At 41.2% G+C, this 119,877-nt stretch overlaps 3 protein-coding genes across 7 annotated transcripts; 2 read left to right on the top strand and 1 right to left on the bottom strand.

Annotated features, from left to right (window-relative positions):
• Window positions 1–8,688: 8,688 nt before the first annotated feature.
• On the top strand, window positions 8,689–10,605 carry LOC131226812 (pentatricopeptide repeat-containing protein At1g08070, chloroplastic-like). The gene has a single exon (XM_058222537.1). It carries the CDS (start codon window positions 8,689–8,691, stop codon window positions 10,603–10,605), a length of 1,917 nt encoding a protein of 638 aa, XP_058078520.1.
• A 2,571-nt stretch (window positions 10,606–13,176) lies between these two features.
• Window positions 13,177–70,167, bottom strand: LOC131227925 (protein ABA AND ROS SENSITIVE 1). Of its 4 annotated transcripts, none has more exons than XM_058223756.1 (8): window positions 69,884–70,167; window positions 62,204–62,364; window positions 59,992–60,091; window positions 56,504–56,657; window positions 54,817–55,147; window positions 42,734–42,809; window positions 40,782–40,828; window positions 13,177–13,582 (listed from the first exon to the last, which is right to left on the bottom strand). In XM_058223756.1, exons 2-8 carry the CDS (start codon window positions 62,296–62,298, stop codon window positions 13,402–13,404), a joined length of 984 nt encoding a protein of 327 aa, XP_058079739.1. In that variant the 5' UTR covers window positions 62,299–62,364; window positions 69,884–70,167; the 3' UTR covers window positions 13,177–13,401. The 4 variants fall into 4 exon arrangements, with proteins under 4 accessions (XP_058079739.1, XP_058079738.1, XP_058079737.1 ...); XM_058223755.1 differs by lacking the exon at window positions 13,177–13,582 and adding an exon at window positions 40,315–40,677 and having other exon boundaries at window positions 62,204–62,312; window positions 69,884–70,164; XM_058223754.1 differs by lacking the exon at window positions 13,177–13,582 and adding an exon at window positions 40,315–40,677 and having other exon boundaries at window positions 62,204–62,306; window positions 69,884–70,164.
• Window positions 70,168–100,546: 30,379 nt separating this feature from the next.
• On the top strand, window positions 100,547–114,559 carry LOC131226658 (transcription factor GAMYB-like). Of its 2 annotated transcripts, none has more exons than XM_058222270.1 (4): window positions 100,547–101,374; window positions 105,012–105,432; window positions 112,365–113,319; window positions 113,905–114,559. In XM_058222270.1, exons 2-4 carry the CDS (start codon window positions 105,079–105,081, stop codon window positions 114,225–114,227), a joined length of 1,632 nt encoding a protein of 543 aa, XP_058078253.1. In that variant the 5' UTR covers window positions 100,547–101,374; window positions 105,012–105,078; the 3' UTR covers window positions 114,228–114,559. The 2 variants fall into 2 exon arrangements, with proteins under 2 accessions (XP_058078253.1, XP_058078252.1); XM_058222269.1 differs by having other exon boundaries at window positions 112,365–113,334.
• Window positions 114,560–119,877: the final 5,318 nt, after the last annotated feature.

Raw genomic sequence — 119,877 nt, 5'->3', positions numbered from 1 at the left:
GGTTGAAGTGGTTGTCATGTGTTTAAGGTCTTGGTTAACAATATTAAGGGTCTAGGTTGTCATGTGTTAATGATTTAGATCTATATTGTCATGTGTTAAGAGTCTAGGTTATCATGTGTTAAGGGTTTGAGTCGTGGTTGTCATGTATTAAGGGTCTAAGTTATCATATGTTAAGGGTTTGGGTCATGGTTGTCATGTGTCAAAGGTATACGCTATCATGTATTATAGGTTGAGGTTGTCATGTATGAAGGGTTGAGGTTGACACACAAGAACTTAGACCCTTAACACATGACAACCTCAACCCTTTAAAAGCAATGACGATGGACTAAAACATTCTTTCACACGAATCTAGTCCATAGCCTTTGCTCCATTTTGATAATGAATGCATGACAACCTCAACTCTGAAAAAGCAATGAATATGGTAACAATGGTTATGGACTAAAACATTCTTTCACTATGGATCTAATCTATAGAATTTGCTCAATTTTGGTAGTGAATGGATGACAACCTCGACCCTAAAGAAGCAATGGCTACGGTATTAATGGCCACGGACTAAAACATTATTTTCGCTACGGATCTAGTCCGTAGTCTTTACTCCATTTTGATAGTGAATGCATGACAACTAGAGCTAGGCAGAATCCGACTCGATCCGATCCGAACCAATGTCAGGATTGGGTCGGATCGAGTAGGCCCACTTAGATCTGACCATACATCGAGTCGAGTTTGGATCAGTAGCCAATCCGGACCGATCCGATCTGATCCGATCAATGTTCATTCAACACTGTTTCCTGTAATGTTGTCAACTTAAGATTGGGATATACCTCATTTTTTGTTTAATACCATAAAATGATCTAGAAAAATAGATATACGATATGGATGGAATAAATACATCACGGTGGGGTCCACAGAGCACCTACCATCAGCCATTGGCTAGTGGCAGGGGGAGTAGCCAATCCATTCTCTCAACTCTTGAGTCTCAACTCATGGCTCAAGGTGCATCGAGCACCGAGCTCTGAGCCTTTAACACAAGAAAAGGGAAGCAAATTGCGTGGGGAGTAACTCACTACGCTTAGTGTGCTGAGTAAACTTTGTGGGGTCCACCATAATTTATGTATTTTATCCGCTCCATCCATTCATTTTAACAGATAATTTTAAGTCTTGTGCCCAAAAATGAAGCATATAAATGAAGCATATACAATGTTCAAATGGACCACACTATATGAAACAGTTTTAATGAACGTCTACCGTTGAAAAATTCTTGGGGGCCATAGAAGTTTTGGATTAAGATTATATTTGTATTTTCCCTTCATCCATGTCCATATGATCTTATGAATAGGTTGGATGACAAATAAACATCACTGTGGGGCTTAGAAAGGTTTCAACAGTGGAAATCATTATCCCCACTATTTCCCGTGGTATAACCCACTTGATCTTTGGTTATGCTTCAATTTTGGGCTCAACCCCTTAAATTAGATGGAAAAGAGGATGGACAGTGTGGATATACCACATGCATTCAAGGTGGGCCCAACTTAGTTTACTCAGTATGATAAAAGCGTACTGACTACTAGAGCTGGGCATCGGACCGAGTCGGATCGGATTGGGTCCAACTCGACTTGGCCCAGATTCTACATGGCTCAACCCGAACTTAGATCAATCCGAGACCGAGTCCGGGTCATCTGACTCCGACCGACCCGAACCCCTGCTGGCCTGAATCGATCTGAGTTCGACTCGGTCAGGAAAACCGAGTCGAATTGAATTGGGCAAGGCCCGACTCAGTTGACACGTTGCGCGTGTATAGTGTGCATGACTGCGTGTGCCGTTCGCAAAATCAACACCCGCTGATGTCCTCTGAGCCCACTCATGTCTGGAGCCTGCCCATCCACACGCAAGCACACGTGCTAATGTAATAAATACGGGCGAGATCCGATCTTTTCATTTGGTGGTCTGCATTGTTTAGATCATAAAAACCAGTAACCAGGCCGCGTCACTCCTCATGTGGGCAATAGTACAGAAAACAAGTAAACGGCTAGTAGAAAACTTTTAGCCATCCATTTCTTCTGCGCAATGTGCGTGTAGAGTAAAAAATCCTAATCTCAGTTTGAAATATCTAAACAGTGGGGCCCACTTGATGGAAGGTTCGTATCTCACATACATGTGTTGTATTCATACATGCGTGAGGATGGATGGCTACGCCTTCAAACACGCGAGGGACTAGGCAATTCTCCTCGTTTTGGCGCTCAAAAGTCTTCACTCTCTCTTCCCCAAAACCAAAATCCCTTCCTCACAACATTTTCAACTTTCGACCGAAAATGAAAATCTCTTTCTTCCCCAAATTCATTACCAGAACATAAATCACAAAAACAGAATAGGAAGATACGAAGCAGAAGAAATCCAAGAAAGAGAGATGGATCGATGGACTCACCTTCAGAAATCCAATCTTGCGGTTCAAGACCTGCAGCTCTGCCTGCTTCCGGTGCTTCCCGTACAGATCCGGGTACCTTAGCGGCGACCTGGGGGTAGGTGCTGCAGCCCATTCTACGTATCTCGATCCAAAAAGAGGAGAGAGAGTTGATTCGACGTCGAAGAAGAAGATCGGGCACGGGCAGGCAGGGCAATGCTAGTTCCTTCGGGCGAGAGAGGGTAGGGTAAGAAAAGAGGGGTAAAAAGTAAAAATGATTTAGGTGGGTTAGGGTTTAAGGGAAAATAGTATTTATACCTACCCAACTACCCGCTCCGGGTCGAGTTAGGTCGGATCGGTCTGGATCCTTTCGGTTTGGGTTTTGGGATCGGATCTGTCCAGATAGACCACTATTCGAACCCGACTAAAAAAACAATCGGATCTAGATGGACAAACTCTATTAGGCCCGATCTAAGCCGTTGGTTCGGTTCGGAACGGGTTAGATCGGGTTGAATCCACCAGATTTGGTCAGACATGCCTAACTCTACTAATTACTAGGTAACTCAGTAGAGTCGGTACGCAATCCGATTTCGAAGAAAAGAAAGAAGATAAGGATTGACAGGTGTACCACGAACCAGGCAGCTGGTCTATTGACGTCAGCAAGTTCTGTGGGTCCCATCATGAGGTATGTGTTATATCCAAACCGTTCATCCATTTGGCTGGCTCGTCTTAAGGCTTGACCCAAAAACTAAGACAAATCTAAAGATCAAGTGGACCACACTGCAAAAAGCAGCGGGGGTTGAATTTCTACCATTGAGACTCTTTTAGGGGTCATAGAAGTTTCAGATCAACATGAAATTTGTTTTTCCTCTTCATCCATGTAGTTGTGACCTTATTAATAAATTGGATGGAAAATAAACGTTATGGTGGGCCCTATGAATTTTTTAACGATGAAAATCATATATTTTTTTATTAATTTTTTTTAAAAAATAAATAAAAATAAAACAGAGATCCGAACCGTACCCAACTCGATCCGACTCGGTTTCCCTGATTGAGTCGGACTCAGTTCCGATTAGGCCTACAGTGCAGCGGATCAGATCGAATCTGAGGACCCGGACTCGGTCCCGGATAAGATCGAGTTCGGATCAGTGCTTTGAAGATTTCAGACTAAGTCGAGTTGGACTCAATTAGGTTCGACTCGACTCGATGCCCACCTTAAATGACAATCTCGACCCTGAAAAAGCAATGGCTACAGTACCAATGGCAACGGACTAGAACTGTAGTTATTTTCTTTTTGCCACGAATCTGGTCCACAGCCTTTGGTTCATATTTTTGTAGTGAATGTATGACAACCTCAATCTCAACCCTTAATACATGACAACCTCGACTATTGACACATGACAACCTCAACCCCAATAACCTCGACGCTTAACTCATGAAAACCTTGACTCTGACCCTTAACACTATACGGCCGTATGTGGGGCCCACTATTGAGTATGTGTAAAGGGTTGTTGGCCCACCATAGTTAGAAGCATGATCAACATCCACCAACCGTGTTGAACATATTACAAGAAAATAGTTCATATAAAATGAACACCATTATAAGTTATCAAGTTTTGTGAGTCATATAGAGATCATGTCAAAAAAAGTTACCTTGTTCCCATATAAATAAAAGACTACGAAGAAAATAAACGAATTGAATATAGGTTCAAACAGGCCTAATAACTAATGCAGTTCAGAATTAGATACTATTTAACTTCTTTTTTACTTAAAATCCTTATACTTACTAGTACAAGAACAAGAACCGAGACATGCTTTCAAAACCTGAGAGATGAGTGCTCTAATAATATTTGGTACACCCATCATTTTTTGGATTCTTTTATATAATGTGTAAATCACGCAAGCCTAGGGACCCATTGTGTTGTACTTGTGAAATCTATTCCACCCACCAAGTGCGTTCGTTGATGTTAGGCCCTCCTGCCAAAAAATAAGCTAGACCGATTGGACCGGTTTGGAATGTCATCAATCAGCCAGCTAGGATCACACATTGAGTGTCATGTTTGAGTTGCAATCCATCAATGGTGAGGCCCAACATTTGGACGGTTTTATTTAAAGCGCCCATATTTCTACGTACACGGTTCTGTGTGCAGGAATATGGAGCATCACGCTCCTCCAGAGTACTGAATTTCACTCTTTTGACTTTTTGATCCCTGACTAGGACAGTTAATGGGCCGTGCAACTCTTGGGCCAAAACCAGATCACCTCGGCTTTGGTTTCATTTTTAGGCTGTCGGTCGTGCTTGGACTTTATTCCTTTCTCAATTAAAAGTAGGCCGGCCAAGCTTGAATTTTATAACATTTTCTGCCCTGATCTGAGCCAGATCTGGGCCCTTTAAGATCTGCAACGGTTAACCATTGGCATGATCGGCCCAGCCATGACAAACCATAAATTTCAGACCCACAATTTCAAGGGGCTAGATCCAAAATTGAAATGGCCCAAGTTGTTCTGGTCTCGGTTGGGCCCCAGCCCGACAACTTTCCAACATGGCACAGACCCTCAGTCCTTTTCACTAGAGGTGACATCAAAGGTTGTCAATGTCCCTGGTTGCATGTCAGGTTTCTGGGAGTGGCCCACCTAATCCAAGCTTGGGTTGGGATCAAGGTATCTGGGGCCACACCAACCGGCACAATGGTTGGCTGTATGACCATTAGGATACAGGTGGAAACAGCTTTTATGGCTCCCATTATAGCTGTTGTAACTCCTGTAGCGGCCGTCATGATACTGTAGCATTAAAAAAGTTCAAGAAAAAACGTTAATTCAGGTGGGCCCTATTAAGTGCCTTTATATGTTTTAGGCCTGTATTCACCTGGTTTTAGATGGTATGGCCCATTCAAGCTCCGTATACATCTGATTTTTGGGATATCCCATAACCCAAAGGGGACCCATCAAATGCATGGTGTTGATGTTGGACACACATCACAGTGGGCCCACACAGTGTGTGTATGTGGGAAATGGTACCATGAGGTCGACCTCATGGGAACTTCCTATGGGGTCGAGCTGTGTGGGCCCCACCGTGATGTGTGTCGAATATCTACCCCATCAGTCAGATGCACCATTTCATGGTAGGCTATGGGCTTAAAAATCAAGTCAATCCATAATTTGGGTGGGCCACACCACTTACAACAGTTGAAAGGCATCACCCTCCCGTTAAAACATTCATAATCATTTATTAAGCCGACTGAGAAGTGGTTCACAAATCCAGATCATCCACTGTGTGTGTCTCACTTGGATGAGGTGTAAGATCAAGTTTTAGGCATATCTTCACATGATTTTGGATGGTATGGCCCACTTGAGTTCCATATACAGCTAATTTTTGGGATATCCCATAACCTAAGGGGACCCACCAAATGCATGGTGTTGACATTTGACTCACATCACGATGGGGCCCACACAGCTTAACCTCATGAAAAGTTCCTGTGAGGTTGACCTTATAGTTCCCCATATATATATATATATATATATATATATATATATATATATATATATATATGTAAAAGTCGGGTCAGATTGGTCCATCTAGCTCAGCCCATTGATGTTTGGAGGTTAGGTTTTGTAGGGTTCCATACAACCCTAGCCCATTTACCTCCTAGGCCTAAGGTTTACTTCGATCCAAAACTTTGATGGGCCATGAAAAATGAAAACGGTATCCTCCATTGATTGGTGAAAATTTATCCGTTGGGGTTTTATGGGATTCCACATCACATGAACCGTTCGGATTAGATGCCCATGACACGTGTGCAAAGGTGTGCACATGAGCATAACTATATATATATATATAATTAAAAATATTGAAAAACTTAAAAAAGTTTTAAAAAAAGATAATAATTGAGGTACTAAGTATGACTTTCTTCTTTAGTTTTGAATATGTATTTGGAGCAACGGAACATTCATAAAAAAAATGTTGTCTTGGATTGCCTGATACCACTAACTTGAGATTAACTTTAAAATAGTAAAACTTTCTTATTTAGGCTTCTTAAGATTACAAGTCTATATTCGAGTAACAATGCATTGATAACACAATTATATGCTTTCATATAATCACTATATTTAGATTTTGAACGCAAGTTGAATATGGTTTAGTGGATTAAGGAGTATTACATAAAAGTACAAGAAGATTTTCGAAAGTGCTTTCTTCCTTGCTTTTAGTCGGAAGGCAGGGAAGGCTAGTCCTACTAAAGCTGCTTTTGCCGGAAAATGAAAAATAATAATAATAATTTATCCCTTTTAATTTTTGACAACATGGTCCATCCCACTTTGGTTCATTGAATCCCATTTAATTTTGTTTCATTTCTTTAAATAGTCTTATATCTAGTTTTAAACTTTGTCTGTAAGCTTCCATTGTAATTGAATTGAAACAGATGAAAAAAATAAAAGTATGATAGAAAAAATGAAAATAAAAATTTTCATAATGTGACCTTTATGGCTGTATCAGCTTGTAATCATGTATTGATTAAGCTGATACATGGAGATTAGGTCGATACCGCCCTGGCCGTTTTCATAACAGATTGATTCGCCCTTGTATCATGGCTGTAACATAACCATTTTTTAACACTATGGCTGGAACATAAAATTTAATTATTTTTAATTAATTGGCCTCAATTAGGTGTGTGCAAGAACCCGTCAGCCCAGCTTGGCCCATTTGGGTTTTGAGGGCATTTATGTTATAAATCATGCCCAATGGTCTAAATGAAAATCAAATGTTCCGTGGGTCAAAAATGCCTAATCTTGTCTCAATCATAAATTTTTAGGACTTTTTGGAGTAGGTTGGATTTTCTTTTATAAAGACAAAGAAACTTAATAAATTTTTAATATTTTCACTCAGCGACAAAGAATTAAGCTATCACTATATTTATTCAAGGTCTGTATACGAGTTGAACTGGGTCAAGCTTCGGCCAGCTCAGCTCAGCTCAGCTAGCTGGCTACCCTAGCTTGAACTTGGCTCGACTTGGTCCTTGAGCTTGACTGGACAGCTCGGGTCAACTCGGTCAGCAACTCGGGCTAGGTCAAGCTGAGTTCGAGTGGAGCTTGAGCTCGATCTTTCGAGCCGAGTTTGAGTTTGAGCCTATGAGTTGAGTTCAAGTTTAGATTTTATAATTTTTAATATAATATAAATAATATATAATATATAATTTATATACAAATTATTTATATTAAGTGAACCCAATGTGAGTCAAATCGATTCGAAATGAGTCATGTTTGAGTTAAGTTCCGAGTCGAGTTGAGTTCGGTCTAGATCAGACTCGGCTGGAAATTTTTTTGAGCTCAAAAAATCAGCTTGACTTGGCTCGAATCCAGTTTTGAGCTGAGCTTTTCCGGGTCGAATCAAGTGAGTTAACTGAACTAACTCGGTTCATGTACAGCTCTAGAGTAATGAGCATCCCAGATCTTGTATAAAAGTGATGGATGGGCTTGGGCCTATTTGGAGCAGGGGCCTAGGATTTACTATGTGTGTTGGAATTGGATAGACCTAGACTCAGCCAATTCGGTCTGTAGATAGTCCTAGTGGCAATGGGTTGAGTTGGGGCTGGTTCAAGTCAGCCCAAAGGAGCCCAACCTATTGTCCAAAGGCCCAAACTGACCCACTTGACCAGACCCTTTGCTAACTTGTCTAGCTGGGCTGGACAGGGGTGACTAGTGCCTGAACCACTTAGCCCATTTAGCATGGACTCACCGAGTTGGGAAATGGGGTCAGGTCATTTGACCCATGGGCTGACCGGACCCATTGCTACCCCCATCAGGCCATTAATAGGCTGGGCCTAGGGTCAGTTGTGGTTGATACTCAATCACAAAAAGATTGTGTATGTAGAATCAAAGTGACTTAAAATATAACCGTCCATGTCATGGGTCCCAGTTTAGACGGCTCCTAAGATGAAAATTATCTAGATTTAATTCCCTAATAGGACGATTATTAGGACTTCACTAAGATGGTTGAGATGAGAAGTATTCAACGGTTTTAAACAAATAAACAAATGCCTATAAATCAGAGGTTGGAATTGTTAAATCAATCTGAATCTTGGATGATAATCTATCTACAGTGGGCCACAAAATATGGACGGCTTATTTTAGTTAAAATACGCCACGTGTACAACTTCCGAGTGCCTGCGCATCAAGTAGTTCATGTACTTTCAAAGTGACTAAAATACTCTCAACGGCCATAACAGGAAACTACTTTTTGAAAGTCTCAAAACCCTCGTTTTCCCACCAGAAAAGCATCCTCCAACTGAAATGAAATGCTATCTTCTCATCACCTTCGCCATCAGACATTCAAAACTAAACGCCTCTCTCATTTCCTTCTCCTGAATCCCAATCGGTACCTCAAACCGTCAAAATCGTTCTCGTCAAATCAAAGCTTGAAACCCAGAATCCCCAAATCTCTTCTCCATCAGATTGATTCCTGTGAAACCCTCGAACAGTTGAAACAAATCCACGCCAGATCCATCGCTTCCGGCCTCGCGTATGACCATCTCATACTGACCAAGATTGCTGAATCCTTCTTAAACAGTAGGAATCTCGATTACGCGACAAGGGTGTTTGTTCGGATCCGAGAGCCTGGGATTTTTGTCCGGAATGCCCTTATCCGGGCGTATTCCTCATCTGAAACTCCGTCGTTTGCGATATCTATCTATAATGAGATGTGGACTGGTGACGATGTGGGGCCTGATAATTACACATTCCCTTTTGTTTTCCGGGCTTGCGCAAATTATTCTGCTAGCGAGAAAGGGAGAGAGGTTCATGGGGTGATTATAAGAATTGGGTATGACTCGGATCGGTTTATAAGGAGTTCTTTGCTTGGTTTTTATGCTGCCTGTCTAGGAATTGGTGATGCAAAGCAAGTGTTTGATGAATCTACGGAGAGGGATGTTGTCTTTTGGAATGCCATGATCATGGGTTATGCACGAGCAGGGGGTGCTTTGGAAGCTTTTCAGCTTTTTAAAGAGATGGAATTTGGGACGATGAGGCCCAATGAGGGAACAATGTTGGGTTTAATTGTGGCATGTGCAATGACAAAAGACATGGGATTAGGGAGAGAGATTCATGGTTATGTGAAGAAGAATGTCGGATCTATGATTGGGGTGAGAGTGGGGGCTTCCTTGATTGATTTATATGTGAAATGTGGGAACTTAAATTATGCACAAAAACTGTTTGATGAGATGCCTGAAAGAAACACCATTGTGTGGAATTCTTTGATTTGTGGTTATTCGAGGAGTGGATCCCCAACCCGGGCAATTGAACTTTTCATGGAAATGCATGCTTCTAATGTTAGACCAGACAACTTCACAATCTCAAGCATTCTTTCTGCTTGTGCCCAAACAGGTGCTTTAAATCTAGGTGATTGGGTACGAAGGTACGTTGAGAAGAACGGGATTTCTGATGTCTTTGTGGCGACTGCTTTGGTAGACATGTATTGCAAATGTGGGTCAATCGCATTAGCAAGAGAAATTTTTGATCAAATGCCCAGTAGAAACATAGCTACATGGAATGCCATCCTTTGGGGCCATGCATTGCATGGGCATGCACAATGCACATTAGATCTCTTCCATGAGATGACGAAGTGGGGCGTTAAACCAGATTCAATCACATTCCTCGCCATCTTAAGTGCTTGTGCTCACGCAGGCTTGGTTGAAGATGGGTGTCAATATTTGGATTCGATGAAAGATTATTACAAGATCCCGCCCACTGTTGAGCACTATGGATGCATGGTAGATCTTCTCGGATGTGCCGGGCTTCTTAGGGAAGCCAAGGAGTTGATAGAAAAAATGGAGATTGAGCCGAACATTGTTGTATGGGGTTCATTGCTTAGTGCTTGTAGCATTCATGGCAATGTCGAGATAGGTGAGCAGGCAGCTGCCCACGTCTTTGAGTTGGATCAAATGGATGGTGGATCTTATGTGCTTTTATCAAATATGTATGCTGTGGCTCGAAGGTTTGATGGTGTTAAGGCAGTACGAGAGATGATGGCTGAGAGGGGGGTCCGAAAGCCTCCTGGATGTAGCATGATTGAGGTTGGCAATGTTGTTCATGAGTTTGTGGTGGCAGACAAAGCACACCCTAGATCTGAAGAGATTTACTTGGTGTTGGATGAGTTAAGCAGGAAACTGAAGGTGGCAGGCTATGTGCCGATGCTGGCGATAGATCAAGATAAGTAGAAGATATTCTTCAACATGTCGAAGAAGACCATATAGTTCACCTTCTGCTTCAGATGATCTTCATATCTGGGAAATTAAATGCTTTCAGTCTGTTGGAAATCAATGAGCCAACTTATGCCCATTTAGAGATGCCATTTGAAGCACTTTGGTGGAGTGTTATGAGTGCACAGCAGCCTGTCAAAGTAAACTGAATCGAACCTGGTCCCAGGCATGCGCCTATGGTCCTTTAATTGTATGTGTGTGTGCAGGGCTGCAACTTGGGTTTGGGTGAACCTGAACCCGATTGACCCAACCCGAGTTTGGGTTGCGTTGGGTCGAGTTGTCAATGTTGACAGATTGGAAAATGCCAACCTGATTTGAATTCAGGTTGGGTTGAGTTGGGAATAATCACATGTATTTGGGTCAGTTTGGATCAGGTTGGGTCTAGTATCGAGGACTTCGGGTTGGACACCTCACGTTGGGTTGTGCTCGGCTCAACCCTCAACGAAACCCATCCTGCCCGAGTTGCACTCCTATATGCACGTGTGTCTGTGATAAGGCATTCTCCTATGCTTGTGCATGTGGTGACTGCATATATATATATATATATATATATATACATGCATGCATACTTGTGGCGTGCAATATATGCTAATAAAAAGGCTGAGACTGAAGAAAATTTCAATCTTTTTTTTTGCAGGTGTTGGGAGCATGTGAAGCACTATTGTCAAATCTTCAACAATCAGTGGACTGCAAAAACCAATCGAAGCAAATTGACGAACGTTTTAGTATGATTCATGCGAATTCCCTGACACCTCAGTGGGCATGTCATGTATGCTGATGTGCGACTTGCAAGCACACAATCGAATCAGCTAGCAGTATTTCGGCTAGCTATGCCTTGGTTGTGCTGTGCGGCCTAGATGTTACGCATAGATGATTAATTGTCCACATAAAGAACCTCTTTGGTAAAAAGCATCATGAAATGTAGGGCTATCAGCTTTTGAAAGTCGAGCATGTTGCACAAGTTTTGCATTGTTAATCTCGAGTTGCAAAAATTGTGTTGGAGAAGAGTAGTGGATTTGTTCCTTTTCCTAGCAAGGGAGGGAATTCATCATCTAACAGATTCAAGCAATGGTATTACAAGGGCGTCAATCAATCATTCCAGCCAAACAATTGAAGCAACTAACTTGAATGTCCTCAAAGAGTTTTTATGTTGGAAATCCAAGGATCCCAATCACTCAATCTTTATTATGCAGATGATACTCTTCTAATTTTTTGAGGCATCTCAAGACTCGGGAGCAAGTAGAAGTTATTGTATCAATAACAAAGTTCTTCAATGTGGTTTTCAGTCTTCCATTCAATTTTAGCAAAGTGGGAATCTAGTGGGACAGTATGGACGCATTTGCAGTTTACATGAGGTGCAGAGCAAAGCTCATTGAGAAACAACCATTTTTACCCATGCCTTTGAGATCATCTCAACTGCAAAATCATAATAGACAGTCTTTTATTTGACTGTGGGCTACTCTTTTGATTCCATTGTTTCGGCTTTAATTGGTATCTCATGGCATGAATTAAACCCGTCTGAGCAAGCAGAAGAATACTTGTCAGGTCTGTAGAGAAAGCATATGATAGGGTCCTTGTAGAGTTAATCAGTTGGGTATTGTTAATGAATGGAGTTTCAAAATGATATATGGATGTGATTAAGGGTCACTAGTGGAGAGATGAGGAGTTTCAAAAGGATATATGGATGTGATCAAGGGTCAGAAGTGGAGAGATAAGTGGGTTTCCAATTACTGTAACCTTGCACTAGGAGTTAGGGTTGAGCCTGTACCTTTCTACATTGGTTATGGACAAGTTAACGAGGCATTTGCAATAAGAGATCTCATAATATTTTTATTTGTAGATGACTTAGTTTTGATTGACAAGATCGGGAGGGCATAAACACAAAGCTAGATTTATCGAGAGATACTTTAAAATCTAAATGATTTAAAATTAGTCAGACTAAAACAGAGTGTCCACAGCGCATGATTTCTTTCTTTTCTTCTATGTTAGGAGAGCTTTCTTTTTGTAAAGAAATGCATGCGCACATAGAATTCTCTGTTAGAAACGGGAGAAAATATTGTTTAAAATCTACATCTTGATCGTTTGTAGGCGGTAGAAGATGAGGCAAATCAGTCATCCAATCAGTATGGAACAAAGACTAAAATGCCTAGGGAGTGCATTTGGTTGACCCAAATGTCACAAAGTTTCATGATACTTTGCACCAAATAAGGCAGCTTTCATGAAATTTCATGATTTTTGGTAAAATCGAATGCGACCTTAATTGGCAAGGAGAATTTCCTAGAGCAACAAAAAGCTTTGTGGGCCACCGTTATGTTTCTGCCATTCAAACCGGCCGTCGATTTGAGATTGTTGATCGATAATTGCTTATGCAAACATAAACATGTTCAACACTCACCCAAAAATCTAAGTCAGAAAACTAGTCAGGTGGGCCATTGTTTAATAAGCAAATTTACAGCTTAAAAAAATACACTTCTGTTTCTGCAATCCACTTGTTTCTAACATCATGCTCCACTTGATGAGCGCACCAGCCTGATTTTCTACTGCGAAATGTCATCTTTAAAAAAGGGCCTAGATTCAAGCCGTTCATTAGGTAGGGCGCATTGCTAACATGCCAGGGACCAAAATAATGTTGGCCCACTTATTTAGAAGGCAAAACTTGTATGTGAAAAATGGGAAATGAGAAGAACTGTCAACAGTCCAGATTCAACCTACATGTGATTCGAACCAAAGGAATGGGTGGTGTGTCAGGAATATTTACAATTGCTTTGCTCTCCAATCAACGGCAAAATTTCCATCGTCGTCACTGTCACTTGAGGACTCTAGGCTCAACTCCTGACCCCTGAATACCAGCCCTTTTTTCTTCTCAAGCTCCAATCTTGCAGTCTTCAACTCCATGTGCTTTATCTTCAGCATTTCCACTCTCTCCCTATAAGCCCTGAGAAGAAACCAGAACTATCAGTCATCCAAAGACAGCAGAACCTATGGTGAAATAGATAAAGAACCATCAGATTGTTTTTGGCAGGGTTTCCAGAAACTCACTTATTCTCCAAAGATTCCTCCTCTCTTGTCTCAGGAGCGTTAATCTGCCATTCACAGCAAAACTGCTTTGAAGAGGCCATTCACTTACTTGTCTGAAATTTCACCTGGAGTGGAGGCTTACTAATGAAATAATAACTGGGCGTCAGGTCACAGCAGAGATGAATAGCCTGCTGAGGTGCAGATCATGCTTAAAGGAATAAAATCCTCACCTCGGTGGCGATGTCGTCTCTTACTTAAGTTAGATGTTCAGGTTCTACTTATACTCGCCTGTTTTAAATTAATTAAATTAAACGTCAGATTAGAATAGGGGAAAGACATGATTTAAACTATTCCTTAAATGGGTTTACAGGTTGCCTAAGTTGGTGGATCCTTTCTCTTGCTCGGGTGGTAGACTCTCAGGAGTTTCAGCACCCGGTCAAGGGTTCGAGCATCCATAGATGGTGAAATCCCACTACAGCCTGAGTGTTTGTGTGTGCGTGTGTAAAAAAAAAGAAAAAAAAAAGAAAGTTGCCTAGGCATTTGAACTTATGTGTTTTAGGCCCTTTAAATCATCGACTCAACTTGGCTTTTAGTATAAATGGATTCCCATTGTTGAAGGATAGACTAATTCTCGGAAAGGGAAGGGAAAGATAGAAAGTAAGGGAAATTAGGAATCGAACCTGACTTTAGTGGTTGCGAGGTGTACGGGTAGCCTTTACGCTTTCTTTCTCTCGGCCGAGAGCTCTCTCTCTCTCACGATTTCTCTTCCTCTCTTTTCTTGTTTTCTTTCTTGCGGAACGGCAGGGCTCTTTATAGCCGGTCCGAACCTGAAGGCCCCTTTCGTGAATCCGTTTACGCAGCAAGGAAACCGGAGGTCCAGTTTCCTTACGCAACATCTGTTTGCGTAAACGCGGAATAGAGATGCGGTTCTGTTTGCATGCGCACACGTGTGCATCTACGTGTGGGGCCAACATACCTTTGGTCGGTTTTGGATGCCAACGAGGTGAATGGCTTGGATCTTCCAGTCGACCAATCATGGTGGGCCACATCATCTCCAAACAGACATTGTCTGTTTAGGTTACAAAGGCATCCAGTTCCGACTCTTTGCTGGGCTCGGTGGGGCCCACTTATGGCGATCTTTCAATGGATCAGGGTCGTTCATTTTCTGTGTAGGGTCTAGTTAGACCATCTCTCAAGATCTAAATTAGATCCGCGCTTTGGGTGAACCACACCAAAGGAAGCTGCAGTGATAATGACATCCACCGTTGAAACCTTTTTAAGTGTCACCGAGATTTTTTGATCAATCAAAGATATCGGCTTGATCCGAAACTTCTCCAGCTCCTAAGAAGTTTTTAATGGTGAACGTTCAATCCCCACTTTGTGGTCCACATAAGGCCTGTACCTGCGTCATTTTTTCGTCTCATATCGTAAAATGATCTTAGAAACACTATTAACGGCATGGATAAAATACTCAGGGCCCACAGGGTAGGACGCAATCCACCTCCTTTCCATGTGATTTGTCGGGTCAAATCATGTTTGACCCGATATCTTGTTCAGTGTACGGCTATGCACGTGAGTGTATACACTTACGATCATATGTGGGGCCACGGTGATGTTTTGGAGAAATCCACTCCGTCCATTCATTTTTCCAGCACATATTAGGGTCTAAATGGGCCTCTGGTCAAAGATCAGGTAGGTCTGAAGCTTAGGTGGGCCATAACAGGTGAGCGTTTGGTTTAACCATAGATTTTGTTGATCTAAGGGTTAAAATTTGACGTGTATGGTTAATTTCTGATATATAGGTATGGTATAAAATTTCAAGTTAAATGGATAGTGAAAATTATGTGATCTAGAATTCAGGGGTCTAAGTTAGTGGCATTTTCATAATTATTACTGATCTAAGAGTTTTGTTAAATCTAATTATTCTACCTAGTTTTATGCACCTTTCTAAACAATTCTTACAAACGAACTTTCATCTAAATCATTACGGACAATTAATTATTTACTAATTCACTTATGGGAATGTACAAATGTCAAGTCACATGATGGATGGTTCTGTCTTTAAAAATCAACTGTCAAATGACTTGATTTATGAATGGAGATTATTTCCCATGGTCAGATTAGTGTTGGAGAATATGTGTAAGGTTAGGATAGTCAAATTGGTATCGTATATATGTATATATTAAGTTAATTTCTTAATAACACTCGAAAACTTTCAATATTCGGGTATTGAAAAGTTTGGGGTATTACATGTTCACTATCATAAACTTCTCTAGTGTATGGGCACCGCCGACAACTTCTAAAACCCTACAAAAGGGTTATGTTTGCTCTGACGACCACATTTCTTAGAGATAAAAGTCACCGATACATGGAAGATATTTTAAATGATTATTTTATTTTATTTTTTATATAATAACATTTTCTTAGAGATGGAAGCCACTTTTGATTGTGAATAGAGATGGATGTCCGTAGTTATTGTTGTCATGAGGAGAAATGATCATCGGAAGGAATTTAAGGTAGATAAAGATGGTTGTGATTGCCATGTGAAAGACAAAGGAGGAGATAAAATTTGGATTTTATAATGTATTAGTGAACGCTAGGAATCGTCACCCACGCTGATTGGCGTGTTTGAAGGGTTTGATTTGTGGGGGTGATTACGTTGATTTCTGGATGTTGGAGTCACCACTAGCCAATTAATCTTAGAATCCCGCAGTCAGCTAGAACTCGCGGAATATGTAAGGTTGGAGAAATCCGAAGACTCTCCTACCTTAGTTTAACTCCTGATCTGGGATCCGGGATTCCGGGTAAGGGACCTTGGTTACAAAGAGGGAAGGTGTCAGGCACCCTCCCTGCCTGTACAAAGGTACGGTCTCTACTTGGTCTGGTAGAACAATCTCAAGGGATGATAGATATTGTGGTCGAGATAGGACTAGGCACACACGTGGATTTCTGATGTAGCAAGATCTGAGAATTCGGAAAGCCATAAAGCATACGTCCAACGGCATGTATAGAAGGCGGTTGAAATGATGCTTATGCAAATGAGGTAAGAAAAGTTGACTAGACTACTAAGAATTTCTGATGTGACAGGATCCGATGTACGACAAGTCAGAGAACATACGTTCACTAGAAATCTAGAGGAGCAGGGATGTTGAGAAGGGAATAAATGTCATGATGAATGCTTGTGATGTAAATGAGATGATCTTTGGCTTGCTCTTGAGATGACTAGAATATGGGGCACACCATGGTTAATCCGGGCTAGACCTAAGGGTTGAGATGGTGGAGGTGAGGCTAAGGGGTGGCTGGAAAAATCTGAAATTTAATGCTTGGGAGCTCCCCCTCACCCTCTCTCTCTCTCTCTCACTTGGATTTTGGAAATGAGAAGTAGTTGTCTCAAATGTGAAGATGAGAGAGCTATTTATAGCATTTTCTGATGGCAATGTGGTAATTGTTGGACTTATGAAGGGTAAAAGCTAACATGGCAGTTTGGGATTGGTTGAGGAGAGAGGAATGCCACATGACGTGCTCTCATTAGCTCTTGGAGGTTGGTAAAATGGTAAATAAGGTAGGTTGGGGGGGTAAATCCATATGAAAGTTGACTTTGGGACGAGGGACAGCTGTTGCTCGGAGGACACACATGTCTCGCGCGTGGAGGTAATCGGACTACCGCCCGAGTTGGGTTTGGTCCGAAGCTCGTCCAGCTAGAGCCGTGTAAATTTTTTAGAGCATGCGGTAGTCGGATTACCGCTCGGGTACATTTTCTCTCGAATTTTGGCCGGTGGGCCCTTTTTTAGGTCTTGAGAATGGAACAAAGTCTGTTTTGGATATTTGGCTTGAAATGACTCAAAATTGGCTCAATCATGACCTGAAGTGGCTCGAAAAATGGATTAATTGTTGGTGAATGTTTGGGTATGCTTTGGCTTGAATGATGGCTCATGAAGGCTCAGGTTAAGATTAGGGTTTAAGCTGGAGTTAGGCTGAGTTTAGGGTTTAGGTTGAGGTTTGGGTTAGGGTTAGGCTGGTTTTTTGGTTTATGGTTCGGATTAGGTTTTAAGCTGGGATTAGGGTTTGATTTAGGATATGATCATGGTTCCCGCATTATCTTAGCTTTCTCAAGATATTAACCTAGGTGGGGTGTCTACAGATGCCCCTCTTTAGCCGAGGTAGCGAGCAACCGAACGCCAAAGTAAGTGGACACCCCACCCTTCTGGTTATAAAAGGTAGTGGTTCGAATCTGTTGCATGCAGTTGTATAATTGTCAGTCGACTGTATGGAAAAGAGATTACTTGCACATGTCATGAGGGTTTGAGAAAAACGTTGTGATTGTCCCTGCTCGTTCGTGCGGCATTACGGGTCACCAATCACAACCCTTTCACGTCAGATTGTTAATAGCATTGGAGGGTAAGTCTGAAAGTAGGGCCTCTGCGTGTTCGTTGCGGATTTATGAGGATTCGCGTACTGTTTGATCTGTCGTTTTCCTTGCTACGTAATCACCCTAAGAGTATTTGTTCTGTTTGATCGTCAAAGTGGTTAGTTGCCCTGTGCGTTTGTGCAGCCTTACGGGGAACTCACTACGCCGACTTGGACTCGATCAAATTTTTCGAACATCCCGAACTAGGTATGTGCAGGTAATCTTTTACCATGTAATCTGCTGATTCTGATACTTTAGTTAGAATGGATTGTTGTCACTTCAAGTTTGATTATTCTTTGTAGAGATAGATCCACTCATTTCCACTAGCATTCGTACGACTGTCCAGATATAGAGATCGGGTCAATCGTACATGTATCATATACGGATTTGATCATCCTCCGGGAAACTGGAAGGGATCGAATCTTATTTAGCTGTTTGCACTGACCACAACTAGAGAATATGGAAGATTCCTCAGTGTACTGCGCGCCGCGTGTGATTTTTGAAAATTTTTATTTGAAAACTAATCTCTTTGGAACTAGACTCCTTGGAGATTTTATTTGAAAATATTTTTGAATTTTTTTGGAAAATATCCGTTCGATCTCGCGGGTGGGCGTCGTCGTCCGGTTTTTATTTGCGAAAATTAATAGTTGCATTGCCTCCATTGATGAACTGATGGGGCTGATGGTTTTGAAATATTTTTGGTTTTTTTTTTAAAGATATGTCTGACCTCGCGGGAGGGTGTCATCGTTCAGTTTTTATTTGCACAAGTAAACAGTCGCATTGCCTCCACTGATGAGCTGGTGGGGATAACGGTTTTTATTTGAAGATATTTTGAGATTTTTTTTGAAACATCTGTCCGATCTCACGGGAGGGCGTCATCGTCCGGCTTTGATTGTACTGTTTGGATCGAATGGCCAGATGGCCTCCACTAATGAATTAATGGGGCAATTGGGGAACATGGGCCTGATTTGGACATGTGGGCCTAGGACCATGGGCCTTGAAATCGGGCTCGTGAAGTGGGCCTTGCTTTAGATATATGGGCCTAAGAAATGGGCTTGAAAACATGGGCCTTAAACCATAGGCCTTTGGACAATGGGCTTGGTGGGCTTTTGACATGTGGGCCTTGTGGGCTTTGAAATGTGGGTCTCTTGCGCTTTGAAATGTGGGCCTCTGGGGCTTTGGACTATGGGCCTCTAGGGCTTTGAACTGTGGGCTTTTGGACTTTGTGCCTTGCGGTGAGAAGAGTTCCTACTTGTAAACCTTCTCCTTGTGCGGCATGCCTCGATGTGGCCGCTTGGAGAGAGACGAGGTCTTCTACCTGTGCATAGAGGTAGAGAGACTCAAGCAAAGGTTGTCGATATGTGATGGATAGGATAAAGGCTTACCTTGTGATCCTTGACTTCATTGGCTGCTTGTCTTGTATATGTTTTTATTTTGTTTTTGTAAAGGAAAACGATGTACTTGTAAAAAGGATGTTTTAAAGGAATGAAAATTTTTGTTTGTGCCAAACTTGTCAGTGTTTACTTGTGTTTGGATTTGTGCTTTGGATGATGGGATCAGAATATTGAACTCAGCCCATGTCGAATTCGGTATTCTGAATTGTTTACTAAGGATCTCTTTTCCCTAAGAGTAACGCATATTAGGATCATGCCCCTTTGACTTAGGTAGAGTCTGACAGAATTCTGATCCAGGACTTATGTCTTCCTTGTGCTTCTTCACTTTGCTCGTTGCCTTGACTTCTTCTGTACCTGCACTTTTTTTTATTAAATAAAAAGTTATTTTGGCCCGTAGAACCTTTTCAGGTTTCACCACGACTGGCTTTCCCGTCATTTTTGCCCGTGGTGCCATTTCGAATTTTCACCATGTCCCGGGTTTTTACTCTTACCTACCCCTTGGCAGTTGTGCTCTTTTTACCCTTGGTGTCTTTTTAGGTTTTCACCAAGTCCGGTACATGCCTGCTGTTTTTACTCGAGGCGCCCTTTCGGGTTTTCACCTCTCCCCTTTTGCTTAGGCACGTTATTTTTCTTTTGATTTTTCTTTTTAAGTAACAAAAGTGGGGGCTAGATTTCATTCATTGCCGGTCGACTCGTGAGCTGCCTGACTTTGTCTTCAATCACGATCATGAAGCTGCTGACATTGGGTTAAACAATCCTGAGGGGAAAACGAGCTGGTGAATTGTGTTCTCATTCATTGGGTTTAACTTTTTTTTTCTTTTTTTTAGACTGCGCACTTTATTCATCTATTCTTTTTTTACTTTTTTTATGGATTGCGCGCTTTATTCGTCTATTCTTTTTTTTTTAGGACCTTTTATTTTTTTAGAACACTTATTGGAGGGAAGGAATGATGATGGAACGTACCTCAGGATACTAACCACTTGTTGTTTGGCTTCAGCTTTACGATTGTAGTTGTTGACATAGTCAGGTAGGATTACCCATGATAGATATTCATGTTGTCAGCGTTGGTGGGCTCTAGAAGATCTTTGCCCCGAATGATGGTGGACGAAAGATACCTCCCGAAAAAACTTTCCGAATGATCAACGGATCATCCTATGATGGCTTGGACTTGCCCCCTGGATCTAGTAAGCGCAATGGTAGGATGTGCATTATTACTATGTTGCTAACCTTTCTTTCAGACTTGCTTGTCGTTGGTCCTAGCGATCGTCGTACGCTTTATGTCTGCAAGATGTAGTTGGTTGTATCGAGGTTACCACCAATCATTTTCCTTGACTTGTCTTTTTCATTCGTACCGATAATGTAGGATGTTGTTGGCGCCCACTTTTGTCTGCTACGAGAATGTACTCATGACCATTGGATGCCTTTGGGGTCATTCTTTTGATAATGTTCACACCCCGTAATGAAGAGGGGTTAGGGTGTTGTTAGGTTATAAAGACTCGAAGCATGCACATGGATCCGTTACGCAAGCTTCGAATACTTGAAGCACTTCCTGACATGCTGCTGTTGAGACTCATATATTGCATAATTTCCCTCATTTATATCTTGGTTTTATGAACATGAATCAATTTAATATTCTATTTTACTTATGTATATGTTGTAAGATGAATTTAAGTGCTTGAATTGAAAGGGGTGTTAAAAGCATGGATTTAATGTTCAAGAATCACCAAGGCAATGGATGAATCTTAGGAGACCAAGATTAAAGAATTCATGTGCCAATGATCCAAGAAACCCAAGTGAGGAATGAAGAGAATCGAAGATTTGAAGTAAATAATCTTGAAATCGTCCTGAAAAAGTGTATTCTAAATCTCTAAAGTCTATTTTAGAAAACTGCACAGCGTAAAATCTATTTTAAACAAACTGTGCAGCGAGAAGTCTATTTTGAAAAACTGCATATATTTGAGGTGGTTTCTAGAGTTTTTCAACTTTGTACGAAAATTGGAGTTCCCTACTTATAAATAGGGCTTCCTAAGGCATTCCTAAATATCATTAAAAGCATTCAAGAGCAATATTTAGAGTTTTTAAAAGGGTTTTCAATTTTATAAGTTGTTTTTCCTTTTAGATCTTTTCTATTTGTATTTATTTCTTTCTTGTTGCTTTTTTTTTTCTATTCTAGTTATGTTTTTCTAAGTTCCCTCTAACCTAAGCTAGAAGGGAAGCACATGGGTTTAATAATTCTTTAAGTTATGATGATTGATTGTTTTAATGATGAGAAGAATGGTGTATGCATGTTATCTATTGTTTAGGTTTAGTTTTTTATCCTCTTATGAGATCTATATGTTTTTATCATATGAGATACTCATTGATGAATAGGTTTACCCTAGATCGATCAGATTTCCTAGATAGGAGAGGTTCTCAACCTGTTATATTTCTTTGATTTTCATTATCTCATTGATATTGAATTCTTAAAATCACTAGAGCTTGAGAATATATATCAATGGTGCAAATCCATGATTTCCTAGTCTTTTATATCATTTATTTAAAATATTTAAACTTTTTATTTTTTGATTAGGATGACCATAGTGCTAAGATCATAATTGTGTTATCTAAGTTATCATGATTTTGGAATATTAACCTATGTGTGGAACTTTGAAACTTGGGTGTTGTTTTAATTCAGTTGAATTACATCCATTTAAAAATCTCAAAATCAAATCATCAGATTAGTTTTTATTACTTAGTTTGTTTTGCATGTGATTTTCTCCTTCTCACAATTCATGTCCCTGTGGGATCGACCTTGTATTCACAAGATATTACTTACGAACCTCTGCACTTGGAGGCAAGCAATTAGCTGCAATAGTTTGTCTCCATCGTTCGTCAGTAGGACTCCATCGTGGACTTCAAACATGATCTTAATAGATTTGCTTAATGGGCTTGACTTCAGGCTTCATAGCGGATGGTGTATGACTAGCTCTTCATTCGATCTGGGTAAGGCTTTATATGAGAACACGAGGTTGGATAGCCCATGCCTTAAGAATTATGTCATCCTCTGCTTGTACTCAAGAAGCGAGGATTTCTTGATGCGTACTGTTCTAGGGAGCTTAAGGGATCCCAAGTTCACAATTTCAAAATCGTGCATAACAACATTAGCCTTTGTTTTGAACTTTCTGAGGGAATCCTCTAGCTTGAGAGTTGGATCATCATTTTCCCTATCCTGAGCTTCATTCAAACCCATGAGTTTAAAGTCTAACTCCAGATCGAAATCATATGAGTCGAATTCAAACTCAAGTGTTTTGACAAACATGCCTGACACATTATTGCTTCTTATTTTTTAAAGATTTTATATTGTTTTTGTGTTCTGAGAAATTTCTGTTGTTTTTGGATTTTGGTAAATATATGATTTTTTAGCACTTTAACAAGTATCATGGCATTTCAAAAATATCTAATGTTTTTGGCTTTTGAGAATTTTCTAATTTTAATTTTTTTGACATGTATCTTAATTTTTTGGCATTTTAAAAATATCTAATGTTTTTGGCTTTTGGGAATTTTCTGATTTTTTTTTTGGGATTTTTTTGAGAAAGACGGCGATGTGAGCCAGGGATTGCCAGATTCTATTCGAGGAGCCAGACATTTTTTTTTTATGCCGTCTTGGGGATTACGAACCAGCTATTGCCCTGCACTCCCTCCCCTTAGGAGGCAAGGCCAGACGGATCAATAGGTAGGCCCTCATTATCACGCCCAAATGTTGCGATGAGTTTGGGATTGAGCTCTGAGTTGGTGTTGGAGGTCACTTTCCTCAGCTCATCCCTGATGCATTGTGAGTCTTTGGATTCTTCTTGCTTAGGTGGGATCCAGACTGTGATCCAGTCAATCAGGGGAAATTCTTGCCCCTTGCCTAAGTCATTTTTAAGTAGCTTAGTTAGTCTCATTTCACTAATTTGATCCCCCACGGTGAATCTCGGCCTGCCAACCGGATAGATGATCCATTATCTGATGGATTTGATTAATGTGCAGTTGAAGGGATCATCCTCCTCTTGCCGACTTTGCCCTCATTCGGTCCATTTGTGCTTTAGTACCTCACCCTTAGGAGGCTGATATCCCAGTCCTGTCATGCCTTCATTTTCTTGATATTCGAGCTGATAATAAAAATGTTGGTGCCTGACTGAATGGAAAACATAGTTTGATCCGATGGGACATTCAAGAGGCATGCAATTTACAGTCTCGAACTCAAGACTATGGTATGGGATATCCTCATCGGAGCATTGTATGTATGTGATCAGGATATCTAACTCTTGACAGTTGACTACTTCTATCGGAAAGATTTGTTCAGGATCATCCAGAATGGTCGGCGCCTTGTCTCTGAACATGTACTTGGCCTTTCGGTGAAGAGTCGAAGAGAGAGCCTTGACTCTATGGGTCCAAGACCGATCAGGGAGGAGATGAAATGAAGCTGTGATGTCAAAGACTTGAAAAGTGATGGTTGATTCTTTGCGGTTAATGAAGATCTCGACGTTAATCTCTTCCTCGACCTTTCTCCTAGAGGCGAGGACCACTCGTCCTATACTCTTCTCTTGAAGAATTGAAGACTGAATAGAGCTAGGTAAATCCCTTTAAGTAGCAGAATGTCCTCCCTGGAAAGTCACCGTATGATTGAAGCTGGGCCATGATTTTGTTAGGGCATGCGGTATGTTGATCGAGGAATGAGCTTTTTCTTGGATCATAAGGGTTGGAGTGGGGGCCAAATAGGTAGGTGGTGCCCCTTGTGAGACAAAGGATGTATAGACTAGATTGATCGGTGGTGGCTCCTATAGACTTGGGGGTATGGAGATTGGACTGGATGGAGTTGCCCCTTACATATTTAAGAACGAAGAGGTTAGACTGGCAGGGTGTGCCCCTTGTAGAATTGGAGGTATGAAGATTGGACCGGCTGGAGATGCCCCTTGCATATTTAAAAGCGAAGAGATTGGACTGACAGGGTGTGCCCATTATAAACTTAGGGGTATTGTTGTTGAGCTGGTAGTGAATGAATGGATGCATTGGACCGGATTGACCGGGGGTGGCTCTCCTTGACTGATATTGTTAGTAGGGGTTCCTGATGAGCTGGGGCATACTTGATACGGTGGTAAAGAATTTTGGAGGATGTTGGCCTGAGCCGTAGTGTTAGCCTACGGGGTGATCGCAATCTTCTGGCTTTCAATCAAATCTTGGATCGCATGTTTCAAGGCGAAACAACGGTCGGTTAGATGGCCAGGAGACTGATGATATGTGCAATACTCATTTTCATTGTAACTTGTGGGCAGGGGATTTAGCGGTAGTTGAGGTTGGAGTGGTGTTAGAAGTTGCTTTTGCACCAACATTGTCATGATCTGACTGTATGTTTGTACCAAAGGAGTGAACTTCCTGCCTAGCATTGCCTGTTTGTATGGGTTTTGGGCATTTTCCCTAGGATGTTGTTGTTATTGTTGAGGCAGTTGTGCCTGATATTCCTGTTGGGCTTGCTGTGGTTGGTATTCTTTATTTGGTTGTCGCTAGTACTGCCTGTCTTGTTGTGGCTCCGGTTGCGGAGCGTACTGGTTACCTTGAGTGTTGGCAACGATACTGTTGACCTCTGCAGTGCGTTGCGAGGGAGCAATGCCGTTTCCATTCCCATATTCGACGGCTTTCCCCTCGAGGTTACTTCTTTTGATTGAGGGGGCCTGGTGCGGCCATGGGGAAATGGTTCCGGCTCTGATCCCGGCTTCCACTTGTTCTCCGGCTCGGATGAGTTGGGAGAAGTTCACATATGGGTACGAGATTAGATATCCTGAAATACTTGGACTTGCTAAATGAACAATCATGGATATCTGTTCTTCATCATCGATGGGGTTTCTCATTCAGGTTGTCATGGCCCGCCATCGTCCCACGTATGCTGACAATAATTTATCGCTTTTTTGTCTCAAGGCAGCCAGATTTGCCATTCTCAGAGCCATGTTCAGATTGTATGAAAATCTGTCGATAAATGCCTAGGAGAGTCTCTCCAAGTCCTAATCTGATGACTATCCAATGATGTGTACCAATTTAAAGCATCGCCCTTAAGAGATTTCTGAAAGAGCCGTATCAAAGCTCCATCGTTCCCTGCCATCGCATTGAGTTCCTCACAAAATACTTTCAGATGTGTTGTAGGGCACCCACTACCGTCATATCTTTTAAATTTGGGTACCTCAAAGTTTGGAGGCAGCCGAGCATCTGGAAAGGGATACGGATCCTTGAATTTGGTGGATGGGTGATCCACTCCTTACAGCCTTTGCAGCTGATTTTGCACCATTTGCAGCTGTTCTCGTAGCTCCTCGATTTATGACTTGCTGTATTGCGGATATCTTACCCATTGATGTAGGGCTTGTGCTGCTTCCTCCTCATAAGGATCGACTTCCTCGACCCTTTGGTTTCTGAGAATGGGGGGTTGCTGGAAAGAAGATGGACTCCCGGTGGCAGGAGGTAACTGGAATTGAACTCCGCTCCCTTTTGGGAGAGGGCATGATGTTGGGAAATGGCTCCCGCCTGGGGTATCTACCAATTCTGGAATGTTGCTCATGTTAGGGGGAGTGAGTTGGACTCAAAACTGACCCTCTTCATGGGCAACCGTCAGTTCTTGTCTGTGGTTCCCGTTAGGGGAAACCTGATTGTTGTGATGTGTTGAGTAATGATGTATAGGAGGGTTGCTCCTGTTTGTTAGTTGTTGTTGATCTTGTGCTGACTCTTCTGGGAGAGGGAGAATAGGATTTGCTGGAAGAATAAGGGAAAAGGCAAAAGGAGTTTGAGGGATTGAGCTATTTTGCATACTAGGCTGTGTCGCCTCCGTGTTTGGTATGACACCTGGCACTAGGAGAAGTTGTAGCTCCTGCAATGCTCAGAAACTTTGGGCCATCTCATTCATGATTACATTAACTAGTAGATCTGTTGGAGCTACCAGAAGTGTCGGCACTGGTGCCGGTGCTGGTTCTGATGTTGAAGTTTCAGGAGCTGGTTGAGCTACTGACTCTTCTTCATGGGTAGCCTGAGAGGTAATGGCTTCCCGGGATCGAGTGGTCATGGTTTGGATTGATGCCTAAGCAAGTGTAAAACAAAGACTGATTTTTTTGTATGAATGTAGTGATGATGTCTCTTGAGATTAAAGTACCGCACACTTTCGAGTTGGGCCTCAGCTAGTGCAAAAGCTAGCAAGTTCCCAATGGAGTCGTCATTCTAAGAATGCTGGGAATTGGCGCCCACGCTGATTAACATGTTTGTGGGGTTTGATTTGTAGGGGTGATTAGGTTGATTTGTGGATATTGGAGTCGCTACAAGCCAATTAATATCAGAATCTCGCAGTCAGCTAGAACCCGCGGAATATGTAAGGTTGGAGAAATCCAAAGACTCTCCTACCTTAGATTGACTCCTAGTCTGCGATCTAGGATTCCAGGTAAGGGACCTTGGTTACAAAGAGGGAAGGTGTTAGGCACCCTCTCTACCCGTACAAAGGTACGATCTCTACTTAGTATGGTAGAACAATCTCAAGGGATGATGGATGCTGTGGTCGAGATAGGACTAGGCACACATGTGGATTTCTGATGTAGCAAGATCTGAAATTTAAGCAAGCCACAAAGCATACGTCCAACGGCGTGTCTAGAAGGCGGTTGAAATGATGCTTATGCAAACGAGGTAAGAAAAGTGGACTATACTACTAGAAATTTCTGATGTGAAAGGATCTGATGTACGGCAAGTCACAGAGCATACGTTTACTAGAAATCTAGAGGAGCAGGGGGGTTGAGAAGGAAATAAATGTCATGATGAATGCTTGTGATGTAAATGAGATGATCTTTGACTTGCTCTTAAGATGGCTAGAACATGAGGTACGGATACACCATGGTTAATCCGAGCTAGATCTAGGGGTTGAGATGGTTGAAGTGAGGCTAAAAGGTGGCTGAAAAAATCTAGAATTTAAGGCTTGGGAGCTCCCCCTCACCCTCTCTCTCTCTCTCTCTCTCTCTCTCTCTCTCTCTCTCTCTCCCTCACTTGGATTTTGAAAATGAGAAGTGGTTGTCTCAAATGCGAAGAGGAGAGGGCTATTTATAGCCTTTTCTGATGGCAATGTGGTAATTGTTGGACTTATGAAGGGTAAAAGCTGACATGGCAACTTAGGATTGGTTGAGGAGAGAGGAATGCCATATGGCGTTCTCTCATTGGCTGTTAGAGGTTGGTAAAATGATAAATAAGGTGGGTTTAAGGGGTAAATCCATATGAAAGTTGACTTTGGGACGAGGGACAGCTGTTGCTCGGAGGACACACATGTCTCGCGCACGAAGGTAATCGGACTACCTCCCGGGCTGGGATTGTTCTGAAGCTTGTCTAGCTAGAGCCGCGTAAATGTTTGAAAGCAGGCGGTAGTCAGATTACCGCTCGAGTACAGTTTCTCCTGAATTTTGGCCGGTGGGCTCTTTTTTGGGTCTTGAGAGCGGAACAAAGTCCGTTTTGGATATTTGGCTTGAAATTGCTCAAAATTGGCTCGATCATGACCTGAAGTGGCTTGAAAAATAGATTGATTGTGGATGAAGGTTTGGGTATACTTTGGTTTAAATGATGGCTCGTGATGGCTCAAGTTATGATTAGGGTTTAAGCTGGAGTTAGGTTGGGTTTAGGGTTTAGTCTGAGGTTTGGGTTAGGATTAGGCTGGTTTTTTGGTTTATGGTTCAGATTAGGGTTTAAACTGGGATTAGGGTTTGGTTTAGGACATAATCATGGTTTCCGGATTGTCTTAGCTTTCTCAAGATATTAGCCTGGGTGGGGTGTCTATAGTATTACCTTGGTTGAAGTAGTTGTCATGTGCTAAGGGTCTGGGTTAATAATATTATGGGTTTAGGTTGTCATATATTAATGATTTGAATCTATGTTGTCGTATGTTAAGAGCCTAGGTAATCATGTGTTAATGGTTTGGGTCATAGTTGTCATGTATTAAGGGTTTAGGTTATCATATGTTAAGGGTTTGGGTCATGGTTGTCATGTATCAAAGGTATACGTTATTATGTATTACAGGTCGAGGTTGTCATGTATGAAGGGTCGAGGTTGACACACAATAACCTAGACCCTAAACAAATGACAACCTCAACCCTTCAAAAGCAATGGCTATGGACTAAAATATTCTTTCACTATGAATTTAGTTCGTAGCCTTTGCTCTATTTTGATAGTGAATACATGACAACCTCAACTCTAAAAAAGCAATGGCTATGGTATCGATAGTTGTGGCTTAAACATTATTTCATTGCGTATCTAATCCGTAGCATTTGCTCCATTTTGGTAGTGAATGCATGACAACCTCAACCCTAAAAAAGCAATGGTTGCAATATTAATGGCTATGGATCAAAACATTATTTCACTACAGATCTAGTCCATAGCCTTTGCTTCATTTTGATAGTGAATGCATCACATCCTCGACCCTTACCATATGACAACCTCAACCTTGAAAATGCAATGGCTACAGACTAAAACCGTAGTTATTTTTTTCGCTACGAATCTGGTTCATAGCATTTGGTCCATTTCTTTGTAGTAAATGCATGACAACCTTAACCTCGACCCTTAATACATGACTACCTAGACTATTAACACATGACAACCTCAACGCTTAACTCATAAAAACCTTGACCCTGACTCTGGACACTATAAGGCCGTATGTGGGGCCCACTATCGAGCATGTGTTAAGGGTCGAGATTGTCATGTGTTAAGGGTTGTGGGCCCACCATAGTTGGAAGGATATTGATCAACATCCACCAACCACATTAAACACATTACAAGAAAATAGTTCATATAAAATGGACACTGTTATAAGTTATAAAGTTTTGTAAGTCACATAGAGATCATGTCAGAAAGAAGTTAACATCTTCTCATATAAATAGAGAACTACACAGAAAATGAACGAATTGAATATAAGTTCAAGTAGACCTAACATTACTTTATCGGAATTGAATACTACGTAACTTCCTATTCACTCAACATCCATACGGTTGACTACTGATACAAGACCAAGAACTGAAAGATGCCTTTAAAACCTACTAAATGAGTGCTCTAATAAAATTTGAAACATCCATCATTTTTGGGCCCCTGATCTTTTATATAATGTGTAAATCACGCAAGCCTAAGGATCCACTGTGTTGTACATGTGAAATCTATTCCACCCATCAAGTGCGTTCATTGATGTTAGGCCCTACTGCCAAAAAATAAGCCAGATCTACAACTCCCAACAGGGTACAATAGGGATGGAATGCCAACCATAGATTTTTGTGAGGGTGTGTAAGCTTAGATGGCGATGTGATCTATAGGATCACACTTTGAGTGTCATGTTTGAGTTACAATCCATCAATGGTGAGGCCCAACATTTGGACGGTTTAATTTAAAGCGCCCATGTTTCCACATACACGGTTCTGTGTGCAGGAACATGAAGCATCATGCTCCTTAGTACTGAATTTCACTCTTTTAACTTTTTGATCTATGACTAGGACAGTTGATGGGCTATGAAACTCTTGGGCTAAGCCTGGATCACCTGGGCTTTGGTTTCATTTTTAGGTTGTCGGTTGTGTTTGTGTACACGAGTCGATCTGAGTCGAGCTTGGCAAAGCTCGACTCAGCTCGGTCAGTAGCTGACCCCAGCTCAAACTTAGCTCAGACCTCGAGCTTAACTGGCCATCTCGGCTTGGTTCGGTCGGCGGCTCGATCCAGTTCAAGCTGAGTTTGAACCAAGATTGAGCCGAGTTCGCCTGTACAGCATTTCCACAAACACATGGATTGCACATTCAAAATCTCACTGTATGTAAAACTGCTGCAGTTTTATAGGTATTTCATCAAACAACTTGCATGCAACATCAAAATCAAGAAAAAAGATATTTGTTTCATATACATACCTTCCTTGCCACCAGCCGACACTTCGTTGAGTCATTTAGTCAAACACTTGGTGAGCAAAAGAAATTATTTATTTTCTTTTGCATAATTATGGAAATGTTTTCGGGTCTTATTGCAAAATGTAATGAAAATGGCCTAATCCAAACCCCCTTTGCTAAAAATGGTGTTTTCATCTCTCACCTTCTATTTGCTGATGACTTAATGATCTTTGCGAAAGCTGATCCCATAACTACTATGAATCTTAGATGTTTCTTTGATCATTTCTCCTATAACTCGGGGTTAGAAACCAATTTTTTTTAAAGCACAATTATTTTCTCTGCTTCTTCTCATGAGAAGGATCACATATACCATATTCTTGGAATTAATGAAGGTAATTTGCCTCTAAAACATTTGGGATTACCTCTCTATTCTAAAAGACTCCACCTTCGGGACTGTGAATCTTTGATTGATAAGGTCAATAAGAGACTTGGGGGTTGGTGCATGAACCTCCTTTCCTTTGCAGGCAGATTAGAATTGATTATTTCTACTTTATCTAACCTTCACTTCTTTTGGGCAAATGCAGTCCTCCTCCTTAAGGGATGTTTAGCCCTTTTGAAAAGCGAATGAGAAATTTCCTTTGGGAAAATTCTGAGATCCATTCATTAGTTGGGACCAGATCTACAAACCAAAATCTAAGGGCAGTTTGGGAATCACTCCTTTATTCATTTCTAACCAAGCTTGTCTGGTCAAAAGTTTATGGAAAATTGCTACAGATGATAAAAGTCTTTGGAGCTCTTGGGTCCGTGCGAAATACTTTCGTGGTAAATCATTCTGGACCCAAAATATTCCCTCTGATGCATCTTGGGCTTGGCGAAGGTGTTAGACCCATTGCTAAGCCCCACATTAAATACCTCATTGGCAATGGTCAAAATACCAACTTTTGGTTCGACCCATGGCTTAGGCATGATAACCTTATAAATCGGTTTGGGCACAGGGCTATCTATGACCTTGGTCGTGGGCGAGACATTAAGGTTAGTGAGTTTATTCTCAATGGTTCTTGGTCTCTCCCCTCTCCAACCTCGGCTAACCTTAAGGAAATATTTAATGGCATTCAGAGCATCCCTATCTTTAATATGGAAGATGAAATAGTTTGGACCAATGACCCCTTTGGGAAACCTACTCTTTCTTCCATTATTGGTGCTTGTAAGCCCTATTCTCAGGATGTTCCTTGACATGATCTTGTATGGTTTAAGGGCCATATCCACAAACACTCTATTATTGCATGGATGGTCTTCCTTGGTAAGCTCAAAACTAAGGATTGAATTTCTTCATGTGGCATTCATGTGGATGATGGTTGTGCTTTATGTACTTCACCTGTTGAAACTATTGACCACCTTTTCTTTAAATGTTCCATTGTCCATTGGATCTGGAGCTAATTGTATTCTAGGCTGGGGCTCCAAGCACCTCCCATAATGTGCCCTCTTATAGAATCTATTAAACATCTTGTTGGGAGTCTTTCTCTAAATTTAGGGTGTAACTTACTAACCAACCTCTTGTTCCCTGCCCTTGTCTGGCACATTCGAAAAGAGAGGAATTCAAGGATTTTTTTAGACAAGTCGTCCTCTAAGGAGTTCATCCTCCGTTCTATCCTGGGGGATGTTAGAGCTAGAGTTATATTGATTATGGGTTCTTCTATTGTATCATATATACCTAACTCTATTTCGGCCCTTTGGGATTTCCCTACTACCTTCTCTAGGGGTCCCAGGCTTTTTGCTCCTCCTACCTCATTCCAGCCTCTTTGGGTTGGGAAGTGTCGGCTTGTCGGTTCCCATACCACAGGCAGTGTCATGGGGATCATTTGTTTTTCCCCCTCTTCCATTTCGTCTGTTGGGGTTTTACGCTTTAGGATTTGGACCCTGACCCCCCTGATAAATGTCTAAAGATTCTATGTATTGGCCTTACTAAATTGACATTTGCGGATATTTCAAGTATTTCTCTCGAAGTGCATAACGCTCAAGTTGTTAAAGCCATTAAAGACCCTTCTACCTTTTCTTGGAGAGTGAGGCAGTATGTGAAATCTATCATTTACTAGGCCGATTGAGATGTGGTTCACAAATCCAAACCATTGATTGTGTGTGTCCCACTTGGATGAGGTGTCAGACCAAGTTTCAGCCGCATTCAAAAGTTAGGTGGGTCCCACTAAGTACTTTTATTTGTTTTAGGCATGTTTTCATGTGGTTTTAGATGGTATGCCCCACTTGAGTTCCGTATATAGCTGATTTTTGTGATATCCAATAACCTAAAGGGGACCCATCAAATGCGCAATGTTGATGTTCGACACACATCAACCTTATAGTACCATTTTCATATATATATAGCCGAATGCCCAGCCGTGCGCCAATTCGCACTGAACTCGTGCGAACTTTTTGAGAACTCATTATACTAGATGTGACTTTAAAATCTGAACGGTCCACGTGAAGCAACACCTCATGAAACCCCCCAGGCCTAATGTTTACTTCGATCCAAAATTTTTGTGGTCAATGAAAATTGAAAGCACCTTCCTCCGTTGATTTGCATTTCTCTTTGCTATGGCCCACAAGAATTTTATATCATGGTGAAATTTTGTCACTTGGGGTTTCATGGGATTCCACATCACATGGACTATTAGATTAGACGCCAGTGACACATGTGCAAAGGTGCGCACATGCGTAGGTGAGCACATGAGCATATCTCATATATATACATATAATTAAAAATATTGAAAAACTCAAAAAAGTATAAAATAATAATAATAATTGAGATTCCCAGTATGACTTCCTTCTTTAGTTTTGAATATGTATTTGGAGTAACGGAACATTTATCATAAAAAAATGTTGTCTTCGATTGCCTGATGCCACTAACTCGAGATTAACTCCAAAACAGTAAAACTTTCTTATTTAGGCTTCTTAAGATTGTAAGTCTATATTCCAGTAACAATGCATTGCTAAGACAATTATATGCTTTCATATAATCATTATATTTAGACTTTCAACACAAGTTGAATATCGTTTAGTGGATTAAGGAGAATTACATAAAAGTACAAGAAGATGAAAAAAATGAAAAAATAATAATAATTTGGCCCTTTTAATTTTTTACAACATGGTCCATCCCACTTTGGTTCATTGAATCCCATTTAATTTTGTTTCATTTCTTTAAATGGTCTTATATCTAGTATTAAACTTTGTTTGTAAGCTTCCGTTGTAATTGAATTGAAACGGATAAAAAAAATAAAAGTATGATAGAAAAAGTGAAAATAAAAGTTCTCATAATGTGACGTCCTTTATGGTGGTATCAGCTTGTAATCATGTATTGATTCGGTAATGAAGCTGATACAGGGAGATTAGGCCAATACCGTCGATACCGACCATTTTCATAACAGATTGATTCAACCTTGTATCATGTAATGAGGGTGGCCATTTCTTTATGGAATGGACTATATAGTCATAACATAACCATTTTTTTACACTATGGTTGGAATATTAAGCCGATGGTTGGGCTCAAACATAAAATTTAAGCATTTTTTATTAATTGGCCTCAACTAGGTTGTGTGCAAGAACCCGCCAGCCCAGCTTGGCCCATTTGGGTTCCGAGGGAATTTATGTCACAAATCATGCCCAATGATCCAAATGGAAATCAAGTGTTATGTGGGTCAAAAATGCCAAATCCTGTCTCAATCATCATTTGTTAGGACTTTTTAGAGAAGGTTGGTTTTTCTTTTGTAAAGATGAAGAAACTTAATAAAATTTTAATATTTTTACTCACAGTGATGAAGAATTAAGCTATCACTATATTTATTCAAGGTCTACATATGAGTTGAGCTTGGGCTAACTCGGCTCAGCTCGGCCAGCAGGCTACCCTAGCTAGAGCTGTACATGAATCGAGTTAGCTCGGTTAACTCGCTCGACTCGACTCGAAAAAGCTCGATTCAACTCGTTTCAAAACTGAGTTCGAGCCGAGTTGAGCCGATTTTTGGAACTCGAAAAAATTTCGAGCCGAGTTCGAATAGACTCAGATTGAACCTCGACTCGAATTGAACTCGAATCGAATCAGTTCAGTGTCTCAGTTATTTTGATATTGATATTGCTTACTAAGTGTTTGATGAAATGACTTAATGAAGTAGTGTTTCGGGTGCATACATTCTTTGTCGGATCGGCTAGTGGCGAGGAAGGTATGATACGAAAAAAATCACTTCGAAAAAATTTTTACACGATAAAATTATCTTTGTATTTTGATTTTGATGTTGCCTATCGAGGGTTGAAATGCCTGCAAACTGCTGTTGTTGTTTTGCATACTATGAGATATTGAAGGTGCATTACATGTGTTTGAGAAAATGTCACAGAGGCTTGAACTGGACCGAGCTACTGACCGAACTGAGTCGAGTTGTCCAGTGAGACTCAAGGACCGAGCCGAGCCAAGTTCGAGCTGGGGTCAGCTACTGGCCAAGCTGAGTCGAGCTGTGCCATGCTCGACTCAGTTTGACTCATGTACAACTCTAACCCTAGCTTGAACTTGTCTCGGCTCGATCCTTGAGCCTCTGATTGGACAAATCAGCTCAGCTCAGTCAATGGCTCGGGCTAGCTAGAGCTAAGTTTGAGCTCGATCTTTTGAACTAAGTTTGAGTTCAAGTTTAGGTTTTATATATATATATATATATATATATATACATATAGTTAGATAGTAAGTGAACTTGATCCGAGTAATGAGCATCCCAAATCTTGTATAAAAGTGGTGGATGAGCTTGGGCATACGTGGAGCAGGGGCCTAAGATTTACTATGTGGGTTGGAATTGGACAGACCTAGACTCAGCCCAGTTTGGGCTGTAGATAGTCCTAGTGGCAACGGGTTGGGTTGAGTTGGGGCTGGTTCAAGTCAGCCCAAATGAGCCCAACCTATTGTCCAAAGGCCCAAACTGACCCACTTGACCAGACCCTTTGCTAACTTGTCTAGCTGGGCTGGACAGGGGTGACTCGTGCCTGAACCACTTAGCCCATTTAGCTTGGACTCACCAAGTTGGAAAGTGGGGTCAGGTCATTTCACCCATGGGCTGACCGGACCCATTGCTTCCCCCATCAGGCCATTAATAGGCTGGGCCTAGGGTCAGTTGTGGTTGATACTCAATCACAAAAAGATTGTGCATGTAGAATCAAAGCGACTTAAAATATAACCGTCCATGTCGTGGGTCCCAGTTTAGAAGACTCCTAAGATGAAAATTAGCTAGATTTGATTCCCTAACAGGATGATTATTAGGACTTTGCTGAGATGGTTGAAATGAGAAGTATTCAACGGTTTTAAACAAATAAACAAATGTCTATCAATCAGCGGTTGGAATTGTTCAATCAATCTGGATCTTCAATCTGGATCTCGGATGATAATCTATCTACAGTGGGCCACAAAATATGGACGGTCTATTTTAGTTAATATAGTACAACTTCCGAGTGCCTGCGCATCAAGTAGTTCACGGACTTTCAAAGTGACTAAAATACTCTCAACGGTCATAACAGGAAACTACTTTTTTGAAAGTCTCAAAACCCTGCATTTCCCTCCAGAAAAGCATCCTCCAACTGAAATGAAATGCTATCTTCCCATCACCTTCGCCATCAGACCTTCAAAACTAAACGCCTATCTCATTTCCTTCTCCTCAAACCGTCAAAATCGTTCTCGTCAAATCAAAGCTTGAAACCCAGAATCCCCAAATCTCTTCTCCATCAGATTGATTCCTGTGAAACCCTCGAACAGTTGAAACAAATCCACGCCAGATCCATCGCTTCCGGCCTCGCGTATGACCATCTCATACTGACCAAGATTGCTGAATCCTTCTTAAACAGTAGGAATCTCGATTACGCGACAAGGGTGTTTGTTCGGATCCGAGAGCCTGGGATTTTTGTCCGGAATGCCCTTATCCGGGCGTATTCCTCATCTGAAACTCCGTCGTTTGCGATATCTATCTATAATGAGATGTGGACTGGTGACGATGTGGGGCCTGATAATTACACATTCCCTTTTGTTTTCCGGGCTTGCGCAAATTATTCTGCTAGCGAGAAAGGGAGAGAGGTTCATGGGGTGATTATAAGAATTGGGTATGACTCGGATCGGTTTATAAGGAGTTCTTTGCTTGGTTTTTATGCTGCCTGTCTAGGAATTGGTGATGCAAAGCAAGTGTTTGATGAATCTACGGAGAGGGATGTTGTCTTTTGGAATGCCATGATCATGGGTTATGCACGAGCAGGGGGTGCTTTGGAAGCTTTTCAGCTTTTTAAAGAGATGGAATTTGGGACGATGAGGCCCAATGAGGGAACAATGTTGGGTTTAATTGTGGCATGTGCAATGACAAAAGACATGGGATTAGGGAGAGAGATTCATGGTTATGTGAAGAAGAATGTCGGATCTATGATTGAGGTGAGAGTGGGGGCTTCCTTGATTGATTTATATGTGAAATGTGGGAACTTAAATTATGCACAGAAACTGTTTGATGAGATGCCTGAAAGAAACACCATTGTGTGGAATTCTTTGATTTGTGGTTATTCGAGGAGTGGATCCCCAACCCGGGCAATTGAACTTTTCATGGAAATGCATGCTTCTAATGTTAGACCAGACAAATTCACAATCTCAAGCATTCTTTCTGCTTGTGCCCAAACAGGTTCTTTAAATCTAGGTGATTGGGTACGAAGGTACGTAGAGAAGAATAGGATTTCTGATGTCTTTGTGGCGACTGCTTTGGTAGACATGTATTGCAAATGTGGGTCAATCGCATTAGCAAGAGAAATTTTTGATCAAATGCCCAGTAAAAACATAGCTACATGGAATGCCATCCTTTGGGGCCATGCATTGCATGGGCATGCACAATGCACATTAGATCTTTTCCATGAGATGGTGAAGTTGGGCATTAAACCAGATTCAATCACATTCCTCGCCATTTTAAGCGCTTGTGCTCACGCAGGCTTGGTTGAAGATGGGTGTCAATATTTGGATTCGATGAAAGATTATTACAAGATCCCGCCCACAGTTGAGCACTATGGATGCATGGTAGATCTTCTTGGACGTGCCGGGCTTCTTAGGGAAGCCAAGGAGTTGATAGAAAAAATGGAGATTGAGCCGAACATTGTTGTATGGGGTTCATTGCTTAGTGCTTGTAGCATTCATGGCAATGTCGAGATAGGTGAGCAGGCAGCTGCCCATGTCTTTGAGTTGGATCGAATGGATGGTGGATCTTATGTGCTTTTATCAAATATGTATGCTGTGGCTCGAAGGTTTGATGGTGTTAAGGCAGTAAGAGAGATGATGGCTGAGAGGGGGGTCCGAAAGCCTCCCGGATGTAGCATGATTGAAGTTGGCAATGTTGTTCATGAGTTTGTGGTGGCAGACAAAGCACACCCTAGATCAGAAGAGATTTACTTGGTGTTGGATGAGTTAAGCAGGAAACTGAAGATGGCAGGCTATGTGCCGATGCTGGCAATAGATCAAGATAAGTAGAAGATATTCTTCAACACGTCGAAGAAGACCATATAGTTCACCTTCTCCTTCAGATGATCTTCATATCTGGGAAACATATCCGGGAAATTAAATGCTTTCAGTCTGTTGGAAATCAATGAGCCAACTTATGCCCATTTAGAGATGCCATTTGAAGCACTTCGGTGGAGTATTATGAGTGCACAGCAGCCTGTCAAAGTAAACTGAATCAAACCTGGTCCCAGGCATGCACCTATGGTCCTTTAAATGTATGTGTGTGTGTGTGCAGGGCTGCAACTTGGGTTTGGGTGAACCTGAACCCGATTGACCCAACCCGAGTTTGGGATGGGTTGGGTCAAGTTGTCAATGTCCTCAGATTGGAAAATGCCAACCCGATTTGAATTCAGGTTGGGTTGAGTTGGGAACAATCACATGTATTTGGGTCAGTTTTGATCAGGTTGGGTCTAGTATCGAGGACTTCGGGTTGGACACCTCGCGTTGGGTTGCAGGTTGGGTGCTCTTGAGGTTGGGTTGTGCTCGGCTCAACCCACAACCAAACCCAACCTGCCCAAGTTGAATCCCTATATGCACGTGTGGCTCATACATGCATGCATACTTGTGGTGTGCAACATATCCTAATAAAAAAGGTTGGGACTGAAGAAATTTCAATCTTTTGGAAGCATGTGAAGTGCTATTGTCAAATCTTCAACAAACTGTGGACTGCGAAAACCAATACAAGCAAATTGACGAACCTTTTAGTATGATTCATGCAAATTCCCTGACGCCTCAGTGGGCATGTCACGTATGCTGATGCGCGACTTGCAAGCACACCATCAAATCACATACAGTAATTCAGCGAGTTATGCATTGGTTGTGCTGTGCGGCCTAGATGTTATGCATAGATGTTATGTCCACAGAAAGCACCTCTTTGGTAAAAAGCATCATGAAATGTATGGCTATCAGCTTTTGAAAGTCGAGCATGTTGCGCTAGTTTTGCATTGTTAATCTCGAGTTGCGGAAATTTGTGTTGGAGAAGAGTTGTAGATTTGTTCCTTTTCCTAGCAAGGGAGGGAATTCATCATCTAACAGATTCAAGCAATGCTATTACAAGGGCGTCAATTAATCATTCCAGCCAAACAATTGAAACAACTAACTTGAATGTCCTCAGACTTTTTATGTTGGAAATCCAAGGATCCCAATCACTCAATCTTTAGTATGCAGATGATACTTTTTTAATTTTTTGAGGCATCTCAAGACTCGGGAGCAAGTAGAAGTTATTGTGTCAATAACAAAGTTCTTCAATGTGGTTTTCAGTCTTCGATTCAATTTTAGCAAAGTGGGAATCTAGTGGAACAGTATGGACGTATTTGCAGTTTACATGAGGTGCAGAGCAAAGCTCATTGAGAAACAACCATTTTTTACCCATGCCTTCGAGATCATCTCAACTGCAAAATCATAGTAGACAGTCTTTTATTTGACTGTGGCTACTCTTTTGATTCCATTGTTTCGGCTTTAATTGGTATCTCATGGCATGAATTAAACCCGTCTGAGCAAGCAGAAGAATACTTGTCGGGTCTGTAGAGAAAGCATACGATAGGGTCCTTATAGAGTTAATCAGTTGGGTATTGTTAACGAATGGAGTTTCAAAATGATATGTGGATGTGATCAAGGGTCACTAGTAGAGAGATTAGGAGTTTCAAAAGGATATATGTATGTGATCAAGGGTCAGAAGTGGAGAGATAATTGGGTTTCCAATTACTGTAACCTTGCACTAGGAGTTAAGAGTTGAGCCTGTACCTTTCTGCATTGGTTATGGACAAGTTAACGAGGCGTTTGCAATAAGAGATCTCATAATATTTTTATTTGTAGATGACTTGGTTTTGATTGACAAGATCGGGAGGGCATAAACACAAAGCTAGATTTATCAAGAGATACTTTAAAATCTAAATGATTTAAAATTAGTCAGACTAAAACAGAGCGTCCACAGCGCATGATTTCTTTCTTTTCTTCTATGCTAGGAGAGCTTTCTTTTTGTAAAGAAATGCATGCGCACTTAGAATTCTCCGTTAGAAATGGGAGAAAATAGTGTTTAAAATCTACATCTTGATCGTTTGTAGGCGGTAGAAGATGAGGCAAATCAGTCATCCAATCAGTATGGAACAAAGACTAAAATGCCTTGGGAGTGCATTTGGTTGACCCAAATGTCACAAAGTTTCATGATACTTTGCACCAAATAAGGCAGCTTTCATGAAATTTCATGATTTTTGGTATAATCAAATGTGACCTTGATTGACAAAGAGAATTTCCTAGAGCAACAAAAAGCTTTGTGGGCCACCGTTATGTTTCTGCCATTCAAACTGGCCGTCAATTTAACATTGTTTCTGGTAAGTGCAGAGTTGATTTGTTGATCGATAATTGCTCATGCAAACATAGACGTGTTCAACACTCACCCAAAAAACCACATCTAAACATCTCCCAAGTTGCTGACAGGAAAGGCACTCTTTTCATAAAGGTTGTTTAATAGGCAATTAATATGGCCCCTTAAATCATCATCCATATCATCCATCAAAATGCCAATCGCTGTCGTCACAATCATCAGTACTGCCCATCAAAAAAAAAAAAAAAATTGAATCGAACCAAAGTGATGGGTGGTGTGTCAGGAATATTTACAAATGCTTTGCTCTCCAATCAACAGAAAAATTTCCATCATCGTCACTGTCACTTGAGGACTCTTCGCTCAACTCCTGACCCCTGAATACCAGCCCTTTTTTCTTCTCAAGCTCCAATCTTGCAGCCTTCAACTCCATCTGCTTTTTCTTCAGCATTTCCACTCTCTCCCTATGAGCCCTGAGAAGAAACCAGAACTATCAGTCATCCAAAGGCAGCAGAACCTATGGTGAAATAGATAAAGAACCATCAGATTGTTTTTGGCAGGGTTTCCAGAAACTCACTTATTCTCGAAATATTCCGCCTCCTCTCTCATCTCAGCAGCGTCAATCTGCCATTCACAGCAAAGCTTGTGTTATTCCAACAAGCTCTAGATAGGAATTCTCTGATTCTTTTGCTATTTCCTTCGCGACTGAAAATCCTGTTTTAAGAGTACTTTTCACCTTCGATATTCATCAGCAGTGACAAATCTCATTCTTGGCCCAGAAATTTTCTCAGAAGATTTTCAAAATTTGAGGTTTTTTTGTGGGATATTATTAGGAAAAATCTTACAAAAAAATAAAAACTCCTAAAAAAAATATTTGTTGTGAATTAATAAATAAATTTAAAAGTTAAAAATATATTTACAGAAAGGGTTTTGCTAACAACCCCACCTTCATAGGAAGGGTAGCAATGACCCCAAACCTTTTAAATGGCAAATGGGATGATCTATTGTCAATCCAAACCGTTCATTCATTCATACAACCAGCAGCCAGCCATGGTGCAAATATCATGCCATTTGGGTGATCCTAAGCTTCCGATAAATAGCATGAAAATGGACAGTCAAGAACTGACCAGAGAAACAAAAATAGTCCAATCATCATCTTGAACCATCTAGTAGACAGATTCCACAGTATATTTCTTATGATTCTAAAGTAACACTTTGATTTGATGATTGTAACCATGCTATTTATGGCCATAAACAATGGTCAGTTGTAACAAATTGGCCCCATTCAAAGCGTTAAGATATCCAATCAGCCTGACTCTTACACCATGGCTTGCTCCGAGTTGTATGAATGAATGAATGCTTCATATTGATGACAGGTCACCCCATGGTCCATGCAAATGGTTTGGGGATGTTGAGCAAAACCCTTAATCTGTTGCTCCGAAACTCTGATGGGAACTGTATCTCACCATACACAAATGGGCTGTTGAAAAGGAGGGCAAGGCGGGCATCTGAACACGAGCCAGAAGACAGGACGGTTTCCCTAATTCCACTGACACGATGTTCCTTTGTCGACCACTCATTTTCATTTGGGCCCAAAAGTGTGACACTGATTGAATCGGATTCAGTCAGCAAAAGTCCCTCCAACTCAATCAATATCAACAACATGATGTGATGCTGGCATCGGTTACAACAGCATAGAGTTGGTGGCGGAGGAAGACTGGCATTCACGTGAGCTGGCCCAGTTCCTTGAGTTTGTTTCCATTTTCTAGTTAATATGGCGATCAAAATGCGATATTTTTAAATCTCTTCCAATATGTTGAAATCTCACGATAATACTGTTTAGTGATCTTCTTTTTTTTTGGAAAGATAACGATTGATATATTAAAGGGAAAACAGGAACAAAAGAGGAGAGAGAGTCTGCTGAGAAAGCAGACTCAGCTATACTCCTAAAAAGTGAAGGTTGAAGTCCTTCGAAAAAGATACATTAACAGCCCATTCTATAATGAGACCCTTAGCCTTAGAAAAAGATACATTAACAGCCCATTCAAACTGTCTAGTGTATCTTTTGTGATATTAATGCAAGATTTTCAAAATCGCAGCAATATTTGTCGCACTATCCATTAGGGCACATATACATGGCACACGTACAGGACAATAGGACCAGACAATATGGTGGGTTCAACCCCAGATGAGCTGTAAAAGCCAGCAGTCAGGCAAATCCTAACCATCTGATCATATGATTTCTGAATATTACAGATTGGCATTTTTTTAGTAGTCCACATCCAAAGGGGTTAAAAAACTCTGATTGGATGGCAAGGGGAGCAACCAGTGTGACATTCTGGTTGTGAGCAACCAATGGGATCTGTAGGTTACAGCCCATCAGTGATAGGGCCCACTAGATGAACAGTCTGGATTTCATACATGTGTGGCATGCCCCATGTCCAGGGATCCTGCATGGAATATCTAAGATGAAAAGTGACCAACACTGGATCCTTCTTACTGGTAACCATTGCTACAAATGACTCTTACCTCTTCTTCCTCCAGCCGTTCATCCACTTCATGCAAGTCCTCTTTGATCGCCTTTTCGTATTCTTTGACCTCATCCCTAATCAGAATTTGCAAAATATTAGTGAATTGAAACAGTTTGCATGTAATGCACTACAGAGAAAAGAAAGAAAGAAAAATGGATTTTTGCATTATCCCAGCAGGAGCACAAAGCAATGCATGATCTGCTGCATATAATCCCACTTCCAAGAAATGCATTGGAGAATATAGGAAGTAGAGAACTGCTTTGAAGAGGCCATTCACTTGTCTGAAATTTCACCTGGAGTGGAGGCTTACTAATGAAATAATAACTGGGCATCAGGTCACAGCAGAGATGAATAGCTTGCTGAGGTGAAGAATTCCATGAATGTAGAATGGTTCAGTGTTCCAGATTGTTGATATGAAGGACCCCACCACAAATGGGGTTCGCCTCAAAATTCGCTGATTGGAAAATCCTAACCCTTTGATCTTTGACCTATTTTCCACTAAACGTCGACTGTAGCAGTATTTTTTCACTGACCTTCTATTTGTATGCCACTGATTGGAGATTTAGGATCCTCCAATCTGGGATATCTCTGTCACAAACTCCATCCAAGGTGGGGAATATCAGATCAACGATCTGGATCACTATACCATGTAACCCACATACAGAATCTTGGAAACTATACATTTGCTGATGCATTCCTTCTTAACAAGATTAAAGTATGTGACCTAGATGGCCTCACTCACCAAAAGCAATACCATATGCATACTTTCCTACTATATGATAGGGACATCACGCGCACTCACGCCGCCCCTCCCCCCCCCGGCACGTACGCCAGAAGGAGGAGGGCCCCACCGTCGATCTGGATCAATGACGACGTCCAAGGAGGATCTCCTAGTTAGAAGACGGAGTTTTGGTTCAAGAGAGTGGGCCCGATAGCCAAGAAAAACCCATCATGGGATCTCATGATCGTGGCCCACTAGTCGGATTGATATCATATTTTATATCTTGCTTATTTGTATTATTTAGAACATCATAAACGCTTTAGATTTCTTTATTTGAGTTTTATTTTAGTTTATTTCATCGTCAAGTAATAGATTGCGCACGTGACGCGAGTTTTGGGGTAAAGGGTTTTCCTAGAAATAGGCACCCCTTTGTAGCTCTTTTAATTCATTGAAGATTAATAAAAATTCTGCGTTTTCCTACTCTCTGAGTTGTGAAACCTTATTGGGTGCGAAGCCCTTCCTTCATCGAAGGGTTAACTAGTGTGGTGCAACACCACATCTATCCCAATTCGCCCCCATCCATCGCCATCTCTACCACCAATCTTCTACCATCCCTTCTTCTCATCTCACCCCATCATCTACACTTCGAATCAATCATCTATTGCAGCAATTCTCCTCCTCACAGCAGAATTTCAGAATCTAGCCCTACAGGAAGGCTGAAACTTCAGCGGAGCACCACGCACAAACCGTATATCAGATCGAACTGAGATTTGGGGGTTTTGGAGTCCATCTCTGGCCAACCAGGGCCAAGGTGACCTTTTTCTGAATAGTGGGCCCCACACACGTACGGCCGGGATCACACGTACGTGCGACTGGGCCATTGTTGTTGTCCACGCCTGCGGTACTTCTCTGGTTCGTCTCTCTCCTCTCTTTCACTCCGATTTCACCCAAAATCCCTAAACATAACCCTAAATTACTCAAATCTCCAATTTTATGCCCCTTTTCTTACCCTAGGGTTTCCCGAATTGGAATTTCTGAATCCCTTGGATTAGGGACTGATTATTATGCATGTGTGGATGATTATTTCTTATCTTTGAGTATCGTTTGGTTCATAATTTTTATTGATCCAGCCCTATCATGTGTAGGCCTGGAACCGCATAGATTCCCCTTAATTGAATGTTTGGACTTTCATGTGGGATATGGAATTTGTGTAATTGTTTCTAAACTAACATGATCTTAAGCCTGAAATCTCGCATATCATATTTAATTTTCATGTCCTCCATCACTATACTTTCTTTTTCTCGATGATGACAACCATCTCCAGTAATACATTTGCAATGCTAGTTTACTAAATTTTATATCAATTTAAAATAGTATATAGCAAAAGCAGCTTATGGCTGAGAACATGGCAAACCAGTCACATCCACCTAAGCTACAGCAGCAGAAAGAACAGGGGTTTTTTCTATATTTCCCCCTTTGTCTTGTGACAATCTTAAACACCTTCCTCTGACAATCTCAAATACCTCCCCATGCTAAAGGCCGTGGCTTCTGTGTCCAAAGTTGTTGGATTTAGTATGGGAAATGACTGCAATACCCTTATAATGAAAAGGCTTAATTGCCCTCCCCACATCCATATGTGGAAATAAGAAATGCGATTGCTACTTGCTAAAATCTCTCCCACCAACGTGCCATTTTGTATACCATGAAATTGTTGGGCCTACCAAAATGATTACCCACACAAAATCAGGACGGATAGCTCATGTGGACCACACCATTGGAATCAATGGACAGCCAATGTGTGATTCAACATACAGTTGTGGCCAATGTAATGAGCAAATCAGCCTGTTTTAGAGGGTCGTAATCATCATGGTGGAGCTCATCGTTTTCGTGGCACTGATTTCCTAAACAAGTGTCCTGTTGCTGGGGAAGATGGTAAAGATGGTACAGTTTTAAGTTCTAAGTTCTGGCGAGTGGGGCTTATTGTCTGGAATCTAGACTGCTGGTCGTGAATGGATCAAGGCCTAAAAATCTCCCAAACTTGAAGATCCAAGCAACCAAATTTTGGTACATATTTCAGTTGGATGGGTACCATTATTGTACTCTTCTTAACTATTTCTGTGGATGACAGATTGAAAGATAAGGTTCTCCTATCAAGGAGTTAGGTGTGTAAATCTATGCTGGCATACAACAAACCAACAGTACAGATTGTCAGCTGGAACACTCTTGATGACTGACTTCACCCACTGGATTTGAACCGCTAACAGTTCTATTTTTGTCTTCCCATTTTGCAGCCAATATTTGAATGCTTAGAATCACTTTGTCAGTTTGATTATTTGGATATGTTTCATCCACATTGGGCCTTGTGATTGGTCAGTCTGGATGGTGAGAATGCATGCCACGTGAATGGTGAATGAGTTACCGACCTCATTTTAAATGGTGATGAACTGTCACCAACTGTCCTACATGTTTGAGTACAAGTTTGGCCATGCTGATGTGGACTCCACCCTCACACCTTTTCTTACTTGGCTCATCAGGATTGTTCGGATGAGAAGCCAATGGCTGTCCTGCATGTGTGAGGGCCATCGTCGTGCCCTCATGTTTCGTCGGGCAACTTTGAGCTTCTGATCGGCTAGATTAGGAGATTCTGGTTGACTCTTCAGCCATGAACGTGATTCAGAACACCGTCTTGCCAATAAGCAATCTTTTAGGCTCAAATGTAACTTCATCATCATTTGGAATTTATACCATTGCGAATTTTAAGACATCTCCTCTCACTGAAAAATCCCATTTTGAAGAAACAAAAACTTAAAACCGTTTCCCGGAAAGTATTTGGAACATGGCAGTGCCCCCTAGAATTGCAGCCTCATGAGGATTGCGATGAAAGTAAAAACAAAAACAAAAGGCATTTTATGCGGGCAGAATGAAGAGTCAATGTCACATTTGTTTCCGAGGTGTCCCTTCAAGAAGGATATCTGGTACAGAGTTCTGGACCCCATTGGTATGGGATAGATGAGCAACAATAGGCTCCTCGATGAGATGATCAGATGGACAGGTTGGCAATTTCAAGGCAGAGGTAAATTCCTTTGGTACATGACGCCCTTCTTGGTCAGCTGGGAAATTTGGACAGAGAGATTCACATATCTTTGAAGGGCCAGATTCCTCATCTGACAAAATGTCCAGAAAATCAATGGCAACCTGAGCACTTTGGCCACGTGTCATGTGCTGTTTGCAGATATCAAGCTCTCTGACATTCGGAACAACTGGAAAAAATGGCTAGCTAGTGAGAATCGACGCAGCACCTTCTCTCCTGAGAAAGGAATAATGATTGGCAAAGGTACAAGATTCCTAGTGGGGGTGTTTCAGACTTCTGGTATAGGGTATGCTTGTAGATGAGAATGGATCAGAGTCTTGGCCTTTCCGGGCCCTGTCAAGGCGGACTCAAAGAAGAAAACCATATCCCTAGCAATCAGGAAGTCATTTTGAACTGGGCATAATCATTTCAGTAAGATGTCCATTGTACTAGAGGCCTCCCACAAGAAAGTGTGTTCCTGGATGTAAGGGATTTAAAAATGATCCTTGGGTTTAAACATTTCGTTTATCCATCTATCAGGTTGCCTAACCCTCTCATTATGACCTCACATGTTCGGGGGCCCAGAGCTTCTATAAAAATAAAAATAAAACAAGATTGACCATTAACTATCAGATCAGGCTATCAGGGTAGCTTGGTCCAAATTTCTCTGTGGAATGACTAAGAAAATCCTCAAAACAATGAGCCGATCATAGCCACATCATGTGGAACTCTTTCCACCAACTTGCCAGCCCGACAATTGGATGATTAGTATCTTGGAACTGTCAAAAAAATGTTCACATATTGGATGGTGCCAATCTTAGAAGCTACAATATCTCAGGGTGTCCGCTATGCACCATCCATGAGGGGCCCATCTGTTGAAGGCTTTGATCACAGAACTACTGCCCCGCCTGTACCATCCATCCGCATCAGAACAATATCCACTTTATAGTGCTCTTCATTGCATCAGGACACTTGTACACTTGTACAGTCCAAACCATTGATCCCAACTGTTCATTATGACTAGACCACATTTGATGGCCAACAATGCAAAAAAGGATAATTGTGACCATCAGATCAAAGACACAGATCCATCCATTTATCCGTATTATTTCCGGATATAGATCCAAAACTGAGGCAGATCAAAGACACGGGTGGACCACACAACGGGGATTAAACTCTTACCATTGAAAACTTTTTAGGGGCCGCAGAAGTTTTGGATCGAGCTGATATTTGTGTTTTCCCTTCATCCTAGTCTATGTGACTTTATGAATAGGTTGGATGGTAAATAAACTTCACCGTGGGCCCTAGGAAAGTTTCAACGGTAAGCATCATCACCACCACTGCTTCCTGTAGTGCGGTCCTTTTGAGCCTTGGATTTTCCTAATTTTTGGTCGCACTCCATAAAATGCCATGGAGAAGTAGATGGACGGTGTGGATAAAACCCATACATCACGGTGGCCACTCAAAGCTCATGCCCATTCCTAGCTGGAGATGGGCGGAGGTAGAATCCCCCAACTAAGAGATTGACTTCAAATAAATCATAATTGACTTCCGATCAATCTAATCTACCTAAGATGGTAAAAGCCTAATAACAGTAAAAGCAAACATAGAAAATCCTAATTACATTTCCAAATCACTCCATATCTTCAATCACATCCCCCTTATATCACCAATCACATCTTTAAATCAGCCCACATATCCTCCAAAAATAGTAAACGGTAATCCGTGATTTAAGCCCCCAAATCTATAAATAAACAATGCAAAAATCAGCACATGTTGGGCCCTACGGTGGGCTTTAAGCCTATGTCATCGTTGGGCCCTATAGGCTGTGGGCCTAGGTGGGCTGTGGGCCTGCATCACCCATCCATGGTGCAAGCAAGAAATCAAAAGCTTTGGAGGGGAGAAACTCCTGGTCCAAAGAGCTAGATTTGGCCCTGAACGAAATGTTAAGAAGAAACTTTCCAGTAATACGATGAGTCAGAGTGTAACGGAACAATACAACTCACAGCACCAAGGGAGGCAAGACAGGGCTATTAAAAAAGCAGGAGGATCCTTCAAGGAGGCACTCCTAAATTCCACAACGACCTTGCAACAATCCGAAAGCACCAATCAGATAAACAAAGAAGAGATAAAGAAGAAGATAAACCAAACCCACAAGCAAGCGTTGAGTCTGCCTCGATCTGAGTACGCTATGAATATATCGCAAGACCATCTAGATAAAGCTAGAGGGGAACTACAGGATTCGATGGTGATAATAACAAAAGAAGGTTCCTCCATTCCTCAAGTGAGGAGATGGATAGATGACTGCTGCAACATGAGTCCGGAAAGCTACTCTATCAAACCTATTGGCTACAATGAACTTTGGATTACAGCCGATCTGGGAGTTAATCTGGACTCTCTCCACATGGCCGGAGCGTTATTTTCGGATGGCCCAGTAGTTCGGATCCAGAGGTGGGAAGATTTCTCAATGTTTGGGATGGAAGATGTTTGGTTTCTCATTTGGGCGATCCCTCTAGAGCTATGGTGTGACGATTTCTTCATGGAAGTTGCATCATGCTTAGGGTCTTTCATTGAATTAGACCTGAAAATGAAAACCGGTGAAGAAATGGGCGTCATCAGAGTGCATGTTAGAAGAAAGAAAGGGGACTCTTTTCCCCCGCATATTCAGGTCACGGCTGATAGCAGGAAGATCTTATTGCCAGTCCAAAGGGAGATGAAAGATGATCCAATTCCAAGGTGGGGAGATCTGTGGAAAAGCAAAGATGCAGAGTGCACTTCGCTGGAGAAGATGGTAGTGCAGGTAGACACGCGCGTGCCATACTGCGCTGGAACACCAAAACACAGTCATACATCGCCAGCTCCTATCCACTCTGATAGCGTGCGATTCACGCCTATGGGTCTGACGCGTGTCTTAGAGCCTGTCGATAGCGTACGATTCATGCCTATGGGTCTGACGCGTGTCTCGGAGCCTGCTGACGAGAACTGCGTAAACCATAATACCATCTCGCGAGATAATGACTCGCTGGCGTAGATGCATTCGAACCGTCCATGTATCCTAAGCAAGGCAGCTTCCTCGAGAGAGTCAGACGAAATTAAAATCAGCCAGCACACGGGGGCACGTGGCAGCTTCGGGAATAACACAGAAGGGTCGAGAGAGTCTCGGTCTCTGTCGATCGGGTCAGGTCGCGAGGTCAGGCTTCTATCGGGTCTCTGCGGATATGAAAAGGCTGACCTCATCCATTCGTTAAACCACGACTCTAATCAAGACCGTTGCTTGATTAACATTCCGATAGTTTCAAACTCAAATAGTTCCGAGATATCTTTGTATGCGGGAGGAAACACCACCACTCCCCATTCCCGGGTGTGTTGGAAGACGAGCAGGAAAAAGCTATCGGTGCGGAGATATGCGAGAGGCCATATTCTGCGTCTACTCGGGTCAGCGAAGATGAAGCCGGATCAGATTATGACAACGATTCCTACCTCTCGGAGAATCCGGTCTCCCCAGTCTCTCTATCTTCTTCCCCTCTAACCCCAAAAGACGAATTTCCCGAGCAGGCTTTGTCGATTCTATTCCAGGAAGAATCAGGACAAGGGATTATAGAGGTAGAACCGTTGCAGATCAGCGTCGAATCTCAGATGGGTACTCAGATTCATAATTCAAAAATCGATGGTGACGGGGCAGAACTAATTGATATCATTAGAAAAAAGAAATGGATCAAAGATGTAATCGGCCACGTTGGTGGATCCATCGGGCTATCTTTTGGGGATCGTCCTGAGGACTTCATATCTTTGTTTCAGTGTGTTGAGAATCGGGGAAGACCATTAACATAATCAAAATCTCCCAAGAGTCGCCTTTGCAAATCATGCAGCAACAGAGAGCTATAACGACTGGCCCTCAGCTCAGTTTTGTTCACAGAGAGAAAGGCAGAAAGAGTGCGACAAGGTAATCGGGGCAGATCAGTTCCTCAATGAAGGTTCTTTCTTGGAAGGTTAGAGGGGTGGGGTTGAGACAGAAAAGGAGGCTCATAAAGGATGCCTGTGGCAGACGTAAGGCAAATATAGTTTGTTTCCAGGAAACTAAGGTGAATCTTTTTTCTAATTCTTTGTTGGGATCCCCATGGAAAGCTTCAGATGCTAAGTGGGTATGCCAAGAAGCTATTGGTAACGCAAGAGGCATCCTGATAGCCTAGAAATCTTTTCATTGGTTGCTCCAGAATAGTTGGGTTGGCAATTATTCGGTTTCGATAATTATGCAAGATAAATCCTCTGCTTTTTCATGCCTATTTTCTTCTGTTTATGGTCCAATTATTGCAGCCAACAGGCAAGCTTTTTGGGAGGAGTTGAATTGTGTTAGACAGCATTTTAATGGGCCGTGGTGTATTGCAGGAGATTTTTACATAACCAGATATGCAAAAGAAAAATCGAATGGTAGATGAGTTACATCAAGAATGCGAGCTTTTTCGAGGTGGATAGATGAGCAAGAGCTAGTGGATCTGCCCCTGCATGGCTTTAAATTCACCTGGACCAACTGTAGAATGAATCCAATCTTCTCTAGATTGGACCGTTTCTTGGTATCCCCTGACTGGCTGGAAGCCTTTCCATCCTCCCTTCAATCAGCCCTTCTGAGAACGACGTCCGACCACTGCCCAATTTGTCTATCAATCGAGGAGCAGAACTAGAGGCTGAAACCTTTCAGGTTTGAGATCTCTTGGCTTAAGATCGAAGGGTTCCAGCAGAATATCGTCGATTGGTGGAATGAATGCCAAGTAAATGGTTTTACTGGCTACAAGCTTTGTAGTAAACTCATATTTATGAAGGAAAAAATTAAAGTTTGGAGACAGCAGGAACAGATCCTAAAGTTTGGAGACAGCGGGAACAGATCCTAAGAGAAGCAGAAACCGACTCGATTCTGACTGAGTTGCAAGTGATTGATTCAGGAGCTGAAGGTTGGGCGATGTCTTCTGAAATTCTCGCCAGGAGAATCCATCTCATTCAATCTTTGTCAGCAAGGGTCCTCCAAGAAGAAGTCTATTGGAAACAAAGATCTCGGGCCAAATGGATCAAGGAAGGTGACAGGAACACGAAATGTTTTCACACCATTGCCAGTATGAGGGCAAGATGCAACAAGATAAGTAGTATGGTCGTTAATGGTGTCATATCTGAGGATAAAGAGATAATTGCGGAAGAGGCCATATCGTTTTTCAGCTCGCTGCTCAAGAAAGAAGAGTGGGAGAGACCTAAACTGGACAATCCCCATGTGGACAGCATTTCTGCTAAAGATGCTATCATAATTGAAGCCCCCTTTAGCCCTAATGAAGTGAAGATGGTCGTGGATTCTCTAAGTGGTGAAAAGGCTCCTAGGCCTGACGGCTTCCCTATGATTTTTTTTCAAAAATTTTGGGAGATTATTCAAGGGGATGTCATGAGCTTTCTCCATGAATTTTATGAAAGAGGTAGACTTTCTAAAGGTCTAGGTGCCTCATTCATTGCTCTTATCCTGAAAACTCCGAGCGCATCCTCTTTTAAAGACTTTCGTCCAATCAGTCTTTTAGGCAGGCCCTACAAGATTCTGGCCAAGGTATTAGCTTCCTGCTTAAAGAAGGTTATGGGGAAGATAATTTCTGAAAATCAAAGTGCATTTATCCAAGGAAGGCAGATCCTAGACTGCGCTCTCATAGCTAATGAATGCTTGCATTCGAGTCATATATCAGGGAAGAAAGGTATATTATGCAAGTTGGATATTAAAAAGGCCTACAATCATGTAGATTGGGGCTTTTTGCTATATATGTTAAAGAGGATGGGGTTCAAAGCCAAATGGAGAGGGTGGATTCGTGAATGTGTGGGCACGGCTTACTTTTCAATCCTCCTAAATGGTTCTCCAAAAGGTTTCTTCAAAAGCTCTAGGGGCTTGTGGCAAGGTGACCCTCTCTCTCCTTTTTTATTTCTCATTGTCGGCGAGGCCCTGCTTCAAAAAGGTCAAGAAGTTGGAATCTTAAGTGGTATTACGGTGCAAGGGATGGCCACGTCGATCTCTCATATTCAGTTTGTGGACAATACTCTCCTTTTTAGCGAGGCCGACATTGTCAAGGTTAACAACCTGGCACTACAATTCGTTGTTTTGAAGTTGTCTCGGGCCTTAGAGTTAACTTGTTTAAATCTAAGATGCTCGGAGTTAACATGGAGGAAGAAGAGTTGAGGAGGTGCGCGGAAGAGTTGGAATGCTCTACGGCATCTTCGCTGACCACTTTTGTTGGCCTTCCCCTGTGTATTGGTAGACCTCCCAAGTATCTATGGGATAAGGTCATTGAAAGATTTGAAAAATACCATGCTTCTTGGAAATGCAAATATTCATCGTTGGGAGGAAGACTCACTCTCATCAAGGCCGCCCTTTCCAATCTTCCCCTATACTTCATGTCTTTATTTAAATGCCTATCTTCGGTGCTGATAAGACTCAAAAAACTAAGGCGAAATTTTCTTTGGCAAGGAGGAAAAAAAGAAGTTCCACCTGGTTGACTGGAAGCAGGTTTGCAAAAAATATCAGGAGGGTGGCACTGGCATCAAGGACCTCAAAATTATGAATCGGGCTCTTCTAGGTAAGTGGATTTGGAGGTTAGATTCCGAGAATGGTGCTCTGTGGAACAAGATTATTAAAAGTAAATACGGCTGTTCAGAGGGAGGATGGTGGACCAAAGAATCTTCCTTATATAGGGCTTCTGCCCTATGGAAAGGAATAGTCTCTTTACACAGGGAGGAGATTAAAGGGGTTGGTTTTGAGCTAGGAAAAGGGGATAAAATCGGGTTTTGGGAAGATTTATGGATAGGGGACACGGCATTGAAAGATGAATTTTGTAACATTTATCTCCTCAGCCCCTATCAATCTGCTACAGTGAACAATATCTTCTCGGCTCAAGGAGGTAAAACTGTTTGGTCCGTTGACAGCAGAAGAAATCTTCAAGACTGGGAAATCAACGAGTACGCTTTGCTTCTGGATTGCATCTTCAGAGCAGTGCCAGACCTGTCGAGGGAAGATAAAATTATCTGGAGACCAGATAAATCCAGTGCTTTCACGGTAAAGTCCTTATTCAATCAACTGGTTAGCAGCCCTTCTTCCCTTCCCTCATATCTGTGGAGCTCTCCCACCCACAAAATGTTCCTCTGATCAGTCATATTTGGAAGCTTTCAATTCCCCCCAAGTTCGTTACTTTTGGGTGGCTGGTGGGTAGGAAGAATATCCTCACGGTAGACAATCTCCGAAGAAGGGGCATGACTTTGGTGAATGTATGCCTGTGTTGCATGAAACAAGAAGAAACAGTGGACCATTTGCTCATTCACTGTCCTTTTATCAGCCTCATTTGGACAGATTTTCTCTCTTGGTTCGGTATAAGCTGGTGTTTCTCAGAGTCAGTGGATCTCCTGTTAAAAGCTTGGCATGGGATCAGATTTGATAAACAGAGAAAGTGGATTTGGAGAATAGCCATAATTGCTATCTGGTGGTGCGTTTGGGAAGAAAGGAATTAAAGATGTTTTCAGAACAGGGAAAACTCAGCTGTGAGTGTAGCTAGTAAGGCCAAGCGCACTATCATTGAATGGGCCACTTGTGTAGACAGTGTTAAGGGCTGTAATCTTGTGTTCCTCAGAGCTTAGTTGGGCTTGCTTTCTCAGCTTCCCTTCTTCTCCTTTTGTTTCTTTGTTTTCTTTAATGTAATTCAGTGATCTTTCAAAAAAAAAAAAAAGCAAGAAATCAACAGTTTGGCTCACTAGACAATGGGCTCGATGTTGGAAGAATCTTTCATGTCAGCAAACTCTGATTCTACTAATAAGCAAGGCCCAATAATTCAAGAGATGGGGACTCACTGGGTGGGAACAAGTGGCGTATCTTGATGCTAGCTGTCCTTTAGTCCATCTGGCTCAACAGAAACAACCAGTGCTTCAACAATTCAAGTAGTTCTGGAGCTGGGGTTTCAGTAAAGTCCTTATTTTGTTTAGGGACTGGAAGCCTTAGCAGGGGTTTATTTCTTGGGGGTTGAGTCAGCTGAAGGGCTGAGAGTCGTATAGTTTTGCTTCTTTCCTTGGTTTTCTCTTCTTCTTCTTCTTCTTTTCTGCTCTTCTTGTATAGTTTTCGGTGTGCGTCTGTAGTGCTTTAATAAAATTTCATCTTTCGAAAAATAAAAATAAAAAAATCAAGAGCGATGATCGGATGTAATGCTATGATAGGAAATCAGGTGCTTGAGTAAAAATGGATAAATGGAAGTCCAAAATATAGAAGGCAGAGTACTTGAGTAGAACTTACTTGATATCAACTTTAACAGGTTCAATGCCACGTGCACGTAGATCGGCATCCTTGTTATCAAAGAAGCCTTCAGGAAGAGCTCCCTTTACTTGCTTGGCTTCTGTCACATCGGTCTTTCTTGAAGGTTGATTGAGCTCGCTGGAAGACTTACTCTCAATTATTTCCTTTGTCTCCAAGACATCTTTCTTGTTTACTGAATCAGATAAATCCACATGGTGACTCACAGCTGGGCTACCTTCCTTCCTTTCACCATAAGGTGTTGAAGAAAAATCCACTTTTTTAACCGAAGTTTGGAGAGCGACGGGATCAATCTTGCTTCCAACGCCAAGCCCTAAAAAATAGAGAATTCATTTAGAGTTTACAACTCCAATGACTGCTAGATTATAGATGATACACAGCATTCAGGAACCATACATTGGTATAATCGAGGGGGCCAGTAGCCTTGTAATAGGACCAGTTGGCCACATCATAGTATAGTATTAAACCCTTAATGGGGGATGTGCAATTTTCGAGAGGATGGCGCTTTCATTAAAACAAGCAAACAAAGCAAAACAAAACATGCAGACATGAAAGGTGACCTTATCGTCACTCCACTGCAAAACACAAACACGCGCACGCAAACAAGAAACAAGAAGGCTAGGCTCTCCTGCCAATCCCAGGCAGAGCATACCAATCCCTCATCAGAGATGTCAGGGAGGACAAGAGCCCAACCCAGCACCATCAAGACTATAGAGTGAAAGAGACAAAAGATGAGGGTTTGTCTTCAAAAATCCTGTGGCGTTTCTTTCATTCCTGATGTAGGCCAAAGCTCATTGCAGGGCGCGCATGTGCTGAATTATGGGTTGTTTGTTGCCAGTTTTGTGGGCTTGATGCCAAGCCTACATTTACCATATTTGGAAGATAGGTGGGCTGATGCAGAAGATATAATTCAAGATTTTGGAAGATTTGGTTTTTACTGTTTTAGGCTACATCTTTGGGGATTATTGTTATTCTGAATTAATTAGACTGATACGAAGTCAATCTAATGGCTGGGGGATCTTCATTGAATACTCATAAGGACAGTTTTTTAGGTCTATGAAAGGGTGGTGTAGGGGGGAAGTGCATTCCATATTTTTTGAGTTCCATGGTTTTTTTTTTTAAGTGTTTCTGAGAGAAGAAGTTTGAATATTAATAAAGTTATTTTCCCCTCTTTACTCAAGTATTCTTGTGAATGTACTCTTGTCACCATTTCTTTGTGATTCGAGTATTGAGATCTCATGATACAATAACCAGGTATCACCAGTTCCAAATCCCCCAGGTGATAGAATAGGGAAACAGCAACCAAATGCACCTAACCCCCTTCAAAAATGGACCTGAAGCCCATCGAAAAGGGATCTCTCCAACGCCCACTAGACCTTGAAAAGCACAAAAATCTAGCATCCTGGCAGAGCAAGAAGACGTGATCCAAAGTTTTCTCACTTCTACACATAACACGCATTGGCCATTGCCATATTTCTCTTCATAAGATATCGGCGGTTAGAATCTTGTTGGCTATTGCAACAAAAGCCTGAACCCAGGGGAATGGGGGAGCTCTCCAGGTTTAACATGAAAATATAGGTAAACATGCATTCTGAAAGAAAAAGATCACATTTCAGGAAAATCATAGTTGATCATAGCTTTTAAGGCTCAAGTTCCACACAATGCTTACCGGCTTTTTGCCTTTTCGTCTCATGCTTATCAAAAAAATCTGCAGGCAGTGATGATGCAGGTCGAGATTTTGGTACCACCTCTGGAGGGGGATTGCATTTTACATCCTTGACACGATTCAATCCAGCAGCAGTAGCTTTCACATTGTTAATAGCCTATACCAATAGAAGCACCTTTGGTCAAACAGGCCAATACTTAATGTGCATGCCATATGTGAAAAAACAAATCTTAAGTTATAAGAACAACAATATGCGTATGCATACGTATAACGTCATTACTTGCCATCATCACAGTCTTGTCCCAGCATTTGGACCTTAGCGGTAAGTTTTGATTGCTTGGCATCAACCCTGGCTGCCTACCTTATTCTCATTATTTTAGGAGATTGGTGAGATGCCATAAGGAGGGCCCTTTCCCCTACAGATCTGGGTCCCTGGAAATTAGATTTTGTTATTTCTGAGATTAAGGCTCTCAGTTAAGTGTTGCTTTTTCTATGATGGTCGAATCCTTTGAAAAAAAATTGGGTACCTGAGTTGGATTATCAGTTAAGGGCAAGGATACAGGATCACCTTTCCCCAAGACTTGAAATTTAAACCTACTGGGATTCTGAATTCTAGAGTTAAATGGTTACTTAGAATTTGTAGTGAAGCATGCCAATAGTGCAACAAATTCAACTTGTTATATTGTTAGGGAAGTACTTTTTGAGGATAACCAATCTTTGTAATACCTATATCATGGATTTAAGTAGTGGTTTCAGAGGCAACTAGGCAGGGAACCGTAACCAGTACGGCTCACCCCGTATCAGTCTATCTCTGTCCTGTATCAGTATGGCAACTCATTTTCAGACTGAAAGCAATACAACTTGGACAACTTTTAAAATCATGACCCATATCCTGAGCATTTGGATCCTGAGGATCTGCAAAACTCAATCCTTGACGTACTCATAGCCATACTCATGTAACATAGGTTTTCTGGTGTCTTTATGGATGCAAACAAGGTAGCCTATTTCCTTGCTGAGCGGGACTGACAAGAGTGCCAGGTCACTCTTTATCCAATTTCTACAATCCTCTGGATCTGCATCCTTTCCTCTCGTCTCTAACGAAAATTTCAGTGGTTGCATTTTTTATTTATGTATTTATTTTGAAAGATGATAATTTTATCAGAGAAGGCCGAAGCCTAAAGAATTACGACTTAAACCATGAAATAGGAAACCAAAAAAAAACTTTCGCCTAATGCATCTGACACCATAGCCCATTCCATTGCATTTAGTTTTCCTTTATTAAAGACCCCCCCCCACAAAAAAAAAAAAAAAAAAAAAAAAACTGAGCGGGACTGACAAGAGTGCCAGGTCACTCTTTATCCAATTTCTTGAATCCTCTGGATCTGCATCCTTTCCTCTCATCTCTAACGAAAATTTCAGTGGTTGCATTATTTATTTATGTATTTATTTTGAAAGATGATAATTTTACCAAGAGAAGACCGAAGCATAAAGAATTACAACTCAGACCATGAAACAGGAAACCAAAAAAAAAAAACTTTCGCCTAATACATCTGACGCCATAGCCCATTCCATTGCATTTTTAGTTTTCCCTCAGGTAAGTTTCAACGGTAGAAAACTCTTTGCCCAGTTTTCCCTCTCGTATGGCCCACTTGAGTTTTGGATCCACCTCATTTTCAGTCGCATCTCCTAAAATGATCTCGCCAAATGGATGGATAGGGTGGATTTCTCACGAACATTACAGTGGGCCCCATCTAGCATCCCAGGCAGGAACATCCTGCGAAAGCCTTTTGCAGCAAATCCGCATCCGGCGCGGATTGAAATCCTTGGAGACGGACGGTCCTGTCAAAGGCTCTATAGGGCCCACCATGATATTTGTGTTTTATCCACACCGTCCATCCATTTTGATAGGTCATTTTAGGGTATAAACCTAAAATATAGGTAAATATAAGGATCAAGTGGACCACATATAGGAAGTCGTGGCAATGATATGTACCATTGAAGCTTTCCCAGGGCCCATCGTGAGTTTATTTGCCATCCAATCTGTTAATAAGGTCTAACAGACCTAGATGAAGGGAAAACATAAATATTAGCTTGATCCAAAACTTTTGTAGCCCCTAAAAATTTTTTAATAGTGGTCATTCAATGACCGCTTTTTCATGGGGTGCGGTCCACCTCTTTTTCATGTGGTGTGGTCCACCTCATTTTTGGATTTGCCTCATTTTTTGGCCCATTCCCTAAAATAATATGCCAAAGTGAATTGACGTTGTATGTACATCATATTACATTGAGGTGGCCCCACAACCAGGGTCCCACCATATTACGTACGTCATCATATGTGGTCCACTTGATCTCTGGATCCGCCCCTTTTTTTCTCAAGCTCTGAAATTATCCAAAAAAAATGAATGGAGGGCATGGATAGAATGCATGGGGCCCACACAATCTACCTCATTTTTTGAGCCAAAACCTATCAAAAAGTAAATATATCCACGTCATGAATTAGAGAGCGGATTAGGTGAGACCCAATACCCACCTAAGACGGTGCGGCCCTTAATGCGGGGCCCACCTTAATGTATGTATTCTGTATCTATGTCGTTCATCCATTTTTCCAAATCATTTTAGTGTATTATCCAAAAAACGAAGCACATCCAATTATCAGGTGGACCATACCAAAGGAAAAAGTTGTGATTGACTATTAATGGGCCACAAAAGTTCTGGATTAATCTGATATTTGTTTTTTCCTTTCATTCAGGCTTATGTGAACTTATCTACTGATTGGTGGTAAATAAACACTACGAAAACATTAAGGTGAGCCTTAAGAAGGTTTTAATGGTAGGGCCTTGAATCAATATTGTTTCATATGGCCTGGTCCACTTGATAATATGACATGGTTTTAATGATATGCTTCATTTTTGGTATGGCGTCGTAAATTAAGGTGGCAAAACAAATGGACGGTGTGGATATACATGTCTTGATGCATTTATAAATGTTATGCAACATATTTGAATATAGTTGTTTTAGTTCAATCGGACAGCGCATAACTTAGGTCCCTATACAAAGGAAACATATTATGTGCAATTTTTATTTTTATTTTTTGAGATTTTATGATTTAAAAGTGTGTATTAAGGTCATTTTTAATAATTCAAGTTTTATTGAAAAATTCAAACATTTTCCCAATGTTTCCCTATGTTTCCCAAAAAGTGCGATAAATTACGCGATACAAACGATATATCCTGTGCGATAACCGATACGTATATGTATCCCAAGGGTGCGACACATTGCGCGATACCAATATTTCAAACACTGGTTGTAGGTCAAGGATCACTCCCCGCTTCTGAAAACCCACTTATATTTATAAACAAGGATTTTTAAAGCCAGTCTTGGAAATGTGGTTCACTTCAAAGCTTAAGAATTTTGTCGCCCAGATAAGAAATGGTTTATCCATAACTGATGTAAGAAAATTATCAACATAGATTGGGAAGCCTGAAGATCACCTCATGATGTTTACGAGAAGCTTGATGTGCAGGCCAAAGAGCTTCAGATTTCAATGTAACATCACAAACCCTGCAGACCGGTTGATCATACTCATTGTACCTAGTCATAGAAAAGTAATAATCAGTAACCTCCACTTCCACCATTCATTTCAGTTATACCTATTAACTTTCTTCAACAAAATATTGTGATCAAGTAAGAAAGATATGAAAGAATTCACTGTTATTGACATCATAACAAAGATACAAAGGATGTCCCTATGAAGAGAATCAACATCTTCATTGCAGCGCACATGCAAGCATTGAACACATACGCGCCCTAATCTGCCATGAATGTGCACTGGCCCAAAATTCAGGAAGATCCGCATGACAGATGGGCTGCACTTGTTGCTGAATGCGTACTGTCAATAATTTTTTTAAACATACATTTTTTTATCAAACGAGCGGTCCACCTAATGAGCAGGCTGGCCCAATTTCTGAACCAGCACAAATAAAACTGTGGTCCATCTGATGAATGGCCCAGATCTTGCACAGGCATGAGATCCCTCGCTTCCATACACAAAATAAGTGTTGTACAAGGAATGTCTGTTCGTGGAACATAACTAAATGATTGTCATGCACTTACCGAAAACATTGGGAATCGAGGTGTTAGGTGATTTAAGAGGATCAAATTTCATGGGTCATATCGGATCACGAGATTTTTAATCTTCAAGAGCGCTGAGATAGTGTCATTTATCAATGCTTTAATACGCCTCTGTATATTCATGTGCTACTGAAATGATCCAGAATTTTAATGAATAGGGTTGAAAGTAAGAAATGACTTGAGGGACTCAGGTGACAATGGCATACTGCAAGAGAAGCATAACAGTCTGCTTTCTCAGCAGCCTCTCCCCTTGTTCTTTTCCCCTTTTTTAATGAAATCCCTTCATCTTTCCAAAAAAAAAACAGAGAGAGAGAAGCATCAGTCTGGTACGATTAACGATATGATTTGCAATTAGATGTGGTTTAACCTCCATTACGATTCACCTTTCAAAAAAAAACTATTACGATTTACGATATGATGCAAGTATGACATCATTGGCTGTATGTTGTAAGCAAAATAAGAGCACACTCTCTCATGAATATGATGATGGAACAGGTTGACTTTGGCAGAGTTCGAAAAGCAAGTCTATGTGCACTTGACCATGAGATCGCGGACAAGAAATAGGAGAAGATGACAAATAGTTCTATGATCCAGTAAATTTCGATTAAATATTTGAAGATGTCAACCCATTAGGTGAATGGCTAATAGAGAGGAGGGAAAAAAAAACTCCCAGGTATAAATCTTCCTGACAACAATAGACACAGAAAAGGATTCTAGACCCGAATCAGAAACACAGGAAGGTCAATTGCCAATTCAATTGGTATGCCGAAGAAATTTGATAACAACGACATTGACACACATAGTTACAATAGAAGTAGAGTTACTCATACTGATTCTGAAGGTGGTGCTGGTGGTGATGTCAACAAGGTAAACACAAATGAGGATGATCATGAAGGTGATGTTGCGTGTGCACACAGGCATGTGTGCACGGATGAGCGTGCAGTTAAGGGTGATTGTGTTGATCATGGAGATGATGAGGGGTGTGTGTGTGGGTGTGTGTGTGTAGCAACATGCTGGCAGGAGGGAGAGCATTGCAGATGAAGCCGATAGTGAAGATGAGTCTCCTAGCCCAAGTGGAAATGGCACTGCCCAACTAGAATGAGGCTATTCGAGTAGCAGATGATGCTTGAAACATATGGGATCTAACATATTAATTTATACAATAGGGCCCATGATGTCAGGAACTAGTATTGAGGAGTTTATACATTGCACAGCAGCAGTATGGGGCATGCCTATCAAGGTGAATATGGGAATTACAATGATTTGTTCTTCAATATGGGCAGGGGCAGCTTCCACCTGGTACAGATAACAAGTTTGAGCCAGCACAAATTTCCATCTGGTATTGAGTCTTTTCTTAGTAGTGTTCAGGAGCTCGGGTATAACCAAAATCCATGTAAAGCTAAGTTGCTGTTAATGGCCCAAACTTCTTTTTTCAATTTGATGTATCATCCAGTTAGACAACATCCGAGTACCTTGTATCACATTTTTCTCAGTATTACAATGTAAAAGCACAAACATTCAGAGTTTCCAGTCTATGACCAACAATACTACTACTCGGAACATTCCAATTACCTTACAAGAGGAGAATCTATACGCTTCTCTCGTTTTTGTGCAGCCTCTTTCAATTTCATACGAAACAAAGCCTTCTTCTGTGCTTGAGCATCCATCGGTAAAACTATTACTTTCAAAACACTTCAACAATTAGGATGAATTCCATTTCCTGGGAAAAGCATCTGAAATGAAACACAATTCCAGTGTCTAATAAGAAGTTCAAAATATCTTCAATGATTCAATATGAAAAAATAACAACTTACGCACTTTTTTGGCAGAAGCTTAAAAATGAGTTCATCTCATTTTACTTAACAGTAATTGTGTTAGAGATCTAATACATAATTGCTGTTAAGTAAAATGAGATGAACTCATTTTTAGGCATCTACCAAACAGAGCATTAGTGTTTGGAATTACAAATACAATAGGGGGGACAATGCGCTGCCAATTACAATGTAAATGCGGTAACGTGGAAGTATAAATTCAACACACCAAAGGAAACCAAATATGAAGTACAAGAGGAATCATCTAATGAATCACTTAGACAGATAATTAGATCAAAGTTCTCCTCATGGTCATAGCCATTGAGCAGCAGCGGACCACCCAAGTGATTTAGTACCTAAAATGTATGGGTGCACCTGACACCTGACTAATCATAGTCACGGCATACATTGATTACTGAGGCCGGATACACTACAAACGCTTCTACGTAAAGCTTAATGTGCAATCAATCAGGATGTTTCAATGACATCCAATCTGTCCATCATTGGCACTCCTTATTTCTCTCCTTGGCGCCAAAATTTTTTTAAAAAAAATGGCCAATCCAAAAATCAAGGGGGGGACACACTAAAGTGAACATTTGGGATGTGGATGTTCACCATTAAAAACCTTCCAGGTTATGCTCAACAAGAGATAAGTGAGCGAGAGAGAGAGAGAGAAACAAGAGAGAGAGAGAGAGGTCACGACAGATAGAGAGAGATGAACCAAGAGAGTAAAATCGAGAAAGGTATCTCTCGAGCGCAAAGGATTAGAGAAGACCAAGAGATGATTCGAGGGAGAGAGTTAACCCCTAAGGGTGTTGTTACTCTCGTTAGAAGTAGATCAGGAGCTAGAGAAGCTCAATCTACCAAAGTTGTACTAAAGGAAATAGGAAAGGCAAGGGAAGAAGAAAGTCATGAGAGAGGCACTCTCTCAAAGGAGATGTTCTCTCTATTCGTGGTGTGAGAGATGAAGTTTGACCATCTCTTGCTCAAGCTTCGAAGAGGAGAGTTCCTCTGAACAGTAGAGAGTTCTCCAGAGAAAGCAGGATATTCGGTTTTTGCTTTCTCAGCCGGGGAGCTAGCCCATGTGTCATCCTTTGCGAGAATGAACCTTTGGCGGTCGGCTCTTACCCTAAGCCCACTGCCAGAGGTGGCTAGACCGTGGTCTCTATGCAACGCCCTCCAATAACAAAGAAGAAGACCTTGTCAACCCGCCTTCTGAAATTTCCCACTCTATTCGTCACTAACTTCCCGAAAGAGTGGAACAAGTATCAGTTCTCCGGAGTCTTTAGGAAGGCAAAAGTGATTAAGGAGGTCGGCATCCCGAAGGAGAAAGGATTTCCTTCTAGTCATGGCTTTGCGTTCATGCGCACAGAGTCTGCAAAGGACGTTGCACAAGCCATTGCCACTCCACAAAGCTGGCTTCAGTGGTAGCAAGCTCTCCATTCAAAATGTTTGATATGGCCCGGAAACCATCAACAAAGCTCCGAGTGTGAGAGACACGAAGATCAATGGTTCAAAACCCTCGAACCTTAGGGCAATTAGCCATCCAAGGAATATGATCAAGCGCAAAAAGCTCCAAAAAGTATCTAGTTGCCCATTCAAAGACGCGGTGATTGGAGTCTCGTTGATGTCCCTCTAGCCATGAATGATGGCATCTAAGAAGAGGCCATGAAGTCGGATAATCCTCGGGTCCAGAAAATTGATTTTGAGTTCAGTCCTGAGATCATAGTTAGCTAATGGGGGATGTAGCTTGTACCCTCCAACGAAATCTCGTTGTCAAGACCAGGTAGGGAGCCTCTCTGGCTTAGTTAAAAGTTTGGCTGGAAGGTTGTTGCAACCTTAAGGAATGTTGCCCTTAAGCCTCTGGGAGAGGATGAACTACTCCTCAACCTTAGGCCGAACAAGAACACTCGACCGAGTCCTAATGACGGGGGCCGAACAAGAACACTCGACCGAGTCCTAATGACGAGAGCCCTCTTCAACGATGGCCCGATGGTCTCTCTATGAAGATGGGCTAAGAGATCCATCTTCGGCTCGAAAGACTCCTTATACCAATTATGGGGCATTCCACTAGAGTTGTGGAGTTAAAATTTCTTCCTCTGGTCCTTGCATTGACGAGGTTCTATCCTTCGATCCTACTATGGAAAGCAGGTGGGAGCTTTGGGTAGCCCGCATCCTCATCAGAAAGTTGAGACTCTTCTCCGCCCCCTCAAGGGTCCTAGTCTCTGTGGTGCCAGCTCGCATGGAGGTCAAGGTGAGGCAAGAGGCTTCAGGGAAGCATGATTTTAGTTGGCTGAGCCTCCAAGACAAGTTAAGGGATGTTGCTCCACCTGCTCCCAGAGGAGTTGCAGCCAGCAGAGACGAAAGTGCAATTCCGTTCAGTTGCTTTAACGTAGCACTGTATCATTCTTCAATAGTAAATGGAGGCTCGATCCCCTTACAATTGACGCATGGTCCCCTGCATGTATTCCTGCTACGGCAATGATCCATCCCATTGTTTACTCGCCACATGTTTCTACCTCCGCTGTCTTAGTTGGACGTGTGGCTGGCCGAATGCTTCCCTCTCATGCAATGTCAACATGTGGCCCTAATGTCATCTCCATCTTCTTTATTGAGGTGAGGCAATGCATGGCCTGGCCTCGCTTGCCCTGAGCCTATCGTCGTTGACGCTTATAAGATCAACCATGCTACCAGCGTCATCTGTCTGTTGCTGTCAGTAGGAGGCATCCCTTAGAGACTCATGGCTGGCTGCAGCAACCCTTCGAGCCAAATGGCATCGGATGTTCTGACGCGGGTCAATTAGGTGGTCTCTTTGGCAACGTTGGCCCCTTGCCATCGTCTACTCATCTTCCAAGCCTACTGCGTATAAATGGTATCCGTGTAAAGGGCATGGACACTCCAATCTCTCACATTCAATTGGCGAATGATACCTTGCTCTTCAGTGATGCATGTCAGGAGAAGGTAAGCAATCTTCGTACTGCGATCCGATGCTATGAGGCAGTATCCGGTTTGAGAGTGAATATGTCAAAATCCAAGATGTATGGGGTGAACTTAGAGGAAGAAGACATCAAAAAATTTGTCGATCCGTTTGATTGCTCTATTGGCCGTTTCCCGACCTCCTTTGTTGGTCTTCCATTGTGTATCGGCAAGCCCCCACGATCTCTATGGGATAAGGTTATTGTCAGATTAGAGAAGTACCATGCTAGATGGAAATGTAGATATTTATCTCTATGGGGATGGTTAACCCTCATAAAGGCGACTCTTTCGAATCTACCATTGTATTTCATGTCTCTATTCAAGTGCTCACCGTCTGTTTTAGCCATTCTAGAGAACCTGAGACGTAACTTCTTATGGTACGGAAATGAGGAGAAAAAGAAATTTCACTTGGTAAAATGGAAGGAGGTGTGCAAACATATTTAAGAGAGAGGTACAAGGATAAAAGACCTCAAGAGAATGAAATGGGCACTCTTAGGGAAGTGGATCTGGAGATTAGGGACAGAAAGTGGGAGTCTTTGGAACGTGTTACTCAAAAGCAAGTATGGTACTTCTAGGGGAGGTTGGTGGACAAGTGACTCTTCGTCTTATAGAGCCTCAACCCTCTGGAGGGAAGTTCTATCTTTGAAAAATGAGGTTCTCAAAGGCATTGGATTTGATATCGGTCGGTAAAGGAGATAAAGTTTGATTCTGGGAAGATATATGGGTGGGCAATAGAGCTTTGAAAGAAGATTACCCAAATATTTTCCGCATAACGCGTAACCCATCTTCTTCAGTAGCCAGTTGCTATTCCCTTCTTGGTGGAGTGTTGGTTTGGGATGTGCAATGCAGAAGGTCTTTATATGATTGGCAAATATCAGAATATGCGGCCCTTCTTGAGTGGATCTCCAGTAGTAAGACGGACCACATCAACAACGACACTTTGATTTGGAAGATTGATAAATCAGGCACCTTGTCGATCAAGTCCTTATACAAATTTTTGGGTAGTAATTCTCTCCCCAAACAAGATTGCTTGACTAATCACATTTGGAGCTATCCGGTTCCTCCCAAGATCGTTTCCTTCAGATGGTTGGTGGGAAAAAAAGGTCCTTACAGTTTTTTTTTTTTTTTTTTACACACGCACACATACCCCTACACACTCATGCCGTAGTGGGATTTCACCACCCATGGATACTCGAACCCTTGACCGAGTGTTGAAACTCCTAAGAGTCTACCACCCATAGATACTCGAACCCTTGACCTTACAGTTGACAACTTGAGAAAAAGGGGGATGTATTTAGTTAATGTGTGCTTACGCTGCATGGTGAATGAATAGACGGTTGATCATCTTTTTGTTCATTGTCCCTAAATTAGCCAAATCTAGTCAATGATCTTAATCCTCTTCGGAATCAAGTGGTCATTCCCCGATACAGCAGGCCGGCTCCTAAAGGCCTGGCATGGAGTCAGTTTAGGTAAACAAAGGAAAACGTTATGGAGATTAGCTCTCATGACCATTTGGTGGTCAGTTTGGGAAGAAAGGAATGGGAGATGCTTCAAGGATGTCTCCAATTCGGTGGAAATTGTAGTGCGAAAGGTCAAAAGAAGGATGATAGAATAGGCTTCTAATGTAGATAATCTCAAGGGTTGTAATTTTCTTTTTATTGGCTCTTAGGTGGCTCGCTTCCTTAGCGACCCCGCCCTTTATGTTTTTTTCCTTCTTTCTTCCAATACAAATTAGTGATCTTGCTATATATAAAAAAAAAAGCCTGTTGCGTCAACCAACTTTATTACTCCAGCCCGGAAGCTAGTCGGGTTACATCTGCGGTGACATGTGGCCTTCTCTTGCTGCCCCTCAAGCCTCCCGAAGCCCCCGTCATTTATGATTCCATCAACAATGTCAACAATGGTTCTAGCTCCATAGGTAGGGTGACCTCTGTGGTGACACATGGCCTGACCTCGCCGCCCCTGAGACGACTAGCATCGTTTGCCTGAATATATTTGTTTATAATTCCATCAACGGTGCTAATGACAAATATGACTCCGTTAGAAGAATGGCCACTATGACAATGGGTGGCCTAACCCCATCCCCAAGCCAACCGGCACCGTTTGCCTCAATACCTTTGAGGCAACTTTCACCACCCTTCCTCCCTTTGTGACACCTGCTTGCCTCCTTAATTACCTAGTTGTTCATACCAGTCTCCTCCCCTTCTTATGTGTGGCCTGTCGTGGCCGCCCCTTAAGTCTGCTGGTGTTGCAATTCATTTCCCTCCTCTCATTCTTTCTTTAGGTTCCCCTCCTGGTGTGGCACCCATGGATATACAACAAAAATATGACTTAAGGAGTCATTTTGACGCCTTAAAAATCCTTAAGTTGTAAAGAAATTATAGATAATCAGATTGCATGGGCTGTTTGTATACCCACATTTGCCCATAAAGGCTTTGTAGGTTGTAAACACATTATTGCTTTTAGATGTAATCTGAAACCTAGCAAAAAGTCATGTTTCATATTACATGTAAAGTCTTTACAGGTAAAAAGACATTATACATAATAGAACAGTGGTTGATACACACTTATGATGTATGGGGCCCACCATAATGTGTATTGTACATCCAATATGCCATCATGTGCTTCCCTTGATGCTCTACTATATCCCCCAAAAAAAGCGTAATTGATCATCAAATGGACCATACGAGAAGAAGGATGGGACGTCCACCATAAAAAAAAACTTTTCAATTGCATTTGGGGCCCATTGTGACGGGTGGAGCGTGTGGATGTATTGATGCTCTCCTAGGGCTTAAAAAAATCAAGTCCTTTTTGAAGTGATTTTCCAATTTTTGCGGGATTTTGGCAAATTGTGTGTTTGGCTAACTTGTAAAGTGTTCGTAATGTATAAGGTAGGTATTCACATCCTAAAAGCCATAGGGAACGGACAACATATATTTGTATGTACAACCTCTAAGAGATTAATAATCCCAGTGCACCCAACTTCTTTATTCTAGCTTACTTTCCCTCTATGCAATTTACACATACTGTAGAGCCCGTGAAGTCCGATGCACCTAGAATTCCTTCTTTAACAAGACTCAATTCTCTCGCGAGAAATGTGACCAAGTCGCTTGTGCTATAACATGAAGAAATTCTCCTTAATCCATTTCCTTTTTATGCCGGCATTCATGTTCTCATTTGTATGCACGAGCCTTGATTGGATGTATGAATTGTTGAGGTCTACCTGATATAGGTTACTAACTAATGAACCAAAGGCAATTATATTTAGACCATGTGACAACACAACTTTCGATTCCCAAGAGAGAATGTATATCCATTAGTGTTGAGACATGACATGAAAACCAGACTGCGCCGTAGAAACAGCACGTAAAAATGTTGTCCACATCCTAATAATATCCTGACTTCAACTTCAACCTATAGACCCCTACAGCCTTAAGAAGAAAGTATTTTAATGCCCGCCAAAATCGGAAAATCACATAAAAAGACATGATTTTTTTAAGCCCTAGGAGAGCATCAAAGCATGCACGCACTGGACAAATTGGATGTCCTCCACCCATCACAGTAAGCCCCAAATGCAATGTAGAAATTTTTAATGGTGGACATTTCCTCTCGTGTGATCCATTTGATAATCAATGAAGCTTCTTCTTTTTTTTTCTTCTTTTTTTCTCCTTTTTTTTTTTTTTTTTTGAGGGGGGGTGGGACATAGGAGAGCATCAAGGGAAGCACATGATGGGCAGATTTGATGTACAATATACATTATGGTGGGCACCACACATCACAAGTGTGTATCAACCACTGTGTTTTATTATGTATAATGTTTTTTTAATTGTAACGAATTTATACGTAATCTGAAACATGTAGCTTTTGCCAAGTTTCATATTACACCTAAAGGTGGTAATTTTTTACAGCCCATAAAGCCTTTACAAGCAAATGCAGGTATCCAAACAGCCCCTGCAATCCAATAACCTGTAATCCCTTTACAACTTAAGGATTTTACAGTCATCCAAACAACCCCTTAGGGTTGCAAAAACACGTACAGCTTAAGCGCAAAGGGAAAGTCCGTCACTCTCAACCCTATAAGAGATGACGAACCAAAGAAACAAATTTAACTTTCACAGTGTTGAGTATAACCCAATTCTTGAAGGAAAGTTGAATGCCGGAACACAACATAGAAACAGCGGACGGCCACCAGAGAAAGAAATCAGACCTCCATCATCATGTGGGCCAAACCAAAGAAAACAATCCATATCCACTCAAAACGCACGATTGTAACGTGGTGGCCCACATGATCGATTGGATGGGTTTGATGCCATGCCATGACAAATCACAGTAGGAAACACGGAAGAAACAGTTGTAGAACGTCGGAAACGAACCGAACTCACAAAAGGATTAAAAAAAAAAAAAACTAAAAGTCAATCAAAATCAACTAAAACTCATTGATCGAGATTAATAGTAAGAAACATACCTCTTTTAGCTTTAAATCAAACAAAAAATCCAAATCTCGATATCCTAGGCCGTGCGGATGTGAAATGAGTGAATCTCAAACTTCTACTTTGATTGGGCTCCGCCCATGAAAACCTAGTTTTTGGATATTCTCATATGGCTGATTACTCCCCACAAATTTCGTCTTTAACGATGTCTGAACTGAAAGATCGAATCACCGATTTTTTGGGCCGAAGGTGTCTTGTGGTGGAATGCAAGGGCTTCGGAGAGTCCTTCTGGAATAGCTTTCGTTTCATGAAATATAGATTCCGATATCAGTTTGACACCATTTACAATGGTAGTGACTCTGCCCGTACACTTGCATGGGACGCGGAGCTTTCGCAGGAACTTCCTGCGCTGGGCACGCAGGTGGGACTTACTGTGATGTTTTTAGAAATCATCACCGTCCATCCGTTTTGTGAGTTCATTTTAGGACATAAGGCCAAAAATGAACTGTATCTAATGCTCAAGTGGGCCGAAAACGTGATAATTGAACGTCTACAGTTGAAATATTCGTGAGCCACAGAAGTTTTGAATCATGCTGATATTTGTATTTTCAGTTCATCCCAGTATGATTGACGCTATTAACGGTATGGATGGCATGTAAACATCATTGTTGAACCCAGGGAAATTTCAACGGTATAAACTTCCCCAACTACCTTTTCCTTTATTACGGCCCACTTGAATCTTGGATCCTGCTCACTTTTAATCTAAACTACTAAAATGAGCTAAAAAAAAACGGATGGACGGAGTAGATTCCTGAAAAACATCACCGTGTGCCCCATCTAAGTTTACAGCGCAGGAACTTTCTGCGAAAGGCTTTTGCAGAAAATCCGCCTCCACTTGCATGCTTGTACTTCATCGCCACGTGTGAGGTGTGATTCGAAAGACAAACGTTGATTGCGACTGTGGGCCCACCGTGATATCTGTGTTTTCTCCACGCCCTCCATTAAAAGCTTCTTGGGATCATGCGGAAGTTTTAATGAAGATGGTACCTGCGTTTTCCTTTCATCAAGGTCTGTGCGACGTACAACTTATCAACCGTTATTATTCTATAATTTTAGACATGTCATTAATGGATGAAATTAAGTGATTGGATGGCTTGGATTTGGGATCAGGATTTGGAGTCGGTGTAAATGCCAATTTGTTTATTAAGAGAGGTCGCTTTTTTTAAAGATTTCTAATTTTGAAACGCAATTTTTGTAACCATTTATTATTAGAAGTAAGAAGAGAAAATACATTTATATTGTGGTGTTTTCTTGGATGTGAACTTATACTACCAACCTGGGCCTCACATTCACGAATTACACAGTCATTTCTATTTAATCTATTCAAATGATAGTTTCATGGTTCATAAAATTAATTTATCAATTAGATAATGACGATAACATATTAGATTACTCTTGGCCCTTCATAGGTCTTAGAGTGCATGTGGGTTAGGTACTCCATAGTTATATAGGTCAACGGTGTAATGCATGTATGTCACAAGATGAATCATATAAAAACGGTTTAACGTAGATCATATTGTTAGATCGGGCAATATCTTCAATAAATCGTGGCTATCCATTCATTTGGTCACATATATAAAATTCTACTCAGGTAAAAATTATAATTCTTATATAATTCTTAATGTTATGGCATGGCAATTCTTAATGTTATAGCATGATTAATAAGATAATCGGGACATGTTGGGGGGTGGATCATTTACTAGGATGATCAACTTGATGGATTTGAGCCACCTGTCTATTGTTCTTATTAATCATAACATTTGAATTGGCAATTTAAATGTATGCTTACTTTAAACCTGCCATAGATATATGATTCATGTTTCGGATTGGTGCTTGGTCAGACAAATTGACTTATATTAGCGATCAAAAGTCATATGATTTGCTCAATAATCAATTTTTATCTCAAACTTCCAAAAAAAAAAAAAAAAAGGAAAATTTTTCCCTCTAATGTTCAAAGTATTACAATTTTCACTCGTCATATGGAATTTCAGAAATTCCTCATCAAATGAAAGTACCGTCCGATTTCAAATAGCACATGGATTACAAAGTCAAAGCTACAAGCTTTGGATCCTGACATCGTAGAGCGTTATAGGAGTTTTAGTTTGTCAAAGTCGAGCTCTTCTTAGCCAAGAAGAGTTGATGAGGTTATTACATCACGTACACATTTACATACGTTATACGTATCAAATGAGAAGGCGGGCCGCCTCGAATTCTCTATGGCTGGGCGAGTATACATGTTGAAGACCTCATATACATGTGCGAGTATCCGAAAGACCCCACGCTGAGAAAATGCATATGCGTTGCTTTAAGGAACAATTTGGATCGTTGGATTTGAATGGCGTGGCGATCAGGCCATCGATTGTGGACTATTATTGTTGTTATATATAACACATTCATGTTTTATGATTTAGTTTATAATTGATTTATGCTTCATACACTTTATGAGTTGTTTTATTTATTTTTATTATATTATGGTTATTTTGGTCAAAAGTCATTAAACATATAATATTTTATAATTTTAAAAAGTTCTTAAGATTATATAAAGAGGGGGGAGGTGCTTGGTGACCTCTTCATGGTGGATTCTCTCTTAAAAAAACAAAGATTCTTTTTTTTTTTTTTCTTATTTATGCAATGTGAATACTTATTTCATATGATTTAGAACGAATATCAATTCATATCTCCAATCATAAGAGTGTGAGGCTTTCAATTATTCATCTTTGAGTTTTTCTTCTTTATGAAAGGTTTTTTATTGAAATCTCCTTGTTTATTCATCTAAAACCTATTACAGCACATTCATTTCTTATTCTTCATATTTTCCCTCAAAACCCTAAAGTTACATACCAAACCCTTGCCGACTGGACCCCACACGTGTGACCATACGCCCACATGTGCAAGCCCACGAGCTGGTCCATACAACTACTCTTATAGTTTCCCCTTGCCTCTTTGAACCGTTCCTCCAAAACCCTCTCTTCCGTTATTCAAAACCCTAAACCTAAAATTTTAAATTTCTCAATTTATCTAAATTCACAAACCTTGCATCTTCAAATCGTTCAATTAACCTAAAATTCCCATGTTATCTACACCCAAAACCTTAATTCTCATCTCCTAATACTTAAATCCTTTAATCCATTTATTCAATTATCCACTTTAACCTTAATTTCACATATTTCCCAAACTTTCCTAACCTTAGCTTCACCCACATATAAATTTAGTAAACCCCGGGTCATGTTAGACCTTTCCATTTAAAATCGGCAAAACCTTATGCTATTTGAATGTTTATACATCCATTGGATCATAGTTTTTTGTGTTTAATGGCCTTATAAGATGATGCTTGGCAACTTAGGCTTAAACTATGCATGATTTACTCTAATAAAATTGATATTTGTGATGATGGCGGCAAGATTTATAATTTTTATTAATTTATTTAAATTCGTTGATTGATCTCTCACATTATTTGAGTTTATGCATTCGTCATACATGAGTTTCCCCATATCTCATTGCCTCATTGTCCGTACAATCCCATCCGAGAGATTCAAAAATTAATGGGAACCCAATCCATCAGTATGATGACTTATGATATGTTGTTGGGCAGGACAATGCTACCTATCGTTTCCATGTTACAATGAACACATCACGATCAAGAGGCCAACAACGATAAAGAGAAGTTGACATATCCACAGATTATCCTTGACAAATTGAGGACTCGGTCCAATTTATCATTCGATGATGCTGTGAGGAATATGAGACTGGAGATCCATTAGTCATATGATCGTGGTAGCGTTGAGTCCCAATCGCATCACATCACGTCTCCTATAGGTCATGCTTCACAAATTACTCATGGCTCATCGAGGTCTAAGAAGAAGCGTAGACTAATGTATTTCCAAGAGGCATTCTATAATGGTATGTCGTTTGTGGCTAATGCAGTTGACAAACTGGTTACATCATTTAACTAATTTTCAGTTGACTCCGGGATGACACGGATGATGACTGCCTAGTTGGATTGTCTCACGCTTATTTCCCAATCACAGGAATTATCATGTCGACGAACGAAAACACGCCATCAATGTTCCCGACACTGCTCGATCTATATAAACTTGAATGGTTACAAATGCTCATGCATGACCATTTGCATAACACCATGTAAATAATTGTGTGAGACTTGTACCCCGATTGATCAACCGTACACTTCAATTTCGACACCAACGTGTTCATGCGGACCAAACTGACGCCTTTTTATCGCAAACATATTTTAGTACCGCAATACCTTAAGACTTGTACTATAGCGATTACGCGGGAGCTGCGATTCCAACGCTGCACGGCATACCCCATTGCGACCCCTATATTATAAGTTGCAGTTTTGACATAATTTGATGTGAGCCGCACAACACATGCGGACCCCACTTGCATAAATCCTAATGTTGTCCAATCAACCAATCAACCCATCTGTCACTAATTATGTTATTCTCTTCCCCAATTAGTCAAACAAGCTCATACCTCCAATCATGCAACCCATGCCTTGCCCATGCTAAGCCACCTATCTCTCACTCTCTCCCCATCCTACCCCTCCATCTTTTCCTAATCCCTCCTATATCTTAAAAATTATACTTAAAATCTCCTAACCCTCTATCATTTCTACCACATTTTGCTAGCAAGAGTAGAGAGAGATTAAGAGAAATAAAGATATTATAGAGGATTACGGAGAAATTAAGTGAGAAAGAGAGAGAGAGTAATGGAATATTAGGGAGATGGTTGAAGAGAAAATAAAGATATTAGAGAAATTAAGAAGATATCTATAGTTTAAGAGAAAGGGAGATTAGAGGAGATTATGGGAAGAGGGAGCTTAGTGGACCGTCCAATTGTTGATTCAAACTAATCCAACCATTCATTCGTTGTTGTGAGTGCATGTGTCACGCCCCGAAATTCGATACCTGAGTTAGCCATGTTCGAACCCGAATTCTAGAACCGTGAGTTGTACTTAAACAAAATATACGATGCAACCCACATAGTTTCCGTGCATTTGCAAGATGAACAGAGTCAGACTAAAAGAGAAAATAAATAATAACCCATTCTCATTAATTGGAAGCTTACTAAACCATCATCAAATCATTATTATATTGGAATACAAATAAACTAAATAATAAATCATCATCCAAAATGCAAACTAATCCTAAAATAAATAAAAACATAAAACTATCATCTTATATAGCTCGCTCACATTATTCCATCTTTATACTTATAAAACAATTTACGAAAGTATGAGCACTACGGCTCGTAGGATCAAATCATTCCAAATGTTGGAAATACTACGTTGACATTAAGTATAGCTTGATAAAATAAATAAAGTCAACACGACTTATCATAAGTGATCATGTTATAAAAGAGAAAATACCGAAAGGTTGAGTTGTAGTGCGTGGTATCATGGGCTTAATACCAAGGACCACAACTATTATCAGTCCCACACCTAACATACTAAGAGATTCCATGATGATAGACTCCTAATCCCGAATAGTCTCATACCTACTAGGGATCGTGGCGCACGAATGTAATAAAGTATTAACATTTTAATAATAATAACTGAAATTATAATAAATGAGTCAAATTAAACAAATGACTTCTAATCCATTTTTGGACTTGACATGGCAGAGCACCCGTATATAGATTCACTTAACCTTACGAAAAAAATGCATCATAGAACACGAGCAAGGGATTGAATATTCACATATGACATACATCCCGAAACACGAGCCAGGGATCGAATGTCCACAATTGTTAAATTTTAAAATACGGCACAAAATAAACATCCTTTTAGGAAATGGACCGGGCAGAGCACCCATAACAACTTGATCCTTTATAGGGCAGAGCAACCATAGCTTAATCATATTTAAAAGCAGGTAACAATAATCAATTGAATTAATTTCACATATTAATAATCAAATAAATGCAACTAAAATCAAATAACTCAAATCAATAATATGAAATAATTAATCAATGGAAATCAAAGTACATACTACTGTAGGCATGTCAAATGAGAATATCACCTACCTAGTATGATTGTAGAAACTGATGAATATCTAAACTCTCACGTGGTTGATTTGAACGGTCTAGATTATATGGTTTCAACTCGACCAATCACGAAATCTTTAACTATTGCTAAACCGGTGATGAAAAAGAATTTAAATGGTTTGAATCGGAAACATCTTCCTCATTGGTGGCGGTAACTATATATAGAATTTATTGTTCATATTTAATAAATTTAAAAAATGGAAAGGGTTGGCTCGTTAAGTTAACTCTATGAGTCAACACAACAAAGAGATGGGTCAAATAGTATATGGAGCAAGGAGTTCATGAATAGATTTGATATAAGGGGAATGAATGCATACTTGGTGATGCTATAAGAGTTTTCAAGGCTCTGGAAATTAACACAAACGCCAAGGCGGAAGTCGGCCCAATGGTTAGATCCGGCGAGACTCGGTGTGTTAAACTCGTCACACCCAGGAGCAACTTCCTCTCTCGGTCCATGTCCTTCTTCTTTCTTTCTCTTTCATTTTATACTTTATGTCTTTCTTTTGATTGCCTGTTAGGTAGAATTCATACTGGAGAAGAGTATGTCATTGGATGAAGAGATTTAATGGTCGAGATTGTGAGGACGCGTTTCATGCCGATTGTAGAGTGGCATGGCCGCAAGTGAGAAAGAGATGTTCCGCTTCAGGCGGACTCTATAACAGAAACAGGGTGCGGTATGTTGTGAATGCTAGGTGGGGTCCACTGTGAGTTTAAAAGCGATCATTCATCAGTTTTAGCAATTCAAGATGGGTTAAGAGCTCAAGAATGGAGTAGATCAAGAATTATGGGGGGCCGCACAAGATGTATTTAGGGAAAATATTTCGACAGTTATAGTTCTATAAGATTCCTAACCTAATGGACGATCTCAATCATGATGATATGTTCTATCTACATAGATGGCGAGAGTCGCAGATGGTGTGGATAGTACTGTTGTGAGAAGAAAGGTGTAACGTCCTGGATTTTTACTATTTTGGATTTTGAAAAATCTCAGAAAATTTTCATTATAATTAACTTATTTCGTCGCTTATTGGTCCTTAACGCTCGAAGTGAGCACACACATGGGTAGTACCAGTAAAGAACTGCACAAATCTGATCAATCAACCGTAGGAAGCTAACGAATCCTATCGATCACTTAAACACCGAGTCTAGCCATGTGATTTGTTCACGTAGGGTTCAAATCTAGCTGACATATCACTAACTAACCGAGACAAACGTAACTAAATAAAGATCTACCCAAAGCCGAAACAAGTAGGGGTCATATCTTAATTAACAAACAAAATCAATCAATTATCACTTTAGCCTAAAAACCAATGGCTTAGACTGACTTTAATCAAATCGGCATTTTCGCTGATTGCGAATAGGTCACACTACAAACTTAGCTAATCTAGACCTTAATTATTACGCACGAGAAATCTCACTACCCAATTCATTCTAGAAATGCTCCGATTTTTCGAACAAGTTCTAAACCGCTCGTTAGTGGGCCACTAGTTCCGAAACTATATAATAATGTTTGTCTCGCTGGGCTTGACATCCATTGCAGGTAAAGAATCAAGATAGTACCCAGAACTGCACAATTTGGGCTAAAGGCCGAGTGCTTGAAATGTGCAAATACCCTAAGCTAAAGCCTGAAACTTAAGTGAAATAGACTTTCCACTCTTTCGCGAAGTTGTGAATTTTTTACCGTTATATCGCAATCAAACTTGAGGTATGAGTTAAGAATATTTACCGGCTCATATACGTATAACCGCGGCCCTGATCGATCATCACTGATCATTGAACAGACTTCTGATCATATCTGTCGATCGACGCATCCAAATGGCGGGCCGATCATATCCATACATAGATCATCATTAAGGCTAACTATCTTACGATGTATATCGGCATGTACACCCTATAATGGGCCTTAGAGGTTAGAAAAATTCTCCCATGGAGCTAGTATAGTAAAAACGCAACCCTTGGGCCTCATTTGGGCACCCCATTCTCCCATACGAATTTCATACCCTAGCTTGGGTGAGGGAGAAGAGAAAGAGAGAGATGGAGAGAAAAGAAAGAGAAAGAGAATGGAGAGTGTGTGTGTTTGAGTGATGGAAATCTTGGTGCTTGTAGGGTTAGTACTCATTTAACTAAACCTTTGACTATCACCAAATCCACCCATGCCAAGAATCTGAGGTAAAAATTTATATCTTACCCTTCGATTAGGCAACCCAGTGTAGATTTCTAGTCATTAATTGTGTTTTCTTGATTTTGATTTATGAATTGATGATTTTTCCCCAAATCCCTAACCCTATGAGCTCAAATTGGGAGATTTTTTCTTAAGATGCAGACCATTATGCCTAGGTTTTCATTTATCCACCCTTGAGGGTCTCAGTTAATGATTATATGCTTTTAGATGAATTTATGCATGCTAGTATGTAAACATTTTAATTTTTAATATAATATATGATATTGCTTGGATATGGATGCTCACATGTTTGATGAAATGTTTTAGTGGTGGAATATCTTGCTTTGTCGATGTTCACATGCTTGATTTAATGCTTAGTTGGTTGTGTTACTTTATGCGTGTTTGTATGCTTGATTTAATACTTTAGTGAGCATAGTACACTATGGATGCTCACATATTCGATAAAATGCTTAAGTGATTGTGTAGTGAACTTTATGCTATAATTATGTGATATAGTGTTATTCTATAGCGATACTTGGGATTGTTACGATGCTGGATCAGTCGGCTAACCACCTGAACTAAAAGGAGTGGCCCAAGTTAAGGTGACCACCATAGGCTTGTTTGATCGACTTGAGTGAACACGGACGACCAACAGTAGTTGGATTACATCGGATGCTTGTACTCAATGCCGGTTGTGTCGTGGTTCTCCCAGATCAATCAAATTAGCCCACTAGCCGACTGATCATGTATGTTCACAATGTATGACACGACTAAATGGAATCTACAATACCTTGTTCCCAATGAATGTGTCCATTCATAACCGTTAGTGCGATACGATCCCACTGAGACTCATGAGCCAGGCATGGTGATATAGGACATCGTGTCCGAGCTGTCGGCTTACGCTGGGGTGACGAGCCTCCCTGTAGTGACCAGTGAACAACTAAGACTCATGAGCTGGGCATGGTGGTATGGGACACCATGTCCGAGCTGTCGGCCTATGCTAGGGTAACGAGTCTCCCCATAGTGATTAGTGAGCACTGATAGAGGTGACAGATTATTGTTCGAACGACCCCTATCAAATTACCCGGTCGATGGTTACGTGCCAGAGTACCGTTCGAACGACCCGGACGTGAATGAAATTGGGTAATGAGTCATTTCCTTTATGTATTTTTTTATTTTGTGTGACAAGCCAGCACCTCGGAACTAAGTGATCATACTTGGTTTGGGTGACTATTCATACCGAGTTGATCCCCATAAATTTAGGTATCATACCGTATCTTTGGAATCATTGATTTCTGATATAAACGATGATACCTAAATTTGGATCAAGGGACACTTGTAAGAAGCCACTACGTGCAGCAACGAGCCACATGATCTAGATAAGGACTCGTGATATAATGTCGGTATCCTAGCTTCGCCAATATGTTGGATGAATTAAACATAATAATTACTCGGCTAATATGATCATTCACCTCATTACATTAGCTTAGAATGTGACGAACAGGCGTGGTTGTCACGTAATGAGGAAGTGTTGTCATTTGCAAAACAGGTGGTCGGAGTCGCGTGTGAGGGAGTATTGTTTAGAAAGGGCATGCATCATGTCATATCTTCATATGCACGTTTAACAAGAATATTTAAGAATTGTTTGTTTCTTGTTTATCATTAATTGCGCTGATTGTGTCAATAACATGTGTAACTTAGAACTAATAAAACCACTGAATTAGCTACTCAGTCCCACCTAGGACGGTGTTTTAAAACACGAACCAAACGTATTATTGATGCAGGTACTAGTGAGACCTCAGACAGGTAGGCTCATATCGGGTTGTGCCAACGCCATTATGTTTTGAAGAATTGGGTGTAAACTAAAGGCTTTACACTTTAACCGTTTTGGGTATGTATATTGTGGATCGTGGTTTGTATAATCCCATTTTGGGCGGTCATTACAATTGGAACTGTATTTTTAACTCCTAGCCATATATTTCTGAATTTATCGTTATCTCTACTTCGCTTTGGATTCGCTAATTCGAATTGCGCTGCTCTTATTATCCGTGTGTGAAATGAATTTGAATCTGAATGAGGATACACGTGCATTCTCATTAGGTTAACACCCGGGAACTCAGGATCAGAGACTTTGTACTCGGGTGTTGATTTTTCGGGCGTTACAAAAGGAGAAGAGGGAGAAAAATCGAGGTGGGGGTGTTCTCGTGGTGACGTGCTGATGCATGTCACCTCTCTCTCTCTCTCTCTCTCTCTCTCTCTCTTTACACGATGGGCCTCACAAGGATGCCTTGGCAGATTCACTCTATCCATTAATTTTTTCATATCAAGTTAGGGCATTGGCCAAAAAATGAGGCTGATCCAAAGCTCAAGGGGGCCACACCACAGGGAATGATGGAACTCACCGTAGAAAAAAATAAGATATTACAGCATGGGAGGGTCAAAACCCTCATTTCTTTATGATTTGTCCATTTTGGTAGGCCCACAAGGGCGTGACCTACCTTTGATAATGTATTGCGTGTATGGTGGACCCTATAGTGGCGAGGGGCCGCCCCGATGGTCGAATCTCTCTCCTTGCTTCTCCTTCCTTTCCTTTAATCTCCTTTTTTCTTTTAAATTTATGGTGTCGTGGGGACCACAAGCGGGCCAAGTTATTGGAGAGCGTGCTCCGCATGCACAACGTGGACCACCTTATGTGGCCCACCGTGATGTTTATTTTCCATCTAACTTATTAATTAGATCCCACATATATTGATGAAGGAAAAACACGAATTTCAACTTGGTTTGAGGAACTTCGGGCATGTCATGAGCTGGCCCACCTAGTGGACAGTGTAAATCACTCATGTGCACAACATATACTACCCATCATTATATATGTGTGTGTGTGTGTGTGTGTGTGTGTGTATGGGAAAAGGTTCTATACGGTCAAGCTTATGGGAACTCCCCATGAGGTTGAGCTATGTGGGCCCTACCATGATGTATGTCGAACATCTACCCCATCAGTCAGATGCACCATTCCATAATGGGCTTAGGGCTTAAAAATCAAGTCAATCCATGACTTGTGTGGGCCACACCACATATAAAAGCTGAGAGGGGTTACCCTCCATTAAAACATTCATAATCATTTTTTGGGCCCATCGAGACATGGTTCACAAATCCAGCCCATCCATTATGTGTGTCCCACTTGGATGAGGGGTCAGACCAAGTTTCAGGCACATCCAAATTTCAGGTGGGCCTCACCAAGTGTGTAAGACCCGTATCCTAGCTCGTACCGTTTCGTAGGCTTCCGCGGTCCTCCCAGTTGAATTTTAATGACTCACGATCTATTATCTGAGTTTGCGCGCGATCCTGAGACGTGTCCCGTATATCAGAGTCGGCTCGACCCGAGACTCGTACCAGTGCGACCGCACCGTCGTCGCGGTTCCGACGCTGCATCTTGCGCAGTGAGGCGATGCCTGGGCCAGGAGATGTGGGCCCGCATTCAATTCGACGAAAATGCCACGCTTTGCGAATTTCGATAGAATCTCTACAATATGTCTCATCAATCACATCAATCATAAGTCAAGTATATCCCATCACAAGTCATCACTCACCCTTACCTCTCCTTACCCAAAGTCAATGCAACCCATGCTTAGCCCATTCTTTTCTTACAAAAGTCAAAAGAACCCATCCCTTTCTATTCCATCACCACTCCTCTCTCTCTCATTTCTCACTCTCCCAAGCAACTCCCAAGGAGAGGAAACGTCCAAGCTCTCCATGAGAAGAGCCGTGTGTGGCCCACTCCCTACCACCCTATCTCCCATCTCCACCCTTGGATCATCATCTCCACAGTTGAAGGAGCACTTTTGGAGCATTGGAAGGCTAGGGAGGAAGAAGAGGGATAGGTGGGTGCTTCTTTCTCTCTCCCTCTCTCTTTCAATATTTTGGTGTGATAATGTGGCTGTGTGGCCCACCCGGATGTACCCCACCTTAATGTATGTGATGTCCAAGCCATCCATCAAATGGACCCCACGGCCGTCCAAGCCATGTGGGCCTTACTTAACGGTGATGGGAAAACAAAAAGATCAATTGATCAAGTGGGCCACGACCATGTGGGACCCACCTTGAAGAACATTCCAACTGTCCAGCGTCTAGGGACGCTAGACGTATTTTGTGAAGAGTGAGCGGACAGTGAGGTGTACTCACGTTGAATTTTTTTAGCTTTTGGGTGGGCCACTCATACAGGCCCCACCTTGACGTATGGAGCTAATCCACGCTGTCCATTTCATTCCCCAACTTATTTTAGGTGTTGAGGCGAAAAATGAGGCTGATCCAATTTTCTGGCGGGCCATGGCATAGAAGACAGTGGTTTCCACCATTAAAATACACTCTGATCTTCCTACACAACGAAACATGCCCAATATTGGGCTTATTTGGCTTGTATTGCGCCATAGGAACCAATGGACGAGGTAGATTTTGCTGAAGTAGGCCCCACATAGGAAAAACCATTAGAAAACAAAAAAAATAAAATAAAGATAAACAAATCAAAGCAGCATGTGCTGCTGCGTCGTTGGGACGTGAAGGACAGGCAGGGACGTGGGTCCCTGTCGTGGGCCTCATCGTGATGCGTGTTTACATTAACACCGTGCATTTTAAGGGCCCCTTTGTGGCTGTAGGCCACCCCAAAAATCAGACACGTGTGGGACTCAGGTGGCCCATACGACAGGAAATAGCGTAATTGAACGTCTGCCATTGAAACCCTTTTTGGGTAACAGAAGTTTTGGATCTACATGAAATTTGTTTTTCCCCTTGATTCGGGTCTCTGTGACCTTATGAACGGATCGGATGGAGAATAAACATTATGGCAAGCCCCACGTGGGACCCACCCTTTTGAAGTGGATTGGCTAATGTACCTGCACAGGTAAATAGTTGTTGTATTGATGTCCACTGTACGTTGTACCTTCACCATTGATGTGGGGCCACCTTGGTGTTTGTGGTCTATCTAGACCGTCCGTACATGCCCCACGTGATATAGTATATACATTATATGTATATATATAATTTAATATTATATTATGTGGGCCCCACGTGGGACCCACTTGATGAGAAATGGATTGGCTGGTTCGTTCACACCAGCTTATTGCTGTTGTATTGCAACTGCGACCCCATGATATATGTGATTCATCCATGGTGCAGAGCAGCTGTGGGACCCACGCATGTGTGGACTCCACATGCATGTGCTTATCAATGCCGCCCATCTGTTTTGCATCCACTGTCCAGAGGACTGGACAGTGATGCATACTGCGATGTATGTGTTTTATTCCATCGTCCAGATGGCTGGACAGTGGACACCATCACGATGCTCATGTTTTAACCTCGCTGTACATATGCTTTGGCAACTGTGGGACTCACCTTGTCGGTATGTGTTATATACAGACCGTCCAAGGTCTAGATGTGACCTACCTAGTTGCATTTACTCTATATCTAGACCACCTGTCTGCTGCATGCAGCATATAACTGCAATGTTGCCGTCAACAGGTGGGGTCCAAATCATGAGGTATGTGCTATACATCCAGACCGTCCATCCACCGGCCTTACAGTTGCTAGGTTGCCGTCAGCAGGTGCTGCGGACTCCACCATGAGGTATGGGTTTTATCCAAGCCGTCCCACTAGGGGACTCCTCCATGATGTATGCTTTAGTCCACACCGACCCACTATGATATATGTGTTTAATCCACACTGTCTAGACAGTGCTAGACGGTACTGGACCTGTTTGGATGGTGCCACGTGGGGCCCTGATATGGTGGATGTGTTGTGCCCCCGCGTCCAGCATCTGGACAGTGGACCACCTTGTTATAAGTATTCTATCCACACCATTCAGCTGTCTAGAGGGTGGGCTCCACTATGAGGTATGTTTTGATCCCACATCGTCCATCTGGACATGGGATGGTGGGACACCACCGTGATGTACGTGTTTCTCCCACATCGTCCAGTGTTGCCGTGGGCCACACCTTGATGTATTTATTGTATCCACATCGTCCAACCTTAGATGTGGGCCCCCCCTTGGTGATGTATCTGCCACACCATCCGGCATTGGGCGGTGGGCCTACCATGATGCACGTGTTTCATTCCATGTTGTCCATCTGTTTGATAAGTGGGAACCGCCTTGATGGATGTGTTTCATTCCATGCCATCCGTGGGACGTGGACCTCACGTGATGTATGTGTTTGATCTAAACGGCCCAATCTGAGTTGCATAAGGCCCTATGTGATATGTGAGGCCCAATGTGATGTATGTATGACCCATGGGATGCGGCCTACTTGGTGTGTATACAGGCCACATAATGCGGCCCATTATGATGTATTCGAGGCCCATGGGAGAGGCCCACGTGATGTATTCGAGGCCTATCGACAAGGTCTGATGTAATGTATTTATGGCCATGTGGAAGGCTCACCTGTTGTATATTTATGGCCCATTGGTGCGGCCCGTTGATGCGGCCCACTTGATGTTTATGAGGCCTATTGGTGTGACCATCTGACGTACTTGGGGTCCATTTGATGAGGCCCGATGTGATATATGAGGCCCTTGTATAAGGCCCAATATGATGTATTGTGGCCCATTCGAATCAGCCCACTTGACTCGGCCCATTTGATCCGGCCCATTAATTCGGCCCATCTGAATTGACCCATTCGAATCGGCCCATGTGACTCGACCCATTTGATCCGATCTATTGATTCGACCCGATGTTATATGTTTGGCCCATGAGTGAGGCCCAATGTGGTGCGTATATGCCCCATAAACGAGACCCATGATGATGTGTATTAGACCCTTGTATGAGACCATGAACCCTTTATACAATTGGCCCTATGAGTGTCACTCCTTGGGAGCAATGCTGGTTAAAGGTCCACATTGATGGACAATGATGGTTGGACGTCCATATTGTGACCTTCCCTTAGGCCTTGTTAGGCCCATTTTCTTCGTGGGTTAACCCAAATAAGTGGGCCCCATTCGCCATAAACGAATGGCTCCATGTTATTGGATTTGATATAACCACGGCCAAAAGCCGATTTTTACATTATGGTTGATTGGTTATCTAGTCATGGACTCTGTCTTGTTTATATATATGTTGGTTATCGGTGCCGATTATCGATGTTGATCGTCGGTGCTAATTATTGATGTTGATTATCGGTACCAAGTATCGAGGCCGATTCCGAGTGTCAATTTCGATTGCCAAGGCCGATTGTCGAGACCTATATGATATATATGTGACCCGTAGTTGAGGCTCATTGTGATGTATTCGTAGCCTATGGGCAAGGCCCATCGTGATAGGTATCAGGCTCATCATGCATGGCCCATTTGATGTATTCGAGACCCATATGCAGGGTCCACATGTCATGTATTTGAGGCCCACGAGCAGGGCCCACCTGTTGTGTATATGTGACTCTTGAGTAAGGCTCATTATATTGTAGGTTTGGCCCTTGTGTGAGGCCATGGGCCCATTATATGTTTGGCTCTATATGGGTCATTCCTTCAGGGCAATGTTGGTTAAATGTCCACATTGTCGATACCGATTATGAATACATGACAACATAACATCATGATACATGCCCATACGCATCATTTGCATGTTTGTTATGAGATGGGATTGACCATTGCATATGTCATTAGGCAGGATGATATGAGACTCCTTGATAGGCGGATGTTATCTCACATGAGCGCACGGCATGCGCAAGATTGATGCTTGACTGGATTGTATGACTCATGCATCTTGCATTGTGTTGTGATTACTGTACGTCCTAGCGACATCAGGACCGTAACCTCCACAGGCATGTCGTGGATGGCCAGACGGGACACCGAAAATTTGTTCTAGCGTCGAGCTGCCCCTAAATGACCCTGAGTGAAAATTCATAAACCCTCTTGGTACCAGAAGACGCCCTAACATCGAGACCGAGTGGATGTATATGAGCGCATGAGGGTAGTATACCAGTAAGCCGCGTCTCCCACTATGTTGTAGTCAGTTGGGAGGGGGTGTGACCTTACCCGCCTGAGTGAGGAGGCAACATCTAGGTTGAGTCTGACCAGCTTGAGGAATGGGTCTGCTATCGACAAGATGGGCCCGATATTGGTAGGGGATAGTGAGGTCTCTTCCACTTACCTAGTTGTGCGCTCGGACAGGGGCGGCAAGCTGGCGTAGAGTATAATAAACCCCGGTGATAATCCCAGAGAGGAACTATACTGATATGTGGACTTATTAAGCAGGAGTTGCATACTCATTCATTCACTCACTATCCACTCGGGCTGATGGTGCGTAACTATTTATCACGTGTACCTTCGCGGTGGCCAGGATTTCGGTTGGGGCATGCGACTAACCTGAGATCAAGAGTTTACCACATTGAGTCTGACTATCCAAATTTAGGTATGAGACTGGTTTGGATAGAAGTCCCTTGTGATGGACCCCATAGCCTGCGATACTACATACTATTATCCCGACTTCACTCTCCAGCATAATCATTCCATTCGCACCGCATATTACATGGCATCCGCGACATATGGCATTTTGGGTTACTGTATTTCTGCATTTATATGGTTTAGATACAACTGACGTAATTGTGAACTCATCAGGAAGTATATATTGCATTGCATCCTCGGCATCTGATAATTGGCTTTCTATGACTCCTTATTTGCATAACTGATATGTATTGCGTACTCTGATGTTGTATGACTCATGGATTTATCAGTATTTTCGCTTAATCTGTTCTCGTATAATTTATGATCTTGTCAGTAATTCCGCTTACTCTGATAATTCATGATCTTGTCAGTATTTATGCTTATTCCGATATTATTCGATTTATGGATTACCAATATTTTCGGTATTGTATGATCATGGCATTGTATTGAATACTTGACACTTACCTTGTGCACACACTTACACCACCCTCTAAGCTTTCTATAAGCTTATGCACGATAGATGCGTGCAGGTAATGTTAGGTTGCAGCGACGTTGAGCAGGGAGCGTGCAGTTGTCTTCTGGAGCTTTGATTTTATTTTGACATATGTATTTCCCTTTCAGCATTGTATTCAAAGTTTATATTAGTGGATATGCGATGATGATGTTGCCTTTATAATTTGAGTATACTTGTAGTTATGTTTATTACGAGTTAAATGTACATTGGAAAAAAAATCCTCCTTGTAGGATTACAGAATCGGAATCTGACGTACGGATGCTAGAAGCCGAGAATGGGGTACTACGGAGGCTGTCGGCACCGGATTCGGCAATCGAAAATTTTGTGAGCCCGGTTTTTGAGTTTGGGGCGTGACAAAGTGATTTTATATGTTTTAAGCATGTCTTCACATGATTTTAGATGGTATGGCCCACCTAAGTTTCGTATACGGCTAGTTTTTGGGATATCCCATAATTTAAAGGGGACTCATCAAATGCACGGTGTTGATGTTTGACGTACATCATGGTGGGGCCCACACAGCTCGACCTCATAGGGAGTTCCCATGAGCTCGACCGCATAGAACCATTTCCCATGTGTGTGTGTGTGTATATATAGCCCACACAGCTCAACCTCATGAGGAGTTCCCACGAGCTCAACTGCATAGAACCTTTTCCCCTATGTGTGTGTGTGTGGAGCTGTGGACCCCACTATGATGCGTATCGAACATCTACCCCATTAATCAGATGCACCATTCCATGGTGGGCCTAGGGCTTAAAAATCAAGTCAATCCGTGACTTGTGTAGGCCACAACACATACAAAAGTTGAGAGGGGTTACCCTCCCTTAAAACATTCATAATTATTTGTTGGGTCTACCGAGATGTGGTTCACAAATTCAACCCATCCATTATGTGTGTCCCGCTTGGATGAGGGGTCAGACCAAGTTTAAGACGCCTTAAAATTTCATGTGGGCCCCACCATGTGCTTTTATATGTTTTAGGATGTCTTCACATGATTTTAGATGGTATGGCCCACCTGCATTCCATATACGACTGAATTTTGGGATATCCCATAATTTAAAGGGGACCCATCAAATGCATGATGTTGATGTTCGACATACATCATGGTGGGGCCCACACAACTCGACCTCATGGGAAGTTCCCATGAGCTCGACCGCTTTTATATATATATATATATATATGAACGTCTAGATGCTGGACATTCTCAATGTCTTTGACGCTGGAACAGCGTCCAGAGACTCCAGACGTCACTAGTAGGGCTGAAAGTCGGGTGGGTTGGGTTGGGTCGGGTCGGGTTGGTGCACAACCTTAGCCCAACCCAAGGTTCCTATACCTCAACCCAACCTAACCTCGGGTTAGGAATTCTCAACCCAAGCGGGCTCGATCGAGTTGGTTGGGTTGATACATGCTAATATTTTTGTTATTAAATTAGTCCATTATATTGTCAATACATGTATTAGTTTTGTACCTATAATTTTATTAATTATTATGTAGTTATTTATCATAAAGAACTTCGTGTTTCCTAAACAAACAAGCTAAAATATATGAGAACTACTCCTTTAAAAGTCGTATTGTGTAGCACACAATCTATTTGGAAGAGAGAAATCCAGAATATCTTGTTAGCTTGAGTCATCAGAAATTATGTAAGCTAATGAAACCCGACGACATTGAAATTTCTTGTGCCTTCATCACAGACGATCCACACTCAATTATAATTTATAAGTAGCTTATATATCGATCGGGTTCGGGTTGGGTCGGACAACCCAAGGCCTCAACCCAAGCCTAACCCAGGTTTTATCGGGTTGGTGTTTGTACAGCCCGAGTCCGATACCAGACCCGATACATCCTACCCGACCCCAACCCAATGTCGGGTCAATCACGGGTCGGTCGGGTTGAACCAACCCGACTTTCAGCCCTAGTCACTAGCATAGAGGGAGGAGTGGGGCCTCCACTCGTGGGTCCCATCATGATGCATTTGTTAAATCCACATCGTCCATCCGAATCCCTGGGTTATTTTGCTCGTTGAGCCCAAAACTGAAGCCGATCCATACCTTGGGTGGGCCACACCATAATGTGTAAGGGGTTGGAATGCCCTAGCGTCAAAGACGCTGCTTTGCAATGGGTTAGGAAGTGGGTTCCCACTCGTGGGGCCCACAATGATATATTTCCTAGATCCACACCATCCATCTATTTTTTCGGCTCATGTTCATATGGTGCATATTATCCTATCGGAGTAATTATAGTGATGCCGATGGTAATCTAATTGTTTTGGGATGTCATCAGTGGCCTATGCCTTACATCCAGTTACTAGATTTTTCTGTATAGACTACATGAAAAGCCAATGTTATTCCAACGTGGACCAAACCGCATGTACCTCTATATTTCTGGTAGGGCTTGCCATTCAGTTCCTACTCTTTGCATATAATGTGCTAATTAGGGTCGATTATACAATGATATGTTTGATAACATGTTAGTATGCCTGGCCTAATAGGACACACTGATAACATGCTTACTGTAATTGATATCATGCCCAATTATATGCCCATACGTATGCATGTTGTGGATGATGATTGTTCATAGCATATACCATTCGGCTTGAGACACTTAGGGGACTCTATATGAGATAGGGTCGCCTCGCATGATTGCAAGATATGTGTAGGTTTAATGCATATTTTGGATAGTGTGATTCATGCATTGTGCATTATGTGTGACACATTATATATATATACTCCATAGCGACACTAAGGTACACGAACCCAGCTAGCTCGGTTAGCTCGCTTGACTTGACTCGAAAAAGCTCGATTTGACTCGATTCGAAGCTGAGTTCGAGTCGGGTCGAGCTGATTTTTTGAGCTCGAAAATGAGTTCGAGCCGAGTTCAAGCAGGCCCTAACTCGACTCGACTCGACTCGGATCGAATCCAACTCGAATCGAACTAGTTTGGTGACTCGGTTACTTTGCCATTGATGTTGCTCACCAACTGTTTGATAAAATGACTCAACGAAATGTGGCTGGTGGCAAGGAAGGTTTGGCCGGTGGCAAGCAAGGTATGTACATTAAACAAATACCTTTTTTTTTCTTCTTTTTTTGGTTTTTATGTTACTTAGAAGGTGTTTGATAAAACACACTCGGCCCGAGCTGCTGACTGAACCGAGCCGAGCTAGCCAGTCAGGCTCGAGGACCGAGCCAAACCGAGTTCGAGCTGAGGTCAGCTAGTGTTCGAGCCGAGTCGAGCTTAGGCCAGCTCGACTCGATGTACACCCTTAGTCACAGGCATCCCTAGGCGAAAGTCCATAAACCCTATGGTACCGGTAGGATGTTCCAATGTATAAACTGAGTGGATTCATGAGCGCACAATGATTATATATCAGTAAGTTACGTCTCCCACTGTGTCGGGGTCGGTTAGAAGGGGATTTGACCTTACCCACCCGGGTGTAAAGGGATATATGCTGGGCTGAGTTTGACCATATCGTGAAATGGGTTCGCCATCGACTGGCCTAGTGATTTTCTGTATACCACTGACAAGGCAGATAGTGAGGTCTTTTGCACTTGACTGGTCTTGTGCGTGATGGGCAGCGACCAGTGTTGAAAGTGTACTAGAACTCGGTGATATTCCAATTGACAACTATTATGATATGTGGACTAGTGGATGTTGCATCATTAATATTTGATATTTGACCATGTAAGCCATTGCATCGCATAGCCTAGATATAACTGATAGCATTGATGGACTTGTCAGTTCATCCCTCCATCATTTTCACTTACTCTGATATTTATATGCTTGACATCTGCACTGCGCACACACGCACGCACTCCCTAAGCTCCGTGATAAGCTTACGCACGTTGTTTACGCGTAGGTTATGCTATACCGCAGTAGCCTTGAGGCAGAAGCACGTGTACGAGCTTTTATAGTTTTGTTATATCATATATTTCCCTTTCAGCAATGTACGTGAACTTATATTATAGTGGAAATGTAATAATGTTTTTAGTTTTGGTACACATATTGTTATGCTCATGTACAAAAAATTTCACATGAAAAATTCATTGCAGGATCCAGGATCGGAACCCGACGCATATGAGCTAGGAGCCAAAAATGTTGTACTGCAGAGTCTGTCACTGCCGGATTCGGAGCTTAAAAATTATATGAGCCCGTTCACCGAGTTTAAAGCGTGAGAAATAGTGTCCACTGTCCATAGTGATTGGGTGTATTATTTTGGTATGGTTGGAATACTAGGTTTTCCATGCATGAACTCTTTTCTAAATAAGTTTTCCCGTCGTTGGCCTACCTTACAGATTAGTCATTTGGAATTAGAGTATTTCGAGTGCATATTCTATTCGGAGTGTTTCAAAATTGTTTGTACATGTGCACACAAGCAAAAGTGTGCACAATCAAAGAGATTTGCAAGACACATTGTACCGACCCAAACATCCCATGAGATATACGGTAGACCACCGCGTAGCCTTTTCTGGCTATGTGTATGCTAGTGAGCTATCAATCAAACGCACGCAATATTTGAACTTGGACGTGGGACCATACATTCTCCATTTACCTATCAAACATTAGATTCAAACAGGCATGTGGTTTGAAAATTCTGCAAAATTTCCTCCTACTTATAACTTACCATCATTGCAGCTGCTTCCATTCATTTCTCAGCAATTTTTAAAAAAAAGGCCTTAAGTTTGGACCATCCAAGAACTTGATTAATGGAACTTATTTGCTGCATCCGGTCTAATGAATACTTTCATCTCTGCCATCCATTTTATGCCCATAAATCAGTAAATGAGGATGTCAGTTCATAGAAATTATTGGAATATGATCCGTCTAGATTTGGAACCATTTTTTAAATGGTTAATCTTGAGTGAAATACATGATGGATTGTATCTATTTTTTAGAATGCATAAGCTGGCAAAATGTACCAGGTGTGTTTTAGATATCTTACGTGGCCACTGGGAGAGGATTAGTTATCCCGGTAACACTAACGTTAGTGGGTGTTACCTGAAATCGGATTGCGTGCTAAGTTACTCAGTATGCTTTTATCGTACTGAGTAAACTCAGTTACGCCTACTGTGAATGTATGTGGTTTATCCAGACTGTCCATCCATTTTTAATGCTAATTTTAGGGGTTGATCCCAAAATTGAAGTAAATCCAAATGTCAAGTGGACCATTACACAGGAAACAATGTGGAATAATGATTTCCACCGTTGAAACCTTCCTAGGGTCCAAAGTAATTTTTATTTGTCATCCAATCTGTTCGTAAGATCACAAAGACATGGATGAAGAGAAAACACAAACATCAGCTTGATCCAAAACTTCTTTAGCCTCCAAAAAATTTTCAATGGTAGAGGTTCAATCAAACTGTTTCCTGTAGTGTGTTCCACTTGAAATTTTAATTTGCTTCATTTTTAGGATTAAGATCTAAAATTATCTGTTAACATGGATTAACAGAGTGGATAAAATAAATAAATAACAGTGGACCCCACACAGTTTACTCAGTAAGCTAAGGGTACTGAGTTACTCAGTACGTAATCCACTTCCGTGTTACCCCGACTGTATGAGGCCTAGCTTGATGAATGCAATATGCATCCACATTGTCCATTCATTTTTCAATTACATTTTAGGAATTGTTTACAAAAATTGAGTAGGTCAAAATCGAAGGTGGACCACACTACAGGAAACTGTGGTGAATGATCATTAAAAGCTTATTGTGGATCATAAAAGTTTTGAATCAAGCTGATTTTTGTATTTTACGTTCATATAGGTCTGTCTGACCTTATTAAAAGGTTAGATGGTAGTCAAATATTACAGTCTGTCCTAGGTGGGCCCCAGGTAGTTTAATGGCGGGCAATTATTCACTACCGTTTCCTGTGGTGCGGTCCACCTTAGATTTGGATTTGCTTCATTTATGGGATTACAGACGAAAATGATCTTTAAAAACGGATGGATGACCTGGATATATAAATTTTTTATCAAGGTGGGCCCACGGTTAGAGTAACACCCACCAACGTGGTGGCGGGCGGAGAACGGATGGGCTACTCTACTCCCAACGACAAAAACCAATGGCTAGTGGTCAGTGCTGTGGGCCCCAACATGATGTATGTGTTTCATCCACGCCGTCCATATATTTTCCTAGATCATTTTATGTTATTATTCCAAAAATGAGATATATCCAGATCTCAAGTGGACCACATCACAGGAAAAAGTCTTGATTGAACGTCAACCATTAAAAACTTTTGGGGCTATAAAAGTTTTGGATCAATCTGATATTTGTTTTTTCCCTTCGTCTAGGTCTGCATGACCTAACCAACAGACTGGATGTCAAATAAATAGTACAGTGGGCCTCAGGAGGATTTTATTGGTGAATATCCAATCACTGTTGTTTTCCTATAGTGTGGTTCACCAGAGATTTATATCCCTCTCATTTTTGGTATCAAGCCCTAAAATGATCTTACAAAATGGATGAACGGCATGGGATAAAAGACATACTTCATAGTCGGCCCGCAGAGCATCGACCATGGCCACCGGGCTAGTGGCAGGGAAGTAGCCAATCCGTTTCCCAGCGGGTGACAGTTAATCCGCCCTCGGCCCGTTGATTGAGTCTGCTCCCGCCACCGCAGCACGAGGTACGGAGAAAATCTCGGACAAGACTGGCGACAGTCACCGCCCTTTTTTGAATTGGCGGCACCTGCAGTGTCCACCTGGCAGAGCATGTGAATGTAATGACTCACTCACCGTACACGTGGCATATAATATGACTCCGATCCGAGCTGGGAGCGGGACATAGTAAGATGAGAATGGCCAAATACGGAAGCGGATTGGCTCGCTGTGGGCCCCGCAGAGTCCAGTCACCAGGGATATCGGTCTACCCTTCAGCTGATTACAAGATTCCGCTTCCTGTGGAATGCTGCAAGTAGCGGGTGGCTAATCGAAATTAAGGAGGACGATGGCACATCTTTGTACAGTGTATACGAGTTTTCAGTTCAAAGAAATGGAAATCATTGTCCGTTAATCCTGACCATTTAACTGTAGTGTTTTATATATGATTGACGGTAAGTCAAAAACGATATTGATAGGGCAATCTGAAACCTTTAATTTCTGGCTTGAAGATAGACGGTTACGATACAACAATGGTAGAGATTCAACTCCTTGGATCCGTTGGAAGAATGTCCTGTGTCATGAAACAGTAGGCTTTTTGTCGCTGTTTGTAAATCCGTGGCGTGGGATGCATATCATATAGTTACTCTGAGAAATCAGATGGGTAAGATAGTACAAACATGTGATATGATCCGTCTATAATTCGGGCCACAATTTGAGCGGTCAGGATTGTGATTCACACGAATCACCGACATTTTTTTTTAATGTATGTTTTCATCCGGTTCTCTCTCAGATCTGGAACGCAGCCAAAGCGTTTCGCATAAGTGGGAAACTAGGTGGGCCCAATGTCATTTTGTATAAGAAATCCACCCCGTTCATCCGTTTTGTGAGTTAATTTTAGAATAAGAAAATAAAAATGAACTGGATCCAATACTCAAGTGGGCCAAAAACGTGAGAATTGAAATTCTACCGTTGAAATATTCGTGGGGCCGTAGAAGTTCTGAATCATGATAATATTTGTGTTTTCAGTTGATCCCAGTAAGAATGACGTTATGAACGGTATGGATGGCATGCAAACATCACTGTAGACCCAGGGAAGTTTCAACCGTAGGAATTTCCCTAAACACATTTTCCTTTTGTACGGACCACTTGAGTATTTGATACGGTTATTTTTTGACCTTTTGTAATAAAATGAACTCACAAAACAGATGGACGGAGTGGATTTCTTATAAACATCACAGTGGGCCCCACCTGGGTTAGTCTATGGCAGGAAAACCGCGTCCGCGTGTAACGGGGATGATATTATATTGTAGAGCCAGAGGAGCCCGAGGAACTAACACGTAGCGCTTATGTGGCATCGATTTGTAGCAATCGGATCTTACCAAATACGGTGCTTCCCTTACCGTGTGGTCCACATTTATTATATATTATAAATCAATTCCGTTCATATGTTTTTAGAGATTATTATATTTCTTGAATCCAAAAATTGAGAAGATCCAAATCTCAGGTAGACCATAAAATAAGAAAAAGTAGTTATTAGCCATTAAAAACTTGTTGCGGTGTAGAAAAAGTTTTTTTTATAATCTCATTCTTTTTTTCACTCTTCGAGGTATTTTTAACCTTATCAACAGGTTCGATGAAAAATAAAATTTACGGTGGGTCCTTAGGATGTTTTTAATGGTTGACGGTTCAATAAACACTGTTTCATATATTATTGTTCTCCTTATAGATGGTTAATTCATTTCCGAACTAATGCCCCAGAATGATCTTTAAAAACGTATGGACGGTATGGATTTATAATACATACATCAAGGTGGCCCATGGTAAGGGCCGTACCTATCCGCTCCCCATTTAGTGGGCTGCATTATATGTGGATAACATTTCAACAATGACGGCAGTAAGACGGTATTATCCGTTGTACTGCTTCAACTAACCGTTAGCTTTTTTTGATTTTCTATCGATGCTTTATATGCTACCACTTAGATGGACAGATCATCTGATCTGTGTACTTTTCTAAAAGATATTGCTATCCACAATAGAGGATATCAGATGAACGGATCAGATTGATGCAAAATCATGTCACGTGCATTATAAAAAGTTGCATCTACCATATTAGACTGATGCATGATAAATTGATAATGTTACGTGTATTATAGGATGTTGCATCCACCGTTTTACGGTTATAGTGAACCGGTGATGGGCGGTGCTAAGTAGGCCCCATCATGGTGTATATGTTTCATCCAAGCCGTCAATCTATTTTGGATCGTTATTTTAGTGATGAGACCAAAATAATTTGTAGATCCAAATATTAAGTGGACCACACCACAGGAAAGTAGTTTTGAATGAACGCCAACCATTAAAACTTTCTAGGGCCCACCATAATATTTATATGCCATCCAACCTGTTGATTAGGTCACACAAACCTTGATTAATGGAAAAAAATAAAGATAAGGTTGATTTGAAAGTTTTGTGGGCCCCAGTAAATTTTAAATGGTGGGCATTAAATCACCACCTTTTCCGTGGTGTTGTCCACCTGAGATTTGAATCTGCTCATTTTTTTGATCATGCAGTAAAATGAGCCGAAAAATGGATGAACGGCATACATTAAAAACATACATCATGGTGGGGCCCACATAGAACCGTCCTGTAGGGTGTTACTGCTGGCAACGTTATCTGCGAATGCGGTACAATCCATACCACCTTTCCACCTATTTCCTCCTCGAGCACCCTCCCAAAAGAACCGGAACTGTTTTGAACTGTTTTGAACAACCGTTTTAAGTGAAGCTTAAAACACCTGAACTCTGGGTCCACCATCCCTTATATATAAAATCTACTCCGTCCATCATATAAAAGGGATAATATTCACCGCACCTCAAAAATATTGTCTGAGAAAAAAAAAATCTGAACCACATACCAATGGGAAAATACAATGGTGCCTAAAACATTTTGATTCATGTGGTGTGGTCCACTTAAGTATTGATCAGGATATATTTTTTTTTATTTACACTTCATCCTTTTGAGCCGCATCTAATGAGTGGGTTTGATGAATTATAGACACCATATGGCCCCACATACAAACTTACGGTTGGGATCTATCCCCATTGTTTTCTATACGGTTCCCACTTGAGTTGCTTATTTGTCTTTATTTTTTATTCCGAGGGCTACAATTGAGAAACCCACCTGATGGACGGACTGGATGTCACAAAAATTACGGTAGGTCCGGCAAGTAGGGGTATTCATCGCACTTCTTAAAATGGTGGGGTGCAGAGGATACTGGTCAGTCCTGACTCGGATTCTGTAGTGTCCCCTCTTGGACCGAGCTCGATGCTGGTGAGTCCTGGTCCAAGCTTATACAGTACTGAGCTCGGTACTGATAGTTGCTGGTTGGAACTTTGTGCGCATGTTATGATTTGTGTAGGGTTGTACACGAGTAGAGTTAGCTTGTAAGTGGCTCTACTCGACCTGAAAAAGCTTGATTGGACTCGGTTCAAAACTAAGTTCGAGAGAAAATTTTTTTAATGAAATTTGAGCTTGCCAAAGCTCAACTTGACTCGAATTGAACCAAGCTCGAATCGATTTAGTTTAGTGACTCACTTACTTTGATTTTATTGTTGCTCACCAAATGTTTGATGAAATGACTTAATGAAATGTGGCTGGTGACTTGGTGGCAATAAGGGCATGTATATGAAACAAATACCTTTTTTTTTCTTGATTTTTATGTTGTTTACAAGGTATTTGATGAAATACTTGTAGATTCATTGTTGTTGTTTTACGTACAGCAAGATTTTGAAAGTGCAATTCATGTGTTTTGAAAATGTTGCACGGATGAACTCGGCTCGAACTCATCTTGAACTGGCTCGAGCTGCTGACCGAATCGAGCTGAGCTGGCTAGTCAGGCTTGAGGACCAAGTCGAGCCAAGTCCAAGCTGGGATCAACAAGTGGTTGAGCCGAGTAGAGCTGTGCCAAGCTCGGCTCGGATCAACTCGCGTACACCTCTAGCTGTGTGTTTCATTCATGCATGGCATCCATTTTTTCAGTTCAGTTTAAGCTAATGAATTGGGAGCTAAGTTTAAGTGGACCACACTATGGGAAAGTTGGGATTGAATGCCCACTCTTGAAATATTTCAAAAGCGTACTTATATATTTATATGCCATCCAAGGCCTACCCTTCAAACTTTCTTAAGGCTCATTGTGATATTTAAATGCCATTCAACATATTGGTATGATCACATCGGCTTCAATGCAAAGAAAACAGAAGAATTACTTTAATCTAAATCTTTCATGATTCATAAGAAATTCCTAACAGCCAACATTTAATCTCCACTTTTTCTTATGATGTAGTGAGCCTGATATTTAGATATACTTGAATTTTATGGCTATTACCTTAAAAGCTCTCAACATAAATTTACTATGGATAAAACCCATAAATCATATTGGGCCCACGTGGTATCGAAGGGGTAATTACTGAATTTGTACAGAGTAATTTAATATATGACCGAGTAAACTTTGTGCGGTCCTCCATAAGTTATGTATCTTATTCACTTCATGAATAGATTGGATGACAAATAAGTATTATTGGGACTCTATAAAAGTTTCAAAAGTAAAAATTATTATTCTTGTAGTTTTCGGTTGCAGTTTTATATATGCGTCGATTTTGTAGTCCAAGGGCATGTTTGGACAATGGTATTAAGTTGTATTAAATAAGATTGCATTACTAATTATACTTTGAAATTTGGAATAACATGTTTGGAAGGAGTGTGAGATGGAATTAAAATTAACTTTATAAGCTATAGAAAATGAACCTTGTGTTGAAAAGTGTGAGATGGGATTACTAATCTAACCGATAGTGGATTTTTGCTGCATTCATGTTCAATCCAAATATAATTTGAAAGTAAACCATATGATTTATATTTTAACGTATATATATCAAACATAGTATTAGAAAACACAGGATAAACTCAATCGAGGGACAATATCTTACACGCATTTATTGTAACTTTTTGCAATTCCATCCACCTCAATCCCACCTAATACGGCTGGCCAAGCAGGCCTTGTAATGAGTTGGAAAAGGGGATGGAATGCGATCATAAACAATATACAGTCACGGTGGGCGCAACGAGTTTGCTGGGATTATTTAGTTACTCAGTACTCAAGTCCGATTTCCCAACGTTCAAGTACAAAAATTCTCCTTCCGCCTTCTTACAAGGAGTGCACATCGAACCAGTAGAACCGTGGAATCGGATCGGAACCGACCAAACGGTCCAGTTTGGTCCGGTTATAGAGTGCACCGGTTTCGATTCCGGTTCCAAAAATTAAAGAACCGTTTAGTTCGGTTCGGTTTTGATTTGAGGGTATGTAGAACCGAACCGAACCGTGAATCCGAAGAATGGATCCGATCCGTGGAACAGAACATGGAACCAAACCGTGGAATCGAACCTATAACCGTGAATTTACAATATATTTTAGTTGTATATCTGACTCATGATTCAGGGTTTACAATGCACCTCTTAATTGTTTTCACAAATATATTTTTCACACCATATACAATATCTAGACCATTCATCAAATGGATCACAACGCGAATAGACATGGGCTAAATTATAAAATAGAACATGCAATTGGGCTGTATTATAAAAAGCCCGGAACCATGGAATTGATTCGGAACCGAATTGATTTTCACAGTCCGATTTCGGTTTCGAAAATCCTATAATCATAAGGGCCTGTTTGGCTGGACGAATCCCATGAGATTAGGAGGGATGGGATGGATTTTAAGGTAATGATGGTGGTGTCAGTGGATTGGTTTAAGATCCATGAGATTGCTATATCCCGGGACAAGTTCATCGAGTCTGTTTTGCACGCTCAACATAACCTGGGATTTTACCTTCCAATCCCTTTCAATCTGTCCAACTAAACACGTCCCGGGCATGATTGAACGAGATTAGGAGGGATGTGATCAATTTTAAGGTAATGATGGTGATGTCAGTGGATTGGTTTAAGATTATTGGGTTTGTTATATCCCGAATAAGTTCATCAGGTTTGTTTGGCTCGTTTGGCATATTCTGGGATTTTATCATCCCATTCCTCATAATCCCTCTTAATCCACCGCGCCAAACATGCCTTAAGGAAAAGTTGGGTTTGGTTCCACCGCAGAACCAGACCGAACCGGACCTTGTGCACCCTTCCATCGTTATCACACCCGCGCGAGTGCATTTCACTCATACTTGCTGCCCACACGAGTTGGCATCTCACGGGTGCTACAGATGGAAGCGAGTTCCTTTTCAGTCCTATCGGGTCCCATTTTGATGATCACACGTGTGGCATGCCAGACGAGCAGATTGGCCTACCTGAGTGGTGATTAGATGAGACTACGGCCTCGCCCAAGACGCTGCGGCCCTCACCGTGGGTCCCACTTTGATGTATATTTTATATATCCAAGCCGTTCATCCGTTTTTCTAGATCATTTAATTTCATTATCTGAAAAAGAAACAGATCCAATCATAAGGTGGACCACACCATAGGAAAAAGTGTTGATTGACCATTAATAGGCTATAAAAGTTTTGGGACTTGTCAAAAGATTTGATGGTAAATAAACACTACGGAGACACCAGGATGCGCCCCAAGAAGTTTTTAATGGTATGAAGGTCAATCACGAATGTTTCTTATAGTATGATCCACCTGATGATTGGATATGAGCCCCACGGTAGCCCGACGGTAAGGGCCGCACCGTCGTGGGTGCGGCCAGTGTTTCACTGCTCTCATGGAAAACGCGTTCCGCGTATGATGAACGGTTGAGATCCCGTGTAAAAGTGTGCAACCGCCGCGTCGTCGAAATGTTTCCGTCTCCATGAATCTATATATAGCTGAACTGCGCTGAACTGGTTCTCCTTTCTCAGTCAGTTGCTCCCGCTCCCACTCCCACTTCCGCTCCAGCTCCAGCCCTTTCCCTTCTCTCTTCTCTCTAGACTCGATTGAAGCCCTTTGACTTTTCTCTCTATACTCGATTGAAGGGCTGAGGTTTCTCTTTTCGATTCTTGAGAAATGATATATTTGGAATTCTTTGAGAGACTAGGGATTCTTTGGGAGATTAGGGCTAGAGGATCAATTCTATCGGATCTGAGAGTAGTGTAGGAATTTATATTCTTTTTGGGGTTTGATTTTTGGTTGAATCGAGATTTTCTTTTCTTCTTCTTCTTATTATTATTATTTATTTTTACTATTGTATATTTTATGGGTCTCTGTTTTTCAGAAATTAACATATCACGAAAGAGAATCAGGAGGTTTTGGGTTTTTTATTTTTTCATTTTTCTTGTAGTTTGATTATGGGAAATTATATTTTCAGTTTGCTTCGTTTTGATGGGTTACAATTGTTTTCTTAGGGGTAGGATTTGATTATTGGGTTTTGTCTTGAAATGAATTTTTGATCGATTTTTTTACTAGCGATCGACAACTGTATCTGATCTTTCTTTTCTTTCTTTTCTTTCTTTTTAAATAAAAATTATTATTCTTTTATTTTTTATCTCTCTCTCTCTCTCTCTCTCTCTCTTTTCAGTTCTTTTGATTGTTGGGGTTTTTGGTTTCTTATCAAGGTAAATTGTTTTGTTTACAATCTATTTAAGTTCGTGCTGAGATTGATATTAGAGAGAGAAGGGAAATCAGAGCTTGCAGTGCGAGTCGACTTTGGATTCTGCAATTTTGTTTAGTTTTATTCATTCAGGTAAATTTTTTTTTTCTTCTTCTTTAAAAAAGAAAAAATGCTTCAAATGATTATCTGATTTCAATGTTTACCTCTTTCATATTTTTGAGACTTATTTCGTTATTTATTAGGTGTTTTGTTTGATTTTTAAACTATTCTCATTGTTTTTGTATCCTTATTCTTGTGTTCAGAATAGAGACCTTCCCTCACCAATTTTATTTTTATTTTTTGAAAAGAGAAAAAAATAAAATAATAAAAACCATCAAGCGTCTTACTAACTCTGCCATTACCTCCGCATTTGTTATAATAGATTAGGTCCAAAAAGTAATCTGGACTATCCATCATACGTGGTTCACCATTGATTGCTAATTATCCATATTGGACAATTGATGTCTGATCATTGATATAGCTACACATCATGTGGGGCCTACCTTTGATTAATCAACACTCTCAAGAGTGACTTTGACTGGATTTACAAAACAATATAATGAGCGATATGGACAGTCAAAAAAATAAAATAATAATCATATTCTGCCCCACCCATATTTGCTGCTGCCCTCTAATCGGATCTATGAAAGAAGGTGCACTTTGCATTCTAGTTATAAAATAATGGGTTTATATCTCAGAGCTGGTAGCACTTCCCTCCATGCATTCATGGGCCCTACGATCCAATCAGGTCCTATTTGGATTGTATTTATGTGGCCTGGATGTATCCTAGATGCATCAATTTCGGTGGATGCCCATGATAATTCATCCCACCCCCTTCGAGGCAAACAATGTTTTCTCCATCAGCTCCCTAGCAAGGGTGGTGGGGACCCCAATGAGAAGCTGGCCTTCTTATTCGTTTTCTTCTTTCTATTCAAGCATATGGGCTGGCCTCTCTCTCTCTCTCTCTCTCTCTCTCTCTCTCTCTCTCTCTCTCTCCTGAGGTTTGGGATAGCTTGGACTGTACTGAGATCTACCTGTGAATTGTTTGATGATGTGGTGTTCAAATGGTTGTCAATTGTGGAAAATGGTATATGGGTGATTTGGCTGGAAATCAATAGAGTAAGATCTTCGTGTGATACCTGAGTGAGCTAGAGTGCTGACCAATTGCAAGGGTACCTAGTCAGCTAGTTCTGGCACCTCTTGACTAGAGGTGTGTGTTGCATTGTGGGAAAGTGGCTCTTCTCCTTAGGTATCTTGGCAGCCTCATCTGCCCAGCCATCTTAAGATGAACGTTGACGGGTAATTTTGGGGAATCTTGGACCTGCTGGGGTTGGGGGTCTCATTGGGAGACTCGGATTGTACCGGTTATTCCCGAATATTCAGGTCCTATTGGAACCACATATTTTAATTCTTCTGAAACATCAGTGCTTCTTTACAATAGAGATCTTGTACTGGCCCACCATTTTTGTGGGGGACTCGCAGAATGTGATTTTTTGGGCAAATGGTTGCCCCTCCCATGGAAAATTGCAGACGTAATTGGGAAGCTAAAGTTCTATGCATGGGTTGGGATTTTTCTTTTGTTCATATTCCTCGGTAGGTGAATATGGAAGTGGATTCTTTAATGAACGATGGGATTTTGAGTTGCCCTCATGATTAATGGAGATTAGCTTAATGGTATCAGTTGTGTTAGAGGTTGGCAGCCTCTCGCTGCTTGGCTCCCTTTGTAGGCTATTCTATTTCAGTTTAATAATAATAATAATAATAATAATAATAATAATTATTATTATTATTATTATTGGGAGTGAAGTGGCTCCCTGGTCTTTGTTTGCTCTATACTCTCTCTTTTTTTGAAAGATGATAATATTATAGCTATCCTTATTGTACATGAAAAAATTATTGGTACCAAATAAGAGATAAGTAACCTCTGCATATTTTTATTCACTCAAATCACCGTAACTGTGGAAATTCTTATATGCATGGCTGACTTGTTTATATAGCCATTGAATACAGAGGGTTGATGATTAAATGCTAGAAAATACCTATTACATAAAGAGAACAAAATCTCACTCTATTGGTGCATAGAAAAGAACTTCCTCATTTAATCTCTAGAGACAGCAAGTGAAAGAAGCCCATTTGCTTCTTTTTTTATTTTTATTTTTTAGGTTTTCAGGTTAGTAGGTCCATTTTATTGAAAAGTTGCATGACAAATATCAATGCAGCAAATAATACAACTGAAATTACAAGCCCAAATTGCAGCACAACATTACAACCCGAACATGGTTGAAACTTCATGAACATTTGTATTCTTAACACCAGATACCCATCCTATGACATCCCTTGTAGATTTCCACACTACTTCCACAATCCCTGTTTGTTAAGGAAACATTGTCTACTGCATTCCCCCGAAATATTCCAAAGCACCGCTATCAAGACTAGTCGCCAGGTCGCCGACTTATCCTTAGTAAAATGTTGTGTCACACCCATTGCAATTCAACTACTGTCACATAATACAATCAATACCAAAGGACTCTAAGAAGGTGAGCCAAACTCTTCACTGAAGATTGTCTATGGTTAGGATGTGCTTCCACCCAATGTTTGAAATATCAGCATCGTGTTATGTATCGCATCCTTTGGATATAGATACGTATCGGTTATCGCACGGGATATATTGTTTGTATTGGGTAATTTGTCGAACTTTTTGGGAAACACGGGAAAACATTGGGAAAATGGTTGAATTTTTCAATGAAACTTCAGATATTGTTAACAAGACCTTAAAATACATACTTTTAAATCATAACATCTCAAAAAAGAAGCGAATATAATATTTTTCCTTTGTATAGGGTCCTAAGTTGTGTGTTGTCTGACGGAACTAATACAAATATATTCAAATTGAATGCATAACATTTAGTGGGTATGTAAATAAATGATCAGAAATTGAAAATGCTCACTAGATCGAATATGTGGAATATATTGGCACTAAGCGTTTCGTATTGCACTAGTGGGATACAAGATATATCGGCCGATATCGTCATTATTTAAAACATTGCTTCTACAGTTCTACCTGACCAACCAAACAAAAGATGCCACCTTAGGAGAGTGAAAAAATTCATCTCTTCTTGTATCCGATGAATCCTGAAGCATCTAGTAGAATCCCATTTGCTTGCGTCTCTCTAGTCTCTTATAAACCAAGCATATTTACCTCCACGACCAATGTATGGTTGTATGCTATTGAAATATTCTTTCTAGAAACCTCATATGGTTTATGCGTACGGTCCATCTCTTGATTTTGGTGGTAATGTGGTGCTTCCAAAAGCATTAAAAAGTACATCCAAAAGCATTAAAAAGTACATCCAAATGCACTCCCAAGTTTGGGAGGATTTTTTTAATTTAAATATCTTGCTTCAGGTTGTGCAATGTTCTGTTATGTTGAGATATATCATTGAGGCATCTCATCTCTTGGTCCATCTTTTCTATATCCTTTGTATTTCGAATTTTCGATCTTTCCAATATTTTCTTTTGTTGATCTTTCAAAGAAAAAATATTCTTCTTCTATTTTACAAATTCTGCATTTAATTCATAATTATTGCTCTAGCGTCCATGAGAGTTGCGATCTTCATCTTTAGTTACCATTGGAATTTGTTTGATCATATCTGAAACTCTAGAAATAAGATATTCAATCATACACCTTTTTTCCCCCCCTTTTCCATTTATTCATCTTTCCATTTTTCAGGGCCTTGTCTCTGTTTGGAGGTTTTTGAATAATTGACCTGGATTGTTGAGGGATTGGGTCCAAGCAGATGTCTCACACAATAACCAATGATAGCGATAACGGCCATCAAAATGATTTAGCATCAATTGAAGAAGCTGGCTGCAAAGGAGGTTCAGGAGGAGGGGTCATTTTGAAAAAAGGGCCTTGGACTGCTGCAGAAGATGCAATCTTGGTGGAATACGTTAAAAAGCATGGAGAGGGGAATTGGAATGCCGTCCAGAAGCACTCAGGGCTGCATCGTTGTGGCAAAAGCTGCCGTTTACGATGGGCAAATCACCTAAGGCCGAATTTGAAGAAGGGTGCTTTCACAGCAGAAGAAGAAAATCAGATCGTTAAACTCCATGCCCAAATGGGAAACAAGTGGGCACGGATGGCTGCACAGGTATCACTCTCTCTTTCTCTCTCGCCCTCTCTCCCTCCCTCTATTCATTGTTGTTTGTCTTATATAAGTTTTTTGTTTTGTTTTTTTAAAGATGTAAGTTAAAATATTGGGTTGAGAAATAGTGAACAGCACACATCTCTATCACACACACACACTCTCTCTCTCTCTCTCTCTCTCTCTCTCTACACACACATACACACATTAAAAAAACAACTCTCTCTTATCAGCTCCAAAGTGAAATGTCTCTTTTCAGGTTAATCATTTGTTTTCTTTTTCTTTGGAAATGTAAAATTTATCAATTCCACTATATCTTGATGAACGCCAAATTTGCAATGCTGAACCTGGGAGATTGACTTGTCTGGTGCACAATTATCTTGTAATGTTTGAAATTATGCACATGCATACCTGCATGCATATGTATTTCAATGAATTTTGGTTGCATTTATAGATCCAGTGTCTACTTTTATATATCACCTGTAACGACGGACATTTTGTACCCACACAATTAGTCATTGGAACATAGTAAGCTTTGGATTTTTAATTGTCTTTGCATATTCAACTGGGTGCATTTCTGTCATTTATGTTTTGAGTTATTTTTTTTCATGCAAGTAGCCTGCTATTGTACCCTTTCGTCTTATGTGGGGTCCACCATGATGTATGCGCGGCATTCACTCATTGTGCCGGTTTATGTTAGGACATTGGCCCAAAAATGAGCCATATCCAAAACTCAAGTGGGCAACAACAAAGAAATGGTGGAGATGGGGTCACCATTCTTATGGTCATCGTGATGTTTATCTGATGAATACCCACAGATCGAAGGGAGGAAAAACATCAGCCTGATTTGGTGTGGCCCAAGATGATCTCAATGTTTTAGTGTTCCCATCCCAAAATTTTCCTGTGTTGTGGTCCACGTGAATTGTGTCGTAAAATGAACTGAACCAACTGATGGGAAGAATGGATGTCACACATACGTTAAAGTGGACCTCCTAGAGATTTTTTTGCCTCCGCCTTTTCCGTTCCTCTGTGTAGCATGCACCTTGTCCCAACTCTCTTTTTGTCTCTCTCCTTTGTGTGCCTTGTACATGCCTGGCCCACTAGTATGGTTTATGATATAACCCTTTTACTGCAATCAGGTTTATTTTAAGTTGGGCTTGAATTAATTTTAATCCTCTTTCTGACTAACTATAACACCCACCTGCGTACACATTGGAAATCCTGAATTTCATCTCCACAACTGTTCAACAAAGACCTTTTGTAAATCATCGGAGAAACTTTTGGATGTCTGGACAATGTTTGACTATTTACTGCTAGTGCCTTGTGACCAAATATTACTGAGATTATAGAATATCACAATATTTAAGTGAAATATTCATTAGACAACATTATTGTGATGATATCACGATATTTTCAAAATCTTGGCCGTTTTGGATATTTTTTGTGATTTAATTTTAAAAATGATTGTGATTTTAACATAAAAATTATTTAAGAGTTGGGATAATTCGTTTTACCTAAATATTTAAAAAAAATTAAAAATATTAATTAATTTATAATATATTTTTAATTTTTTTACTTTCAGCGAGATTATCCAGATAATATCCCCAGAAAAACATCAAAATCTGAAAATCTCCCTAAGTAATTCCCATGCTGTGAAATTGCTGAGACTTCTTGTCACCATGTGTTGGAGCCTGGAGTACCCCACTGGATCTTTTCTTTACTGGAGAACTTGACTTTCCACTCAAGAAACCTAAAATGGGTGTTTTCTAGCAACCAGAAACAAATTGCTTGCAGTGAATTACTGCTGGGAAACTAGCTGCGAATGAGCTGCTGAAAATTTGGCTGTGAAATTCCAAGTGATTTTCTATTTCCTAGTGAAAAACCAAGACAAAATCTCATATTCTTTTTTTTTTTTTCTTCTCTTTATTTATTTATTTATTTTTTTCTGTCGATGCACCCAAACCCATATAGAAGGTTTCATATGTGTAATCTTGCTATTAAACAGTTCTAATGCATTTAAATTTTATGAGTTTCTTTTTGTTGGTGAACACAGACCCTGCCTAGAAGTTAATACATAGAACCTCTCATATGTAGAATCTTGCTTTAAAAGTTAAAACAGTTGCAATTATTTAAATTTTCTAAATTTTTATTTTTTTATTTTTTTTATACCCAAACCTACCTAAGAGTGTGTGTGGGTGGGGTTTGCTAACATCCCAAACCTTCTAAATGGCAGAGGGGGTGACCTATTGGCGATCTAAACCGTTCATTCATTCATGCGACTAGGAGCAAGCCATGGTGCAAAAATCATTCCAATCAGGCGATCCTAAGCATCCGATCAATGGCATGAAAATGGACACTCAAGATTGACGGGAGAAGCAAAATAAGTCCAATCATCATCTTGAAGCATCTAGTACATAAATCCCACTTTGTATTTCTTATGATTCTAAAGCAACTCTTTGATTTAATGATTCTAACCATGTGATTTATGGCTCATAAATAGTAGATGGTGGTAACAAGTTGGCCTAATCAAAGGGTTAGGACATCCGTTTAGTAGGGGTGTCAATGGGCTGGGCTAGGCTGGCCTGGCCTGTCAGGCTTCCAGGCCTGGCCCACCTTGGACTGGGCTTGGGCTGGGGTATCAGGCCCTCGGGTTGGGCTCGGGCTTAAAAATGATTCCCATTATCAAATCAGCGGGCTTGGACATAGATGCCTGAAAGCCCGTCCCGATCGTTAGGGTTTCCAATATTTTTAATATAAAAAATTCTATCTCCATCTCTAGCAACCGTAATTGGTGCCTTCCCCCCTCTTTTCCACACGCTTACTATCCATCTATAACCTCTCATTTTCAATCCGTCACAACTTCATCTTCAGTGCAGTAATGGCTAGGACAAAAGCCGCCACCACCTTCCTCTTCTTCTTATTTACCATTCTCCTGGGAGATTTCTCTCTACTAGGTCATACAAAGTCATACCCAAGACACCCAACTGATTTCTCTCTACAAAGCCATACCCAAGACACCTAACTGATTTCTCTCTACTAGGTCATACCCAAGGCACCATTTTCAACCTCTCGGCCGCTGAAGAAGCGTATCGGAGCGAAAGCACTCACTGATATAGCAAAATCATCGAGAAGAACAAAATCCTTTTTTCCTATTAGTATTCCTCTCTTTGGTGGGTACCTTTCCAGCTTGGACCAGGCCCTAGTTCGGGCTTGGGCTGGATATTTCGGCCCATCTCGGGCCCAACCTAAGTTTGGACTCTCATTCAATAACACGGGCCGAGCTTGGATTGAGTTTGGCCTGGTCCGTTGATACCCCTACCGATTAGGCATGATTCTTGAAGCATGGCTTACTCATAGTTGTAGGAATGAATGTACGGTTCAGATCGACCAGGTCACCCCTTCCCAATTCTCAAAATGGCCTGATTTTGAGGTGTGTCATCATCTAGTCTTATGAGAATCAAAGGTGGGCTTCCACTCTCAACTGTTCTTGCTGGTGTGGCTCATCTAAGTCGTGGATCGACCTGATTTTTGGCAACCTGGCCAAACAAAGGAGGGCATGCATGATGGTCGGAGTGGATTTCATCAAGACATTACAGTGGGGCCCACAACAAATAGTTTGCACCGCTATGCAGCGAAAACTTTTGCCCTAGATTACACACACGCGCGTGTGCGTGTGTGTCAAAAGGTTTTAAGTCCAACTGGTTGGACCCCAAGTTATGGTCCACCCGGCCGATAACTTCTAAAATATCATCCAACACTAGGTTTTTTCTTCTTTGAAATGTTACGTAAGTACAATTTCTTGCCATTGATAAATAGAAAAATACAAGTGTGTTCCACTAGGGTCAGCGTGGCTAATTTTTGCACTAGATGATTTTTATTAGTCGACCTATTTGCATGGACTAGATTTATCATGCACATGAATGGTTGAAGGTTATTCACTCGGTGGACTGCAACTGATAGTCCAATCAGTTGGATTTGAGACCTCTGTGTGTGTGTGTGTGTGTGTGTGTGTGTGTGTGTGTGTGTACACACAGAGCCAGGGTTTTGGTGATGTCCCTACCTTTATGGGATTTTAGTAATGTCCCCAAACCTTTTGAATGACATGTAGGATGCTGAATCATCAATCAGGACAGTTCTTTCAATAATACCATTGGGAGCAAGCCGCGGTGCAAGAATCACGCTGATCGAATGATCCCAACCCTTTGTGAATGAGGGTCAATTTGTTACAACTGTCAGTTGTGTGCTAGACATAAGATCACATGGCTAGAATCGTCAAACCAAAGGGTTAATTTGGAATCATAAGCAATAGACAGTGGGATTATATCGAATAGATGCTATATATATATATATATAGAGTCCCGGTCTCCTGCGAACCATCCCGCAGGATACCTCGGTGCGATCCTGTTCTCACCGCAAGAAATCTCCGTCCTGGGCGCCGATTGGCTACTGACGAGTTGAGTAGGGAGACTGCTACTGAATTTGTGGCCCCACCATGATATATGTTTTATATCCACGCCGTCCATCCATCTGGAGAGATCATTTTAAGGTGAAATTCAAAGAATGACTCACATCCAAAGCTCCAGTGGACCCCACTACAGAAAACAGTGGGGAAGAGGTCACCGTTAAAAACTTCTAAAAGCCACAAAAAGATTTCGATCAAGCCTATATATATATTTTCCCTTCTTTAATGTCTTTGTTAACTTTTGAACAGGTTGGATTTTGAAAAAACATCATGGTGGGCCTTAGAAAGTTTTCAACGGTGGGCATCAATCTTCCCTTTTTTGTGGTGGGGTCCACTAAAGCTTTGGATCCGTCTCATTCTCTAGATAAGGGCTTAAAATAATATCTCCAAATAGGTGGACGTTGTGGATACAACACATACATCATAATGGGGTCCACAGAACTTGGTGACGTCTCCTCCGTAGAGTGAGGTCCGGTGTTAGGACGCGGATTGCGTGGTGAGTAACTCATGATACGCTTAGTCGTACTGACTAAACTCTGTGAGGTCGACCATGATTTATTTATTTTATCCACTCCGTCAATTCATTTTAACAGATAATTTTAGTACTTGAACGAAAAAAAAATGAGGTATATCCAATGTTAAAATAGACCACACCGCAGGAAACAGTTAAATTGAATGTCTACCGTTGAAAAATAATTGGAGGGCCACAGGAGTTTTGGATCAACTTTATATTTGTTTTTTCCCATCATCCATGTCTGTATGATCTTATGAACAAGTTGGATGAAAAATAAACAAAACTTTGGGGCCTAGAAAGGTTTCAACGGTGGAAATCATTATCCCCACTATTTCCAGTGGTGTGATCCACTTGATCTTTGGATATGCATCAATTTTGGGCTCAACCCTTTAAATTAGTTGGAAAAACGGATGGACGACGTAGATAGACCACATACATTCAACGTGGGCCTAACTTTGTTTACTTGGTACGTGATGTGTTTTCCTGGTACATATTGGCCTGGCTGGTGGTCGGTGCTCTATGGGCCCCACCATGATGTATGTGTTTCATCTATTCCGTTCATCCATTTTTAAAGAAGGGAAAATATAAATAAAGCTTGATTGAAAACTTTTTGTGGCCTTTAGAAGTTTTTAAGGGTGGCATCACTCTCCCCACTGTTTTATGTAGTGGGGTCCACTGGAGCTTTCGATGTAACTCATTTTTTGAATATCACACTAAAATGATCTCTCCATATGGATGGACGGGATTGATACAAAACATATATTAAAGTGGGGCCACAAATTCAATACCAGTCTGCTACTGCCAATCCTCGGCCGCTCAAGGGTCTCTTGTGGAGACGGATTGATTACTCTCCCTGACACCGGCCAATGGCTGATGGTCAGTGCTCTGTGGGCCCACCATGATCTATGTGTTTCATCCATGCCGTCCATTTATTTCTTTAGATCATTTTATAGTATGAGATCAAAACTGAGGTATATACCAATCTCAAGTGGACCACATTAAGGAAACAGTGTTGAATGAACTTTGACCATTAAAAACTTTTTGGGGGCCATAGAAGTTTTGGATCAAGCTGATCTTTATTTTTTTCCCTTCATCTTGGTTTGTATGACCTAATCAACAGATTAAATGTCAAATAAACAGTACAGTGGGCCTTAGGAGGATTTTAATGGTGGATATCCAATCACTATTGTTTTCCTGTGGTGTGGTCCACCTGAGATTTATATTCCTATAAATTTTGGTATCAAGATCTAAAATGATCTGTAAAAATGGATGAACAGAATAGATTAAGAACATACATCATGGTGGGGCCCACAAAGCACCGACCACCAGCCACGAGGTTGTGGCAGGGGGAGTAGCTAATCCGTATGGCGGGTAAGTAGTTAATCCGTTTCCTTCTCTTGTGGTGAGAATTGGACCGCAACAAGGTATCCTGCGGGACGGTTTGCAGGAGACCGGGACTCTATATATATATATATATATATATATATTGTTGCACCAATCTAGAAGTTCATATGTGGAATTTTTCATATGCAGAATATTGCTTTGAAATGGTTGTAGTGTGTGTGTGTGTGTGTGTGTGTGTGTGTGTATCTTTTGTTGGTGCACTCAGACCCTATCTAGAAGTTTATATATGGAACTTTACTGCGAAACAGTTGTGATGTATGCATACATGTTAAGATCATTCTTCTGGATAAAAGAAGAAAACATATTAGCACCCACAAGATAACTATTTAAAAGAGTGTACGCACACACGTGCTCACACAAAGAACTGGAGAAGGTATTAGAGATTTTGTCGTGGTCACCATGATGCTTTTCTAGAGTGTTTTGTCTCTCAAAAACGTGTGACACATGGAAAATTTTATATGAATTCTTGGTTACATTTTTTTTTTTTGAAACACTTGGATGCTTCCTTTTCTTCCTTTGGGATCCTTTATTGAACAAGTTCCTCGTCTCTTGTTTCAGTTGCCTGGGCGTACTGACAATGAGATAAAGAATTACTGGAACACTCGAGTCAAGAGGCGGCAGCGTGCTGGTTTGCCGCTTTACCCTCCTGGTCTTTGTTTGCAAGCCAATGAGGGTCAGCAGAATCAGAACCTTAGCGAATTCGATGGTGGTGATGCACAGCATCAAGAACTCTTTCAGGCAGACAATTTTGACATTCCTGTTGTTGTGTTCGATAATTTGAAAGCTAATCAAGGGGCCCTTTCTTATTCCCCTCCTCTTCCCAATATCTCTCTGAGTAGTAGCATGCTGAGTCAGGGGCTGCAATCGTCTCAAAATTACAGCTTCATGGTGCCAATAGCGCATCGTGAGAAGCGACGTCGAGAATCAGAATCCTGGTTTCCAAGTTCTTTCAGTAGTGATGCCTATGAGAAGCTCCATCAGGCCTTTGAGTTGGCTCTTCCCTACGATCCTGACCCCATCAGCAAGAATCCAGCACCCTTTGAGGGTGTAATGACAGGCAGCCATGCCCCTTTAAATGGCAATTTCTCTACTTCTAAGCCTTTCCCTGGGGCTGAGAAGTTGGAGCTCCCTTCACTCCAATATCTAGAATCCAACATTGGCATCTTGGACACTTGTCATACCCTGTCACCTCATCTTGAGAATGCCGATCCTTATGTCCAGTTGTCTCCGCCAGCCATGCAAACCCAATCTGATTGCCTTTCGTCTCAGAACAGCGGTCTTCTAGAAGCATTAGTTCATGAGTCATGCAGAAGTGCAAAGAATCAGCCGTCGATCTTGCATTCATCTGGTGTTATGACGACCGATTTAGTATACAGCTCAGTTTGTAATCCATGCAAGACAGAATGGGAAGACGTGCATGGTGACCCAATCTCTCAGTTGGGCCATTCTCCCGTATCAGTCTTCAATTCATCCACTCCTATCAGCGGCAGCCCATTGGATGATTTCGCACCTGGTAATGCATTGCCTAGTGAGTATCTCTTTTTCAAATCAAAGGATTAAATACTTATTATACATTGCTTTTTAAATTTTTTTATATATATACGCACGCACACACACCCCACACACTCACGCTGTAGTGGGATTTCACCACCTATGGGTACTTGAACCCTTGACTGGGTGTTGAAACTCTTGAGAGTCTGCCACCGGAGCAAGAGTAAGGATCCAAATTATTATTATACATTGCTAGGCCTTCATTACCTGCATTTTCATTCTGGTGAAAATCCCATGCAACTGGTGGGCTGCATCTTTTAGGGATCAGGATCGTTACATCTGAATATGCAATGACAGGAAAATTTGCTCCAAACAGTCTCATCCAATTGATTGTCACTGTTGCTGTATATGGATTATTATCTGCATTTCCTTTTCTATTGTATTGGAAGGCACAAGAGGATTTTTTTAAAGGATCCCCTTGTGATATATTATGTGGCTTGCTGAAAGTCAGGCCCCTCAGTGGTGGGATGCTGCAAACTGACTATTGTACATTTTCTCTGAATAGTTTATAGAGGCATACGGTTTTCTGATAGGTTGTTTCTTTCAGGCACAGACTCCATGACAGAAGCAGCTGAGCATGTTTCGACCCTGGACAGGGGACATGAGGGTGTCCCTAAGTTGAATTTTTCAAGGCCCGATGCTTTACTTGACGGGGATTGGATTGAGCACTTCTCCATGATCACAGACAGCATGATGACAATGCAAACGAGCCATTGCAGTGGTGACTTCAGCAGTGATTGTTACAAGCACATGGCTGATGGAGCTAATACATATAGTCAGCCCCATTGCAGTGGTGATTTCAGCAGTGATTGTTACAAGCACATGTCTGCTGGAACTAGTACATATACTCAGCTATGGGGGCCTGTCTAGTTCCCGTGGAACAATGTTTCTGCCATCTCATGTCAAAGATTTTTTTATTTCTTGCAGTTGGTTTATTTAGAAAGGCAGCTCGCAAGCAACTCGTGCTTGTTTATCTAACTGCCAGAACCACGTATACAGAGGTACTGTTGCTAAAGTCGGATTTTTCATTACAATTGCTGAATAATGTCGCACTCTTGATGAGAGACATCACACCATCAAATGGTTTCAATTATTTTTGGTAGTATTCTTCACATAACTGTAAATTAAAGTTAGCGATTTGTTTGGATGCACAATCAATTTTATTTTCTTTTTTACTGTTAAATTGAGTTGAACTTAATTCAGTGTGACTTGAACTTTGAACATGTAGTTTTGGTTCTTTGGGTTCGTGGAAATGCTTTTTCAATAGCGCATCCATTCGTGTGCCCTAGGGTCGTCGTCACCACCATCAACATTATCAAAGCCGCATCCCAACTAATTGGGTTGGCTAGATGATTCCTGCTCCGTCAGTAAATCTTTAGCTACTACCTTTACCCATGCCCTTTTGGCTCGACCCTTTTAGCCTTTAGACAGATGGATCTTCTATGAATCAAATGATGAAGTACCACATGAGTAGATGTACAGGAATCCAGATCTTGCTGAATCACTCATATTATGATCTTATACATCCTAGGTCTTTGTATTCCATCATCTGGCTTATGTTCTTCACGTAGCTTTCTATTACCATATTATTGGTAATGGAGAAGATCTTTAGTTACTACTGTTTAGCTTTCAATTTGCCTCTGATCATCAAAGGAAATGTGAATAACCAGTCCTCTCTTTGAAACATCCCCTTTGCACATGGCCAAGCCATATAGATCTACTCTCTCATTCTTTTTTCTAAGATTAACTAGTACTCATCTTAATACCTAATAGTCCTACTCTTAAATTCCCTCACATGTTTTCATGTCTAATTCTCTATCCTTGTCTTGCCACTCATCCATCTCAGCATCCTCATTTTAGCTATGTTCATCCTATGAGCATGTTGTTCCTTAGATTGCCTAAAATTGTCCCTCAAATAGGGTTACAACTAGGGTGGAATGGGTTGGTTTGAGGGTCCACCTGAACCCAATCTGACCTTGAGAGGACGCGACCCGCAATCCCACCTGACCCAATTTTCAACCTAAACCTAACCTGAAATCCTGTATATCCGATCCCGATACGCATGGTTATTCCCAATCCGACCTAACAAATTTGTTGAACCCTAACCCAAACAGGATTCAACCTGAACCAATCCAAAGACCTTGACAACCCCACCAATCCTGACCCAACCTGAACTCAGGTTGGGTTGATCCAAACCCAACTTTCAGCCCTGCCCATAAAGCATGGCTGGCCTTATAGCTATCCTGTAAAATCTCTCCGTAAGCTCAATTCATATGCAGCAATCATATAAAACTTTAAAGGCATATCTCCACTTCATCCACTCAAATCTAATTCTCTAAGCAACGTCATTTTCTCTCTTTTGAATTATAACACTTCAATGTATGCAAATTGGTCATTTTGGGTAGGTCATTTTGGGTAGCTCTTTGTCAGCAACCCTAACTAATTCCTCACCCCATTCCAATTTTAGGGTCATAATTGCAATTCAACTCATAGGTGCATCCAAATGAAACCAACCATCCAAGTGAATTGCAATAACTAGCCATGGGTAACCATGCACTTAGCTCTGATATGCAATTGGTTGCTATTTCCTCCTCGTGGGGCTGTTGTTCACTTCTGTTATCTGAATGCAATCTGATTCAGTTGTGTCCAAACGGCCAGCAAAGCTTCATAGCAGGTGAGTGTTGATAGGCCCATCCGACAAGGGTCTTCTTGCCGTGTCCTTCTATCAGGCATTAGGATTACGTTAGGCCATGTTTGGATGGTCAGTTCAATTCACCAACGTGGTTTTACTGCTGCTCTGTTTATATGATGAACTAAACGGTGTATATTATTTTTTGGGTTTGTTCCTTGAATAATATTACATGCCACGTGTGCAGTAGGTGTGCACATGTGGGGTGGTCAGACTCCCTGAACCATCGATGTAGATGTTTCTTCCCTATGTCAACCGTCCATTTGCAGTCTACTTGAAGGGTTGGATCGCTCCAAGTGAGGATATTCTTGGGCCATGGTCCTGGAGTCCATCAAATTTAAAAATGGGGCCCATTTCCCGCCAATCCAAACCGTTACTTGAATGGAGCTTTTCCAACCAGAGAAGGTAATCCCCACTGTTTCATGTGGCGCGGTCTACTTGAGCTTTGGATATGCTTCAATTGTCTCATGCCCTAAAATGGATGCGGATTCCGTCCTACCTCCATCCTTTGAGTGGTCACCGTGATATATGGGTCTTATCCACACCGTCCATCTATTTTTTCGTATCATTTAAAATCGGGATTAAATCCTTACCGTTGAAAACTTCTTGGGGGCATAGAAGTTTTGGATGGAGCTTATATTTGTGTTTTCTTTTCATCCAGGTATATGTAACTTTATGAATAGGTTGGATGGCAAATAAACATCACGGTGGGTCATAGAAAAGTTTTGCCACTGCTTCCTGTGGTGTGGTCCACTTGAGCCTGGGATCTGCCTCATTTTTGGGCTTGTACCCTAAAATGCATACGAAAAAAATGGATGGACGGTGTGGATAAGACCCATACATCACAATGGCCACTCAAAGCTCCTGCTCGTTCCCAGCTGGAGACCCCCTAAAATGAGCTGGAAAAGTAGATGGATGATGTGGATAAGACACATACATCTATGCTGGGCCCCACAAAATTTACTCGGTACACAATCTGCTTCTGTGCACTGTTTACAACTAGAATAAGGCTGTCAATGTGCAAGGTTGGCTTCAGCTCTGATTTTGAAATGTTCGGTCCCTCCCTATTAAAAAACATAAAATGGTTTTGCCTGGGCCGAGCCTGGCCCATTGACAGCCCTAGATAGAAAGCTCAGAACTTGCACACGTGTTTTCTATTATGCCTGTGCAAGGTGGGCCCAGCAAGGCTCTACCATTGATGTGATGGCCCCATCATGGCTGGGTGATAAAATAGATTAGTCAAGATAGATGTTATTAATTATTCACGTTTACATTTAAAGAAAAATGTTAGTTAAAGGGGTAAGATATTCCAACTTGAGATTTGTCATCTGAATATTCTGCCATTCATAGAATGGTCTATAGGATAAATGATTTGTGTCATTGCAACATACCTTAAGCATCAAACAGCTACAGTCCTGTAAAAAAATTCCACACTTTGAAAATGTATTGCAACAGATTAGGGTTGGCAATGGGCCTTCGTGACCAGCTCTATAGGGCTAAGGGTTGGGATTGAAATTTAGTTTTTTTTTTTAAAGGTTACATTTCTATCATCAAAACCATTTATATGATAAAACTTGGCATAAATAGAGGAAATAATGCAAAACATTTGTTAGATTTTTCAAACCTTTGATCATGGCATTGATTTTCTTATAAGGTTGGTTTTAGCTCAGCCTAACCCGATAAAAATAGGTCAAGGCCAAGTCCTTTTTAGCTCAATAGGACTAGGGTTAGGTTAGGGTCAAGGCTTAGGGGATTAGGGTTGAGCTAGGGCTAACTTGGTCCTAGCTAGGTTTGGTTCATGAATGGCAATGGGTTAGGCCGAGGTTAGCCATAGACAGACCCACATCCTAATCCTATTCAGTTGGGTATAATAAAGATTCAAATTCAAACCATCTAAGTTTGAATTCATTAATGATTCAAAAATCCGAATTTATCCTAATGCAATTTAATTACATTATTTAATGTATTTTTCTTTTTTCTTTTTTAATATACAAAATGCCTTCACTATTTTCAAATTGTTATGCAAAGATAGTTGTCAAGGTTACATTCAACTTTCACAAGTAATTTAAAAGCACATTTTTTTAATTAAGTGGTGTTTCTATCATCAAAACCATTTATATGGTGAGACTTATCATAGACAAAGGGAGCGCCACAAAAAAAAATAATAATAAAAAAATAAAAAAATAAAAAATCTTAGATTTGGGACTAATCTTTGATTATGTCACTAATTTCCTTATAAGGCTAGCCCTAGCCGAATCTAACCTATAAGGCGTGGTCAAGGCTAGAGTTGTACATGAGTCGAGTTAGCTCGTTAGCTCGCTCGGATTGACTCAGAAAAGCTCGACTCGACTTGAACTTTCGATTCGAGTCGAGCCAGTTTTATTGAGTTCGAAACTTTTTGAGTCGAGTCCGAGCTAGACCTAGCTTGACTCAACTCGACTCGGTATTGAGCTCGAACTCAACTCGGTTAGATTTTTAAGTAAGTATATATAAAAAAATCAAACGCTCAAAATAGGTTTCTTTAAAAACTCTAACCCCCCAGTGCTCTCTCATCTTGGCTGTTCGCCCAACCATAAAAACCCTAACCCCAGCTTGAACTTGACTCTCTTCAGTGCTCGAACTTGACTCTCTTTAGCGCTCGAATCGCAACCGATGACCAGTACCACTCTCCTCTCCTCTATTTCTCGTCGTTCTCCAACGCCTGACAATGATGTTCCTCACTAAGTGTTTGATGAAATGACTCAATGGAGTGTGGTTGGCGGCAAGGAAGGTATATATATGAAACAAATACCATTTTTTCTTGATTTTTATGTTGCTTAGGAGGTGTTTGATGAAATACCCGTAAAACCACCGCTACTGTTATACATACAATGAGATTTTGAAGGTGCAGTTAGGGGTGTACATTGAGTCGAACCGAGTTGAGTTGGCCTAAGCTCGACTTGGCTCGGCCACTAGTTGACCTCAGCTCAAACTCGGCTCGGCTCGGTCCTTGAGCCTGACTGGCCAGCTCAGCTCGGTTCGGTCAACAGCTCGGACCAGTTCGAGTCGAGTTCGAGCCAAGATCGGGCTGAGTTCGCCTGTGCAACATTTCCACAAACACTTGGACTGCACCTTCAAAATCCCATTGTATGGGAAATAGCAGCAATGGTTTTCAAGGTATTTGATCAAACACCTTCTAAGCAACATAAAAACCAAGAAAAAAAGGGTCTTTATTTCATGTACATACCTTCCTTGCCACCAGCCACACTTCGTTGAGTCATTTCATCAAACACTTGGTGAGCAACTTGTCAGAGTTTTTTCTTCTTTTTTTTTTTCCTGCAGTTGGTTGATATAGAAAGGGATCTCTCCTTCCTTATCTGTATAGTTGTTATTTCCTTGTGGATTTCAGTTTTCCTACCACCTGTGGTAGCTCACAAGCAACTTGTGTTTCTTTATCTAACTGCCAGAACCAAGTATATAGAGGTATTGTTGCTGAAGTTGGCTTTTTCATTACAATTGCTGAATAATGTCGCACTCCTGATGAGACACATCACACCATTGAATGGTTTCAATTATTTTTGGGAGTATTCTTCACATGATTATACATTGTAGTTAGTGATTTGTTTGGATGCACAATCAATTTTATTTTATTTATTACGGTAAAATTATTTTGAACTGAATTCGGTGGACTTGAATTGTGAACATGTAGTTTTTGTTCTTTGGATTTGTGGAAATGTTTTTTCAATAGTCCATCCATTCATGTGCCCCTAGGGTCATAGTCACCTCCATCAACATCATCAAAGCCTTATCCCAACTAATTGGGTTGGCTAGATAAATAATGATCTGTCATTC

The sequence above is a fragment of the Magnolia sinica genome, chromosome 15 (genome assembly GCF_029962835.1).
Source record: "Magnolia sinica isolate HGM2019 chromosome 15, MsV1, whole genome shotgun sequence".
NCBI lineage: Eukaryota > Viridiplantae > Streptophyta > Magnoliopsida > Magnoliales > Magnoliaceae > Magnolia > Magnolia sinica.
Note: the sequence above shows the minus strand (reverse complement) of the source record. Positions and strands in the feature narration are given on the sequence as shown.

Coding starts and splice junctions, on each gene's coding strand:
- LOC131227925 (XM_058223756.1), bottom strand. CDS start 62,298: ATGGATGCTCAAGCACAGAAGAAGGCTTTGTTTCGTATGAAATTGAAA. Junction 55,148..56,503: donor GACGAAAAGGCAAAAAGCCG/GTAAGCATTGTG, acceptor TCTATTTTTTAG/GGCTTGGCGTTGGAAGCAAG. Junction 42,810..54,816: donor CCTGTTAAAGTTGATATCAA/GTAAGTTCTACT, acceptor AATTCTGATTAG/GGATGAGGTCAAAGAATACG.
- LOC131226658 (XM_058222269.1), top strand. CDS start 105,079: ATGTCTCACACAATAACCAATGATAGCGATAACGGCCATCAAAATGAT. Junction 105,433..112,364: donor GGGCACGGATGGCTGCACAG/GTATCACTCTCT, acceptor CTCTTGTTTCAG/TTGCCTGGGCGTACTGACAA. Junction 113,335..113,904: donor ACCTGGTAATGCATTGCCTA/GTGAGTATCTCT, acceptor TGTTTCTTTCAG/GCACAGACTCCATGACAGAA.
- LOC131226812 (XM_058222537.1), top strand. CDS start 8,689: ATGCTATCTTCTCATCACCTTCGCCATCAGACATTCAAAACTAAACGC.